This window comes from Suncus etruscus, chromosome 4 (genome assembly GCF_024139225.1).
Source record: "Suncus etruscus isolate mSunEtr1 chromosome 4, mSunEtr1.pri.cur, whole genome shotgun sequence".
Classification (NCBI taxonomy): domain Eukaryota; kingdom Metazoa; phylum Chordata; class Mammalia; order Eulipotyphla; family Soricidae; genus Suncus; species Suncus etruscus.
The window spans coordinates 13,257,161-13,401,339 of record NC_064851.1 but is presented as its reverse complement, the minus strand read 5'-3'; the positions used below and the strand labels follow the sequence as shown (position 1 = coordinate 13,401,339).

General features: G+C 42.3%; 1 protein-coding gene across 1 annotated transcript; it reads right to left on the bottom strand.

Annotated features, from left to right (window-relative positions):
- Nucleotides 1–51,784: 51,784 nt before the first annotated feature.
- Nucleotides 51,785–124,142, bottom strand: NTF3 (neurotrophin 3). The gene is made up of 2 exons (XM_049772094.1): nucleotides 124,050–124,142; nucleotides 51,785–52,642 (listed from the first exon to the last, which is right to left on the bottom strand). The coding sequence occupies exons 1-2, from the start codon at nucleotides 124,065–124,067 to the stop codon at nucleotides 51,785–51,787; spliced, it is 876 nt and encodes a 291-aa protein (XP_049628051.1). The 5' UTR covers nucleotides 124,068–124,142.
- Nucleotides 124,143–144,179: the final 20,037 nt, after the last annotated feature.

Sequence of the window (144,179 nt, the reverse complement as noted above, 5' to 3'; positions counted from 1 at the left end):
CTGATTCCTATTACTCTGTACTTAGTGCTCTCCATCTCCCAGCTGCATTCATCCGTTTAAAAACTTTGAACTTCCCAGGCCTATTAAAAACTACCAAGTTACTTATTTACTCCTTTAATGGAAAAAAAATGTCCCTACATCTAATATGGATCCCTTGTCCGCTGATGACAACCTACAAAATGTTAAATGGCAAAAAACGATGAGATTGGCTGCTGACCACAAATTGCCTTCCATGTGCAGGAGGAAAGGCCTGTGGGTATTTTGTTCTGCTGAGCCTCACCTCTGTCACTGGTAAAGACGAAGAACTCCAACAGGAGTGGCCAGGGGAGTGATGGATTAACACTGGTAGATTAGAGCAGAGCAAAGTTACAATGAATTACCAACCAATAACCCAGCAGTGCACAAGGGTTTCAGTATTTCAATGATCAGTACGCATGTGCCAATGCATTGTTTAATTTGTAGGGAGAAGACACACCCAAATTATGGTAGAATTACGCTTGCCCTTGTGCTCAGGGGTTGCTCCCAAAGGGGCTCAGGAGTTTCTCCAATACTTTGCCATGGATAAAGCTTGGTTTTTCACATTTGAGTCACACACTTAGATCACTTACTGCCTCTTTAGCTCAAATTGATAATAATATTTTGATGATGTTGTTCCTTGCATGTCTCTTCTGTCCTCTTTGTTCCTAACCATGCTGGCCTCCTTCCTGCTAGGAGCCCAATGTCCCTTCCTGCTCTTCCCCCATCACTATCCCCCACCCACTTTGTAGACAAAGATCACATTTTACCTTTTCCAATTAGTCCACTGGGACCAACCAGATCACCTTGTCTCATCAGCATTATCCCGTATTAATCCAGCTGCTGTCTGATCTTTCTATTTATTAGCTCTTTTTCTTTTCACCTAGAATGTAAATTTGGGAGTGAGAAGGCTTTGTTTTTTTTTCCTCTGATGCAACTAGAGAAGGCTCCTAGAAAGTGTAAAATGACTGAAAAATTGGACACTCATTCAACACAACTAATCATTAGTATCCTGTCCTCTGTCCTCTGAATTAGCTAATGTCCCACATAAGAAAAGACATTTAGCAAACCTGGACTTCCCCAAAGAAGAAATAAAACTGTTTGAAAATGATGGTTATTACTCCATGTGGAGAATCTGTGCATTATGTTGAGAAATCTGGCCTCTGCCTATTTGGCCCTTCCATGGATGCAACTTTTTTTTTTTTTAAGTTCTTGAACTATTGCGTACTTACCATCCTACAAGATGGAGTAACATCACCAATATCATAGGGGAGAGAGTTATGGTAGAGAGTTAGATTTGATTTTCTCTCCCTTCCTTCTTCCATTCCTATATGGTGGTTCTCTGAGTGACAGATGGCTACAAGGTATCACAACTTGGTGTGGGGCATAAATTGGGACAGAGGTGGAAATGGGGCAGAGATTGGTGACACAATTCCCAGCAGGATGGTGCCAGGACCTGCTGAGTTGGGGAGCACAGAGCAAGCCCATCTGTGCCACCAGGCCTTCTGTGATGCTCTGGGAGAAGTGACAGCACTAACCCAGATCATACATATTCAAAGCCCAGTCTGGTTGCTTGGCACCGTGGGCCACCCCAACAAAGCAGGTAACAGCTTGCATCCTTGACTCAAACCTTGGGGTGCTGAGTCGGCTGGACCAAAAATGGTGCAGTACTTGGAGAACGTGCTACTTCTTTCTCAATGAATGAAGGTGAATTGTTTTGAAGTGAGGGGTTCTTGCTCAAGGGTTTAAGCTTCCCAAATACATTTGGGTTATTTTGGTTTTGTTTGTTTATTTTGTTTCGGGGCTGGCTCTGCACTCAGTATTCACTACTGACTGGGACTCAGAGGACAACATGGGGGTACCAGGATTAAACCTGGGTTGGCTGCATCCAAGGCAAGCACTCTACCCACTGTCCTAATGCTTCAGTCCCTCAAATATATTTGGATAGAATTTATTCAAGAACTTGGATGGGGGAAAAAATCCATTTTATTTTATTAATCCCTAACCGGAGTGAAACAAATCTGCTTATTTAAGTCTCAGGAACAAATCACACTATTATTCATGGTACTTGTCCACATAGAATTCCCAGAGAGTTTTGGATCGCATTGTAGTTGTTGATGATTTCACAAAACATGTGTATATTTTTCCCAATGTAATAATCCAGTGTTTAGACTTGCTGTAGTATTTTGCTATTTAAAGCATACCAAAGACATGCTTATCACAATTTGTCATCACATTTTAATAATGATTCAGGATTATTGGCTTCATTTGTAATCTTATGTATTTCATGATAGTCTAACTTCAAAGTGCTATTTCTGGAACTAGATTCATAGTAGTAGGTAGAGTGCTTGCTTTGCACAAGGCTGACTCAGGTTTTATTTTTTGGCATCCCATATGAATTAGAAGCTCCCCTAGGAATGATTATCTCTTATTTTGGTTTTGTGGTATTCAGGAGTTACTCCTGGCTCAGTGCTCAAGCATTATTCCTGGCAGTGCTCAGGAACCATATGGATGTCAGGGATTAAATACTGGTCAGCCATGTGCCAAGTAAATAGCCTATGGACAATATTATTGTTCTCACTCTTATCCACGGCTAGAAGTGATTTTGGAGTGCAGAGTCAGGAGCAAGACCTGAGCATTTCTGGGTATGGCAAAACAAAACAAAGCTATAAACAAATAGCAACAACAAAACATTTTTCTGATGGCCAAATATATAATATAGAGAGATTAAGGTGTATGCCTTGCATGTAGCTGACCTGTTTCGATCCAGGGCTCCACAGGATCACCGGAGCATCACCAATTGCAGCCATGGATCCTCCCCCATGTACAACCAGGGTTTATATTAGTAATAATGACATTGCAGAGACCCCTGAGTAGTACCATGCTCTTGGGCCCTCAATAAAACTGCCAGACCCATTAGCCAAGGGATCCAACAAATAAACAAACAAACAAACATTCTGAAGTGGGAATGAACCTTGACAGATTCTCTGATCTATGTTCTAATCTCTTCTTTAAATCCATACAGGAAAAAAAGGTGCTTGCCATTATGTATTGTGTGTGTATGTGTGTGTGTGTGTGCGCGCACATGTGCTTACCATATAAGTACTTTAGTCTGTGTTTTTTAGCCAGTGGTAAACCCTCCAAGTAATCTTAGAACTCTGCTCCTATATTTCTGCTACAAAATCAGGAGTCAGCAGCTAATCTTAGAAATCCCAAAGAAGATACCAGAGAAATACTTTGTACTGAAAAGTAACTTTCCCCAATCTTATAAATGTGTGCTTATGACTCTATAGACAGTTCCATAGTTTTCTGCTATTTTTTTATTTTTATTATTATTATTTTTGGGTTTGGGGCCACATCTGGTGACACTCAAGGGTTACTCCTGGCTGTGCACTCAGAAATTGCTCATGGTTCAGGGGACCATAAGGGATGCTGGGAATCAAACCCAGGTCCTGTCCTGGGTCAGCGCTCCTCCTCCTCCTCCCTCCTCCTCCTCTTCTTCTCTTCTTCCTTTCTTTGTTTCATTTGTTTCTTTGTTTCTTTGTTTTTCTTTCTTTTCTCTTTGTTTCTATTTTCTTTTTTCTTTCTTTGTTTCTTTCTTTCTACTTCTCCTCCTCCTTCTTCTTCCTTTCTTCTTCTTTCTTCTTTCCTCTTTCTTTCTTCCTTTCTTCTTCTTTCTTCTTTCCTCTTTCTTTCTTCCTTCCTTCCTTCCTTCCTTCCTTTCTTTCTTTCTTTCTTTCTTTCTTTCTTTCTTTCTTTCTTTCTTTCTTTCTTTCTTTCTTTCTTTCTTTCTTTCTTTCTTTCTTTCTTTCTTTCTTTCTTTCTTTCTTTCTTTCTTTCTTTCTTTCTTTCTTTCTTTCTCTCTCTCTCTCTCTCTCTCTCTCTCTTTCTTTCTTTCTTTCTTTCTTTCTTTCCTTCCTTTCTTTCTTTCTTTCTTTCTTTCTTTCTTTTCTTTCTTTCTTTCTTTCTTTCTTTCCTTTCTTTCTTTCTTTCTTTCTTTCTTTCTTCTTTCTTTCTTTATTGCTTTCTTGCTTTCTTTATTTCTTTCTTCTTTCTTTCTTTCTTTCTTTCTTTCTTTCTTTCTTTCTTTCTGCCTTCCTTCCTGCCTGCCTGCCTGCCTGCCTGCCTGCCTTCCTTCCTTCCTTCCTTCCTTCCTTCCTTCCTTCCTTCCTTCCTTCCTTCCTTCCTTCCTTCCTTCCTTCCTTCCTTCCTTCCTTCCTTCCTTCCGTCCTTCCTTCCGTCCTTCTCTTCTACTTCTCCTCCTTCTTTTTAATTTCAGAAACATTACTTAGATATGTAAGAGCTTGTACTCTCCACTGAAGATTAGTGAGTTACCAGATCCCCATAGAAAGACCATACAGTTTCAGAAGAGTTCAGGACCACTCTCCTCTTGTCATTTTCTCATCGTCTTCATCTACATTGATGAAACTCTTCAGCCTAAAACCATCTAAGATGCCATCTTTGCAGTTTCTTTTACTAAGATAGATTTTGTCACTGGAGATAAAAAAAAAGGTAAATAGAAAAATAGGGCTGCACAGAGATTATAGGGGTTAAGGTGCATACTTTGCAACACTATGATTCCAGTTCAAATCCCCATATCACATGTGGTCACCTCAGTACCACCAAGTGTCATTACTATTTACGGAGCCAGAAAGATCCCCTGACCACTACTGTGTGTGATTCAACTCTCTACTCACAGAGAAAGAAAAAAAATAAAAAATAAAAAGAAAGAAGAAACAAAGAAAGAGAAAGAAAGAAAGAAAAGGGGAAAGAAACAACTAAAGAAAGGAAGGGAGGGAAGGCGAGGGAGGGAGGAAGGAAAGAAGGAGGGGAGGAAGAAAGGAAGGAAGGAAGGAAGGAAGGAAGGAAGGAAGGAAGGGAGAGAGGGAGGGAGGGAGGGAGGAAGAGAGAAGGGAGGGAAAAAAAGAAGGTAGTGCAATGTTCAAAACTAATTAATTTGAAATTCGAAGGCAAGAAATATTTTTTACCCTGACTTGGTTGAGTGACCTGAATCAAAGATATGTAACAAGCAAATATAAATACTATCTTTGTCCTGAGAAAATAATGGTCTGTGACTAATGAATAAGATGTTCCATGCTCAGGGTTAAAGGCCTAAGAAAAAACAAAACAATTATTAAAGAGCAGCCTAAAAAAAGACTTATTATCAATCACCTGTTTTGTCAAAATCTCATTAAACTGTCAAGTCCAAAGAATATATTGACAAACTAATAGATAAATAAGCTTCCCCTAGGCTTTGATGGTAGTAATAACTATGCAGCAACCCAATATTTAAGAGATTTGTTTCTGCCCCATGTTGTATGTCCCAAGGATCAGAAGGATGCTAAAGATACAGCCCTGTTTGGGGGCTGTGTTTTTGAGCGATAGTATAGCAGATTAAGGTACTTGGCCTGGGTTCCATTCCCAACCATACAATATGTCCCTAAACACTGCCAAGAGTTATTCCTGAGTATTGCCACTCCCTCTCCTGAGTTCTTTGAGAAGATGGTTTAAAGGACAAGAACTGTTCAGAAAATCGAAGAGTCATGCACCATGGCTTGAGATTACTGAACTACCATTTGTCCATTTTTATGAAAGATCATGGAATGTTGTTTTAAATATAAAATATACTGTCTAATGTCCATGTATTTGGTGAGGCCTCCCTGGGCATGGCACCTGTAGCCCCTTCAGCGAACAGGTCTGAAGATTGCAGGATAATGGCAGAGAGATTAATTCGCATGGGGTCAGTTAAAGTTTCATTGGAGTTGGCTAGCTTTATTTCATGACCTTTTTTCTGCCATGTGCCTGTCTGCTCCACTTTCTTTTCCCAGCAGCTTTTTTAAAAAAATAATTTTTGTGTGGCCAAAGTGAATTACAAATATTTCACAGTAATATTCAAGGTTCATAGTGACAATAAATCAAGGGCATTCCCACCACCAGTGATGTCCTCCCTCCACCCCTGTTCCCAGTATGCATCCCATATCTTCCTCCTTTACCCCTCAGAATAGTAGTGTAACTGGTCCCCACTCGTAGAGCTTTGCTGTGGATTAGGTATAGATTCTGTTGCCTTTGACTTTGGGTTTGATATTCAGGTCTGATCATGTTTTATTTCCACTAAATGTTCATGTGGGTGTCTGGACCTTGGTACCAGTCATCCCCCCACCTCAGTTAATGAGGCTGGACAAGATGATTCAATCAATGTGCTTCTGTTGGAGATATAGAAAAAGGAATTGGAAAAGAAGAAGGAAAGAAAGAAACAAAAAAACTAGGAAGGGTCCTTCTAGGTGTTGTAGATATCAATTTAGGAGTGGGAAGGAAAAAAGAGAAAAAACGGTAACAAGACCAAAAAAAAAATAACCAACAAAAACAACAAAGCAATAACAAAAAATATAAAAACACAAACAAATAAACAAAACAAACAAACAAACAAACAAAAACCCAAAGCTGGCAACTACAAAAAAGACCAAAAAAAAAAGGCCCAACCAGCAACTACATAATCCTTACCACCAAGCAACACCTTTTATTCTTTATTTTTATTTTTATTTTTTTGGTTTTTGGGTCACACCCAGCAGCGCTCAGGGGTTACTCCTGGCTCTAAGCTCAGAAATCACCTGTGGCAGGCATGGGGGACCATTATGGGATACCGGAATTCAAACCACCATCCCTTCTGCATGAAAGGCAAATGCCCTACCTCAATGCTGTCTCTCTGGCCCCATTCTTTATGCAAAACAAGAAGACCCCCTCCCAGGTGTGGGTGGGTCTGACCATCCAGGTGAGATTAACATAGGGCATTGGGAGAAGGTTCCTTACAATAGATGATGAGCAGGAGACCATGGATGGAGGAAGAATAGGAAGACAGGAGAGTTGACATGGAGCCTTGAAGTTAAAGTCTGACTGCTGGCTTCCAGGAACATGGTTAAAACTCCATTTTAGAAATGGGTCTGTTTCTCTGGTACACCACCTTAATCTGCGACTACTTCCTCTACTCTCTAGCTGGGAAAAAGAAAAAGACAACAAAGACTCCTTCAACTAATTTAAATATTAGCATCATCAGATATAGAATACAAAATAAATGCCTGCTGTGATGAAAGAAATAAAATCAAAGCCAGTAAAAATTAGTAAGAAACAAAAATAACCCAAGAAATAAATCAAATCTGAAATTGAATCAAATGGAACTTCCAGAGACATTTTAAATAAAACTCAGGGAATGTCTTAAACAGCTGTACAGTTAACTAATGACTCAGTAAAAATTGACAACATAGTTTTCCAAAAACTAAAACAGAGAGATGTATTAAATGCAAACATTTTCTGTATGTCCAAAGAAACAAGGGCTAAAATGAAAAGGCACACTCCTGATTGGGAGAAAATATTGGAATACAATGTCTGATAAAGGATTAACATCTGAGTTATGCAAAGAATTCTCCAAGATCAATGTCAGTAAATCCAATAACCACATTTTAAAATGGGGGAAAGGAAAGACCCCCTCAGAAGATAGATGATGACTAGTTTGTATACAAAAAGTGTTTATTGTCATTTATTAGAAGAGCATCTAAATTTCCTAACAGTGATATATCACATCGCATCAATGTAAATGGCACATCGTAGAAAGAACAGAACAACTTGTGCTGGTGGGGATTCTTGAAAAATGAATTCTCATGTACTGTTGGTGGAAATGTTGCCTAATTCAACACTTATGGAAACATTATGCCAATTCCTCCAAAAATTTAAGACTACAGCTAACTAGGCTCTCTCTGCTTTGTATCTATATGAAAGCACAAAAATGTTTGTTACTAGTGCTTGTTCCACCATGATGTAGATAGAGGTAAAATATCTGTGACTATCTAAACCACTAGCTGTAGCACTAAAGTAAATAGCAGACCAAAAGAACAGCAATTACATTTTAAAATGTAACATTCAAGGAGTAAGGTTTGGGGTGCATGAGAGGAAATCTGGGGTAAGTGGTGAAGTAATGGGATTTATGGGGTGAGGGGACTGGATGTAGGAACACTGAATGGTTGAAAATCTGTAATATGAAACTATGTCAATCACAGTCTAAGTCGGGGGTCCTGAAACTACAGGTCGTGGGCCACATGTGGCCCTCAGAGGACATCTATTCAACCTGCCGAGTATTTTTTGCCACCACTGCCTGTCCTGCTTAGGAGCAGACTAGTCCAAGGCCAATGGTGAGCATGTGTGGAAAGTGTGCCTCACTCTCTGAACCCCCCTCTCCTTCTCTCTGTCTCTCTACTCTTACTCTCTGTCTCTGGTAGGGGTCCTCCAACTATGGCCTGTGGGCCACTATTGGTCATAGTTGTTTGTTAGTTTTTTTCCAAACTACAGCTGGGCTCTCCAATGGTCTGAGGGACAGTTAACTGGCCTCTGTTTAAAAAGTTTGAGGACATCTGCAAGTAAAAGGGGGAGATAAAAACAAAATCCAGGGAGAAACACTAATGATGGGGGGTTAATATTCTTCTTAAGTTAAATAGTGGTCTCAAACCTCATACAAAATAGGAAGAACTTTCTCAAAGAAGAAATACAGATGGCCAAAAGGCACATGAAAAAATGCTCCACATCACTAATCATTAGGGAGATGCAAATTAAAACAACATCTACACTCCAGAGACTGGTACACAAAGAACAGGAACAATAAGTGCTGGAGAGGATCTAGGGAGAAAGGAATTCTCATTCACTGCTGGAGAAAATGCCATCTAGTCCAGCTTTTGTGAAAAACAATACAGAGATTCCTCAGAAAACTTAAAATTGAGTTCCCATATGATCCAGTTATACCACTTTTAGTGGCATACACTAAAACATACTACAAAAATGACATCTGCATGCCTATGTTCATTGTAACTATTTACAATAGCCAGAATCTGGAAACAACCCAGATGCCCAACAACAGATGAGTGCCTAAATAACCTATGGTGTATTTACAAAATGGAATACTATGGAGCTGTTAGAAAAAAATCAAGTCATTAAATTTTCCTATATATAAATGGACATGGAAACTATTATGCTGAGTAAAATGAGTTAGAGGAAGAGAGATAGATACTCATCTGTGGGATTTAAGAAAAATAAAATATAGTATGGTAATATTACTGATAAACAAGAGAGATAAGGTTTGAAAGGACCAGCCCATGATATAAAGCTTATCACAAAGATCGGTGAGCACAGTTAGAGAAATAACTACAACAACAACTATCATGTCAATGGTAGTGAGTGATAAAAATAGAATGCCTATCTTGAAGACAGGCAGAGGATTGGGGAGGAGAAAGAGGGGGTATTGGTAGTAAAAAGGTTGCACTGATGAAGGGGGTGTACTTTTTTTATGACTGAAACCCAACTACAAACATGTCTGTAATTATGGTGCCTAAATAAACATATTAATAAAAATTAATTTTAAAATAGTTAAAATAGATACATATTTAGAAAGATCAAATCCAAATGGAAAAAATTCAAGTTCATTCCAAAATTTGGTAAATTTTATCACATTTTTCCCATCACAATTTGACTAAGCAAGGGAAGGGGAAGATATATATATATATATATATATATATATATATATATATATATATATTATATATCCATTACTTCTGCTCCTCAGGCTAAACACAAAGGCTGGAAATTTCAAAATACCTGTTTTGTTCTTGTGACAAACCACCATCTATCTGTTTCTCATGCATGCAAAGAACTAAACTTAAGTATATCATAACAGACTTGTTTTGAGATCTTTAGTACTCACACATGCAGAGAGAAACCCAAAATTGTATCTAACTCCATCCATGATGCAGTAATGTGCAACAGGAATGCACATTTTGTAAAGACAAAAGTCACTCTGACACACTTAACACACTTTATTTATTTTTTAAGAAGTACATGCACGACTGTGAAAAATTGTGAGCGCTGCCTGTGTGGTGTCTATCTCCTGGCCTGTCGCGTGAAACTCTTGGGAGTGGGCCGAAAAGAGGCTCCAGAAGAGCACTTTGCTCCACTTCACTACATGGCAGTGCACTTTTTCTAAGGAAAGAACACCATTGCAACAAGAAGAAAAAATTACACTAAGAAACTGTGCTGAATCACTGAAGTCCAGCATTTCTCTCCGGACTGTCTTCTCTGCTGTGTGCTCAGGCCTAAGATTTGATCCTGTGAGAGGCTTCATCCAACGGAGAACTACCCTCCCTGGAGGCGAGTCGACCCATCCAGAAAGGGCGGAGCCAGAGGATGTGAGGCTGAGTACATCATTCAGCCAATGAATACCACCACAACATGTAGAAAAAACCCACAATACAAGTGTGACAATGGGGAAACAACGCAGGCCAGCATCAGACATAGAGAATGAAGATGACAATTCTGAGGACCAGATAATGACCAACCAACTAATCAACCTCTCAGATAAGGACTTCAGACAAGCAATATGGAAGATGCTCAACAAACTCAAAAAAAAAAAAACATGGATCGAGTTGAACAGAACACTAACAAGAACCAAGAAAAATATGAAGACAGAAATCACAAAACTCCAAACTGAAATAACATGTCAACTAACAGGCCTGAAAAACTCAGTAAACGAATTGAATGTCAAAATGGATAAGCTCTGGGACAGGGTAACAGAAGCTTAGAATAGAAATTGGTGCTGTGGAAGATGAGATAAATAACAATTCCATACAGAGGGAGAGATTGGAAAAAAAAACTTAAAGCAAATGAACAGACAATGGAAAAAATTAGTCAAAGAATGGGAACATATGAAAATAGAAGTCTATGATAAGCTCAACAGAAACAATTTAAGAATCATTGGAGTCCCAGAGACCCAGGAAGAAAATTTTCAGGAAGAATCACAGTCAAAAACATCATTAAAGAGAAACTTCCAGAGCTAAAGAATATATGTGATCAGGGCCCGGGAAGGTGGCGCTAGAGATAAGGTGTCTGCCTTACAAGCGCTAGCCAAGGAACGGACCGCGGTTCGATCCCCCGGCGTCCCCATATGGTCCCCCAAGCCAGGGGCAATTTCTGAGCACATAGCCAGGAGTAACCCTCTGAGCGTCAAACGGGTGTGGCCCAAAAAAAAAAACAAAAACAAAAACAAAAAAAAAAAAAAAAAAAAGAATATATGTGATCAAATCCTGCATGCCCGAAGAGTACCAACCAAAAGAGACCCCAGAAAAAAATACCCCAAGACACATCCTAGTCACAATGATGAATCCCACAGATAGAGATAGAATTCTAAAAACAGCAAGATCAAAAAGGAAAATTACATTCAAGGGAGCGTCCTTGAGATTTACAGCAGACCTGTCACCAGAAACACTCAAGGCCAGAAAGCAGTGGTGGGACATTGTGACAAGACTGAATGAAATGAATGCTTCACCTAGAATACTGTACCCAGCAAAACTCACTTTCCGGTTTGACAGAAGAATACATGGTTTCACAGACAAAAAACAGCTCAGAAACTTTACAGACTCAAAACCAGTCTTAAGAGAAAAACTGAAAGACCTAATTTAAGACAAGACTAACCAAAAGACACACCAAATTTCGATATAAAGATGGCATTAAATCCCAAGACAATTTTTTTCTCTCAACGTCAATGGACTAAATGCACCAGTTAAGAGACACAGATCGATTGGCTAAATGGATCAAAAAACTCAATCCAACCTTCTGCTGCCTACAAGAAACGCACCTGAATAGTCAGAACAAACATAGACTCAAAATAAAAGGCTGGAGAAAAATTATCCAAGCAAACAACACTCATAAAAAAGCTGGAGTGGCCATACTAATATCAGATAATGCAAACTTTATACTCAGGAAGGTTGTAAGGGACAAAGATGGACATTTTATATTAATCAAGGGGTATGTAGAGCAGGAAGAAATAACTCTCATAAACATTTATGCACCAAATGAGGGGCCAGCAAAATATTTAGTACAATTGTTGACAAATCTGAAAAATAATATCAATAACAACACAATAATTGTGGGGGACCTCAACACGGCTTTGTCAACACTGGATAGGTCAACCAGACTGAAACCCAACAAGAATATACTAGACCTGAGGAGAGAAATGGAAGAAAGAGGCCTAGTGCATATATATAGGACACTCCATCCCCAGAAACCTGGATACACATTCTTTTCCAATGTACATGGGGACATTCTCCAGGATAGACTACATGCTGGCACATAAAACATACCTCCATAATATCAAGAGGATAGAAATTTTGCAGACTACCTTCGCTGACCACAAGGCTCTGAAATTATTTGTGAATTCCAAAGGGATACAGAAGAAAAACTTTAACACTTGGAAGTTAAACAGCCTCATACTGAATAACCAGTGGGTCCGAGATGAAATCAAGGAGGAAATCAAAAGGTTCCTGGAAACAAATGACAATAAAGACACAAACTATCAGAACTTATGGGACACAGCAAAAGCAGTACTGAGAGGAAAATTTATAGCTTTGCAAGCACACATCAGGAAGGAAGAAGGAACTTACCTGAGTAGCTTAATGACACAGCTAACAGAACTAGAAAGTGCTCAACAAAAGGACTCAAAAATAGGGAGACAGAAGGAAATAACAAAGCTGAGAGCAGAAATCAATCAGGGGCTAAGCAAAACCATAAACTATGTGCCCTACAAATGTAGTGAAAAAGTGAATGTGTAATTAAGAAAAAAAATATGGCATCATTTTTTCCCTTCATTTAAAGCTTAAATGGTGTTTCATGACATTGGGTCATGAAACAATTAAGCAAGGGGAGTTCTAAAAAAAAAGAATTTTTTAATATCTTTGACACCCTTCCCCGTGTTAGAAATATTTATAAAAGCTCAATTTATAAAAACAGCTAGAACATCAAATGTGTCAAAATGATTTGTAAAGTAAATTTAATTTACAGAAGCAGTAAGAGAAAGTGGCTGGAGAGATTGTAGAAGGGTTAAAATGGATGCCTTACATATAGTCCACCCAATTTGATCCCTAGTATCACATGGTCCTTAGATATAGCTATGTGCCATTGTGGTACATACTGCTATCACAGGACCTGAGAAGCAATGCATCTCTGGGACCAAGCATTGATGCACTTGATTGGCTGAGAATAGCCAGAAAAGCACCACAGATCTCCTGAGTGCCAATTGCTTGCCAAAAATGAAATGAAATAAAATAAAATGATGCTTTTTATGTTTGTTATTCCAAGATATTGAATCACTAGATTATGTGAAAATTCTATTTTTACCTCTTTTGAGAAATTTCCATGTTATTTTCTATTGATTTAACCAGAAGACATTCCCACCAACAGTGATTGAGGTTTCTTTTTTTAACCACAAATACTATATTTATTGCATCACTTAGTACAGTGACAGGATATGGAAATAACCCAAATGTCTAACTAAGCACTTATGAATGAATAAAGTTAGAGTACATATACAGTGGAATCCTATGCAGCCGCAAGAAAAAATAAAGTTGTACGTTTTGCGTAACTGGAAAAAATTGAAGGATATGCTGTCAAGCAAAATAAAAATAAATAAATACCAGATGATCTCATTGATTTGTGGTATATAGAGAAGGCGAACAAGGAAAGAAGCAGTATTAAATGGTGATGAATTCTTTACGATGGGTTATAGGTCTGAGACTACCAGTAAGGGGATTGGGGGACTGGGTGAAGTGGAAGTAACAAAAGACTATGGTAAGGGCTGGAAAACTAGCACAGAGGTAGGGCATTTGCCTTGCATGCAGACCGAACAATTATAGATGGTGGTTCGAAATCGCAGCATTCCATATAGTCCCCCGAGACTGCCAGGAGTGATTTCTTAGTGCAGAGCCAGGAGTAACTCCTGAGTGTTGTTGGGTGTGACCCCCCAAATATATATATATAAAGAGAGATGCAATGGTAGAAGTTTTGGATACTATGGTGGTGGTGAGGTGAGGGAAACTATATATTAATATCATAAAATTAACATCATTTTAACCTATTATAGTCATATTACCCTACCTTTTGTGCATATATGTACATATATTTACATATGCCTTATGCGTGTTTATAAAAGATAAAATGCTAATGGAACAAAAATGTTCCACCAATAATCAGTTTTCTTTGTTTGTGACAGGTCCACTGAATGCTCCTCTGAATGTAATTTTCCTTTTTGGTCTTGCTGCTTTAAGTATTCTATCCCTACCTATTGGATTCATCATTATAAATAGGATGTGTCTTGGGGTGCTTTTCTTTGGATCTCTTCTAGCTGGTACTCTTTGGCCATGCAGAATTTGGTTGTATTCAGTATTTAGCTCTGGGAATTTCTCTGCAATGATGTCCTTGACTATTGATTCTGCCTGGAGATTTTCTTCCTGTCTCTCTGGGACTCCAATGATTCTTATGGTTGTTTCTGTTGAGTTATTGAAGACTTCTATTTTCATCTGTTGGCATTCTTGAGTATTTTTTCCATTTTCTGATCATTTTCTTTAAGACTCTCTTCCAATCTCTTCTGTTGTATGGAGTTGTTACCCATCTCACCTTCCAGCTCACTGCTTCTGTCCTCAGCTGCTGTTACTTTGTTGGACTTTCTACTGAGGTTTTTATTTTCTCTACTGAGTTTTTCAGTTCCGTTATTTTAGTTGGAGTTTTCTGATTTCTATCTTTGTAGTATCTTCAGCTCAATCTATGCTTTCTTGGATTTCTAAGAGGATCCTCCATGTTTCTTCTCTAAACTCCTTATCTGAGAGGCTAACTAAGTGTTTGGTTCTTGTTAGAGCTGCTGTCTTCATTCTCTATGCATGGAGTTGGCCTGCATCGTTTCACCCTTATCTCACTTGTAGTGTGATTTTTTTTCTACGTGTAAGAGTGGAATTCATTGTCTAGAAGATGAGCAAGGCCACAAAGCAAAGAGGAGTAGCCACGCTTCTCTGGCATTACCCTTTGTGGGTGGGGAGAGCCTAACTTGATGGGATTAAGTTTACTGGTGTCTTCCTCTGTAGCCTCAAGCAGGAAATCAGGAAGCCCAATTGTCCTTGTTTGTCTGCTTTATTTATGCCTGTATCCAGTACCATTTATTTATTTTATTTTTTTAAATAATTTTTATTGAGACCAATGTGAAGTACAAGTCTTTCATAGTTATATATAAGGTACATAGTGACAGTGAATTAGGACAATTCCCACCATCAGTGTTGTCCTCCCTCTGCCACTGTTCTCAACATGCATGCCATACCTCTATCCTTAGCTTCCTAGACTGCTAGTGTAACTGGTCCCTATTGTGTATGGTTTGTTGTATTTTGGATCTCTTGATTTTATTGTCGTTGACTTTGAGTTGGGTATTTAGGTCAGATTAATTTTTATTTCCACTTAATGCTCATGAGACAGACTCCAGTATCATTTCATGAAACATCTATCTTATAAATTATTAAGAAAAAAACACCTTTATAAGGATTAAAAATTAAGAGTAAAATTTTAAACAATAAAATAAAATCCAGTAGCAAAGATGTATACAATAAAGACAATACAGTCATCATTAAGACATACCTGAGGACAATAGAATATACAAGAAACTGAGACATAGCTTAATAAACAGTTACATCTACTCTAGCTGTTGGTTTTTAGCATGTCTTTATGAAACTAATCAAACTGACAAAAGAAATGAAATATATGATAATTTGAATTACATAATTACTAAGGCGGAATGAATGCATATGCATTTCACACATAATAAATACAGACCGCATATTCTTTTTAAGAATATGTGGCTGTCCACAAAGTCAATATTATACTTGGGTGACAAAGGAAGACTCGCTGAATTCCAAAGAAACAACATCATACAAACTATGCTTTGACCATAATGCCATAAAATTAGGAATTGATAGCAAAGAGCAGAGTTTTAAAATCCCTTGTGCTTGGAAGTTAAAAAGGCATATCAATGAATAACCCTTTAGTGAAAGAGGAAATTGCAAGGAGAAGTATGAAGTACTTAAAGCTGGACAACATGAAAGCACCATATGGCAAGTTACATGGGACATAAGTAAATCACCTCTTAGAAATTTACACTTTTAAATACATATATCAAAAAGCCAGAAAGAACAAAAACAAATGAGCTAAGCTTTGTGAGTTTTCAATTCACAAAGTTAGCAAAAGAGCAACTGAGCCAATTGAAAAAAACTATGAAGTAATTAAAACATACAGAGCAGATATCAATAAAATGATATCTCCTCCCCACAACTGCAAGAGGAAGATTTAACAAAATTAAAGACTGGTTCTAATATTTCATTTGTGAGATTTAAAGTGTTAAAGAAGGAGGTAAGGTACAAATTAAAAAGTACAAATGAGTAAAATGTTAACTGTAGATAAAACAGATTGTAAAGACAATTAAATAGCTCTCATTTAAATGTTTAGAAAAATACTAGAAAACTAGGTTTAATAAATATATTTCTAAAAATTCAAAGCTAAAATAGGAAAAATGAGAAAAGTTGAATAAATTCATTATTCCTTTACAAATGGAAAGATTAAATGCTCCCCTCAAATTCACACATGTGTCAGCAAAGACCAAGGTCCAAAAGTTTTATAGGAGACTTCTATTTTATATTGTTCTCAAACTATCTATAAATAATCTGTCTTTTGTAAGTTGGTCCAGGAAAAAGACAGAGAAAGCAACAAATGACAATTCAAATAAATTATTTTATATCTTAATATATGTATGCTTACTCAAGCAAAAAATAAGGTAACTGAATCCAACAGTATATTTAAAACACTATATCATGACTAAAATGAATATTTTCAGGAAGTAATAACAATATAAAGTCTTTTAAAGCAGCTCACTAAATTAATAGATTAAAGGTGATAAAATGATACGACTGTCTTGATAGCTGAAGAAAATGCATTAAATAAATCACAACCATTTTTCAGAGTGATAGTAAAAATAGTAACATTTCTTACAAAGCTTGATTAATAATATCTACCAAAATGCACATGGTAAATGTTATTTTCAAGAAACTTTATGCCTTTTTTTTGGTGGGGGATACAAATCATTTCATTGAAACTAAATATAATATATAAGCCTTCCTAGATTGAGGGTCATTCTCCCCCGATATATTCCCACATTCTTTCAAGTACTGAGCTTATGCAATTACGAAAATTTTTAAGAGTAAAAATTCTTTTCAGTAAAATAGTAGCCTAATAGGTAAAAACATATACAAAAGTTGAAATTTATTAAAGACACAATAGGAGAAACTCCAAATTGGCCTTTTTAAAAATATTTTTTATTTATTTATTTATTTTAATTATGAGAACAATGGTGCAAAGTAAGAGGACAAGGTAAAGTTACTGTGGAAGGACAATCACCAATAAACAGATTTCTCAGAAGAAATCTTGTTGCTGACACCTTAATTTTGAACATACAGTCAAGGAACATTAAGAAGAAATAAAACAGAACCCATGTACAATTACTTTGTCCCTCAAGTCTCCAGATATACATTATAATGTTTCTTAGTGGTACACAAAGCAATTTAAAGCCATAATATTTGTGTAACTTCTTAAACATTGAAGGCATAGAATTTTTTACATTTCCATGCATTTGCATATTAGTCTATGTTTACCTCAAAAATTTAAGTAGTTTTCTTTTCTATTTAAGATTTAGAGTCAAAGGAGCAAAGTAAAAACGGTGTTAGAGTGGCAATTATTGTTTGCATAGGCCCACCAAAATATGGGTGACATGGAAAGGAAAAACCTTGTCATAAATACAAGGAGACCCTACCCCTGAAGTTTCCTGGCATAAGATCAGCTCTAGGTTCCAGCAGAATAGATTGTCTAATTCAAGTCCTTGTCTGTGTGCCAATACAGTTTTATTTTTTGAACAGTCTCTGTTGTTGGCAAAAGATCTTGGAATCTGCATATCCTACATTGAAGTCAGGCTGGTGTCGAGCGTGCTCTAATTTCACCTCACAATTAAAGGGTAATACAGAGAGCCCTGTCCAGTAAGCAGGACATTATTGTTGTTAAGTCTTCTCAGTGTTAAGGGAAATCTCTTTTGAGTAGGTCGATGTCAGAGCAGCGGTAGGGTCTTCCCTGGTAGAGGATTGCTTCCAGGTGATGTTATAGACAATGTTGGATGTTTCGTAGGTGGCTTCCCTAGTTCAGGAGTGAATGGAGAATGCCTATTCTTCTGAGGCCTGCGCCAGGTCATTATGTCAATGTTCAGGGTGTAAAGTCCAATTGCACTACAAGTTTTGTATGTTCCCATCACTATTAGATAAGAACTTATTTGTACGTATAGAATTTCACCATTTTAATGTGCTTATGCAAACAAGGAATAATGCCACGTGGCATTATTGGTACATATAGGGGCTTCAAGAACAAGTCCAACAATCCCCGTGACTTGGTTCATACATAAACGATAAACTGAGGGAATCTTTCAGCAAATTCCTTATTGATCAGTTCACAAAGAGAAGAAAAGATAAAAAGTTAGGGGAAATCGTCACTATATAAGAGAATATTAAGAGATATAGCTGTCAAAAGAAAATAGATATAAAAAATTCAAAGGGCATACTTGTCTGTTTTATGCTTGTGAAATAGTTGGGTGGATGTTAAATCCCGTGCACCACGTTGGTCTGTGATTTTGGATGGTGCAGTACTGAAGTTAAAAAGGGTAAATGTGGGGTAATGATGGTTCGGGGTGAGAGAGTTGAAGAATAAAAATGAGTTTTGTAGAGGTGTTATAAAGAGCAGAATAAAAAATGGACATTCTGCATACATAAAAACATATCTTAAGGATATGGAGTACTATTAATATATATTGTGCGCGCCCGGCCCACACGGTTTGGAACATGTAGACAGGTATTGAAATTACCAGTGACTGCCTGAGTACAGCCAAGCAACTATCAGCCACCCCCCAGTTAAGCTCCTCCAAGCATAAAAAAAGGCCTTTAGCACAACGGAGGTCTGCCGAAACCCATGCTGGCAGAGACTCCCGGCTCCCAGGAAGGAAGGAGATCCTTCCCGGGAGCCAGAAGGCCGGAAGTTCAAAGCCCGCACCCTAAGTCTCCCTCTGGAGCCGGCGTGGGAGTGGGGAAAGCCTAGGGTACCCCATAAGCTCCTCCAAGGAACTCACCTTGCTGGCTTTCTGGAGGAAAGAGGTAGAGAGGTGCTGGGGTGCCCCAAGTCCCGCACCCCCACCCTAGGCCAGGTTAAAAAGGCCTTTGGCACAAAGGAGGTCTGAAATTGGCCTTTTTTCACACTTAAGTGCTAACTTCAACAGGGCAGGGCCAGGACAGAATGCTGCCTAGATGTAAAAGGTTTAACTTGTAAAAGGTTGAACTCTCTTGTTCTTGATCATGGCTTTCTAATGATTTCTCTACTTGGATCATTCTACCATCTTCCCTTGGTACTGTTTTGTCTTTCCCCTCTTTTTATTTATGTTATTAATTTTCCTGGCCTAATTGTATTAATCAATATGTTCAGTACTATGATAGAGTAGTGGTTATGACAAGCCCCAGCTGAAAAAAAAATTGCCACCTTGTTTCCTCCTGTGTTAACAGAGGTGGCATTTTTTTTCAGCTGGGGCTTGTCATAACCACTACTCTACCATAGTACTGAACATATCTGTCCCTAGCTCTGGATGGAATGGACAGTTTGCTGCCTAAAAGAGTATTAGATATTGTTGTGAAAGACTTTTTCTTGTACCCATGGCTTTTCTTGAACCTACCCCAATTGCAACTTGTTGCTTTCCCAACCCCCATCCATGTGAGAATACATAGGAGCAGATCATAAGGGATGTGGTTTTCTGTTCCCATAGAGCACTGCCCCAGTCCATCTACTTTAACTCTTCTTGTATCAGGTCTTCTCCATACCTACATCCTATCCCACTGGTAGGATATGCTTTGTCACTCTATGATTAGGGAGAGCACCATAGGGTTGATGCCATTAATTCTGGGAGCCCATCACACCTTCCACTACAGTATCATCTTTCCTTCACCATCATTCAAGGTAAAATTCTAGAATGTTTTGGGTAAGGACAAAAAGGAAAAGAGTATTAAAGGGATATTTTGAAGGGGATGGAGAGATAGTACAGTGGATTAATGTATTTGCCTTGCATGGGGATGACCTGAATTTCATTTCTGACACCATATATAGTCCACAGAGACCACCAGGATTGATATCTAAGTACAAAGTCAGGACTACGCCTGGAGTATCTCTGATATGACTCTCATATTAACAGCAATAACAGTAAAGGAATACTTAAGATGTGAATGTTTGTAGTCTAAACTAGTCCATGATTATATTGGGCAAAGTTTGATTTCTACAGAGAAATGATTTTTTAAAAATTAAGGTTGGAGAAGTAGCACAGTGGGTAGGGCTCTTGCCTAGCATACAACCAGCTTGGCTTCTATCTCCAGCATCCTATAAAGTCCCTTGAGCCTGCCAGGAGTAAGCTCTGAGTACCAGCAGGCATACCACCCACAAAAAACTTTTTATTTGTTCAAGCAGAGGCAAAACTAAGGGTGATGCTGTGGCTCTTCATAAATGAAGGTGCTGTGTTCTAGGTGGTGGAGGCCAAATATCTGCAATCAGCCAGAAATGCCCACTAAAACAAACATCTCTCTGCCTCCCCCATCATAGCTAAAAGCAATACTATAGATTTCTTGGTCATGGACAATCAGCTGGATCTTCACATGACCTGCCACAAGATTCACTCATTCCAACACCTGTACCCAGATGGTACAAGTTGTATCCAACTTTTATCTTCTAGGTTCCTAGAAGATGTTTCTACCTCATTCTAGTCAAAAGATGCTGAGGAGGGTTCTTTTTTTTTTTAAACATAAACTAAGTTCTTATTATTGTTTAGAAGAAATTCCAGCCTGATCTCTGTTTCACCTACCCTCCATACTCGCAGATAATTTCCAGTAGTTGCCAGCAGGTCTGGGTAGACTTCTTAAGTGTCAGGGATTCACATGAGTTTTGTTGTGAGGTATGGATGGTGTTTCAGCAAATAAACTTTTCATCTAAAACAAGCTGAACCTTGTTGCACTCCTCAATGCTGGAATGGATATAGTGGTTCTAGATGTCCAAGGTCTTGCAGGGAACAACAGTTAAACACTGGGCCTGTGTTAACAGTGGGCCATTGCTTGGATCCCTCATTCATCTCTGCCACATCTGCACTCTAGGGGATGACCATAAGTCCTCTAATCTGGAACATGCAGCAAATACCCCTTACCCCTTGAGGGCCCCATCCTGGCCTACACCACTTAAGGAGAGATCAACAACACACAGTGGACATCTACTCAGCCTGATTTGATCTGAGTTGGATATGATACAACTGCAGGGAGGTACTCTGAGTGTAGTACTGGTGGTGCAGTTTCATGGAGCAGGGATTTATGTGTTGTCTGCCCTTGCCACCTCCAACCCAAGTAAGAAGAAACATATTTCTGGTGGCCAATATGTCTCTCATTGCTCTGTATCTACTGTCACCAGAAGCTGCTCTAGGGATTCAACCTTTACTAGTGTTATATAGGTTGTATGTCAAATCAAGACTTAGAGGGGCAGCTCCTTGGACTAAACATAAGCTCACACCCTCACTGCTTGACATTCTGGAGCCCATTCAAGGATTCTGGGCAGGGGGATGTCCCCAAGCTCCTCAACAACAAACAGCTCCCACTCCCAGACAGTTCTGCTCATAGAACCCTCTAGAAATTTAAAGCTTCTTCTACAGACTTTATCACTGTCTATGCTCAGTTCCTCTCCCCACAGTCTCCATCTGCAACATGGATTCAAGTTTCCAGAGCTACAAGGTGACCTGGAGTCACCTCAGCTACTCCTCAGTTTCCCAATGGCCTTATTTTTCTCTTACCTTGATTTTTAAAAACTACTGAACCATCAGCAATGATCTGGTCTTTGTTTGATTGCTGGATTATAGACTTGAAATCTACCCTTATCCACCAACATGCCCCACAAGAGAGAGGTTAAGACACAGAAATCTCTGTGAAGGTCTGGCTGAGAGCCCCCCTTATTCACTTAATAGCATTGGGGATTCACCATCACTGGTTCCAATCCAACATGGGTCGTTCTCTCTGTCATCCCACACACCATTCTTGCCTCAACCTGATGAACCTCCTTCCTGGCTCTGCCAGGTATGTTCTCCACATCTCAAGTCATGCCAACCAGTAACAGCATGATTACTCTTTTCCAGCCCCCACCAGCCCAGGTGCATCCCCCCTTAATTGCGATAGAATCCCACATAGGTCTGTAATCTAAGTCATCTCACATGAGATGAGAAGGGATACACCTTTGATGATCTTGCTGGGCTCCTGATTCTTTGCCTCTTTCAGATCCTTCCAAGAAACATACCAGGTCTGTTAAAAAAAAAAAGAAAGAAGTTGATCTGGACACTGTCCCCAGTGCCCCAGGACCTCACCAATATCATCTGGGTTATGGAAGGCTCAGAAGAGATCAATGAGCATCCTTCCCACACAGACTCTGTCCAAGGGCATAAATCATGGATTTGCTTCTGTCCAATCTGACTCTTCTTGGCATCTGATTGAGTCCTTGGCAAAGATATAGGTTGGGCAGTCAGGTATGAAAGGTGAGGAGCAATGTTAACCTTGACACTACTGGGTCTAAGTCATGAATGAGTATGTAGAAGAATTTTGCCAGGAGAATAAGAAGGTTGAGTTGGAAGTAAAGTAAGTGTGCTAAAAGGTCAAACTGACTCAGCAGAGGCCTGCAGAGGGAGAGACTTGATTAGCATAGTCTTGGGGAGTCTTTTATGGTGTGTCTCTGGCTTGTTTAGATGGGAAGTTTCTGCTTTCTATAGATTAATTCATTCTGGCAGGCAGGTAAGCAGTAGACATGGAGCCAATTCTAGGAAGGGAGTGAGTTGGATATAATATGTTCTGAGTCAATCATAAGATGGTAAGAAAAATAGATATAAAATAATTTGAGCCTAGCCTTGAAAGAGCATGTCTGGGCCAATTCTAGGAACTATAGAGCAGAATGGAGCTACACTGAGGCTTTTAGGGTCTACTGGGCATGTTTCATGATGTGAGTAGGGACATTAGCTGGGACAGTCTCAATGTGTTAGGCATTTTTGAAAGAAGAATTAAATGAGGCAGCTTTTGTAGGGGGCTTATGCTAGACCACATCAAGAAAGACTCAAGATCAAATACCAGCTCTGTCTTCCAGGAGTTTTGACCTCTTTAAGTCAGGATTTCCTCTCCTGTGAAATGAGGATCAGAGAGTTTAGTGTATTATATAGGGTATAGTGTAAGAACGGCCAAAGGTAGGCTCTGATCAATGTGATTCCTTTTCCTCCAGGTGCTCCCTTGCTTAGTCCTATAGCCTAATACACAATCTGGATATCCTAAGCTGGACCCTAACATCCTGTTCTGTCCCCAAGCTGGCCATGGCCTGTATTCAGTTCCTCTCTGCCCTCATGGAGTAGTCCCCAAATCTGCATTTGTATTATAGATTAAAGCTGCAAATAACCTTGCGTCAGGACCTCTTTACCCTCCCGATGACTCTCTTCTTTCATCCTGATTTTCAGAAATTTTTGTCATCCTATCAGCAATGATCTGACCTTTGATTGCTCTCTTGAGTGTAGACGTGATTTATTTTCACCTTCAATTTGTCACTTTGTCTACTTCCTGTTGGGACCTCTTTCCAGACTTAGTTCTTACCATCTTGACTTGAGGGTCAGCCACTTCTCCTAATATAAAAACAGTACCCATAGGGATTTTTGCGTGTGGACATACAGACCTGGATCCTGGGAAGATTCTGAAACAAAGGACAAGTATGTTTTAATATCACATCTCGTTTAGGTCATTGAAGTGTTAAGATTTTTTTCAAGTCAGATGAGAAATGATGGCAAGTGAAACATGACCCTTTAAGGTGATAGTGACAAAGCCCAACCAGGACCCATGTCACAGACTGGCTGCAAATATGTAGCTCTCTATCCCTACCACTTCAGTCCTTATTCTACCTTGGCACCAGAGATATCTCACTCTCCTTGTCCTATGAAATTCTGCTCCAAATCTAACACATCAAGAGTTTTTTTGCATGAAATAAAGGGGTGCCTGGACTGAGTGGTAGTTTCCTCAACCCATCTAAACTTATAGTTCTTAATTGGAGAATTTTTTAAAAATTAAAACAACATGAGATACAGAATTAAAAAAGGAAGCTGTTGAAAACCGAGTCATACAATGCTCCAAAACCTGTTTCTTCACCATCGTTCATTTTCTGCCACCATTTTCCTCAGTTACCCTCCATCCCTCTGCACCCTTCTCTAGCTGGTCTCTTGGGCAGAAATTGTTTTTCTCAAATTTGAAAGCTTTTTGAGGCTGCTCATCAAAAACACCATGAGTGCTTCTAAAAAGTTTATATTCCAGGTTTTACTGCAAAAGCAGCCCATTTAGCATCATCAGGCAGAAAATGCAGATCATATATATTTTTTTGAGCTCCAGCTTCAACATGGTTTGACATGGTTGGAGCCTATTTTGATTTAAAGTTTTTTTGTTTTTGTTTTTTTGTTTTGGTTTTTGGGCCACACCTGGCAGTGCTCACAGCTTACTCCTGGCTGTCTGCTCAGAAATAGCTCCTGGCAGGCACGGGGGGACCATATGGGACACCGGGATTTGAACCAACCACCTTTGGTCCTGGATCGGCTGCTTGCAAGACAAACACCACTGTGCTATCTCTCCAAGCCTTGATTTAAAGTTTTAATATTTTGTTCACCATGGATTCTCTTCTCATTAATTAAAATTAATTTAAATAGTTTTGATTGATTTAATATATTTTGGAGGCATGATCAGGGACTACTCCTGGCTTGCTCTGTGCTCTGGAATCACTCCTGACAGAGCCTGGGGAGCCATCTGGGGTGCTGGGGATTGAAACCAGGTCAGACATGTGCAAGGCAGACACCCTATTTATTCTATTATAACTCCAGCCTCTAATCCTCAGATATTTGACTTCCCTCAAATTTTGTTTTTGAGTTCTAGCTCTTTCTGGGATTCTGGGTCTTCCTGGCTCCCCAAAATGCAATAATATAAATATGTCTTTTATAGACTTCTCAGGTGATCAATTTGACTGCACATCTACACCCTGATAATGTCTTTTTTTTTTTTTTGATTTTTGGGTCACACCTGGCAGTGCGCAGGGGTTACTCCTGGCTCCATGCTCAGAAATCGCTCCTGGCAGACTCAGGGGACCATATAGGATGCCGGGATTTGAACCACTGTCCTTCAGCATGCAAGGCAATTGCACTACCTCCATGCTATCTCTCGATGCCCCTGATAAAGTCTTAATGTTAGCAGAAGGTCAAGAAAATTGATGTTCAAGGACATGATGTTCTCTGAGATCAAACCCATTTTTTTTCTGACATCAACTTCATGTCTGCTTCTCTGTGCTATGTGGCCTCTCTTCAGAGATCAAAATGTGCAAAACAGCGAGAGGAAACTGAGGGAAGGGGGAAGCCTAACAGGATCCCAGTACTTTCTCCTGCTGACCATAAGTACCAATGCCTACCAGGACAGAGTTGCTCTGGTCTAAATCTCCTATAAGCTCAAGAGTATCAGGGCTCACTTTCCCTGGGGACTCCCTAGGCCAGGGGTCCTCAAACTTTTTAAACAGGGGGCCAGTTCACTGTCCCTCAGACCATTGGAGGGTCTGACTATAGTAAAAACAAAACTTATAAACGAATTCTTATGTACACTGCATATATCTTAATTTGCAATGAAGAAACAAAACAGATACAAATACAATATGTGGCCCACAGGCCATAGTTTGAGGACCACTGCGAGGCCATGGGTATGCAGGCAGGCTGCAGATGAAGCTGCTATGATGGATGGTTATTTTTTAATTCCCACTTACCCTTTAGTTGAATATAACCCAAGCAGCTGTCAGCTTCAAGGACTTGGGTGTCTACACCTCAGCCTGTGCCAACTGTGGAGTGATGACATGAAGCACACACAGACAACTATTTATTTGCACTTGACCAGAAGGCTTTAGAGAGTGTACCTTTAGAAATTAAAGTCTGGGGGTCAGAGATATAGCATGGAGGTAGGGCCTTTGCCTTGCATGCAGAAGGATGGTGGTCCAAATCCCGGCATACTATATGGTCCCCCGAGCCTGCCGGGAGCTATTTCTGAGCGTAGAGCCAGGAGTAATCCCTGAACACTGCTAGGTGTAACCCAAAAAACCAAAAAAAAAAAAAAAAAAAAAAAAAAGAATCTAAAGCCTGGTGGTGCTCTGAGCCTTTAGATCTCCTTGTGTACAGCACCTACTCTTACAAGGAGCAAGTTCTAGGTTAGAACAGATGAACAGACCAGAGCAGAAACCAGGGATTAGAGGGCAGATTAATCATTTCTGAGACAAATTTGTGAACATGAAGTGCAAGCCTCATAAATGAGGCATAGATCCTGACCACCGTTCTTGGACAGAATTTTCCTCTGCAAGGGAACCATTTGTCAAGACAGCAAAATAGGGGTTGACTTAACTTTCCCAGGCCTGAGTTTCCTCATTAGTAAAATGGAATTAATTTTGGGAATAATTTCTTTGTAGGTTGGAAGGAGAGCTTGCATGATGTGAAGAAGGGAAAACATATTTTAATTTAGTAACTTAATTGTGTTTTGGGGACACATTCAACTGTGTTCAGGGCTTATTCCTAGCTCTACACTCAGAATGTTTGACAGGAACTATTTTTGGGACTGAGGATTGAATTAGATTAGCTGCATGCAAGGCAATTGCCTTGCCCACTGTACTATCATTCCAGTCCCAATTTATTTATTTGCTTATTGTTTATTTATTTGGCACTTGGGGTCCTACTTGACTGTGTTCAAGGTTTATTTGTAGCTCTGTGCTCAGGGGCAGCTTTTTTTAAATATCTTTATTTAAAAACATTGATTACAAATACGATTGAAGTTGGGTTTTAGTCATGTAAAGAATACTCCCCTTCACCAGTGCAATATTCCCATCACTAATGTCCCAAATCTAGGGGCAACTCTTGGTGGTGTATGAGAGACCATATCTGGGGCTGCGAATCAACTACATGCAAGGCAAACACCTTACTAGCTGTTCCATCTACTCCCCAATACCTTTAAAAAGCAGAGAAACAAGGGGATTTAAGTCACGTTACTGAATTTACAGATTCATACTTGAGTTGTTCTAGACAAGGACACCTGGTCACAGTATGATATTTGCACAAAGCATAATATGTAGAAATATTAGGAGAGTTGCTGTGATACCCAGCCATTTACTCCGCACATGCTTACAAAGAGTCCAAAGGGGCCAGTAATGTTTAAAGAACTCAGTAGACATGGTCACACCAAGACCACATCTTATTCACCAAGTGTAAAGGGTCTTCTGCTCTGAGGAGGCTGAGGTGGAGCAACAAGTAGGTGGAACCACAAAGACATTATAAGTGCATGCAGGAAATCATGAGCAGGATAAAGAGATTAAAAGGGAAGGAAGTTGTGGAGGAGGTTCAGGTTAGTGTCATGGTGATTATTTTAGCTCTTATCTCTTGGGTAGAGCTTGTCTATTGTGTAGAATATTATTTATATTATAGGGCAGGAGCAGGTCTGGAGCAGACTTGTCACAGGTAGAAAGAACAGTAAGCACAAAGACCCATAGGGAAGCAAATTTTGGCAAAGTTACATTGAAGCAATAGCTCTCGAGTAACCAGAGTAGCTGGAGATTGAAGTGGAGTAGGGATCAGTCAGGTCTAGGTTCAAAGAGATTCTAATAAAAAGGTTGGATTTTCTTGCAAGTGTAATTAGTGATGCTATTGGAAAATTTGAAATGCTGAGCATGATCTGACTCCTGTTTAAACAGCTTCCTTCTAGCTAAATATATATATATATATACTATATATATATATATATATATATATATATATATATATATATATAAACATTTGTGAGTAAGAAGATGTATTGGAAGATTTCTGCAAACATCCAAATGATAGGCATGGATGATTAGCACAAAGGTGGTCAGTGGGGAGAGGGTTCCTGATTGTGAGAATCATTTGGGTTTTGCATTAAGCCTATGAAGATTCAGATTTAGTCTTTTAAAAAATGAATAGATTTTGGGCCCGGAGAGATAGCACAGCGGCGTTAGCCTTGCTAGCAGCCAATACAGGACCAAAGGTGGTTGGTTCGAATCCCGGTTGTCCATATGGTCCCCCGTGCCTGCCAGGAGCTATTCCTGAGGCAGACCAGCCAGGTGTAACCCCTGACGCACCGCCGGGTGTGACCCAAAAAAAACCAAAAAAAAAAAAATGAATAGATTTTTATATGTCCCATAGAAATAGTTTATTTTTTCATTGCTGGCCTCTAATTTTGTCCTGAATGATTATGAACACAAAGGAATTCTTCTGAGAAAGAAATGAGTTTGGGAGCTTATGTGATAGGGCAATGGGTAGGGTAAGTTGTCTTGAACATGGCAACAGCCCCGGGTTCAATTCTTGGCATGCCATATGGTTCCCTGAACATCAATTCTTGGCAAGACCATATGGCTCTTCTGGAGCATCACCAGGAGTGATTCCTGAGTGCAGTTCAGGAGTTACCTCTGGGGCACCTTACTGGGGTGTGGGAAATTAAACTCACAAACAAACAAAACAAAACAAACAGAAAAGAATTAAGTTTTAGGGAAAGAACCCAACAATCAGTATTTGTAGTATTTGTTTTGGGATATGAATTGTCTTTGCAAAGAAAATAGATTTAAGTAAACTTTGATGGGCATAAGCCTTATAAGGAATCAAAAATATTCACACTGATCTTTCTAGTTGTTGAACAATTCATTAATCTGCTTTATCGTCAGAATTTTAGTAGAGATAAGCAAAATCTGTACCTCAACCTAGCATGTGCTCAATAGTTTCTACAACTTTGCAATCATGAGTTTGAAAAACCTCCTTAAGGTTTTCAGAGCTTCCTTGTTAATCTTGTCAAGTCTATTCAAGTGCCCTACCTGCATTAGATTACTAAAATATTCATTGACAAGGTTGGGGGGTGGGTGGGTGGAGGAATTCCTTACATAAGCAAACAAGGTCAGTCTTCAGTGAAAGGTGTGAATGTCTTTTCCTGCTTCTTCTTCCCTATTTCAGTGACCCATTGGGCCTTACCTGGAGAACCAGGACTAGACATGTAACTCTCTCCAGGGGCCCTATTCTTAACATAAAGGTGATCAATCTTGCCACTGAGATGGAGGTAAGCAGTAGACGTGTCTAAATTGGTGTAATTTTGCAGGACGAATTCTCCAGACCATCATTTCAAAAGCAGCCCAAATAGCTGATATCTTATGCCACTCAGTTTTTTTTTACGTCCCTAAAAAAAAAGAAATAATATCCAATAGGCAGTTATCCATCTGCTTTAAGACAGAGGATTACATTTGCAGAAAGGAAGCTGTATTATTAAGAAGTAGATTAAGGACTGGAGAAATACAAGATTTAAAGTGGTTTTCTTATATGTTGCCCAATGCTGGTTCAATCTCTGTTAGGATATATGGTCTCCAAGATTACCAAGAGTGAACCATAGGACAGGGAGAGGTATAGTCACTGAGCACCACTGGACATGGCCCTAAAGCCAAAAAAACAACAAAAAAAAAAACAACAAAAAAAGAAGATTAGGCAGTTTGTAGAAAAAATAGCAGAATACATGCGCACTGCTTGTGAAATCAGGAAGGACTGGGGTGTCATGGGGGTGGGAACACCCAGGTGTATCACCAATCAGTTGTTGCTATGTAACAAATGACCCTAAATTGTTTTTATTGTTCTCAGCCCATAAATCAGCTCTACATTTCTGCTGATATAAGCCAGACTGGCTGATCTTGTTGGGATGGGTTCTTATGGGTATTGGATGGACTTATTCATATGCGTGGTGCTGAGTTGTCTATGGGCTCTTCTAAGAAAGGGCACAGCTGAACTGCTGGCATGGTCCCTTATTTTTCAACAGATTAGCCTAGGACAGTGGTGGACAACCTTTTTTTTTCAACTGAGCCAAATCTCGCCAAAACCACGATTGAAATTTATTTTGAGAGTCACACAGGGTGTGCACTGACAGAGGCTAGCGGAGTCCTGACTCCTGGAGCAGCTGCCCAGCACACAAAAGAGCTGCATTAAAAAGTGTAAAGAGCCACAAGTGGCTCTCACGAGCAGTGGCATGCTGACCACTGGCCTAGGACAACAGTGCCAGGGATGTGACTTAAGTTGTAGAAATTGAATGAGGAGAAGGAGGAAAAAACAGAAGGAGGAGGAGTAAATAGAAAGGTGAAGGAGAAGAGGGAAAAAGGCGGATATAAGGAAGAAGGAAAGAGGAAGAAGGAGGAAGAAGAGGAAGTCATATAGTGACATAGGGACAGGAGAGAAATAGACAGGATGAGCTTAGAAGAAAGAGAATGGGCTCAGAGGTGGATCCAGAATATACACTCTACACCTCAAGATATACACAATAAGATAATTGTCGCAAATTTCTCCTCCCCAAATTACAAACCTCCCAAAAAGAGGAGGAGAAGTAGATTGTGCACAATCTCTTGAATCTTGTGTTCCTGCTTGGCTCTAAAGCAAAACCAACTGAAATTTAAAGAGCGGGGACCTAGATTCCATTTCCTGATGAGAGGAATGTAAAAAACTCATATTGTCAAGAACTTCAAAGTAGGGTGGTGGGTGCCGAACTGGGGCGACCTATTTCCCTCAAGCTTTTCATTTTTAAAAAAAAATATTAATAATTTTTATTCTTGACCAAAGTGGATTACAAATCATTCACAGTAGTATTTCAGGTACATAGTGACTATTTTTGCAGGAAACAACTCTGCTTCTCTTCTCTAGATAGAGTTCTCATGTTGCAACAGGCACATAGAAGGATAGGCAGACTCAGGAGATAGCAAAGAGAGAAACTTCTGGACCTCAGGAAGAAGCCTTCTCCATCCTGTAATGTTCCAGAGTGGGTGGTGAACTTTTCCCTGTCTGTGGATGGTAGTCTACAGTGCGAACACCAAAAGCTCACAAGAAGTCAAAGCCAGAGAAGTGAAGTGAAGTGAATTGATCAAGATACACAGCTACCTGTTGGCTGTAGGAGAATCTAGTGATAATTTAAAAGGTTACACAGGTTTTTCTTTTGATTATTTTTTTATGGTTTTTGGGCCACACCTCGGTGGTGCTCAGGGTTACTTCATGGCTGTTCTGCCTCAGAAATAGCTCCTGGCAGGCACGGGGGGACATATGGGACACCGGGGATTTGAACCAACCACCTTTGGTACCTGGATCAGCTGTGATTTTAAACCTCAATAATTGACCACTCTTTCATGAAGTTGCAGGAGAGCATGATATAAATGAGAAGGGATTTTTCAGAACTGGAAAGCATAGGGGTGAGATCTACACCTAAGAATAAAGATGGAGTTTTAGACGTTAGACCCCTTTCCCATCTCAATGTCTCCAGGTTGCCTATAATATAATATAATCTGATCTCAAGAAACATGCTTGGGGCTGGTGATGTGGCGCTAGAGGTAAGGTGTCTGCCTTGCAAGCACTAGCCAAGGATAGGACCGCGGTTACGATCCCCCTGCGTCCCCATATGGTCCCCCCAGGCCAGGGGCAATTTATGAGCTCTTAGCCAGGTGTAACCCCTGATGCATCAAAACGGGTGTGGCCAAAAAAAAAAAAAGAAAAAAGAAAAGAAAGAAAACATGCCTTATGAAAAAATAAATACCAGAAGGAAACAAAAGGCAAATTTTTTCTATTTCAATTTAGGTCCCTTCCCTTAAACAACTCCTGTTCACTGTAATATTGTCTCTTCATCAAAAAAAGGGTGGGGGGCACAGGACAGGGCTATACCAGTATTCATTTCCTCAGCATAATGAGACCATACTTATTGCATATATGCTATATGCTAGAAAATTCTTAGCACTACATGGGTGGCAAAAGCAAGAGCTTTCGGTCTCAGCTCTGAGACAATTTTCTACTTGTGAAAGGAAATGCTCAACCCTTAACTGAGAAAAAGGAGGAGATAGCCAGAGGATGGAAGTAGACCCTGACAACACTGCTCTAGGTTGTCAGAGAATGCTTTTTTGGGGGAGGAGGCCTTTAAGGGGGGGATATCTTTAAAAAAAAAATAAAGAAGAAAATCAAGTGGAAATCCAGAGGGGATGTAGAACTTTCCCAGCACCTATTCATTTGAGCGAATCCAAGAGGTAAGGTTTCCGTCCTGCAGTCTGACCTGCTACCTCCAACATGGAACAGGTTCTTTCTCCAATGAACTATTTCTTTTTAAGTCGTCCCCTCCTTCTCTTTGAGCATGGCTGTCAGAACTGGCTCAGAACCCACTTGGCACTTATAACGGAGGCATATAAAAACACCTTGGGTCCTGGTGATTTGTGATGAACATTTGTGGAGCCAGCGCCCTGGGGTTTGGGGCAAGAAGGAGTTGAGCCCTGGAACCGCGTCCAATTTCCCCCCAAAGCCTCAGAGAACAAGATCCTCAGCGACTCACCAACCCGGCCCTCTCCCCCACTTTCCTGCACCATCTGCTGCTTGAAATTCTCTGGTAGAACAGCTGTGGCCTGGGCTCAGTTTTCAATGAAACAATAAAATTCTCCTGCGTGCCCCTAAAAGGATGGCATTTATGGCTGGGGTGGGCCGATTTCCCTACACACGAAACCCCCTCCCCGATTCCCAGGCTCACCCAACCCAGGACACACCACAGCCTGTTGGGGAAAGCACTGGGAACTCCTAATTTTAGGATCTTCTAGGATGAGTTGCACATTGGTGGAAGGAAAAAGGACATCCATGGGTACCCACCAAAGGACTCGCGCAAGAAAGAATGCAATATCCATAGATCATCCTCTCAGGCCACCCTCCCAAGCACTGCAGCTTCTCCTAGAACCCCAGTGCCTTTGCCCCATAACACTAGGTTGCTTTGAGGAGACAATCTCTTCACTGGCTTTGAGACAGGAAAATCCCTCACTGGCTCAGAGCAGAAAGGGGATGAGGGGTGTGACCAATTTCTGTCAACAACTCCAACCCCTGCCTCTGCCTCAGGCTTATCCATATTTCCCTTCATCTTGGCATGCACCTTTGGACGTTATGCACCCAAAAAACCTTCCCAAAACCAGACTGTTATTTTCAAGCTAAGAGGCCAACAGGGAACATCTCCCTCATGGGAACACTTCATACCAACCATCACCATAATTTGGTCTCCAACAAGGTGTAGGGTGGGAACTGGGGGGATTCATCTTATTTTATTTACATTTATTTTTCCTGCTTTATAAAAAACAAAGACTTAGACAATAGAAGTACAGATCAGAGATCTCCTCCATGACTAGACACTGAATTTATCTGATGGACTATGTTTCTACAGATATCCATATTGCTCCTCTGCTCTATCCTAAGTGCTCATTCTGTGGGTGTGTACCTCTTTATTGAGTCACCTCCTGGCCGTATCATTGCTCAGAGCTCAGCATTATAAGAAGATCTAGTGTTGACTTGCATTCATTGTATTCTAAAAACCCATCTGAATTCTGGGACTTTTTAATTTTGTTCTGCCTTTCCTTTCTGCCCCCACCCACCTTCTTGCACAGGAAGTACTCACCACCAGCCTTGCTTATACTACTTGTGCTCCTAATGTTGACCTATGAGCTCCTCAGAAGTTGTGTTCCAGAGAATGGTCTCTAGATGAATGGCAGAGCATTTGCCTGGCATGTGTGAGAATCCTACTTTTATCTCAGACACAGAAAAAGCAAAGAAATGTAACACAATAAAAATCAGATGTAACTTAAATCCCTAAAATGGTACCTGGCACCTAGGATCCCATTTTGATATTTGAAATATTGGTATTTCCTTAGTATTGACACATTTATAATTGTAAAGAAAATAAATTAGCAAGTATGTTTAAAATCTGGATAGTCTAGGGCTGGAGCGATAAGACAGCAGTAGGGCATTTGCCTTGTATGCAGCTGATTCAGGATGGATGGTGGTTCAAATCCAGGCATCACATATGGTGGGTGCCCCATGCCTGCCAGGAGCTGGGTGCCTCTGGGTGTGACCCCAAAACAAAACAAAAAAGCTAAAAAATAAAGTAAAATCTGGGTAGTCTAGTGTTAAAATGTGCAAAAAATGATAAGGGTATAATTTCAACTTTGCGTTTCCTTTTAGATCTATGAAAAACTATATCTCTCGGCCACTATGTTATGTAAACTATGAATATAAGTTTAGATATTGGATTTGAGTGCACAATTTCAGAAATGCATGATTCATGATAATAGGGCACAGGTTTAAACAAGCTGAATCCAGAGTTTGAGCAGATATAAATTACAGGTGCAGTTCAAAGCACAGAAAATACTTTCAGAAAGGTGTTTTGGAAAGTGGAGTGGGACCTACATTTCTCAAGGCTGATGTTGGGCACAGACCTTTGCCAGATACAATGGCCTGGAATCTAAGCCTGTGGCTACCTGGAATACTCATTTTGTGTAGACTTATTGTGTTCTCTGATGCGGGTACAACTGCCATATGGTTTTTAGCAAGGAGCAGCTAAGGCCCTGAGTTTTTCTGGAAAGGAAGCAGGAGACAGGTGCTAGCTGTTTCCCAATCTAACAGAGCAGAGCAGTGCTCACTGATGTCTTGTAAGAAGGGGATGTGACCCTGGGCTCTTAGGTATCTTACATATAAAATGAAAGAACAAGTTAGGGTTGATTTCTTCCAGGGTTGGCTTGTTTCTGGGCTGGAGAAGAGGGAGTTCATTCACATTCCCAACTTCCTCTCTTCATAACCCATACTCATTTCCCTCATTGATTTTATTGATGTGTTTTGTTATATATTACAATATTATTAACTCATGAACGCATAGTTTCAATACCATTCTCACCACCAGAGTGTCCACTCCCTCCACCAATGTCTCTTAATGGTTTCCTTCTTATATCAACAGGTAAGTTTAGTTTTGTATACAAAATTTGTTGCCTTTGGCCATTTGATGCTCCCTTATTAGTTTCTTCCTCTCTTTTCTTCCTCCTTCCCATCCTTCCTTCTTCTCTCTGTTGTTTCCTCTATTTCTCTATCTCCTTTTTCTTTTTTATCTTTTTCCTTCTTCCATCTTCTTCCTTCCTTCCTTCCTTCCTTCCTTCCTTCCTTCCTTCCTTCCTTCCTTCCTTCTTCCTTCCTTCCTTCCTTCCTTCCTTCCTTCCTTCCTTCTTTTCTTCAATCTTTCTTTCTTTCTTTCATTCTCTTTCTTTCTTTCTTATCTTTCTTTATTTATTCTTTTTTCTTTTCTATCTTTCTTTTTTCTTTCCTTCCTTCTCTCTTTCTTTCTTTCTTTCTTTCTTCTTTCTTTCTTTCTTTCTTTCTTTCTTTCTTTCTTTTCTTTCTTTCTTTCTTTTTCTTTCTTTCTTTCTTTCTTTCTTTCTTCTTTTTTCCTTGTATAATCATAATGTTGGATTTTTCACTCAGAAAATTCTTATTTATTTATGTTTAATTTTCAAGTATTTGAGTATTATCCTTATTTATGTTGGTGATTAATTTCCACTTTCAAAGCACCATGGTCTGAGAGGAGAGTTGATATGATTTCTCTTTCTTGATTTTATGGAGGTATGTTTTCCAGTCCAACATGTGGTTTATCTTGGAGAATGTTCCATGAGTACTGAAAAAGAATGTATACTGAACTTTTTGGGAAAGAAGGGTCCCACATATGTCTGTTAGGCCTATCTCCTCTGTTTCTTCCTTCAAGATTAGTGTTTCCTTCTTGAGTTTTGTCCCAACTGATTTATCCAGCAGTGACACAGGAGAGTTACTATTCCTATTCCTACTATTATTATGTTGTCACTGGTATTTATCTACCTTGTTGTCTTTTGGTACTTGAAAATATTTTTACAGTTCATATATCTTTAGAAGTGTGAAATCTTGCTGCCCAGAGAGATAGCACAGTGGTGTTTGCCTTGCAAGCAGCCGATCCAGGACCAAAGGTGGTTGGTTCAAATCCCGGTGTCCCATATGGTCCCCCGTGCCTGCCAGGAGCTATTTCTGAGCAGACAGCCATGAGTAACCCCTGAGCACCGCTGGGTGTGGCCCAAAAACCAAAAAAAAAAAAAAAAGGTGTGAAATCTTGAGGTATTGATACTATGATATTTTTTTTTTTTTTGGTTTTTGGGTCACACCAGCAGCTCAGGGGTTACTCCTGGCTCTATGCTCAGAAATCGCTTCTGGCAGGCTCGGGGGACATATAGGATGCCAGGATTCAAACCACCATCCTTCTGCATGCAAGGCAAACACATGCTATCTCTCCGGCACAATACTATGATTCTTAAAAAAATGACCAACCCTTATAATCTTTTTGAACTTTTTAAGTCTTTCTTTTCTTTTTTTCTTTTTTTAAAATTTTTTATTTTTAATTATGAGAATAAAGATGCAAAGAAAGAGGACAAGGTAAAGTTACAGTGGAAGGATAATCACCCGTAAATAGAATTCTCAGAAGAAGTCCCCTTGCTGATATCTTAACTTTGAACTTTCAGCCAAAGAACATTGAGATAACTAAAACAGAACCCATGTACAATTACTTTGTCCCTCAAGTCCCCAAATTCTAATATATTATAATATTTCTTAGCAGCACACAAAGCAATCTAAAGCCATAAAACTTATGTAACTCCTTAAATATTTAAGGCATAGTATTTTTTTACATTTCCATGCACATGCATATTAGTTTAAGTTAACCTTGAGAGTTTAAAATTTTTTTTAAGGATTAGAGTCAAAAAAGCACAGTAAAAATGGTGTTAGAGTGGCAATTATTGTTTGCATAGGCCCACAAAAATATGAGGGACATGGAAAGGAAAAACCTTGGCTTAAATACAAGGAGACCCTATCCCTGAAGTTTCTTGGCATAAGACCAACTCAAGGCTCCAGGCAAGCTAGTTTGTCCAATCCAAGATATTGTCCGTAGTGCCAACACATTTTTCACACAGTCTCTGTTGTTGGTATCATGTTTCTGTTTTAAATATCCTGGAATCTGTATATCTTATTCTGAAGTCAGGATGTGGAGCATCCTCTACTTTCACCTCATAATTAAAGGGCAATGCAGAGAGCCCTGTTCTATAAGCAGGTCGTCATTGTTGTTAAGTCTTCTCAGTGTTAAGGGAAGTCTCTTTTGAGCAGGTCGATGTCAGAGCAGCGGTAGGGTCTTCCGTGGTAGAGGATTGCTTCCAGGTGATGTTATAGACAAACTTGGATGTTTCGTGGATGGCTTCCCTGGTTCAGGGATGAATGGAGAATGCCCATTCTTCTGAGGCCTGTGCCAAGTCATTATGTCAATGTTCAGGGTGTAAGGTCCCATTGTACTATAAATTTGTGTGTTCCAATCTCTATTAGATAAGATCTTATTTGTATGTATAGTATTTTCCCATTTCAATGTGCCTATGCAAACAAGGAACAATGCTACATGGCATTATTGGCGCATATGGAGCCATAAGAACAAGTCCAACAATCCTTGTGACATGGTTTAATCATAAGCATTAAATTAAGGGACTCTTTCACCAAAATTCCTTATTGAACAGCTCACAAAGAGAAGAAAAGAAAAAAAGTGTTTAGAATCGTCCCTGTATAAGAGAATATTTAGTAAGACTTATAGCTGTCAGAAAAAATAAAACACATAAAATATTCAAAAGACATAAGTGTCCATTTTAAGTCTTTTGAAATAGTTGGGGGTTGTTAGATCCAATGCACGGCTTTGGTCTGTGATTAGGATTGTGCAGTACTGAAGTTAAAAAGAGTAATGTGGGGGCCGGGCGGTGGCGCTAAAGGTAAGGTGCGCCTGCCTTGCCTGCGCTAGCCTTGGACGGACCGCGGTTCGATCCCCCGGTGTCCCATATGGTCCCCCAAGCCAGGAGCAACTTCTGAGCGCATAGCCAGGAGTAACCCCTGAGCATTACCGGGTGTGGCCCAAAAACCAAAAAAAAAAAAAAAAAAAAGAGTAAAGAGTAATGTGGGTTACTGATAGTTGGGGGGTGAGAGAGTTAAGGAGTAAACAATGAGATTTGAAGGGTGTGCGAAAGGGCAGAATACAAAATGAACATTCTGCACACACAAAACAAATTTTAAGGATAGAGAATACTCTTAATATATACTATGTGCACTGGGGCGCAAGGCCCCGAGCGGTTTAGAACATGTAGACTGTTAAGAAATTGCCAGTGACAACTTTAGTGCAACCCAGCAAATCTCAGAACACCCCAAGATAAGACCCACCTTGTCTGGCCGCCTGGCCTGGTACCCAGGGAAGGCCTGGAGGCTGGGGGCAGAGAGGGGATGGCTGAGGGCCTATCAAGGCCCCCAGCGCACCCAAGTTAGGGAGAAGACCTTTGGCATGGGGTCTCCCCAAACCCCATACCGGCTAGAGCTAGCCTCCAGATCAAGAAAAGTAAGTCTTTATTTTCTGATAAAAGTATAACCACCAGGCTTTTAAGGGCCTCATTTTCCTGTAAGATTGTTTTCCAACAATCTTTAAGTCAAAACCCTTACCCTTAACCACCATGAAAGTCACCAAAGTTATAGCCAGCTGCGGCCAAGGAGGACTCATCCCTTTCACACATCTTTAATAACTCTTACCCAGAAGTAATGTAGATATTCTACAAAATGAATATTACAGAACAAATCCTTGACATCTGTACTGCTGATGGGGCTGGAAAGGTCATACAGTGGCCTTGCATGCAATTGACCTGGGTTTGATCTCTGGCATCCATATGGCCCCCAAAACCCACCAAGAGTAATTCCTGAGTTTAGAGCCAGGAGTAAGGCTGGAGCACCACAGGGTATTGCTCAAAAACAAAAACAAAACAAAAGACTGCACTGCTGAAAAAAACCTGAAAACCTTATACCCCAAACCAGAGCAAATCTCATTTGGGCAGACCAGATGACTCAAGAAGATAAGGTCCTTGAAACCACTTCTTTTGAGGGTTAGAAGATTGTTTCAATTTTCTCTACACACAAACATGGAACAAGGGATAATTTCATTTTAATCTTATAGAAACTTGCAGCAGCCTGAAACTCTGGGCAGAAGAACATACTGTTAGGGGAACAGGAAGTGGATAGGACAGACTGAGGAATGAGTAAATTCAGGTCATGTGTGTCTTTGACCAAGATTAGTAGACCAAAAGGTAAATGAAGCTTAGAACAATTCATAAAAAAGAATTTATGATAGTAAGAATTTATTTCCAAAAGACATATTGGATAGATTCTTGGGGCTGTTAATTCTTGAGGTTCTTTAAGTTCAATTTTTAAAAAAGATTTAATTGTACCATAAAGATAATACACTAACTATGGTCTTGCTCTGCAGGCAGTTCACTCACATTTCATTCTCTGCATCCCATATGGTCCCCTTAGCATAGCCAGGAATAATTTCTGAGTGCAGAGCCAGGAATAACCACTGAGCACCACCAGTCATGCTCTTCTATCCCCAAAAGAATGAATTTTATGTTCACATTGGAAACATTTTTTACTGACTGCTCTCATTGACAGACATAGCTTAATGGCACCAAGGGATATTAACTGTAGATAGGCTAATGAGTGTTGGCAACTCAAAGAGCACTTAATATTATTCATAGCACAGGAAAAATGGGGGCAAGGGATATACTGATATTTTAAATCTGATGTATGAGAGAATCTTAAAAAGTTTTTTTGGTAACACATTTGAAAACATACAGATCAGTTAAATGGATCAATAAACTAATATAAACTTTTCTGAAATACCAGTGTTTAAAAATCAACATTTGACCAAGAATAGTGCAAAGAAGCAAAAAAAAACCTTTCTATTCTCTTTACAGAAAGGGAATTTATGAAATTATTGACTAATATAAGTAATGTGCAGATAAGATAGATGGAAAATAATGAAGAAAGAGAGTGGTATGCCAGGCAGTGAATGGAACTGTCAGCATTAATTATTGTTTTATATTTTCTGATTTTTCTCCATGGTCAGCTTTTAACATTTCTACGTTGTCATAATTTATTCCCCTCTTTTTTAGATTAAAAAATGGGGTTTTTAAAGTGAAAATCATGACTTGTTTGCTTATTTAGTTACAGTAAATAAAATATAAGACATTTAGCATGAGTACATTTTTAAAATTATGGACTATCCTATATTTAGTTACTGAACCTTGAAAGTATTGATATTTTATGATTTTATATAAATATTTCTAAGACAGATTACACAATCTCAAGAGGGGGAGATACAGGTGACACGTGTGACACTCAAAACATATATTTAAAGTTATCTTGTTTGTAATTTATGTCAGTAACATCAGGTTGGCCAGGGGCAGTGAGAAGCCTGCATTCTTACTGCCTCCAACTTTATTCTGCATTTCTGATCATTGCAGCTATCCTTTCCCAAGGTACAAAGAATAGTTCACTATGCCAGCCTGGAGGAGGGCTGTGGGCACTGGGGTTGGAATGGACTGCAAGACTTTCTATGAGGAGGCTGACTTATGGTTGCCAGTCATACTGACCTGGGTCAGAAGAAAGCATGGCAGAAGAGGGAGAGGAAACCAAGTGGCAATGTGATCACCCCTGGACTGAGACCAAGGATTGACGCGCTCGTGTCCATCTTTGATATGTCTATCACAGAACAGAGGTGACTCTCCCACTAACATGGAGGATCAGAGGGATGTATGAGACCCAAGTGTTATGTAGGTACTGGTATGTTCAATCCCATTCACCTTTGCCAAACCTGGTCAGGACATCCTTTCTTTTATTTTGTTTTGAAACCTACTGATCACACTAGAATCCAGCTACCTGTTCTTCTCTCTCCAGAAGATGTGCTGTGATATGATCCCCCAAGTGGTGAAGCTAGTATGAAGGGAGAGGATTCTGAATATCCAGGATTCATCCGAGTTTTTTTTTTTTTTTTTTTGGTTTGTTTGTTCTGGGGCTACAACCAACAATACTCAGAAGTTACCCCTGGCTTTATACTCAAGAATTACTTCAAGCAGTGGTTGGGGGACCATATGGAATGGTGGGTTATGGAACCTAGATTGGTTGTGTACAAGGCAAGTGTCCTATACACTTTACTATCTCTCTAACCCCATGATCTGAAGTCTTGCAGCAGATCAGTGTTCCCATCTATAGATTTATATTTTAGGGCTACAACTAATAGTTCTCAGAGATGACTTCTGGATTTGTGCTTAAAAATCACTCCTGATGATGTTCAGAGGACCCTATGTGGTGGCAGTGATTAATCCCAGATTGGCTATGTCCTAGATAGGTGCCTTGACCATTGTACTAGCTCTTAGCCCAGCCATTTTACTAGTTCTCAGCCCAACATCTGTGTAGCTCATGATGGGCATACAAGGCTATTTTTTGGTCTATTCTGCATCTCTTCTATCACTTGACCTTCTGATGAAGCCAATGACAAGAACAGAAGGGCAACTAGTTTATGTAATCTTGACCTGACATTAACACTGAGAGGCATGCCTGGAATGGTGATGCCTGATCACAGCAGCAGGGAAGGCAGTTATATTAAGGAAAGCTTTAGCCAACAAGAATAATCTATGTCCCTGGAAGTCTGGAAATGTTTGCAAGTACTTAAAAAATATCCAGATTTGGTCTAGACTTAAATATTAGAAGCCCTGAAAGAAATGACTTGGGCTACAGCATGCAAGACTTGAACAAGAAAAAGACATACTCTAGAAGCGAGACTGGCCATGAACAAGGTGATGGGTTTGACTGTGGTGGGGCCAGTTGGCCACCTGGATTTCCTCACCTAGGAAGCTAGTGATGCTGAGAGCTTCCTAGATGCCAAGTTTGGTGCCAAGCATCATATCTCTGCTTTCCACTATTTGGTGACTGTGAGATAGGATTATGGCTTATTTGGAGAGGAGACAGTATACAGCATTAAACAATGATTGCTCTCTTTTTATAAAGATTTCTGTTCTTTATTCTCTTTTTTTCTCTTCTATGGAAATTTCGTATTCATTACACTTGAAGAAGGTCCAGTACAGTCTAGTAGGAACCTGCATCAGGCTGTTTGGCTATAGCCATTGCATTGTCCACCATCCCCCCACTTTCTTTATACTGTTTATAGTCAGTATATCACCCTTTATCCTCACTCCAGCCTATAAGAAACTAGAGAATTAGTGAAATCCAGGAACCCATCCTGGGTCACTTGAACGTGTCTGGCAGGATTGAAGTTCAAGCCCCTGTGTTTTGGACTTGGGTTACCATACCACAACCAAAAAACAGGCAGCACTTCTAGAGCAGTATCTACCAAAGTGGGTGATATTGTCTGGCCCAACCACCCCACTATGAAACAATCCAGGAAGGCAGCAGTAGTCTCGAATGCAATCAGGGGTGATTTTGGTTTGTTTGCTTCAAGAAGATCGATTTCTAAGGAGAAGGCTGGGGGTGGTGGTAGTGCTGAGTGATTTTGATTTTTGGAAAGGGGACAGTAAAACCAGATTAGTTTGGGACTCTCTGCAAGTGTGGTGGGTGTGAAGGGAACAGATGGAAGATTACATGTGTAACACTTGGCTTTCTGCTTGGCCTGCTTTAGACATCTAAACCCCTCATGTCACCACCAACTCCTCTGCTTTGATCAGGAAGGTGCCTGTGTAAGTGGTGTGGAGACAGGGAGGGTATTTAGACTAAAAAAAAAATCTGGTTTTCATTTCAGCTTTTTCTCACCTAACTGACTGCATGACTTTGGCTGAGTTGCTGTCTACCAATTTTCAGAGATTGGATAAAATGGTTCTAACAGTTTGTCTGGAGCATCTCAGGGATTGCCCCCTGATCTATCTATCATTCTGCCACACATTCTTCCAGCTAGATGGACTCAGTTCTCAGGATCCTTTGCAATTAAACTAAGACAGGTTTTGAACTGCTCAATTCCCAGAAAGAAAAACTGAGGGTTGTATTGTACAGTTAGCTCAGAGAGTCCCATAAGATGTGGTTGTGATGAATCCCGCCCCCCCCCAAATTTTTTTCTTGAAGCATACCAGAGCCAGAAACCAGCTTTGGGTTGGAAAAATCTCCTCTACCTTTGCAAGGTGAATTGACAGCAGAAGTACAGGGATCCAGAGAAACATTTGGGCCTCTGTGTGAGCTCCATCCACTCCAGGCCACTCAGCCTATATAGAGGATATAAGGGGAGGCCTTCCCTGGCAACAGAGTGAAGCTTCTCTGCAACCTGGCAACAAGGTGGAGTTTTTCTGGAATGAAGCAGGTATGAAAGAGCCCATAGTCTCTTTGAGGAAGGGAAAAACCCAGGTCACTCTACTGGGGAGAAACACAAATATATCATGCTTTCCTCAAGGAGTATTTGAGGTTTCTGATCAGAAGCTACATGCAAAACTAAGGAATGAGGAGACGCTGGAAGGGAACCTTTTTGCTTTTTATTGTCAAAGCTTAGCTTTTGCTATTTGGATGAAGATTGCCTGCACAAATTAGGACCATCCATTGCACAGAGCAAATCAAAATGTGTTTGACTCTTCAGGCAGACTGTCAGTTCAGGTCTTGAATTTCCTAGCAGCCAGCATTTTAATCATGAAAATAAGCAATGTATAATCCTCCAGTCACCTTCACCTTGCCTCCAACTGTCCCCAGCTCATTCTCTATCCTTTTACTGTTTTATAATTCTTCCTAACATTTACTCATTAACTGTGATTAATTTATGCTCATTTTTTTTTTGCTTTAGTGAGGTGGGTAGTTTGAGGTCACATTTAATCAAACGAGCATCTGCCATGCAAATGCCTTAATTACTGTACTATCATTCTGGCCCTATGCACATATTCTCTAAATTTTAAATCTTTCTCCTTGTCACATCTACTGGGTGGGAGAAAGTTCCATTAGGGCTTTAGGGTCTGTGCCTCGGAGGCCATTTGTTATTGTACTAAAGGGTCTGAGCCTCGGAGGCCATTTGTTATTGTACTAAAGGGGAGAGTAGGTCTAGATCCAGAGGAATTCTCTAGAATAGTTGGTTTATATATATATATAATATATATATAAATGATATATTGCTTAAATGGAAGAATAGTGTTGTTCATATAAGAAATATCAGAAGCCTAAACTCACCCTGGTTCATAATCTTGAGCACTTTGTTGCCTTTGACTTGCACTGGTGAAGGGAGGGTATGTTCTTTTTTGTAATTAAACTCAACTATAAACATGTTTGTAATCATGGTGCTTAAATAAAGATATTAAAAAAGAAGAAAGAAAGGTGTTACTTTCCATCTGAGTTCTCATCCCACACTTCCTGATGGAGTAGAATGACATGAGTCTCAAGTCTGGACTGAAAAGAACATCATGGTTATTGTTGAGCTTTTTGTCTCTATGACATAATCTCTTATTTCATCCCAAATATCTAACTCATGAAAGAGCAATAAGAACCTTGCACAGTGGTTCCATTCTCCCTGAGGCTGGTCTACTACCTCTTCAGATGGCAAGTCCCAAATGATTAAGGGAAGTCATTCATTCAGTTGTACAAGTGTTGATTCATGATCTACTGGCAGTTGAGGGCCCAGCCTTTAGCATATGGTTCTGATTAAAAGCAGCATGGTAACTACCTATATAGACTATTGACAAATGAGATGGCATATCAAATGAGTAATTAGACAAATAACCATACAGCTATAATTTCACTTGTGGTCTCTGACATGAAATATAATGCTGACTGCTTTGCAAGTATAAAATGGTGGGGAAGGTGTCAAGAAATATTGCCCCCAAGGAAGAGGAATTCACACATGAAGCGCAGATCTGAGATCTGAGCCAGACAAAGGGTGCTAGGACAAGCAAGGAGAATAGTTTTCATGGCTGGTCATGAAACATTCAAGGAAACATGCAAACAACTGACAAAGATCTTAGCCCAGAAAACCAAACCACAATCTGTCCCTTTTTTGATCAGAATCTTTAGTTTTCTGCTTCACAGAATCGGAATTGTTTTCTTTCAATGTATGTCAAGGGACCAGAAAGAGGCCAGAAAGGATAGAGGTTAAGGGGGTTGTTTCACATTTGGCAGATTCTAGTTCTTTTCCCAGCACAACATATAGTGGCCCAAGCATTGTCAAGGGTCACTCCTGAGCATGTAACCAGGAATAATTTCTGTATCACAGGGTGTGGCCCAGTCCTCTTTCGTTCCCACCCAAATAAATAAAATATAAATGAAATGTCTTTGATCTTCATACTAACCATAGAGTACACCTCTCTGGATGATTTTGGTCTAAAGACAGAAATTTCCTGAACCTCAGTTTTTTCCTCCTCCTCAGTCATCATCAAGCACTTTTCTAGCATACAGAAAGTGGATGAGCAGACTAAGGACGCCTGCTGGAGTCCCTTTAGACAATTCTGTATCCTGATTGGCTGATGAGCACCAAATCCTTTTTGGCTTCCCTTGAGCTTTGACTAGATCTACATATTGTGGAAAAGCTTTTCAAGGCTGGACTATTTCCAGCAATGAAAAGATATGGTTTTTTACAATTACTATTTTACAGCATATCTACTTATATATATGGGGGCCTCAAACACACTATTAATTTGTGTCTTTCCACCCACTCATCTTACCATCTTCTTCTTTTTTGATTTAGACTTATTAGGTCCTGAAGATGTCATGGAAAGCTTCTCCAGTGCCTTCCTCCCTTGCCATCCAATTGGTTACCATGTATAATGGATGGCATCTCAAAAGAGCTCTTCTAATTCCATATCTTCTTCCTACTTTCATATCATTCTTATTTTAGATCCTTTCTATGTTACCCAATGCTACTCTTTTAGCAGTTAATTCATTGAACAGACACCAGTTTACCCACCAGTTTTACTGCCAGCAAAATAATCTTTGTTAAAATATATAGTTGGGAGAAATTTAATCTTGATGGCTCCTCATTGTTTAATAATCCAGTACTCTTCAACTGTGCAGCAGGATCTTTTGGGAATTTATTAGACCTCATGAGCTAATACCTTAGTGATGGGGTCCAGCAACGTTTTAATGTCCTCTCTGGTTGATCCTGATACTAAAATTGGAGTGGGGCTCCAAAGTAATCAAATTTAAATTTCAAGATGACTTCACACAAGTGGCCTTGAATTATTTGGACTTAACCTCTTTTTCCAGATCCTTAATACCATAAAAGTTTTATTCCACCAACCCTTTCACATTTTTCTACCTATGCCAGAGCTGCTTTACCATTCTGTGCTTAGATATCTGGTCTTCTATCTGGAATACTCTTCCTATACCTCATCCACCCTCCAGCTTGTCAAACTCCTATTCACTGTTAATAACTAAATCAGAGGAAGTCAACCCTGATGACTGTTCCGAGATACATGTAGTTTGGTCATGGGCTGGGTTTCTACAGCCCTCTTGTTGACTTTCTAGTTATTGTCATTTCATCTGTTTATTTTACTTCAATATTAAGAAATTTGTATCCAGTAAGTAGAACTTTTAAAATAAAGCAAGTTCCTTGTGAAGAGGTACTACTAGAGAAAATGTGAAAAATTATCAAGACTACTCTGATTTATGCCATCTGATCCCAGTCTTGCTACTATTACTTTTTCTTCAGAAATGATGCCTTCTCTCATGCTGAGAGAAGTTGAGCAGGGTACTGACATTTGGAAGATTTCCAACATATTTTAAAGCTATAAAAGGAATAAAAATAATTTTGTGTTTGATGAGGGAGGATAAAAAGTACTGACGACATTTTAGAAAAGTTTTGAAATTTCTATTTCCCATCTCTTTGCAGATGTCCCAACATGTAATTACAGCAGTGTTGATTTTGGAAACCTAACTTGCCTCAGGAATAGTGATAGTTAAATAGTTAGCAGGGAGAAGGAAGTAAGAGACCCAATTTTTTTCCCCAGCCTACTGAAATCCCACATATCTTTCCTAGTTGGGAACCCCTACTGTACTGGCCCTTTCATTCTTCCTGCTCCTTCATTTTATTGTCACTCCATGATCAGGATCCTCTGAAGCACACTGCACCTTCTCTGTGACTTTCTAATTCATGCCTGTGGAAGAGCACATGCTTCAAAACCAAAGGATTTTTAGGAATACTCAGAGTACATTCCTTACTCATTCTCAACGATCTTCAGTAAGTGACTTAACATTTTCTAATCAGTGTCTTCAACTGGAAAAATAGTTGCAACTGGGTGGCTATGGTGCCTCTCATGGATAAAACATTGAGAAAATGAGTCATTATAATTATTATTATTAATTTCTTAGCCTCACTTTATTTTTCACTCTCTGACCATAGCATCAGCTTTCCACACTTCCTACTGAATTAGAGAGTTCATCGCTCCAACACCTTCCCTTTCTGCTGATGGAGTTTGTCTGGCCCCTTTTCTGTCTGTAAATCGTCAACCCTGAGAAGCCTGTTTTCTGGTTCTAAGAATGTTCATTTCCCATATGCTTTCCAGCTGGCTACCAGTGAAGGTCTCCTAAAGGTTAAATTCATTTTGTGGAGCATTATTTTTTAAGCATTACCTTTCTTGAAAAAATTTACAATACATCAATGACTGGAATATCAAAGCATATGCACAAAAGCACATGCACACACATGTATGTATGAACACATGCATGTGCCCCCCAACTCCATGCATCTTCGTGTGAAGTGCCTACTCACTTATTAGATTGTGTTTCATCACTTCCCAATAAGCTTAGATTTTCTTGCCAGAGATGTCATTTAAGGGGTGATGTCATTACTGAGTTCTGCAATAATTTAGCTCAGGCAGCTGCAGCAGTGGTATCTATCTTCTTGAAAAGGCCTTTGCGATTTTTGGAACATCTTCTTCTCCACTTTTCCGCTTCTTTCCATGTTGGTCCTCTACCCAGAAACACCCTTACTTTTTATACTCTTCCATACATGATAATAAAAAGCTTTCAGATTTCTTCTGACTCTTCTAAGTGAACCCAGGATTTATAATCAACACACTATAGTTCTGGGGAGCATGCACACCTTTTGAAAAGTTTTCTAGACCACAGTCAATTGAGAAGTTATGGAAAGGGTAGGTCTCTTTGGAGTGGTTACTTTGAGGAAGAGGGTTAAGATGAGGAAGATTCCAATTGAGATAAGCTATATTTAATAACTCTGACTCCTAGGTTTGAAGACTGGAATCCATGTAAAGCCCTTGAGATAAAGTTGATAAAAGTGGAGCCAATCTGGAGTTCAGAGGGACAATTTTAGGCCTGGTATGGCATTGCACACCTTAGAGCTTGACAACTTGGGAATGTACCATCCTAAAGAAGCTGAATAAACAAACTGCAAATATTTCATTCATCAACATATGCTCAAAGTAAATAAAATAAATGCAAGAAATTTCATGGTTTCTGCAAGCTTCGGTGAAGGGTTTCTATTTAAGGAAGTAAAGTGTATACACACACAAGCATCACACAGCATACACACACACATAAACGAGATGAGAAAGGAAGAGTTATAGAGAGGAGGGGGAAAGAGAGGAAGAAAGGGAGAGAAGCCAGGAGAAGAACAGGATAGAGCAGGGATGAGGATGAGAGAAGGGTAACAGAGGAGAAAGAGGGGGGAGAGTGTGTGCAAGAACAGAGATGTCCTATACATTTGCAAGAAGGAAGAACACATACACACACACAACACACACACACACAGTTCAGATAACCATATGGGTTTCTAGCAGTTATGCTTTGAAGGGTTAGAAATATCTTCCTTAGGGAATCAGTAGAGGATTAAAGACCCATCAAAAAGACTGGACCTGGAAGTTGGTGAACAAGACCTGAAGATGAGAAGTGGGCATCTCATTCACAGAGATGATTGATCCACTTTAATTGAGGGCAATCATCCTCTTTGTAGCTTGGAAATTCCATAGCAATTCCAGAATGAGGGCTTCTGCAAATTCTCCTAAAGCTAATTATCAACATATCATTGTCACCATCATCATCGTCCTCTAGGGGCTTTCTCTGTGCCAGGAACTGGGTGATTTAATTAAGTTGCAAGAATTTTGTGAAGGCATGCTCTCCTTTATCAAGGAAATGCTCGGAAAAGTTAAGCAAGTTTCTTAAATTCACACAGCCTTACATACCTTTGAGACTTAAGAGACAGAGAGACATTTTCACCAATGGCCAACAGAGCTTTTCACTGTAGCCTTCATCGAGAGAAAGAGGTCCCTTAAGTCTGGGCACTGCCTTTCCCTGTGGTGAAATTCCTCAAATCCAAGAGTCCCCATTAATATTACAGTATCATTTTATGGTCCTCCAAACTGGGTCAAAACTTTATTTCTCCTACCAGTTCAAGTTTTTGATTCTGTAGCACAACTTTGTTTAAAACTTCAAGAAACTTAGGGATTTTCTAGAGACAAAATAGAGACAAGCCCTTCAAAGCTCTCCTGTTTGAGTTTCTTTTTTCACCAATGTGTGTATTGCATGAAAACAGGCCCCTGTGAAGTTCAGGAAGGCTCTGCCTTGGCCATATCAGCCTAATCTGTTGATTCTTGCCAACACTCAGATACCCTCATAGGATAATAGTTTCTGAAACAGAGCTGGTTTCTCCGTGGTATTCCCCAGCAAGAGAGAGGCAGAGCCTGCAGAATGACTGTAGAACTGGATTTCCTGGTAGGAAATTTACATCTCATGCCAACAATCATGTTTTTTGTTTGTTTGTTTTGGTTTTTGCAGCTACTCTGATCCCAACAGCAGACTTTCTTATTGAGGGCAAGTTGGTAAACTTCTTCCACTCAAGGCTGGGCCTATACCATGACCCTTTTGTTTAGAGACCTTGCCTTCCGAGGACTAGGGTCTTTGTCATCCAAGTTCATCTGCCCCAGTATCCAGACTATCCAAACTGGTTTTCCACCCATTGGAATAGAATATCCAGAAGGAAAACCTAAGGACTATTCAACTGTAGCCAGATGAATAGATAAGGTTGACTCCAGAGAAAACCCCCCATCTCCATTACCCTATCAATAAGTTTACTATGCTCTGGCTAAAGACTCCCAGAAGTAAGACTAACAGAGGTTTTCCGGGGCTGAAGGCATTGCTTTACATTTCTTTAGGCCTTGATGTTGATTGTGAGATGCAAGTCTGCCTTGCATAAGGAGACAAGGGGAACAGGGAGAAAGGTCACAGACTTGTCTTTCACAGAGGAATTTGTCTTCACTTTTTACCTGCCTTGGTGACTATGGGCCAAAAATGCTAAGAGCTACCCAGAGGAATGTGACATTGAATGGTGTGTAGGTTGTTTGTTTTGCAAAGTGCTCAGCATGGAGTGGGCTCTGGGTCAGATAGTCATTCTCTGTCTTCTCATCACTATCTAGGGATGTTCTGAACCAAGTAGCTGCACATTACATCACACTGGGTTACATTCATTTTAACTTTTCACTGCCTTTTGCTGAGCTTGTTTCCAGGGGTTCATGCCTTGTATGCCGCTTGCTTCAGGCAGAAAACATATAGGCCATGAAAGTAGGTTAAGTTCAGGAAGGTAAGGCAAGTTTAGGAAGGTCCAGAATAGGGTTTGGGGGCACAAGAGCATATCTAAAGTGGGAGAACAGGTGCCTTGTGCTTCCAACCAGAATGGCAATGTCAGTTCCTAAGCTCTACCCCCACAATAATGAACTGCTTCCCAATGGGTAATGGAAATCAATAACCCACCACGGGGTAGCCTTTGCATGTCCTTTAGACCTGTTTCAGCAAGGAAAATGTGTGAAGGAAGGGGTCTGGTAGATTTTCCTACATCTGAGCCTTCCTCCATCTCAAAGTCAGATCCAACCAGTTACCAGGGAGGAAGGTGAGGAAGGGTGGAGATAGAAACCTCATTCCTAAATGACTTATCCTATGCCAGAAATAGCACAGGGTACATTTGGTTGAGATCCCCAAGAGATCAGGGTTAGTTAAGCAAGCCCACCTGACTTTCTGACCCTCAAAAACCTGCACAGTCAGAGAACCCAACAAACCTCAGTCCAAATCTCCCAGCAGGGATTTGAAATCTGAACCCAGACTGGAATCCAAAGTGTGACCACTTTAATTTCTCAGGCAACCCTTAGCCCTGTTGGGGGACCACCCAGTGGGGGGGAAGGAGATATGCTCCAAGAGATTCTCTATGGGTAAATTTCTTTCCCCAACTGAATTATTACCATTCACTTCAGTTTGCTTCAGGGTGACCATACAATAATTCTGTTGCACACAGTTCTAAAGATTTCCTAAGGTCTAAAAAGATGAAAACCATTAAAAAAAGACCCAAACAAAAACCAAAGCCAAAACAAAAATAAAACTCTCCAACCCACAGAGATAATGCAAGCCTTCAACCACTCCAACCAATCCTCCAAATCAACAAATATAGTGAAAAGAAATTTCCAACAGTCAAATTGCCAGGTTTGTTGTTATTGTTCCAGGACCAAGGGTAACATAGGAGCAAATCATAATTCTAATCAGCACAAGAGGCAGTAGAAATGGGAACAAGTTCTTGACAGTGAACTTGCCGGTCTGTGTGCAGCTCAGAGCTGCCTAGTGCCTGGGGTCAAGGAAGGTGAACATAGTTCTTTTAATGAATGAATCAAACATGGGGTAAACCAGCATTGAGAGCATCACTGTGTCTATTCACAACTCTGACATCGTCTGACTTTAACAAGTTTACTACAAATGCAAGTCAGGGCCTTGACAATACTGAAATGCAAAACAACAACAACAACAACAACAAAAACCACTGGTGTACACAGAGTTTTACAGTCCATTTAACAGATGGCAGAGGCCTGAGGGGAGGCAAGCACACGGATTTTATTGAGAAAACAAAACAAAAAAAAAAAGCTTATATACTGTGGGGTTGCTGAAGTTTAATAAATAAAGGTCAACTTATAATATATAAAAAACAATATAAACATTTATATGCTACATGCATATCATATAATTTAAAGTAATAATTTATATACGGGGGGAAGAGAGGCCGGATCATGTTCTCCCAATTTTGCGTGACAAGGCACACACACAGGACGTGTCTATCCGTATCCATCGCCAGCCCACGAGTTTGTTGTTCTCCGATGTCAGTGCTCGCACATATGTCTGCGAAGTCTTGCACTGTGAGTTCCAGTGTTTGTCGTCGATGCCCCGGCAGCCGTTTTTCACAGGCCTGGCCTCTTTACATCGCGTCTCATAAAAGTATTGTTTAACCGGGGAGTTGCCTGTTTTGATCTCCCCCAGCACCGTGACCTGGTGTCCCCGAATGTCAATGGCCGATGACTTGTCTGTCACCCAGAGGCTCTCGCTGTCACACACAGAGTACTCCCCTCGATGGCTCTTGTGCTCAGCATAGCGCTTCCTCCGTGATGATGAAGACGAAGATGAAGACGACGAGGATGATGACGACGACGATGATGACGTCCTGTTGGCCCCTGCGGGATTGCCCACATAATCCTCCATGAGGTACAGGGGAGGGGGCTCCAGTGGCGTGCTGTCACTCAGCAGCACTCTCGGGGAGTTGTAGCGTCTCTGTTGCCGCAGCAACTCAGTATCCATGGCAATCATGGGCTGGAACTCGGACTTGGAGGGCTCACCCTGCTCTGTCTCCCTTGGCCTCCTTGCCGGGGCTTCAGCCTTGGCTAGGGGGCTCTGGTAGCTTTCCTGCACACCCACCATCTGCTTGGAGAGCTTGTTTTTCAAGATATCGGCCTGGATCAGCTTGATGATGAGGGAGTTGAGTGAGTCTTCGGGCAGACTCCTTGGATCCATGTTGTTACCTTGGATGCCCCGGAGATAAGCGAGGAATATCACATAAAACAAGATGGACATCACCTTGTTCACCTGTAAGAGCTGAAAAGGAAGCACAGGTGTGAGTGGGGATGGCAGAGGCAATTGAGTCCATGTCCTTTGAGAGGACTGACTGCCTGATGTTGGGGGTCCCTATGACAGAAGAGAGGGGGATCTACAGCGGGGATTACTATTCTATTATCTTTATAGAAATAGTTGAATCTCTATAGCAGTAACTCCATCTTTTTTCCCATGAGGGGCCCTAATGATATTTCCAGTCATGGGCTTCTTTTCACCCCTTGGAATACAGTGGGTATCCACAGAAAGTCTCTGACCCCAATTGAGAACTGTTGCTGTAACTGTGGTCCATTTGGCTATGCTGGGTGGAAGGCACTCTGTGCTGAGGATCAAACTCAGAACTTCACATATATTCTACCATACAAACACATTCATACTTTAAAATAGAGCAAACATTATTAGAAACAACTGACAGAATGGAATTATAAGATATCTAATCCGCCCCACAGAACTGACTGTTAATATATGCCTGCCATCTACAGCTCTTCTTGGTTAGGTCCTGTCACGTCTTTCAAAGTTCCCCGAGCCTAAGAAGACCACAACCTGTGGCCCTTGACCAAGCTCTTAAGATTTGGAACATGTCTACTGACTTCCTTTCATTTACAGGATTATCTCAAAAATACAGTCCTCCTGCCCCACTGCCCACCTCTCTCCACCCCCACCTCCATTGCAGAATCTAGAGTGTCTCAAAGGGTGTGGGTCACCAAACAGGGCCCTTCTCTGATCAGCCACCTCTGGGGAGTTGGTCTCCTACCTTCGTCAATGTGCCTGTGAGGCCCACTCTGAAAGAGAGCTTGAGTTTAAGGTGCTTGGCCAAGCTCCCCAATGGACATGTCCACGAGGCCCCCAGAGACTCTCTTCTCAAGATGGCAGCCCTGCCAACCATGGCCTGCAGCAGAAGGAGTGGTGGCTACCAGCTCAAAGGAATGGGCCAGCCTGGTCCTTAAGCAGCAAGAATGCTTGTAGAATAATTTCTCTCTCTTAGGTTTCCATTACAAAAGGGCTCTCTCAGGGGTTCTATTTCTAATTCAGTTATCTCGTGGTTTCAATGGCATTTTAACTCATCAACGCTCTTGTTCTGTTGCCATAGGAGAGCCTCAACATGGAGTTTCAGTTGAGTCCTTGAGGAATTAGAAGGCTGATCTCGAGACACCTGCATAGAGAGTCTCTCACTCAAGTGGAGCCCATATTTTCCGAAGGCGGGTCCTCTCTATCGTCTCCAGCTGGGGAGGGGTGATAGAGGGGGTGGTGGAAGGGTAATCCCCACTGCTCGCTGGGGCTGATGCAGCTTGCCCTATGGTATCTGTACTGTAATTACCTTTGCTGCTGCCTCTTGGGTCCCTCAGGGGTATATTGCTTCCTCTTTAAAGCTCTGTCGAAGCATGGAAAATAAAAGCCCTTCCCTTGGTTCACCTTCGATATTTTCAGAAAGACTTCACTGACTCCAGGGAGAAATGTAGACGGGAAATAAACAAAGGTAAGAGAAGAAATAGAAGAGCAGGCAAGCTTATGAAGTGCCTGTGTCTAAGCCTGCTCATGCCAACACATTTCCAGCTCCCAGCATTGCTGCCTTTCAAGTCCTGTTCTCTTGTACCTCCACAACCTCTTCTCCCAATATAGGCAATATTAATGGTTTTTTGCTTCAAACTTTTTTTGTTCTGGTAAGGGGACCCCACATTTCTCCTATGTCAGACACTTTAAGGTCAGAGCCAAGAAAGGGGTTGCTAATTTCAGTGCTCACCTGACGGGTTGTCCTAGAATCCTATTACCCTAGGAAAAAGATTCCATAGGAAAGTTATCTCCTTCCCACCCTACACTCACTGACATTTCCTTTTGTCTTGCAAGTACAATAAAATGCAACTTCATTTCATTTCATGAGATGAAATAAAAATGACACATTATGTTTATGCACAGTGGCAGCTATAATCCCAATCCACCTCAGACCCCATCCCCAAGAGAAAAAGAGAATGCAGTGGCAACAATAACCGACTATCTATCAAATCATTTTTGTTGTTTTGGGGCCACACCTCATGGGTTACTGTTGGCTCTACACTCAGGGACCATTCATGAGAGTTCTTGGGGGTCATATGGGATGCCAGGAATTGGATCTGGGTTGGTTGCATGCAAAGCAAAAATCCTATTCACTGTACCATCACTCCAACCCCCCAAATCAGTTTTAAATTTGCATTCCCAACATATCCCGCCATAATCAGGTTGTATAAGTATATACAAGAGACTTAGAGCCAAAGTTAGTTCAATGGGTAAGGTGCTTGCTTGCATGCAGCTGGCCTGGGTTTGATCTCCAGTCACTCCTGAGTCCTGCCAGGAGTTACTTCCTGAGCACAGAGTCCTGAGCACTGCTGGATGTGGTCCCCAAACAAAAACATATGAGAGTGGTTCACCAGAAAAGAGATTAAGTGTGGCTAGTTGGGGCAGAATCTACTAGAGTCATTTCAGGGGTTATGTTGACAGGTTGAGAAGTGCTTAATGGATTGATGATGCCAATAAAGCATCTTGTGGCTTAAATATTAAACCAAGGTGTGTGAGAAATGAAAGTATATTTAATCCAATGGTGAAAACCCTAAAGTACCTTGAAGATGCAGAGGCTGAAAAGAGGGCTATTGATATCTGACCCTGCCTGGTTCATTCTATCCCCAAACACAAATACTCTTAGAGACAGTTGCATGACGATGAGCTGTGTAATGCCTTTACCATGTACCATTCCAGTACTTCCTGAACCAATCTGCTGAAGTGGTGCCCATTCTTTATTGCTTGGTTCCAAACCTGCCTTTTCTAGGACTCTCCCCAATAGTAGTATTGGCCACCTTCTCTGCAACCCTTGCAGTGCAATTCACTTCTCATGGCATGGCCAAATTTCCTTGAGAGACTCTTTTCCAAGGCCCAGCCCCTCTCCTTTTGGTTGGTGATTTTGTGAATATGCCTCCCAGAAAATACAAAGTGAAGGTCTAGGCCAGAGTCAGGAGGACTATAAATATGTCTGAAAGCAGAACTAGAAACTCAATTGAATCGTAGAGCAATTGAGCAAGGACTCAGCAGCAAGAGTAGACTAGAAATAGTATTCTGATGAAGTCAATATGTTCTATTGTCCTATCAGCTTCCTTTACTAAATATAATCTTCCAAGATAAAATGCCTAAGGATTCTGGGAGGGCAACCGCAGAGCATTAAATCCTCAGAAGGGATCCACTTCTGAGTACAGGAGCCTATGGACACACTAGTAACAAGCCCACCAAGCCTGTCCTGGGCTCCAGATGCTGAGCTACGCTCGTGTTGGTGAAATGGAAGGTCCAAGTAGAAATCCATTTGTGGTCATATGGGTAGGACAGAGGATAGGAGGAGTTTGTGTTCAGAGCAGTGGGGAGCTATGAATTCATCTACCATCTGACAGGAGCAAAGGATGGTGTGGGGCAGTAGGGGTGATCAGGATCATCAGTGAGGGGTTGATTCAACCCTGATTTTGCCAAGAATTTCTGGAATGTTATGGATATAATATTGGTGTTAGCGATATATGTTTTTCATGTGCTAGGACTCCAGTTCAATTCCTAGCACTGCATAATCCTCCAAACATTGCCTGAACACTGCTTGAGGTAGACCTTGTGTTCCTGGCACAACTGGGTTCAAGCAATACTACATTTCCTGTCCCTCATATTGAACTGGCTGGCTCACTAGGGCTGAATTTAGTAGGCTGAATATATCAGAAATGACTCTGATGGACCCTAAGCATATTTTGGAGACCATGAAGATTATTTAGCTTATTACTTTTGGCAAATCCTGGATCTACCTGTTTTGTGTATTGAGCCCCTTAGAGGAGTGGAAAGTGTCAACTGTTGTCAGGTTGTTGTTTCTAGGTGATTTGCAAAGCTGCATGAAAAACATAGCACTTCTGTTATGAATCTCTCTTGGATAATGTGCTTCTCAGCCTTTTTAACCAAGGACCTGTCCTAGACAACAGAATGTTCAAAGTAGAGAGCACCTCCTGATAAACTCTGCATTCCTGTGAGGAGGGGAACTGAGACCTAGAGAGAAGCTCAAGTAAGTTGTTGCAAGGTGAGGGAAGATGAGGGATATGCTGCAGTTTGGTAGGGGGGGGGAGAGAGAGAGAGAGAAGAGAGGGAGAGAGAGAGAGAGAGAGAGAAGAGTGAGACGGAGAGGAGAGAGAGAGAGAGGAAGAGACTTGGCTTGTGTGTTCAGCCCATGAGAGCAGTGAAGCTCGTGTTGGACACAGGGGTCATGTAACGGCTGAATAGTGGGACTTACCTGGATGTTCTAAGCTCTATTCTGGGCCTCATAGTGATAACTGGAAATGCTACTTGAACATGGACTTGAACTGTGACTGTACAGGTTGCTGTAAGCTAGCCCTCAATGCACACATTCAAAGCATCAAAGGGACTGAGATACCCTAGAGGGGAGGATTGAAAAAGGAATGTTCTGGCTTCTCTTAGGTTGGGCACATTAGTGAACTCATCACTGGGGGGGAAACTTTTGTGCCTTTTGCCTGCTAATCCATGATTCCCCACTCTTTGCCAACAAATTAATCTGCTGAGGTATAGTGCTGGACTGCCTGCCACTTTTTATCCATTTTTTTAAACCTATACCTGCTAGATGCCTAGCACAGGACTGGGGACCCTGATATTGATGGAACAGAAGCACCCGATTTCATCAATCCCTCCCTGAAATGCTCTTCAGGGCCTGAGATCTAGTCTGGGACTTCTGCCAAGGCTGGTTGGAAGCCAATCAACTCTGCCTTCTTTTCCCAAAGAAAATACAGGCCTGGCTCTGAGAGTTGACCCTGTCCCCAGGGTCGTCTTGGCTCTAATTGGGAAAAAGACCTGTTAAAGTACCTTCGTAAAAGCCCCTTCCGACACTCTCCCCAGTGCCCATTCCGGCGTGCTTCAAGTTTTCCAAGAATCTGACCAACTTGCATTTGCTCTTTTCCTCACTTAGAAATGCTGTTCCCACATATGGTGTTATTCTCAGTCCCTGGAGCAAACATTCCTACAAGGTTTCACCATCCCTCAAAATACTCAAAAGAGAGCATTTGGGGGGGGAAGGCCTCTTTGGCTTCATGTACAAATCGACAGAGATCACTTGGGTATACAAACAGCAGTTGAAATAATGGACAAGGACGCAAGGTGAGGGTGACGGAGTCACATTTCATGCTACCCCCGTCCTGCAAGAGAGGAGCTGAGTCTTGCCCACAGTTGCTGGTTCTCAGGCACAACCCCTCTCAGTACCCCAACCTTTACTCCAGCTTCTATTCGACGATCCGGCTTGGTGGCACATGCATACAGTGAACATATATGTTTACCTTTAGCCTGGGAATCCCCATTAGAGTGGGTATCCTTAAGAAGACATAGTGAACTATTTTTATCTTGCTAACATACTCCAGGAAGGTGAAACAGAAGCACAAGGCAATCTAGGAACTACTGAAACCAGAAGTAGAGCCAGGGTTCACCCAGTCTGACTCAGGATTTCATGCCCTTCTTTAGTTTACTGTGCTTTCAGTGAGTGTGTGTGTGTGTGTGTGTGTGTGTGTGTGTGTGTGTGTGTGTGTGTGTGTGTGTGTGTGTGTGTGCCTGCCTGCTCAAACATTCCAGAGAGTTTATTTCCAGAGGCAGCTCAAGTTCCAGCCTGGAGCCTGCACAGCTGCCCCCAGCAGGCTGAGAGCTGTCCCACGAAACTTCAGCTCTAAGCTGTCTGTAAAGGGGACTTGTGGCCCTGTTGGTTTCTGTTTCTTCCCCCTGTTATTCCTGATGAAAATGTTCTCCATGAAATCAACAAACAATGCAGTGGAGTCCTGTTTTCCCTGGATCTGACACCTGCCAGGGTCAGTCCTGCTGCAGGCCACCTGTTTCTGCAGTGGTTGAGTATGGCAATGGACATAGCACTGACCATGGTCTCTTTAGCTCCAGATTTGATCCTGGTCCTGGTAAACAGGAGTCATGGAGAAGGCAGCCTGGACAAGCATTTCTCATATAAGAGGTGGGACTCCCCTGTGAAAATACCTTTCCATGCACCGAATTCTTTTATTTTAATTTTTGGGACACAGCTGGCAGTGCTCAGGCTCGCTCCAGGATTTGTACTCAGGGATCACACCTGGTAAGGCTTAAGGGACCCTCTGGGGTGCCAGGGATTGAACCTATAATGCAAGTACCCTACCCACTTATTCTGGGGGTGGGGTAGGGGAGAACACCAGGCTCTTAAACTGCAAACTGAAGTTCATGTTCAATACAGCCTCTAGAGATATTCAAGCTCTGACTGGGGTCACTAAGGACACTGTCCAGCTGTGTCCAGAAGGGCCTGGCCCTTCAGAGAATTGCTTTGACAAGGTCTCTGACTAATGTGAAGGACTGCATGAACCATATCCTGCCAGATAACCCCGCTATCTTGGTCAGGGAGAGGCGGCAGAAAACGATAGCCGTGAAAGGAAAATGACCAAAATCAAAAGAATGTGCTAGAAATGTCAGTCTAAGGCCATCTTAAGACACTGGCTACACTCGCTTCCTAGGTTTTAACTGCGGAATGGATTCAAAATGGTTGGGTTGTAAACACAGACTCCTCGTCCCCATGCCATCCTGGCCTTCCTAGAACCTGGAGACATCCAGGGGCACCTCTGCCAGGGGCACCTCTGTTTGGTTCTGATTCATCTCTTAATATTCTGGAAGCAGAGAAAAGTGGCAGTTCAATTAAATGGCACAGATGCCACACCAAAGGGCAGGTGCGACAAACACCAGCGAGGACACACCAATTAGGTGGCTGAGCCTGTTGGGGTTAGCAACTGGAAATAGCATGATCTGATGCAATGAACTCACTGGGGGGGCAAGATGGATACAATCCCTCCCCTGGAGGGAAGACTTGGCCAAGGAGAAAGGTGGAGAGGCTTGACCCTGCTGTAAGGAGTCCATGAGAAATGAGCTCCCAGGAATGGGCCCATTGGGGACTCCACCAACTCTTTGCCCCCTTTCTGAAATGTGCCTCTTTTCCTCTGAGCATAGTCCCTGGAGAGGTGGCCTCTTTTGCCACCTCCATCTAAGAAACACAAGAGAGGTAAGAAATGGATTAAGACCTCCACCCCGAGAATCCACCACTCACATGCATATGGATTGTCCTCTTTCTGTGCTATGTGGGGAGCATTCACATGACACCTTCTGATGCCTCACGGTGTGCACGGACATGGTGTCAAACCAAGACCACCTCCTGCCAAGTTCTTCTTATTTAAATGACTTAACATGGGGTTCTAAAAAAATGAACTGACAATGCCCACACTTGTCACAGGATCAGAATGAGGGCAAGGTCTTCAATCTGGGGGACACACTGGCTGAGTTCTGGAAAGGAGGCACAGGATCAACAGTGAAGGAGTGAGAGAGATAAGAGAGACAGAGGTAGAAACAGAGACAGAGAGGCAGAGAGAGGTGGGGGTTGACTCTCCACCACTGCTTCCAAAAAAGCATTTATGAAATAAGTCAGAAAATGAGAATAGAAACATTAGATGAGCAAAAGCTTTCCAGCTCTGCAGCAAGCAAACTTGATGCCTGGAGATCAGTGCTGGGAGTGTGCTGCACACAGCTGTTGAAAACAGAATTTGCATTGTTCAAAGCCTACCGTCTTTCAGGCCCCAAGGCACTGAGAGTCAGACTGCATGGCACATGTCAAAACAATGTGCACTGGCAGCCTTAGCAGGAAGGTAGCAAAGTCACTCCCTAGGTCCCAGGAACCTTCTGGCTAGGCTCCTCTTTGACAGAGATCTGAAAGGAGCTCAGTATGCTAACACAAGCCGCAGGAAACTCCAATTTCTTTCATCATTTACAGACTCCAAACTCATTTCATGGTCATGTAGTGTGGACAAAGAAAGATCTGCTAAGAACACAGAAGCCAGTTGAGCTCCTGGCCATTAAGGCATTTATCTCTATCAGGAGCTTCTTGTTATTGTTCTGGGCACCAAGACTAATTCACTTCAGAGCATAAGGTTGGATATGCGCCATCGTATACATGTTTGCACATGCACACTCATGACCTGCCCTTCCAGGTAAGGATGAGTTACAATTAGGCTATTTGCAGTGCTGCATCTTTTGAGATAGCTGCTTGGGTCTCATTTCTGTGAGGAGATTAAATCCATTTCCTATTGATTTCCTATGAAATCCACATGCCAGGGCAACTTACTTTGAGTACCCAGAAAATTGGGGTTTCAGTGGATTTTTTTTTAAGTTTATGGTATTATTGTACAAAGAAGCTGGGATGAAACTCTTAAAATGTGTGCATGTGTGTGAATTTTGTGTTTGTTCCTGGTGTATGTATAGTATTTTGGAGGCCATGCATGATAATGCTCAGGGTTTAATCCTCGCTTTATAGCTAAATGGTCACTTCTGGCATGGCTCAGGGGACTTTACTAGGGATTGAACCTGAATTGGCCACATGCAAGATACCTTAAACCTTTGTATCATGTCTTCAGCCTAAGATGGGCCTTTTAAATGCTTAAACAGCAAAGAATGACCCAAGTATGACTTGCTTTAGATTTATGCCCATGTTTGAGCTGGCTCCATGAGTATGCTTTACCTATAAAGTCTTATACATCTACACATTAATGTTCTTACTAGGTAGGATCTAGGCTATAACTGATCTATAATACTTATAAAATAATTATAATCATGATGATGACAATGAGGAGGAAAAGAGGAAGAAGAAAAAGGCATAGATTCCCTTGGAACCTTGAAACATAGGCAAGAATGAGTCTGGAGCTAGAGAGATTTCAGTGGGTTAAGAGGCTTGCCTTGCACTAGGCTGAATCCAGATCAACGCCCAACATCATGTGACCTACAACCCAGACCACTAAGGGTCACTTCAGAGGACAGAGTTAGAAATAGTCCCTGGGTCTTATCTGGAATACCCTAACCCAACACACACACCTCCCCCCCCAACACACATACAAACACACAATTCATACATATGCACAAAATTTAAAAGCTTCATCCCAGCTTCTTGTACAATAATACCATAAACAAAAAATCCACTGCAACCTTATAACCTAAACTATCATTAATCCTAACAATACCCCCAATTTTCTGGATAGTGGAAAAGAATAAGTTTAAAATGGAAGAAGGAATGAACTGTGTTTTCCCTTGAGACATAGAAACTAAAGGGCCAGAACAATACACAAGTACAGAAGCATAAAATGATCCAGTTTCAATCCCTGGTTTCCTATAAGGACTTCCAAGATAGCAAGAAGTAATCCCTAAACACAGAACCATGGATAAACTGAGAACCGCCTCTGTGGCCCAAAAAAGAAAACCAAAGAAATACCAAAGTACAACTATCTTTCATTCTCTAGGTGCCTCATCCTAACACCACAGCTGGCTTGGCAAAGTCTTTCACTCCACATATTCCAAAGCACCAAGATGAGGATGAATCCAGACCAGATTGGTCTACGGGTCTGCCTGCCTCACCAAGCCTTGGCCACAGAATATATGTTTGGATGTCCTTCTCCGGGGAGGGGGGGGGGGCATAAGGTCTATGTCAAATAGAGCTTTTAGCAACTCCTTAGCCCTTCCCTAGACCCTACCATCAACTTCCTCTCCCCAGGTGACGGGATGAACAAATGGACCATCAGTGACTGGTTAGAACCCCTGGCTCAACAAACCTTGGGCCTGGTGTGCCAAGACTCTCTTTTACATTCTACCAGGGCTCACCCAGAAAGCCCTTGGAGCAGGAAACTGAGGTTTGAAGCCATCTAGGTGGTACTTTCCCATGGCCGCTTCTCACTCACTTGGGAAGCCTTGCTGGGAGGTTCCACCAGAGGAAAATTAATCTTCCGCAGGGATAGGAGTATGTAGGAGGCTCTTCATAAACATCGTGATTCCAATCCCAAACAGACCAGATTCTTTCGGGCAGCTGGGCAAGGTGAAACCCAGCCCTGAGCCAGTCCACTAAAAGCAATTTTGGCATCAGCACCCCACCCCACCCCCCTGAAGCCAAAGCTGCCTTTAATCACAGACACGAGTCACCATAATCGCTGCTAATCACCACTCCACTGGACTGAGGCCGCGCCATATGCTTGGGGACTTTGCGGGACACTCTTTGTGGATTATCGCAATGCATCCTCTGCAGATACCCTGATTAGCCCCACTTCTCAGCTGAAGAAACTGAGGCTCAGAGGGATTAAAGCACTTTGTTTGAGATCATAGAACAAGAGAGGCAGTACTCACACAGGAAACCTATGGCTTAGCCTTGGAAGTGACCCCTTCAGTTCATTTCTGAGGGACACATGCCTGCCACCCCTCTGCCTGCTCCCAAGAATGAGGGTATACTTCTCCTGCAGAGTAAAAAGAAGACCCACAGAGGTCTGCAGGTCTCTGGTCCCAATGACAAATCAAACATTATTTTACTTAGCAATGCTTTTACATAAAATGGTGAATTTTATTTGCATTCATTCCATTTTTATTCTACAATGAAAATAATGAAAGATTATTGAATACCAGATATCTATTAAAATGAGTATTGATCATGTCATATATAAAGGGGTCAGCATTCATCTGAAAAGTGCCCTCCACTTTAGAGGGCTGGCATCATGAACACAGGCACAGGGGCTTAGAAGTTATGATTTAAAACTCAAGCATTTATGTTTGTATTGTTATTTAATAAGTCATTATTATCTATTTCATAAGTCGTTCTGAATTCTATTAAGTTTGCATTAGGCAAAAGTAAATTTAAGATATATTACAATATTACATACATTTGTTATTTTTAGTAAAATAACAAGCATTCAATTAGAAACATCACAGATTACTAGACGTCTATTAAATAGTGCTTATTGCAACACATGTAAGTTTTAGTTCTATGCCATTCTTTATATCGATGTAGAGACCAAAATCTTCATCTGGACAGTGTCCAGTTTTTACTTCAGGAGTGTCATCATAGATTGACTTCTTGATTACATTGTCATTTATAAAGTTAGTATGAAATGTGTTCAACTCTTCATATGATTTGAGATCATTAACATTAATTAATAAACATTAACATTATACATGGCTTTGGCCACACTCAGCCATGTTCAGGGATTAACTACTGGCTCTGCATTACTTCTGGTGGTGATTAGGGAAACCATATGGGATGCGGGGGTTCAAATCTAGGTTGGCTGTGTGCAAAGCAAGTGCCCTACCCACTATACTATCTCTTCAGCCCCAATAATCAAACTATTCTTTTTTTTAATTTTAACTTTGGTCTATTATCTGACTGGAGAACATAGGTAGTGCTGGGGATGAACTGGAACTGGTTGCATGGCAGGCACTTTACTCACTGTACAATCAACCTCTTTGGTCCCACATTATACATTTCATTGTGTTTGTATAAAGTTCTTTGTTTGTTTTTTTTTTTTTGTATTATTATCTTATACATACGAATATTGGCAAGATTACATGATTAGGTTATAATGAGGCAAGCCTAGGGGAGGAACGTATCCTCATCTCCATGGTGGACAACACCATCACATGTTTTGGTGCTAAGTGATGAGGTGAATGGCTCATTTTATGAAGGGTATTTTCATTTCCCCAGTTGCCAACCACCTTTTGTCTTTCTAATTTAATGATCATCAAGAAATCTTAGAATGCAGAAGCCTTTGTTTGGTTTAGTAGTGTTCAGAGCTTTTTTTTTTTTTTTTTTAATATGTTTTGCTCTGTTGAAAGAGCCTTATCCATTATATTATCTTTCAGGCACCAAATCAAAGGATTCTTTTGGAAAATATCTGGATTTTCCAAGGAGAGACCCATGTCTGAATCTGATATTTTGAAGCCATCAGATATTTGTGAGTCAGTGAGAAACAGAATAACATACAACCATGGACATATCTCCTGCTCCAGTTCTATGAGTCACCATTTTTCTAGTCTAGAGGCTCTGCTCTAGGATAATCATTTCTCCTCTTGGAGTCTTCATATCCCCACTATTCCTCACAGCAGGATTGCTGGTGTTGGGAATTGAACTTTCTTCACTTTTGTCCCACTCACACAAAGGTTGGTTTCTCCAATCAAATATGTACCATAGTGACAAGCAAGAGGAAGCCCTCCATTTCTCCAAATACCCAGTGGGGGGTAAGGTGGGTATGGGTCTCTCAACCTTCTGCTTAACCATCTTGTGACAGTAATGGAAAGCTGATGGTTCTGGAGCCATTTTTGGCTCACTGGCCCTTTCTAGAATATAATTAAGCTCAAGAATGCTTTCTGCTTCTCTTATTTATTAAGCAAATTAAAAGTAGAGTCATTTCTTTCTTCTCCAGAGACAAAGTTCCACATTACCTGCCTTCTCTTTTTCCCTGTCCATCTATAATCCTGAAGCAAGGTTCTAATCTTCTAGTCTACTAAGATTCTCCTGAAATGGGAGCTTGGAAAGTGAAAGGGACTTGCCTCTAGAAACTATAAATTAGCAGGCATCAGTATTTAAAGCCAGTTCTTTCAGAGCACCAACCCACCAAGCATGTCTTGAACCAACCCAAACAGAATCAACCAAACCAACACAACAGAATCAGCTGTGGCATTGAAGAACATAAAGAGGAGACCCCCCACCCCCAGAGATCAAACTTCACTCTCAGCAGAACTTTTTCAAGGAGGTAGTAGAGTTCGGGTGGATCTAATAACAATTTGAAACAGAGCTAGATCCTGACAGCCTGATCAGTCTGAAAGGCAGGCTTATGGAGGCAGCCTCTTTTTTTCCTCCTTCCTTTTCTAAGAATCTATGTTACATGAACCCAGCCACTGTTGGCATCTGCCATTCTCAGGGCCCCAGACTTTGTGCACACTTCTTTTCTGTCTCTTACACCCATAGCCTGCATCATGTCAACTCCTACTGATGAGTTTTCCCATCTGTGGGTTTTGATGCTTCTACTTGTCCTCCTGTCCAATGCCAACTCAGTTTCTGTTCCGGCAAAGCTGCTCTGCGTTTGGACCACATGCTACTCTGAATCCAGAGACATTAAACCTCCCATGGGGCTATCAGCTCCTTCAGGAGGAAACCCCAAAGTGTAAGCATTCCCAATGAACAATGACACTGGGGAAACTCCCCAGAAGCTTTAGAAAGGAGGTGTCAGGACCACTAACGTGTATTTGGTAGAACAGACAATTTGGTGTGGTGATAGGACTTGATTCAGTTCACTCTCAAAGGGTCTGGATAAAAATAAACTAGAGTGAGAGATGGTGCCGAAGCAGGCAGCTAGTTTGATGCTGGTGCTGCCATCTGTATTAATCAAGCCACATTTGACACAATGGGAGAACTGACCCACACAACTCTGTTGTGTTAAAGAGAGGGAAGCTGGGGTCCTTGGTGGGTGGTACAGTGATTATACGTGTGGCATTGGAATTATGTGCATGAGCAATCATTATTAGCATGATTGTAAATTACAAAATTTCAATCAGTAAGAAACCTTATTGCTAAAAAATAACTAATAAACCACATTCAAGTGTGAGCCTCCAATGGTAGGTGCAGGGATCAATGAGTTAAAAGATGGATGCTGGTACAGGAGTGTAACTTCAGGGGTTAAGGCAATTGCTTTGCATGTGGTTAAACCCAGTTCAATTTCTGGCATCACGCACAGTACTCTTAATACCACTGGGAGATAGGACTAGCTTCATGAGTACTGTCTAGTGTGACCTCAAAACATACCACCCCATTCCTGCACCAAAAAAAAAAAGAAGAAACATGACTGTTGGTTTCTGTCTCTTCTCTCATCTCGAGGTCATATCTGTGTACCTTTCCCTTGCGTATATATGGATATGCGTATGTGTGTGATAACGCATGTGGTTTGTATGTGTGCGTGACTCTTTTGACCCATGTGGCTGAGCAGAAGTTGCCCTGAGTGACTGTCAGGTGTGGTTGATCTAGAGCTGAGTCACCCATGAATCATTTTATAGTCCCAAGGCTATATTTCTGGACACCCTCCAAGACCCTGATCCAGCTCTCTGACCCAACCTTGGCCTAGCAGGCAAAGTAGTTAGCATGGCCCAGATGCTCACACCATCCCTCATCCCTCCACTCCTCTATCACCTGCCAACAGAATCCCCCCCAAGTGATCTTACTAGAGTCATCAAAGGTCCCCCAGCCCTGTTCTCCCCAAAGCCCAGACCCACAAAAGCAAGAAATCAGAAGGTAACTGTGGATCCCACAAAGCCTCAAGGTGGAGTGAGAAGTGGTGGACCAACACAGTGACTACTTAGAGCCGGAAACATTGTCAAGGGTTAGACACGTCCTGTTTCCAGTCAGAAAGGGGCCTCCATTAATTTGCTTAAAGGTTCTGAGGAAGGTTCCAGTGAAGGAGCCAACAGCTCTTAGGAGATTCAGCTGGGGGCTGGTGGTGGTGGAGTGGTGGTGGCGGCGAGTCCTGGTGAGCCTCAGATACCAGAATGTTTGGGGGAACAGGGTCTCCAACAAGAAGCTGGGAGACCAGTGCCTCTACCCTGTGCCTTCAGGTGGGAGAATATGTAAGACAGACAGGCAGGGAGATAAAGGGGTGCAAAGAAGCACAGAAGTGTAGAGAAGCTCTTTTGTAGAAGAGGAGAGACCAGTGAGGAGAGTGGGAGCTAAGCTCCTCCAAAGCCGCACTAGCCCTAGAAAAATCTGCATTTAGGTTTTTGTTGAGTACTAAATCTACCCCTAACATGTACCACTCTATTCCCCTGTATTGGCAGGATCCCAGCACACACATATGGGAGCAGGTGTGCTGAAGACATATAGGACACACATAGGGAACATGAAGCCTGGAAGTTCATATCCTGAAGGAGCTTCTGGTCAGGAAACATGGGCCATAACAGTTATGGTCACAGGTCACTTGTCCATAATCCTAAATCTCACGGTTGAGAGTGCAAAGGGAGGCGTTCAACCAGAACTGGCTATTGGGAAACAGGCAGGCAACATGTGTGTGCTCACGTATGAGTGTGTCTGTTTATGTGTGAAAGTCTGTGTGTGTATTTGTAAGTGTATTTGTGTGTCCCTGTGTGTATGTGTCTATATCCATGTGTGTCTATGTATGTCCATGTATGAATATGCATAGTTATGGGTTCCTGTCTGTCAGTGTGTGGTATCTATGTGTGTGAGTATGTTTCCAGATGTGGTGTGAGTATACATGTATTTGTACATGTGTGACTGTGTGAGTGTAGTTGGGGAATGCCTATGTACCCATATGTACATCTAGGTCACTGTGATGTGTAGCTGTGCATTCCTGTCTTTTGTTTGTTTTCCTTTGTTTTGGGCCATGCTCAATGGACCTCAGGGGTTTCTCCTGAAGTTAGTCCTCGCAGACTTGAAGAACCATATGGAATGCCTAGGATTGAATCTGGATCAGCTGTGTGCTAGGCAAGTGCACTACCCACAGAGCTATACCGCTGGCCCCATGCTCCTGGTTTTTGTGAGTGGTGACTGGGTATCCAAGTGGAGTGAGGGGGGGTATCTGTGTGCATGCTCTATGTGAATATGTATGTGTGTGTATGTGTGCTGCAGTGTGAGAGTATTATATGCATACATACACACGGCTGCTTGGGGATTCTGAAACAGGAGAATTCCCCAGTGGTTTTGAGGGTCAGAGACTGCGGTACTGCTTCTGGCTTTTCTATTGGTCCCTGAACAAGCCTGCTATTTTGTTCCCTCCTAGGAATCACTGAGCTCTCCTAAAAAAATGAAGAAATAAGAATCAGTCACCCCTTTTGTCCATTCACATGCCTGCTTCCCCTTGAACGCTGAGGGGTGTTGGCGGTGGAGATTCCACTTTTACACGCCACCCCTTATATTACTAATGTCCTGTTCTGTGAACCTGGGAACTAGAAGTAGGTACAGCCAGGCTGAGCAGCCTGGGAGATAGCAGGAGAAACTCTGGGTCAAGTTTGCATTTCTCATTATTCCTCCAGCCCTTCTCAAATTCCTTTTGTTTAGAAACCTCCGTGAGTTTCTGAAGGCCTCCCTTCCCCCCATCCCACCCCTGAAAAGCTCAAGGAACTCCCCCAGTCCGTAACCCTTCCCCATAACATTTTCCATATGTCGGTCACTCGGTATGAAATGTCTGCACTCACTTTGCTGGTCACCTTCTCTGCCTCTCCCCCCAACAGCCCACCCAGCACCTCCAGGACCTCCTTTCAAGAAGTCCAGCTTTGCAGCAGGTGGCCACACCCTAGGCTTCCTCTCCCAGATCTCTTCCCCTAGGGGCTTCCCATTCCATCACCTGCCCAGTGACCCCCGTGTGTTTTTGCCTTGCTCTAGCCCACCCCACCACCACCCTCCACCGACAGCTGCAGAGACCCTCCATCGGGTGGGGGCTAATTGAGCCATGCTCCGACTGAGCTTGCCATATAATTTGCTCTGAGCATGCTTCGGCTGCAAAGCAACACAGCATTCTATTGTCTTCCTTCTCCTCCCCAGCCCCATTCCTCCTGTGACTACCCAGGATGGTAAATAAAGGTTGCAGAGACTTTTCCAGCAAAACCCTCAACACTTTTTGTGCTGATTCGAGAACAGAACTGCTGATCCTCCTTTCCTGACCCTGCACCCATGTGTCCCAATCCCTCTGTGATGCATCTTTTTATGATCCAGATTCTTTCTAGAAAAAAAAAAAACCTAGGCTCATGGTGAGATTCCAAAGACAGAGGAAAGTGAATGCCTGCAACGCTGCTAGAAACAATCTGTATTGAGAACTGGATGTCTTCTTTTTTTTTTTTTCTTCCTGCAAAGCATAAGTGAACTCAAAAGCTCTTGTTCGGGCTGAAGCAGTAGCATAGCATGTAGGGAGTTTTTCTTGCACATGGTCGACCCAGGTTCAATTCCCAGCATCATATATGGTCCCCTGAGCCTACCAAGAGTGATTTCTAAGTACAGAGCCAAGAGTAACTCTTGAGTGCTGCTAGGTGTGGCTTCCCCCCAAAAGCCCATTGTTCCCAAGATGCTCTGAAGAGCTAGTAGAGGCCACCTAGAAATAGGCCACCATGAACACAACAAAGGCAGGGAGGACCAGCAAGGTCCTGAGGGTCAGCTATAGGAACTCAACACTCTCCGAAAACAGACGCAAAAGTCAAGATGAGAACTATATCTGGAACATGGCAGAAATATCCATTCTCCCCAAACAGATGATCTAACCACCGAACCCTTACAACAGATGACCTAGCCACCGAACCCTTACATAGGTCACAGATTGCAATTGAAAAATGATACACCACTGTGTCCTGTGTTTTGAAGGAAGATGGGACTAGAAATGGAAGAAAAAAGAAAGGAGAGATAGTACAGGGGGTTAAGGCAAGTGTCAGATGCTGGCTTTATTTATGGTCTTGAATACTATTAAGAATGATCCCTGATTCTAGAGCTAGGAGTAAGCCCTGAGCACCACCAGATGTGCCCCACCACACACACACACACAGACACACACAGACACACAGACACACACAGACACACACACACACACACATACAAGAAAATAAATTCAAGAGAAGATACTGCTGCTTAGAAGTGGAGATTTAGAAATAGAGGACATTAGTGATAATGAGGTCAAGGTTAATATAGTCAGAATCAGCATTTTTCAACCTAGGAATATACTAAAGGGGCACCAGTGAAAATTGCTTACATAGGGGTCACAGCATGAGGTTCAGGGCCCCCACCCAGTGAAGAAGGGGGCCATAAGAAAGAAACAAGATCAGAAGAATCACGATTAGAAAAAATGCTGAGAAAGACTGATTGAGCAGACTTCGAGCCAGAATTTCTGCTTCCAAACCCTAAACATACAGTCTTCCTAACAGACAGTGCTCTCTTATTAAAATCTTAGAGTGAAGCAAACACACACAGATCTCACACAAGGTGACACTTTATTTGTCCATGAACTTCTGGAGAATTTTCCCAATATCAAACACTGATCACATTCTCCTTTAGCTTAGCTATATTCTCCTTAGCTATAATGCAGCAAATTTATATTGGGTCCTTCCCGCTCCTTCTCTGACTGTTAGAGTATCCTGTCCAGGGAAATGTATAGAGCCAACCATTGATTCAACGGCTACACTGACTTTTTTTTTAAGCCTCTTCTCCCCCACCCCCCTTTTCCAAGCTTGGCTCTAAGTTGTCTGAAGATGTATTGTGTTCTGGAGATCAAAGAGTAGGTTAAACAAAACGATGCGTTACAATCTTTCTCAACAATACCTCCATTAAGAAATATATTTGTGGATGGGTTTTTGCAGGATGCAAGGGGCTAATGAGACAAATGAACTATTATAATTGGGGATCTGACTTCAAAAACCCCAATTATGCCTGATGGGCTTGGCATGGCACTCTGCAATTTTGTGCTAATGAATGGATTCATTACAGAGGCTACATGTGAACCCAAGAATGTGCAGGAATGTTTCCTGACATTGTGACCACATATGTAGTTAGCCCGGGGGTGGAGGGTGGATGCTGTTGGGGGGAATCACAAAGATCTGATGAACAGAAGTAGGAAAATGTGAGCAAGTTCATTCTAGACAAGTCACTTCTGGCCAGCAGATAAATTCTTCTGCCACCTGATCAATCTAAAAAGAGTTATTAATTTCAAAGGGATCTATCTATTTTCTGTTTGCTAGAAGAAATGATTGAGTGTTTCTAGGTGCAGAGTCTAAAGGACCAGATGAACGGGAGTTCAAGGAGGAACACACAAGAAAGTTGATTTCATGGTGATATGGATGGCAAGGTAAGCACAGGAAAGTGCAGAGAAATCAAAAAGCTCAATAGAAGTAGCAAGTGGCTGAGTCACAGGGTCCAAGGAAGAGGGCTGCTGCCAACTGTGGTCAAACGGAAGGGTCTGGAAATACATTGGCATCAATTCAGCACATGGAACTTTTGATTCTTGAACATGATACGCCTTAGTTCCCCCTCGGTGATGTTAATAATGCAGTTGGCGAATGCCACAGTAACACAATTTACGAAGCACCAGTTCAGCCAAGAAAAGAAGCCATGACCTCAGTTTGTACCCGACTTAGCCTTCTGCAAAGGTTGAGTGCAAGTCAGACATTTGTGAATTGAATAATATTTTAAAGATGCTAGGACGGTTTACAAAAAAGAAAAAATAATCTTTCTTGTAATTTCCTATGGGAAACAGTACATGCCCTCTCTTAATTAAAAAAACATAATCAAGACTAGTCTGATCAAAAACATCATTTGAACCAGTTTTTTTTTTTTTTTTTAATTTTGGTTCTGTTTTGTTTTGGGGCCGCACCCGGAGGTGGTCAGGAGTTATTCCTGGCTGTCTGCTCAGGAATCACTCCTGGAGGGCACAGTGGACCATATGGGATGCCAGGGATTGAACCTTATTTGTTGTACTATTGCTCTGACTCCTACACGGAACCAGTGGAACTCAAAGCAAAGCACACCTCTAAAGAAAATGTGACTATGCCGTACACACAGGACAAATCCACAAGGGACACACATTTGGAGACTGAAGTCTCCACCAAGACCATAAGACACCTTCATCACTGAGCTCCTCAAGTATCTGGGAGCCCTGTAAAGCACATTATTCCTAAAGGTCTCATCTTCAGGAAGCTAGAAATCTAGAAGAAGAAACACAGGTAGAGGTGGAGTGGGAGGGATTTCCTGGCTGGAAGTTCCCGTATTTCCCTTCCTGTGCCTTCAACATCGAACTCAGTACCCAGATTGGAGGATATCCGAGTACTCCAAGATCTCTGTAAAGTTGGGAATGAATGGGAGGAGAGTAAGAGAAAATCCCTGCCCTTAGTATTTCAGTATTGTCATAGCAGAAATGATAATAGGTGAACTTATAGTGCATTTTTTCTGGGCCAGAAACTGTGCTCAGATTTCAGCCATCCGAATCCAATTGAATGCGGTCATCATCTTGGAGGTAGGTCCTAGAGTGCCATTCCCCAAGCAGTATAGATTACTATACCCCTAGGCTATATGGTTAAACCATGGAGACCACCATTGCATGTGCCGTCCATTATTGACTCAGAATTACTTAAGTGACGCACACATCTAGAATCTTGGCTCTATTATGCAATTTCCTCAATGTGTCTAAGGGCAGCCTTCAGGATAAAACAAGCTGACAATTCTGCTGCAAAGTTATAAATATTTACTTTTGAGGAAAAAAATAAAAGAGCATGGCATTCCGGTCCTATCTTGTAATATAGTGAATATAGGAGATCAGTGAAGGATCTAGAATGACAAAGAGACTTGGGAATGCGAATAAAGAAATCAAGCCCATGAGACAAGGTAGCTTGTCTGAGAATACATCAGGCCACAGGACAGCTAAAAAGCAGCAGTACAGGGAATGAAATCTTTAGCATTTAGTCCTGAAAGACTGGCTGTGAACCAGTCTTTAGGGAGGAGATCTTGCCTTAGGGATGAGGAAAATGATAAAATTTTTTTGCTTGTTTGGTTTTGGGAGACCACGTCTGTCAGTGCTCAGGGCTTACTCGTGGCTCTGCTTGCTGCCAGAATATTTTGAGGAAGTCAAATGGGTTTGTGATAGCATTTACCCTATTTTTTTTCTTTTTCAGTTTAAAGAAAAAAAAAAATCTCAGCTTATGGATGTAGACCAGCAGTAGCGAGAGAATCTTGTATATGGGAAACCCTGGGTATAGTCTCAGATAGGCAGTTAGGCTGGGCACACAAGCGCACGCGCGCGCGCACGTGTACACACACACACACACACACACACACACACACAAATCCATTAAGGACAAAGGTCTTGGAGCCAGAGAAATAGCACAGCAATAGGGTATTTGTCTTGAACACAGCTGATCCAGAATGGATGGTGTTTTTCCCGGCATCCCGTATGGTCCCTCGTGCCTGCCAGGAGTGATTTCTAAATGCATAGCCAGGAGTAACCTCTGACTGTCTCCAGGTATGACACCCCCCCCCCAAATGAACAGAGGAGAACAGAGGTCTTGAGATGAACAAATAGTGCAGTGAGTGAGTAAGGCTCTGATATGTGAGCACAGAGTTAGAAGTAATCCCTAAATAGAGCTGGATGTGGCTCCAAACAACAACAACAACAACAACAACAACAACAAAAATAGGTCTTAGAAGACTTCAACCATCAATCCACAAACTGTTGCATGCCAGCAGGTATAAAAAGGTTGAAAACTGCACCTTGGTTATAATTGCTGGTCCATGAACAGATATACAGGACAGGCACCTGCCTACAGATACAAAAAAATTGAAGCATGCCCTTCTATATGCTTTTCCAGAGATGATTTCTGAAGAACCTTCTCAAAAAATAAGAGAGACACATGGAAAGTTTTGTCATTTCCCATACGTATTGCAATAAAATTTCTGTGCTCTGTATTCTAAAAACAGATGCCAAGTTTGTACACTACAGAGTAAGAATCTACTCACTAATAACTCTGCACCCCCCCCCAAAGTCATGTGAATATATGCAACTCAAGTTACCATACCCTTGACCTTCCCTCCCCAAAAAGCCAAATAGCAGGCTACTGAAAGTTTCAGGAGGTACTGTGAATATTTCAGAGAGATGGTATAGGGATAGGATGTTTGCCTTACATGCAACTGGTGCTGGTTCAATCACTGGCATATATATACAATCCCAAAGCCAAGCCAAGGGCTCTGAGCACAGAGTAGGATAATCCTGAGTACTGTCAGAATTATACCTAGACCTCTTCTTTACTGAAGGAAAAAAAAATTGGTTGGAGTAAAGGCTGGCTGACTGCCCTGCCCTGAGTGAGCAGAAATCAAAGTCACTGAAGTCCAACTACAGTTCCCTTGGAATGTCTGAGGGACCGAACCCCACCAGTCCCCAACTTTGTTACAAAATCTATTATCACCATACTGGGGTCCTCAGGCGTCCTCCCTCTCCAAATTGTTAGCTTCCCTCCATGATCTCCACCAGATCACAAATACTGGCTAGGAAGACACTATCTTCCTAGCCCTACTTCCTTGTATTAAAACTAGACAGGTTAGTTTTGTGGTGCCTCCCTCTTTCACATCTTCTCGTACTTTTCCTCTGTCATTCTCTCATTGTTTTCCTGAATCTATGCTAGCCTCCTCCTCAGTGCCTCTCCCTGGCTATTTCCCTAAATTAGATCTTTCTCTTTAGTCTCACCCTAATCACCTTGCTTAGGGGTTCTCATTTCCCCAAGCTCATTTCCAGCCCTGCCCTCAATCCTGTACTCCAACCCTTAATCCTCAATCCTGTCCCTAGATCTACCCAACTACCTGTCAACTCAATTTAAAGGTTTCAGGAGCATCAGAAGGAAGATGTTAAAAATGAAAGTTTCTGGTTTTCCCTACCCCCACAACCTTCCTCACCTCCAGCAGGAATAATTATCCTCAGGAAAGGGCCTCAGCCTTCAACAGAGAGTACCCCGAGGCCTCTCTCCTCCCACAGCTAATCTAACTTTGCTTCTATTCTATTTTACTGTGTTCACTGACCCCAACTCCTTTTCTCCAATGTCTATACTAGTTCTTTTTTTTTTTGAATTACTTCTGTGGATTAATTTTATTGGGGGAGGATTTATCCAATGCTCAGGGGCTTTGTACTCAGGAGTCACAGCTGGAAATATTTGGGAGATATTGAGGTATTTGTCGGGGATCAAACTGGGTTTGACAGCATACAAGGCAAGCACATTAAGCCCTGTACTTTCTCCATACCCTCTATTCCCCCTTTCTATTTGACTGTTTTATTCCCTCTGATTCCACTTCCTTGCTACCTTCTTTGTTGGAATCCTTGCACTCCTGTTTCTCTCACCTAACTGCAAGTTCTCTTTCTGGGCTCTGTTGCACCCATATTTCCTGGCTTATAACAGGTCCTTAAGAAATATTCCTAGATACAATGACATGATCCAAGGGATGAGCTTTTAAGAGATATGCCCATTGAAGTTTAGGTTCTGGTTTAATCATTATTAATTCAGTCTTTCTCTTGAGAATACCATTTTGTAATCTTTTTGGAGTTTCTTATTCTGGCGTGATTTCTGGCTATACCCAGAAAGCCATTTGCTATTGAATCATGGTTAAGAGCCTATCCTGGCTCTCTTATCCTGAGTGCCCCACTTTGGATGATGAGTTTCAGGCTATCTCTTCTTTGAAGATCCTACTTGCACTCTTTAAAGATAGTTACTCACTGGCATTATTGTAAACCTTAGAATCCCTCCTAAAATTATTTTAAATAAAGGTCTTTAGTCAAGCTCAAAAGCAATAGAGTCAAAGGGTAATTCAGTTGAGGATACTTATTTGAGAATTGGGAGAAGAATTTCAAATGCCCTGTTAGGGGATGCTTGGGTACTGGGGAACTAGGAACTACCTCAGAAGTGTTTATGGACCTCTAGCAATGCATCCAGTGATGTTTAAGATACCTTGTGATTCCTGTGTTTTAACCTCTGCACTCTTTCTAGCCCTGCCCTGGAGGACATTAAGAAATTCTTTAGAACTTGTATCAGATTATTTAAAAATGACAACCATACCCTTAGCTGAACATTATACTTTATTTCAAGTGAGGCTTCCTCCATGGAGATCTCAATAACCACTGTGATCAAAAGAGGATAGCATGAAGCAATGTAAACTGATGAAGACAGACCTGAACTTTAGTCAGGTCCTCAGACTGATGCTCTATCCTGTCCACCAGTCACTCCTCCATCCAGCCTAAGATCATGCAGTGAACTAGGCAGCTGGTGCTCCATTTCCTCTAGTCCTCTCACCACTATGACAGAAAAGCTCCACAAGGCCCCAAAGTCCCTTTGACCTTCTACTGGGAAACAGAGACTTTCCTGCCAAGAGATTTGTGTTAAATTTACAAAGATCCAGAAATCTGGCCCAGTGAACTTTCATGTAGAAATTTTCCCTCACTCCAATGCCTCATCATGTCATCTTCAGATCTTCTCTGCCCTACTCCCTGCCCCTCCTTCCTTGAACCCAAAGTCCACCTCCCAAAAGATACAGCCATGGTAGCTGGTGTCTAGAGCAAACAGTCAATGCTGCTGGCCTTATCTCTATCAGTGCCCACAACCCTGGGCATCATTTTGTCCTGCTGCCTAACCTGACTCTTCTCATTGCCATCTCAGTCTCTTTTTGTCTGGAATGTGTGAGGGCAGAAACCAAATAGCAGCAGGACCATGCTTCTGTTTTCTACTATGTGTTTCGCATTTCAAATAGACATTTCCATTTGAATTTCCTCAAACTAGTTAATGCTGTCATGTGAAAGACAAGGAACCAGTGACTTCCTCTTTGATCAAAGTGATGCATTTATATTACTTTCTAGCTAGGGACACACAAGGGCAAAGATAAATCTAGGTGAGTTGCTATTGCCCAAGACCCTCTGTTCCCCAAGAAGAGTTCATCAAGTAGTTCAGAAAAGCCTGGCTAAGACCTTAAAAAACAGAAAGTCTGGGTTTCCAGAAACAAACTACACTGTAGAAGAACAAACAAAAACAAACATGCCAAATGCAAAGTTGCAAGGTCAAATAAAAGCAGAGAGAAGAGGAGACAGACGGGTGACTGAGGAAATAAATGGATTACAATTCGCATTGCCGAAAGGCAAGGGCAGGAGTTTTAAGCAGGTGCTGACAACATGTCCCGTCTCTGCAAAACCAGCTGCAGAGAGACATTTTGAATTTCAAAATCATAGGCTTTACCTACAGGCTGCACTTTCACCTAAAAATTAGTCAACTATGGCTGAGACGATCAGCAGGGGAAACAGCCCCATGTTGAAGGTCTTACATACCAGACTGAATATTTGATCTTCCTAGGTCCTAGCTTTTTCTTTGGTCCTCCAGCTTTCAGCTGCGTGTCTGCTGATAATGAAGGTTGCATGGTGGATCAGGGTTAAGATAAAGGCATTACAGAAAGACATCTCAGGTCCCCAATCTCTTACCTCTAGGCACCAGGAGGGACCTGGGGAATAAATAGGATGTTGGTTTAAGACCGGGAGTGAAGAGGAGAAAAGAGACCTTCTCCTTTAGTCAAGGGGAAAAGCAGTAGTAAAGGGATTTGCCCTAGGCACAGCATAGAGGACTCAGCTGCACAGGACTCCCAATGGTTTCTTCCTGACCCCCTTGTCCAGGCTGTGAAAGTCAGCAATGAGATGACAAAGCCAGGGGTGATTTCCTACTGGGAAGTCAGGAGGCTCTAGGCCCTCCCTCCAAGATCTGCAGTAGTTAATCTAGTATCCTAATCTCATAGGAGACAAGAGTGAACTCTGGTCTCTGTGAGGAAGAAAGATTGATAACCATCAAAGGTCATGCCTTTTTATACAACGAGTTAAGTTGGGTTCTAGGTTGGCATCCAATTTTGTAGTTAAATAAAGTCCTGTAATTAGACTGAATATTGTAGATGGTCCCTAAAGCCCAGAAGTTTCTTTCACTCACCAACCATGGAGCTGCCTCTCCAGGTTCTGGGGACACCTTTCAACCCCTCTTTGTTCCAGCCATGTGGTCTCTCCAATAATCCTTCTTCCCATTCCTTACTGTCCTGGAAAATGGTTCTGGCTCCTGAAGTTGCCAGTTAATTTTTCAGAAATCACCAAAAAAATCTTTTCTCACTGAAGTGCTCAGGTCTGTCCATGGAAAATCATGTCCGAGTAGGGAAAATCATGTCTGGTTAGAATTGTCTGTTTCAGAATGACAAAATTCCATTCATCAATTCAACTGCTTTGTATATGAGTGTACCAATCCCCACCAATGAGGCCAGGCGATGGGTATTAATGAATCTAAGGTTTGGGGTGTAGAGGAAATTCCTGTGATTAGTATAAGGGTCCTCAATCTATGCTATGAAGCTTACTACAAAGATTGGTAAGTGCAGATAGAGAAATAGCTGCACCAACAACTAGCATGACAATGGTAGTGAGTGAGGGAAATTGAATGTCTGTCTCAAAGACAGGCAGGGGATAGGGGAGGAGGGAGATGAGTAACATTGGTGGTGGTGAAGGGAAGGTTGCACTGCTGAAGGGGGTTGTACTTTTTATGACTGAAACCCAACTACAAACATGTTTGTAGTCATGGTACTTAAATAAAGATATTAATTTAAAAAATAGAGTAAGGATCCTGCTTCCCTGGATCCTGAGGCATCATGGTATTGGCATTATCTGGCTAACAGTTGACATTATTCAGCATGAGGTGGATATACTGAGATTCTTCCATTTCACAGCTATTTCTGAGTTTGAACTTATTCTGTCTTCAGTGGCCTCCATGAATCAGAGCTTCTGCATCTTGAATATTTTTTCCTAGAGAGGAAGGACGCAGATCAGGAATGTTATGGTGCCGAAAACACCATGTGGGCATTGAAGAGAAAGAAACTACCCCCTACCTTTACTACTCCCAAGGTGGCAGAAGAGACTATAACTGGGGACCAACAGCATGTGCCCTCAATTTGTTGGGAATCTGACTTGGAGAGCTGTCCTTCATGTCAAAAGAGCCCCTGGGGTTCTCAAAACAGCCCATCTCCCCATATTTAGATCATCTGCATAGAGATACTGATTTAGGGAAAGATGAAGAAGAATTACAGGCATGATGGAAAATGGATCTCTTTTTCAATAGACAGGCATCACATGTAATATATACACATATCTATGTATTTAAGTATGTGTATATAAGACAGCCCGAGAGGTGGAGGACACAGCGTGAATTACACGAACAAATCAAGGCAGAGTTGATATCACTGAACCGACTGTGATTATGTTGATTGAAACCAGATTTAAAGGACCAGGGGAATTTGTTTGGGAACAGAGAACAGGACCAAAATTTTCCTCAGAGAGGAAATCTCATCAGAGCAAAACCACTGTGGGTGGAGGGGCAGGAGACATGGGGAGTTGGTGGGGGGGTACAAGCAGGCTCAGAGGCCTGAAGGCAGCATTCAGGGAAGGAGAATGTGAAGGAAACTTCTCTCCACTAGGCAGTCTACAGTCAGTTCCATCCAGGAGAAAGATGGTGGAACCAAGGGAAAGATGGGAGGATACTTGGCAGGGAGAGAGAAAAGAATGGGAAAGACAATGGATGAGAGTGGTCTGTTTTTTTTTTTCTTCTTCTCTTTGGTGGTGGTTGGGTCATACCCTGTAGTGCTCAGGGCTTACTTCTGGCTCTGTGCTCAGGGGTCTTGACAGGCAGTGCTCAAGGGATCATATGTGGTAGCAAGGTGGAACCAAGGTCAGCCGGAAGCAAGACAAACATCTTATTTGCTAGACTGTCTTTCTGATCCAGGACTGGCCTGTTTCTCCCTCTGTAACCCAGTACTGGGGAATAAAATTTCTGATTTTGGTAGCTAATTGGTGATACACACCTCCTCTTTGAACTGTTGGAATTCAGGGATGGACGTTCATCAAGCAGATTTGAAAGAAGCAAGATTAATGGACAAGTCTAACCAGGTGCTTTGTAAGAAATCTTTTCAGAGACATCATGTGAGGCTGGGTGGAGGCAGAGGGATGGAAGAATTTGGCATGAGGCCAATCCCTTTGGAAAAGAAAATGGCAAACCCCGAATTCCATTCTCCTAAGAGAGCCCCACCCAGCCCCTTCCAGCTAAACATGACACAGTCTGAACAAATGGCAAAAGGTCTCTGTTCCACACAGGGTCACTCACCTACATGTGAGAATGGACATCCTACCCCAAACACATACTTTGAATGTATAGAGTAGCTTTACAGAAACAGAGATTGCAAAGAAGCAGAATTTTAGGATACACAGAGATGGGAAGATGCTCCATTCAGCCACTGTTATTTCCCAATTAGTGAAATGGAAGCCCAGAGAGTCAAGATAAACCACTAGAGGTCATAGAGCTAGTGAAGGACACTGATGCTATTGGGGTTGGTACCTTCTGCTCAGTATCTGTTTCTGCCTTTTATTTTTTATTTTTTTGGAGGACACAACTGGCAGTGGCCCTCCAGGTTTACTCCTGGCTCTGAGCTCAGAAATCACTCCTGGCTCGGGGGACAATATGGGATGCCAGGGATCAAACTAGCATCCAACCTGGGTCAGTCATGTGCAAGGCAAGTGCCCTCCTGCAGTGCTACCACTCCTGTTTCTGCCTTTTATGTTTTGATGTTATGCTGTTTTGTTGACAACAGTCGACATGGATCACAATTCAGAGAAGATACACAAGGAACTGTGGCTTAAGGACAATCAAGTTGCATAAGGGAGAGAAATTATCCCAAATTAATGACTTTTCCTTCTGAGCACAAGGGCATCTACCTGTAAAAGTCACGGATCCTTACAACTGTTGCTCTCCTCCCTATGTTATAGGAAGGAAACTTATTTCTTTTAGGCCAGGAATTCCTGGACAAATTCTTGCCAAATTCCTGGCAAATGCAGAAATTTGAGAAATCCTCATTTCTCAGTAATATGGGGGGAAACCTTATAAAGGGTAGTGGGGTTCTGCAGCATCCACCCTCCCTCCATCTTTTAGGCTAGAATATCAAGGACAGTGAGTTGGGGCTCTCTAGTTTGTCCCAGGCAGCCCTCTCTAGGAAAATCCCAACAGACTGCATTTCTTGCCTATTTGTTTTGAAGTGGAGGAATTTTCATTTTCAAGTTTGAACAGGAGATCTACCTTGGAGGTGGGGGAGTTATTATTCTTTTTTTTTTTTAAAGGCAAATAACATTTTAGTGTGTTGGCTCTTTGGAAACATTTTTCTCCCACCTTTGAGCAGATCAAAAGTTACTGCTCCCCCTCTGAGTCCCCCTTTCCTGGGACCTTCTCAAGCAGGCATGAGCTCACACACACACACACACACCTCTTGTGGAATGAAGCAAGGCCAAGAAATGTCTAGATCAAAAAGAGAATTTGTCAGAAGAATTATGGGAGAAGAAGAGTTTGTCGTGAAAGACACCCCCAGGAGCTGGCAGTGCATTCTCTTTGCAGGCTTGTCTTAGAATAGTTGTATGCTACTTGTGGTCAAGATAGCACTGAGGCAAAATATACAGAGCTGTCCCCATGCAGATGCTTTCACCATATGCAGTTATAGCTGAATAAACCAGGGCACTACCACCTGCTAAAAGCAACAGTGAGATGAAATAGTTCCCCACAGAGATGTGAAAAGTTCTTGCATTGGCCTGTGCTTTGGAGATAGAATGGAGGCAGTTTTAAGACTGCACAGACCCCATAGAACCCTCCCCACTTCTAGTTATCTATCTTAGCTTTGTTTGCCCCTTTGGAGAAGCCAAGCCTTCTATAGGCAGAAGTATAATTGCCTCTCACAAGTGAGGAGGCCTCAGGAAAACTCTGTCCCTTTTCAGAGCCATGTCCATAAGGACTGAAGAAGGGAAGTTGCTATGGCAAATGTTTACTAAACAGTTGGTCCTGGTGCATATTCACATTAGATATACAGGGACGCTGAAATGAGGTTAATGCCATGCTTTGGTCTGCTACTGGTATGGTTCCTGGGGCAGATGAGTAGGGCCAATTTCCCTAGGTACAAGAAATTAAGTTCCACTTTCTGGTCTGAGTAGGAATTGGCTGGATGCAAGAGGAGACTGGGAAGTCAGAGAGACCCACACTCAAAGGACTGCCCTATTATGTTATTATGTTATGTACTAGCCAATGGCCAACAAATCCCATCACTTCTGCTCTCCTTCATTTTACCAATCAGGAAATGAGAATGAAATCTGAGAAGATAGTATTGGGGGCCAGGAGGGTGAGGTGTGTGTTTTGCATACAATTGGTACCACAAGCACTGCTAGGAATCATTCATTCTGCAGCCCAGAGCCAGGAACAGTTGCACTGAGGGTAGGACTCACACCGAAAAAAAAAAAAATCCAAAGATCAAAATAGAACAAATGAGGCCCTAACTTCTCTGGAAGAGAGGAATACCTGCTGAAATGAGGCATTTTATGATACAGGTGTGGTGTGCATGTTACTTGGCACAGCGAAAGTACTTAACCCATGTTCAGGTTCCCTTCACTTAGGGGAATTGTCCCGTAAAACTCAATTTCTTTCCTTGGCAAGTAGGGAAAGATTTGGGCCTTCTGTTTGCCTCCTTATGTGAATTCAGGGCACATTAAGCAATATAAACACACATCGTCATGGCATTGCTACTTAACCAAACTCATCTTAAAAACCAGTCCTTCTCAGCAGCAGGAGGCATTCCAGATTTGAGCGAGGGCAGCCTCCTTGTTCCTGCGTGAGGTCTCCGCCCCTCTGGAAATTGTTTGCATAAACACAGCCTGCACTGGCCTGTTCCAGTCTCAGAATTCATGATGGGAGAAGAGGTGGAGCATGTCCCTTGCTGCCTGGAGAAGCAGCACTGAATAGAGAGCAGGAGTTCAACTTGGCTGCCTGGTCCTCAAACTTGTTTCTAAACTGTGAATCTGTGAGTCGGAACCAGATATAGTCGTCTCTAGAGCCTCTGTTGCAACAGCTGGAAATATGAGAGTGACATGAAATCTCCATGGTTAAAATGTGAACTGTCCATGAATGTGGAAGAGAATGATGAAGTAGAGAATATAGCAGTTTCCCCTGTAGTGAACTTGGAAGTTATAGGCCGGGTCAGAGGAAGAAGTCTTATCATTTTCTAGCATAATGGTGCCCAAATTTTTACTCTTACAGACCAGCAGCAGCTTGTAGTTAAAATACCTTCTCTATAGTTTAAATTCTTCATATCCATCTTCACCCTTGGAAGGAGATGTTTACATCAAGCACAAGGCAGGAGGGAAGCAAAGAATATTCAATAAACTAAATCAATGCAAGGTAGGTCAAACACAGTCTTGTTGGGTGCTAATAAGCAAGAATCTCTCTGATCTGAGCACCCTACACTTATCCCACCACCAAAACAATTTGGGGCAGATAGTTAATTTTCAGTTCCTGCTATAAGTTCAATGGATTGACATCATTCAGGGCTTGGCTCCAGGAATGAATATTGGAAACAAATTCTCCTCAATAATCTTCATCAGGTTTGGGGAACTACTGTTCCTTTTGTGTCTACCTGCCTGCCACAGGAAAGGTAGAGATATTTGCTATTCACTATACCAGTGTACTGTCTGCCACAGGAATTGGTCCAGAAAAAATGTGCTGACTTAACCTGAAACTCCCAATTGGGGCTTCCTGTAATTTAGAACCTAAAGGGATCTTCCAGATGGACAGGAACAGTCCTACAGTTCAACTGTGGCAGAGATCTGACAGCTTAGGCCGGGTCCAAATGACCCCTGAACTTTCACTTTAATGGAAATTAGGAAATAGGAGCTGCTCCACTCTCAAAAAGGCTTTATTGATTAAAATAAAAAGTCAATAAAAGGTATTGCCATCCTTTTTTAAATAGGCACACAATAGCCATTGAATCTAGACACAGCTCATTCAAATACTTTCTGACTTTACAGAGATAGAAATGGAAGGTCAGGGGCCGGAGTGGTGGCACAGGCGGTAGGGTGTTTGCTTTGGAAGTCTTAACCTAGGATGGACCAAGGTTAGATCCCCACCCCTTCAAGTCAGGGGTGATTTCTGAGGGCATAAGCCAGGAGTAACCCCTGAGTGTCATCCGGTGTGGCCCAAAACAAACAAACAAACAAACAAAAATAAATGGAGGTTCAGAGCAGCAAGTCCTTCCACTCAGAAAACATCTTAGCAATGTGATACCAAAAGACTAAGCCAGCTGGTCAATATTTGAATATCCACAGACGGTGACCCCTGTGACTTACAGTCCCTGTATAAACTAGTTTTCTACTCTAAAATGGAATCACAGCCAAAGACAGATCTGTCTTGAACAGTGCCCCTTATTTAAATACTCTTAACAATGGACACCCCTTGATGGTATTTTATCTCTATGTCTCACTCTGATAACTCCTCTGTTCATCTGCTGCAGCCCCATTATCCCTTTCTTCCATCTAGGTCCTCACTCAAGATGACCCGTAAAGGCTAAAATCCCTACCTCTTCCAGGAAGCCTTTATAGATCTAGTTCCATACCCTCAGGTACTCTGATAATATCTTTTCGGGGAATTGGGATAGAATACTTATGAACTATTCCTAAATCTTTGCTGAGGGGTCATTCATAGCAATGTTCAGGGGTCCATATGTAGTTCTGAGGATTGAAACAGGGTGGACTGAGTATGAGTAAGCGCCTAAATGCCAGTACAGTTTCTGTGGCTCAGTGATGATCCCTTTGGTACTTGTGCTAGCTTGACTTATCTCTTGTCTATTTCTTTTTTGTTTGTTTGTTTTTGGGTCACACCCAGCAACGTTCAGGGGTTACGCCTGGCTCTATGCTCAGAAAGCTCTCCTGGCAGGTTCGAGGGGACCATATGGGATGCCGGGATTCGAACCACCATCCTTCTGCATGCAAGGCAAACAGCTTACTTCCATGCTATCTCTCAGGCCCCTTTTGTCTGTTTCTTTACCTCTCAAAATAGGTTTAAGGAAAATTCAGGAACTATGTCTTATACCTTTCAGTATTCTTAGAATATCTTGATTTACACTCCCGTGACCAACGAATGAGATTGATTAAACTGACTGGCACCATTTTTTGCTTCTTAACCTTTCTGTTGCATAAGGAGAAAATTGTCTTGACTAACTTTAGGGGATAAAAGGTCCACATCTGAATGAAAGAAGATACAAGGCAAAGAACAAGAAGAATCTGTCATATGAATGAGATCTATGCAGTTTTCCCTTCTCAGGATAGATGAGTAAGTCAAGAAATTAAGTGAAATTCACCAGTCATTTTATAAATAAGCAAAAAACAATTCTCTCAAGAAAAGCATTTTTAAGTCATTAGAGAGTTCTTTCTGTTCACTTGAGACAGACATCTATCTGTTCCCTTGAGAGACATTTGGAAGTCACTGATATCTTGGGATGTGTGAATACATGATATGAGGATTCTAAATTTGCTTTAAAAAAGGAAAACATCAGGGCTAGACTGATAGTAAGACAAGAAAGGTACTTACCTTGCATATGGCTGACACCAGTTTCTGACATTTCATATGGTCCCTCAAGCCACATCAGGAGTAATTCTTAAGTACAGAGCCAGGAATAACCCCCTGAACATTGCAGAGTATGGTCCAAAAATAAAATTAAAAATAAAAAAAGAAAGGGAAAAAAATGGAATCAAAGAGATCATATAGTGCACAGAGCATTTGCCTTGCATGTGCATTTGGGGTTCAATCCCCAGCATCCCATATGGCCCCTCAAGCCCTGCTAAGAGTGATCGCTGAGCACAGAGCCAGAAATAACTTCTGAGTACCACCAGGCATATCCCCACCCTAAATAAAGGTAAAGGACTATTTAACTAAACACCTTCCCCACTCCCACTCCTTAGGCTTCCTCCTAAGCAGTGTTCAGTTGCTTCATTGGTAATTCTTGACTATGTTTAATGTAAGGTATGGAAGATGTGTTATTGCTCAACTTGCATTGCCAAAGACACCCAAGACACCCTGTGGTGCTGGGGATTTCCTGGGCAGCACTGAACCATGCTCTGGGGACCATATGATGTTGGAATGGAACATGGGCAAGGCTCATGCTAATTATGCACCCTAATTACAATTCTCTCTCCTGCACCTTCCTTCCTCAGAACATCTTGATTTGGGAATGTGGATGGTCTGAAAATAATTCAGTGTGGAGATAGGTCCAAAGCTAGGCTGACACCATATTGAAGGAAGTTACCCTAAGGTGGCCTTCCACAGCCTCTCCCTGCTTTTGTTTTTGGAATGAGATGAACTCATTCATGTCTATTCTGTCTCCTTCAGGGACTCTAGTTCTACCATCACACTAAAGATCACTGCAAGACTTTCTAAAAGAATCACCCCCAGGGTTGATGCTCTGGAGAGCCAGGAGGGTCAACAGGCTCAGGAGGTCATGCAACTTCATATGTAGCAGGTCAGTCCCTGATATGTAGGTACCAAGTCTGCCCAATCAGGTCAACCACAGAGCTTGTGAAAGAGTGATTGAATGAGTCTTAAGAGAGGGAAGCTGAATTGAAGTGGATTGAAAAGATCCAGATGCAGTCCAGCTGTCTCCAGGAGGACATTAAAAGCAGCAGCAGGGGGTGAGGAAGTGGTATCTGTTACTATACACATGGTGGCAAGGGGGTGGAAGGCAATGTCTTGGTGCCACTTCAAATTCACAACTCCCTATCATTTGTGAACTGCTGACAATGTGCCAGGCACATGCATGGCAGAGTCATATCTTTTTTTTTTTTTTCTGAAGGGAGAGTGGGTAGGGTTGGCCAAAACAGCAGTACTCAGAGGTCTTTTCTGGCTCTGCATTTAGGGTCACTCCTGGTACTGTTTGGGGGCCATTTGGTGCCAGGAATTGAATGAAGCAGGACACATGCAAGTCATGCAAGTGTCTTAACCCCAGAGCCATATGTATCTTGTATATTATCTTAGACCTCTGTGGGTGAGGATTATTTGCTTATTATGGGACATAGGAAACAGAGCTTAAATGATTGCTATGCTCAATTAATGATTCTTAAGTAGTAGGTCATTGGCTAAATTCAAGTATTCAGACTCTAAACTACTATTCTTTCCATTGAACTCTAGGTGGCAAATGGTTTTCAATTTAAGTTCCGAATCTAATTCATTTTATATAGCTAACTGGATATCTGTGTGCAGGACTCAGAGATCCTCATGAAACTTAGTGGGAATGAATTGCAATTAGTGATTATGTCTGCTAAGAGAAAAGAAGTGACTGGAAAAGAACAACTGTGTTTGGCTAGTGGTGTCTGCTACAGGAAAAAGGATGAGGAAAAGGAAAAATACCGTGACTGTGATGTCTGTCATAAGCAAAAGTTCAGAATAGTACCACCAAGTATATTAAACTTATTTGTCATTCCCCTGCTAAAGCATTTAAGTAAAAGGGCAGACTATCCAGTTACAAAGTTTTATAACAAATCTTACTCTTTACCATGACATTTAAAATTTTTCTCATATCTCTACCAGAGATGCCTCATTCCTTTCTTTACTTTAGAGTCCCCTTATGCTTTCCTCTCTGGGATGCCTGCATTTTCTCCTGAACACAAAAATATAAAGTATCTTACTTTAAAATTAATAAATATAATTTCCAACAAGGTAATTTTTTCAATGTCCACTTGACTTTCTTTTCCCAAATTCTCCACATTTCTCTTCAAGTAGTTAGCCCAAGAAATAAATCTTGGATCAGCATGTCTTACGAACACAGACTTCCCCTCTGAAGGTATTTTTCCTGTTAGCCCTCCCAATTTGACCTTCCTCATTATCCAGAACAGTCCTCTGGGGATGAAAAACTTTGTCAAAACACAGAGGGGCATGTTGCATTTGACCTTTGACGACTCTTCCTGGAATGGCCATTAGAGAGGTAAGCTTGCTGCAGATGGCCCATAGGAATGCAGTTTGGGACAGTGGGATGTTATGAGGACACAGAAGGAAAACAGAGAGAGCACTAAGTTTGGGAGTTCACAAACCACTCTCAGAAATTAGGCAAAACAGTCCTGTTGATTTTAAGCAGGGAATCTAGAAGAGCCAAGGGCACTTGTGATCACTCAAATAGCCAACAGGTGGTTTATGACCTCATGCAGTCAACCATTTAGAAAATAAATTAAAAAGCGATCAAGAGACCATCTCTTCTTCATTTTAACTCCATTGTCTTCATCAACAGTGTTATCTGGACAGCATGCTGCAGGCAGGGCTGACCACAGCTGAGAAACTGAAGAAACCCGATCCTACCCTGAGCCCCCTTTAAAGCGATTAAACTCCTATCAGACTAGGCTAGACTCCCTAAGAGCAAAGACGTCATGCTTGGAGCAGTAACCCTGGGAAAAGCTCATTGGGCAAATCAAGACCTTAAAAAATAATTACAGTTCACACATCCTGAAGCAATAAGGACTTCAAAACTCCCTTCACGCGTGATTTATATAGAAACATATTTCCCCCTTGAACCTTTTCCCTTGTTCTTATTCTGCTCACTCCACCCAAATCCAAGTGGTTAGAAAGTCAATATTCTTAGGTCCCACTAAATGTCCAGATGGAAAAACCCTGGACTGTGTCAGGCGAGAGAGAACTGCTAACACCACCTGCCATTAAAATTCTTGCACACCCAATTGTGTATGAATGTGCGTATGTATGTATGTACTGCCAGCGGTTCAAAGGAAAAAGAGAAAAATTAATTAAACTTACAGCCCTCTGCCAAGGAATCAAATGCTCTCAGGGGCCTGATTCTGAGGCAAAGAAATATACTCCTACAGGGTTGCTGGTTCTGATCCAGTTCCTTGTAGAAAGAAAGGAAAATGATGTTAAATCTGGGAAAAGGGCTCTGGCTTTGACCCTCATCTCCTTTGCTGTCTCTAGGGAGATATCCCAGTGCATGGGATGAAGAGATCACTAAATGGACCTCTGTTGTACATCCAACCTGGGTAAAGAGATAGAGAGGAATATAGAAGATGGAGAAATACTCTGGATGTTCATCTTTGTGGTGATAAAAGGACAAAAGGGTAGCAAAGGGTCCTAAGACAGGTGTTGACAGGTGAGATCTGGAAAGGGGGAAATGGAGGATAAAAAGCTGACTGGTTGGGACAATTTGCAAATTGGAATCAGTGTTTGGAATGGCTAAGTAAATTCTTTCCCCCCCCACCAACATTGGCAGTCTTAGTTGAATCAAGTGCTTGGACTGAGCTCGTAGGCCTGAAGAAGAAAGACTTATGAGGCCAGAGGCTCCAAAGACAGGGCAGCTGAAGAAATGCCCCTCCTCCGTAAAGGCCTACTCCAAGGTAAAAATCTGCTCTGTGACCAAAATCCCTCCTGGAAAGATTCCAGTCAGACCACTTGATCAACAAGGTCTGAGATGACAGCGAGAGATGATCTGTCCTTGTTCATATTATTGTAACTGCAGGTATCAAGAAATTTAAATGCAATTTCACAGTGAGGCACAAATCCAATATGGCTATTTCTCCTTGAAGATAATTAGAACACAACACAACACAACACACACACACACAATCCCAGACCAAAGAGTGTGAAATCACTAATAAATTCTCCAGGAAATAACATCTTGCAGGGATGCAAGGGCAAGAGCAAGAGCTGGGTGTCATTCTAGCTGGAGAATATCAGGGACATTTTTGAGAATCAAGGCAGGCATATCCTTCACTGAGGGGTCTGTGGGCAGATGTGAGGAATAAGTCCCCAAGGGCACTTTTATAGAACTGGCTGCTTCGGAGTAACTTAGAGGCAATAACATGGGGATAAAGGCAGAAGTAAGTGGGTCAGTCTTCCTCTGAATTCATCATTCTATTTGAGAATTCAAGAAGGGAGAAGAGGCAGGAGGAATAATACAGAGGAAAGGCCCTTGTCTTGCACATAGCCATCCCATCTTTGACTTCTGCAATGCATATGGTATTCCAAGTACTAGCCAGAGTAGCCCCTGAGCACAAACTCAGGTGTAAGCCCTAAAGACTGGCAGATGTGGCCCAAGTGCCACCTCCCACAGAATGAAGAGAGAGAAGACAAACTATGCACACCAAAGGGGAATGCCAATTTGGGAGAGAGCCAATTTGGAGAGGAAGGAGAGCACAGCAAGATGTTCCCAAGAGAGATGAAAAGGAATCTGGGGCAATCAGTGGAGATGGAGTTACCAACTTTACTCTGAGGTCAGACCCTGTGCATCACATGGGAGGTGAATGAGATTTCCCATGGCATACCAAGAGTCTGAGGGAAACTGAGAGCTAGTTTAGCTGGTAAGTGGAGCAGGAATTTGGGCAAATTCATAATGAGCCAAAGAGCTAAGATGTGCACATATGGGTGAGTATATGTATGAACTTGTCCACTTTCCCCATCTACCATGCTGGCCACAGGAAGGGCCAATTTAGCAACTGCCAGGCTCTTTTCAGAGCTCATCTTAAGAGACCATCCAAAAGGAATCAGCTCCCGCAGGAAGGGATTAAACCTCCTCAATTTCCACCTGGGCTAGGAGGCAGGGAGTCAATGTTTGCCAAAACAAGTGAGGGTTAGTCACCTATTCTGGGAATTCTTAATGCCACCCTGAGGAAGTTTTTGCCTTAATCCCAGCCAGGCTCTTTGATCCAACTCCAAGGCTCTCCTAGACCAACACCCTTAGTTCACATCTTCATTTATCCAGCAATACTTTCCTGACTTCCCCTTAGAAATCCAGCAACTGGCTTTCTACTTGGGTGGGTGGCAACAATGTGAAGATGAAGCAGGAGTTCCTGACCTTGAGAGGTTGACTGTCTGGTAAGGAAGGTGTTGAAGAAGGAGATAAATGAGGAACTGACTGTCATGGAAAATGCACAGAATTCTGAAAGCTGTTAACTACAGCCCATGCAATGAGATAGTGGATAAGGGACAATTTTCCAAAGCATATCATGCAAAGATGACCTAAAGGGTCATAAGAGTCAGGAAAGAAGGGGACAGAGAGGTAGTTCTGGACAGTAGAGGCAAACATCTCAGAAGCTAAGGCAAGAAAGAGGATGTGTTGTAAGATCTGTTGAATATTAACAAAATGTAGCTGAAGAAGATATGAGGTAGACTGGGAGGGTAGAGGGAGAATAAAGAGAAGGACCATACCCAGTCTAGGGAATCCTGGCATAGACCCAGAAGCATCAAAACAGATGGAGGAAGCTATTCTAAGAGCTCATCTAGGTAGACAAAGTTCAGGGAGGAGAAGGTAGTTTTGATCAGGGTTGAAGAGGCCTGTCTGAATAAACTCAAGAGATGTTTTAGGGGTGAACTTATGAGGCCCTAGAGTTTGTCATTCAATTAGGCATAAGGAAGGGGCATTTGAGGACACATCAGGTTTTTGGCTTTGAACAACAAAGTGCAAATGCTCCCCTTGTGTCCTAAGGTAGGACTCAGTAGAGAATAAATCCTGAAGTAAGTGAAGGTTTGAGGCCCAGATTCCATCTTAAGGGAATTCTGAGACTTTCTAGCTAAGTATCTAAACCAATGTTTTTCAACCACTGTACCTTGGCACACTAGTGTGCCATGAGATATTGTCTGGTGTGCCATGGGAAAAAATACAATTTCATCCATAACATGATGAGCTTCGGCTCACAAATAGACCAATCATTAGATTATTTCATAATAAAGTAATTACAAAGTAATTTCTTTGTGTTTATTTGATTCCTATTCAAGAGAGTTACTTTATATATAGTCAATATGGCAGAGAGTTAAATTTAACATTTTCTAATGGTGATGTGCCTCATGACTGTTGCAAGTCAGCCCCTGAAGAGTTGACTGATGGACGGATGGAGGATGAGGTCTTTCCCCTCCAGCTCGGAGCACGCGTCCGCCACCCTGTCTAGCCAACGATTCTGAGGTGAAGTGGCAGGTAAACAGCGCGCAGACAGTCAGGCTTGTGGAAATATTAGCTTTATTCAGTGGACAAGACTGAAGTCCGAAGCCTCAGCATCCGTTCCAGCCAAAGCCCCTCGCCTTCCACAGACCTTTGTTTTTATCCCCCAGAATCAGGTACCACCCAGTGGTGGGCTCAGATACCACCCAATGGTGGAAGCAGAATCAGGTACCACTCTAGGGTGGGGGCAGAATGCCAGGTCACACCCTAGTGTAGGGCACAATCACTGATCAGGGTAGGGTCAGTAACATAATAATCCCATAAAATGTTTACATACACAACAATGATTTTCTTTCATGAAAAAAGTGTGCCTTTGCACAAAAAGGTTGAAAAACACTGAAGAAATTGCTAAGTGAACATTCTAGAATGTTTACGAACCAAACACTCAATCAAGAGATAGAACAGTGGGTAGGTTACTTATTGTCTTTTTTTAATTAATATCTTTAATTTAAACACCGTGATCACAAATATGATTGTAGTTGGGTTTTAGTCATGTAAAGAATGCCCCCCTCCACCAGTGCAACATTCCCATCACCAATGTCCCAAATTTCCCTCCTCCCACCTCACCCCCACTTGTACTCTAGACAGGCTTTGTACTTCCCTCATTCATTCACATTGTTAGGATAGTTCTCAATATAATTATTTCTCTAACAGCACTCATCACTCTTTGTGGTGAGCTTCATGCTGTGATCTGAACCTTCCAGCCCTCCTCTCTTTTGTCTCTGAGAATTATTGCAAAATTATTGTAAAAAATGTCTGCAGGTGTCCAACCCAGGTTCAATCCCCGGCATCCCTTATGATTCTACAAGCATTACCAGGAGTAATTCCTGGGTGCAGATTCCAGAATAACCCCTGAGAATCTTCAGGTGTGACCTAAAGACTAATAAAAAATACAATAGGTTAAATAGATTATTAGATTGGAGCGATAGTACAGTGGGTAAGGCACATTTTTTTTTATAGACTCAGGTTTGATCCCTGACATCTCATATGAGCCTTTGAGTACCACCTGAAGTAATTCTTTTTTTTTTTTTTTTTTTTGGGCCACACCCGGTAACGCTCAGGGGTTACTCCTGGCTATGTGCTCAGAAGTTGCTCCTGGCTTGGAGGACCATATGGGAAACCGGGGGATCGAACCGCGGTCCGTCCAAGGCTAGTGCAGGCAAGGCAGGCACCTTACCTTTAGCGCCACCGCCCGGCCCCTGAAGTAATTCTTAAGAGAGGAGCAAGAATTTACCCTGGAACACCACCAAGTATGGCCCTAAAAGCAAAATAAATAAAAATTGGAATGTTTGGAAATCAGCTGCACCCAGATAGAAGAAAAGCAGGAATGCTTGGAACTGTTCATAGAGAGAAGGGATTCCAGAGTAGATGCAGTGAAAGAGGGGAAAACAGAAACTAAGGAGCAAGGGAAGAGTAAATTTGATGAAATAACACAGCATAGTTGATTGAGAACGTGGGTCCTCCAAGTTCTCTTGAGGTGAAGCTAGTTCTCATTGTTAAATTCAATGACATGGCAGTCATGGAACTCTGGGGCACATTGGCATTGGAGTTAAACAGCATGGGGCTTGCATACTGAGCAATGGTAGACTGGGGTCTTTATTACAGAAGCCTGTTGGTGAAGGAAAGGATCATAGTCAGAAATGAAATGCAGGCACCCCCAGACTGGAAGGCAGTATGCCAGGCACCGCTGGCTCCCAGATCCCTCCTGCACTTGTTGGCAATGGCACTGAAGACTTGGTTGGAGGAAACTTTATCTTCTGACTATGCCCACTTTAGATTCTAACACAACCTGGAGGTACACAGTTCCCACTCTCTGGCATTCAAATAACTTCCTAAACATTTCCTCTGTGTTCCCAATCCCACATCTGGCAAAACAATGTTCCCCATTCTGCAGGTGAGCGAAACAAGGGTGGGTGGGGCTACTTGTAACCTGAAGATGTGGTGGATGGCAGGTTGGAAGATGGTTGAGCCACTTTCATTCTACCTCCCCAGGACTGGCAACCCTTGCATCACTCACAGAAACATCATTCAACACTATAGTGGGGAGAGGCAGTGAGCTTTGTTTCCTTGTCTCTTCCAGGAAGCCTAGTAAAAGTCCTGGCAAATATCATTGCTTAAAAGTGGAATCTGGTCCTCATCTCATCTATGCTGAGTTGCTGAGATGAAACTGGACCCAGCTGTCCCCTTCAGCAGTCAGGCACTTCGCTGACTGATGCCAGAACTCCAAACAACCACTGCCAGGAGAGGTGTAAATGATTGTGGGCTCCCAAAGGATACAACCAGGACAGAAACCAAATCTAGACCACCTGGTCCCTCCTCCCCACCCCTGCCTTCAATGCTTTCTGTGGGAGGTGGTTCTGTGCAGCTGGCCCCAGGAGCAAGGGACTGGATGACAAACCTTGGTGAAGTCCCACATTGGGCTGAAGGGGTCAAGGTAAGCAGAGTTTGGTCCATTTCAAGAATGGGGAAAGATGCTGAAGTCTACTGCTAAGTCCCAGATGTAGGCTTTTCACTCATCCAGTCCATGTGGGTCTCTCAAAAGGATGCTAATGTGCATTTGGAAATGGAGGTATTCCTGGTTGTAACTTGACATATGCCAAGTACAGCCGCACACCTCCCACTTACATTGCCCCTGGCATCCTCAGAGTTACCCATGAACACTACCACCATGCCCTGGAGACCTACAGAACAGCTTCTGACAGTGATTTTTAGGAGTATGAAAAGAAGGTGTCATTGATGGGCAAATGGCCCTGTAGTTGAAATACCTACTTCTTTCCTCACTCGCCCCTCACAACATTGCCAGTTAACAGTTTGGGCTGGATCTGTATTCACCTCAGCCTGCTTTCCTGCTTTCCAAGAATACTAATGTCTATTAATGTCTTCTTCATTTCTGCCTCTTCTCCCGGCCTCTCCTCCAGCTCTGTGTCAATCATAAGGAGATGTTAAGAAGAGATAGTAAGCATCTGTTTTCTTCCAACTCTGAGTCTTAAGGCTAGCAGCTTGTTCCTGCTTTCCTGCTGGAAGGATTAATATGGCTGATTTTCTGAGGCTCATCTCTTTTCTCTTGATTATCACCCATATAAAAACAGGACATGCCTGGGTCTCACATTGCCCAGGGAACAGATAGACTAAAGGGGTTAATGATGTCACAAGCAGGGCACCTTTAAATATAGGTGGGCTTTGAGTGTGTGTCTGATGCAGGGATGAAGTACATGCAAGATGAAAGAGGGGATCACAGGCAAAAGGTTTATTTTGCCAATGTGGGTGCACTACTTTTTGAAGTCAAGGCTACAGAGTCCACCCCCACCTCCCAATCGTACACATCTGGGCTAGCTCAAGGAGCTCAACCCAGGATCTTGGCTCTAGACGCCTAGCCTCACTTCCCATGGCTGAGACTGATTTGAAGATATATACATTCCAGGGGTCTCAAAATCAATTTACCTGTGGGCCGCAGGAGGCAAAGTCAGGGTGATCCTTCAGTAGTAAGCCTTGAACATTGGGGAGTGTGACCCAAACAACTAAAACAAAACAAAACAAAAAAAGATTCCTCTAGGGCAGGGCCACAAAATGTTGTATGGAGGGCCATTTGCGGCCCGAGGGCCAAGAGTTTGAGATCCCATATAAGTTATGCTGTTCAAAAAGTAACGAGATGCATAAAAAAGAGTAGAGAATTTATATTTGGCCAGAGATGGAAGTCAGGGTGGAGGCACCTGGCCTGAGAGCAGATGGGGCACCAGATGCCAGCGAGGTGAGCTGTAGGCAGGACTGTCCTGCTGGGAAGATAGTTCCATGGGATAAAGGGGACTATCTGCATTCAGGGCAGGAACTAAGTGCTCCCATTTGTCCCACAAATTAAATACTAAGGGAGAATTCTGTTCTGGCCAGAAGGGACCCAAAGGAACTCTCTCAGCTTCTCAGACTCACGTTTAGTGAAACAAGTCTGCTGAATGTAAGGACCATCACTTGCAGAGCTGGGATAAGAATACCACAGATCCTGTGGTCTATTCACCAACCCCAAATACATTTCTTGGCTTCCCTGTCTACTCCTTCATCCTCCATTCATGTCTATCTATTTACCACCAGCTGACCCTGGTACTTTCTCTACTCAACTCTCAGAAATTTTGTTGGAAAGCAAGATCAGGACATTCTCTTTGGTCAGCCTTGGTCATTCCTGTCTGACAGACAGACATGTCCCTCAAAGGTTTATCCCTCTGGTTGGAGCTCTCAAAAGTTTTAGATGCTCCCTGATGTGACTTCCTGCATAGCATTTACTGAATTTCAGTGAGATTACTGAATCAGTGCCTTTCCTTACTGCTGTGGGTTGATTTGTGTCTCTTCCTTCTGTGTCACCTCAAGAAAAGGCAACTAACTCCCTATTTTCTCAAAAGGTGACCTTATTTGGAAAGAACTTTTTAATAGGACAGAGATCACTTAGTTAAAAATGAGGTCCTTGGGATGGCGCTAATCCCTAAGAGTAAAGAAAGGGAACTCTGGGCACAGATGAATATATAGAACGAAGATGTAGAGGGAAGATGATGTAGAAGAAGGATGCAGGGGTCCTCAGTAAGCCAAAGCATACCCAAAGCTAAAGAAAGCTAGGAGAAAAGTCCTAAGTACTCTTTCAAATAAAGAATGGGTACCATCTTGATACCCATTTGTTTATTTGTTTTGGGGTAATGTGCACAAGACTTACTCCTAGCTCTGCACTCATAGATCATTTGTTGTGAGCTTTGGGAGCCAAACAGAGTGAGGGGGATAGAATCCAAGTTGGCTGCTCACAAAGTAAGTACTATATTTGCTTTAACCTGAGTAGGCGCCATCTTAACTTCCATTCTCTAGTTCCTAAAAGGCAAAATGTAGGTCACAGTTTTATTTTAAGGCATTAAGGTTATGGGACTTGGTTGTGGGGATCCTAGAGAATGCTTTACCCAATCTCAGGGTCTTATCTGGCTGCCTATATTGCCCAGGGCCTCATTTTAACTGTCCACATTAAAAGGCTTTTTGTTGACATGGCCCACAAGGACAAGCTGCATCACGTACATAGTGGATCAAAAGAGCTCTGGAATGCACAAAAGAATCTTAGGCTGCTTTATACAATAGCTTAGTCTCTTGTCCTAGGTGGAAACTTCAGAGGCTCATGGTTGCCAGCTTGATTTTTGGAGCCACTGGGCAGAGGACTTAGCTGGGGAAAGGAGTCATTCAAATGACACTGAGGAAGAGCATGAGGCTAGGCAAACAGGAGGAGGAAATTCTCCCAGGACTTGACACATCTGCTAGGAGGCCAAATCCAGCTCAATGGATCAAAGAGATTTCTAAGGACCAGAGAAAACAGTTTTATGGTGAAGCCCACAGTTAGAGCTGCTGGGGAAAGCTGTCGACCAGGCTGAGTTCTTCTGGAATGGAATAAATTGATAAGGCGGGAGAGAGTGTCCCAGAGGAAGAGAAAGAGATGCACGTACTTGTGGACAGATGAGGAAGCCAGAGAGAAGCCTAGAGGAAGAAAGGAAAAGGCTGAATAGAGGAGGGAGGCTGGCCTGGAGGGGGGGGGGGAGCTGGGGAAAAGGGCCTGTGGCTGATCTGGCCACAGACTAGGGAAGTCAAAACATGGAAATTGACACGATCATCATCTGGTATCCATTGAGCCTTTCTAACATGTTGCTCAGAGGCGGCTGCCACTTATTAAATGCTTCCTGCATGCCCTGTGCTCTTTCCAGCATTGACATGTCATTCCTTATTCCATCCTCACGCAATTGTATGAGGTAGTTAGATGAAGATTCTCACTGTACAGAAGAGGGCGCTGAGGAAGACAGACATGGGTCCACTGCACAAGGAAGGAATGGAGCCAGCTTAATAGCTAAACCCCAATGCTTGTCAATGAAGTCATGGGAGAAGAGCATTAGCTGATGGAGAGATAAGGGGTTAAGAAGAGGGTGACCTGAAAATCATGAAATGCTTATGGTTGGAAGACCAAGCTTATGGGCAACATGACAATCTTTGTGATCATCCATCTGGCTGATTTCTGGTGGCCATTGAATTCTTTCTGCTGTCAGAAATTGCTTTTCTTGGACACGCTAAAGTCTTTAAACCCAGAGAGGTAACTGCTATAGATACAGGCTAGAAACGGGGGATTTAGGAGGGTTTGCAAAAAGGAAGGTCAACTTCAGGCTAAAAGAGGCAGAAAAAAAGGAAGAGGTGTCAAAGCATGAAACAGCCCAAGAGGCAGGTGACACATCCCATGTACATCAAGTACTGAACTATGAAGAATTCATGAAGACCTTTATTAAAAATTGCTTCTAGAGCAGGATTGAGCCCTGATTTAAACCAGGCTTTTTCTTCAAGCTTGTGTTGTCCCTTGAGCATGTATCTCGCTTGCTTGTCTTTATGTTTCTTTGTTTGCTTATTTCTGCTCTGGAGATGCCTGTGTTCCCTCTGGAACACATACTTCTAAATACATGTTAATAAAAAACTAACTGGCTTCACCATTTTGCCTCCTCCTAAAAACGAAAATTAATTAAGTTTTAAAGAAAAAGAAACAAGTCTCAGGAGCATTGAGTGGAAATAAAAATGGTCAGACCTAAATACCCAAACCAAAGTCAACGACAATAGAATCAAGAGACCCAAACTTTAACAAGCTATACACAAAATGAACCTGTTATACTAGCAGTCCAGGGGACTAAGGGTGAAGGTATGGGATGCATGCTGGGAACTATGGTGGAGGGAGGTCATCACTGGTGGTGGGAATGACCCTAACTCACTGTCACTATGTATTTGATATACAACTGGGAAAGACTTATAATTCACATCAGTTTCAATAAAATATGTCTTTTTAAAAAAGAATGAAAAAGAAAAAGAAAAGAAAACATTTACACACAAAGAACAAAATTTCAAGGGAGTTACCAGAAGTTCTCCATTACTTTCATGTTTTCACTCTCAGCCTTTTCTGGGATCATCTGTAGTCTGCAAATAGCACTTGTAATAAGTTATTATGAAAGGCCAGAGAGATAGTTCAAAAGGGTTGGGCACATTTGCAAGTAGGAGGCCCCAATACACCTGGCTTCAATCCCTGGCAGTCCATGCTCCTCTGAGCACAGACCAGGAGGAGCTCCTAAACACCAGTATGACCCAAAATCAAAAGAAAAAAATAGAATATTTCTATATGACAATCCACATAATATTTTTTACAGTATATTTGCTATGATTGTTCAATTTCAGCAGCTATTGTTGTCAATCTCCTTTTGTTTCATAGCTTACTGAAATTATAAGCAAACCTGTCTGTAAGTATATACAGATAGGAAATATTATGGTATATAATACAGTCATCTGCTGGGGTTGTCAGATTTTACCCCTTTCCATCCTCTCCACAGACTTGCATTATTCTATAGTAAAGAGTTGATGAGATTTGTGAACATTTTTTCTCGCTATTCTTTCCAACTTGGTTTCATAGTTAAAAAACAATGTTAAGGGCCCGAGAGATAGCACAGCGGCGTTTGCCTTGCAAGCAGCCGATCCAGGACCAAAGGTGGTTGGTTCGAATCCCGGTGTCCCATATGGTCCCCTGTGCCTGCCAGGAGCTATTTCTGAGCAGACAGCCAGGAGTAACTACTGAGCAACACCGGGTGTGGCCCCAAAAACAAAAAACAAAACAAAACAAAACAAACAAAACCCCCCCCACAAAAACAAAAACAATGTTAAATATTAGGACAACTTCTGGAAGAACTCCTGAAGCTTTAAAACTTTAAAAATGCTTTGAAAATGTAAACTCTTGAATTAAGATGACAGGTTTTGGGTTTCTATTTAGATAAAGAACAATAAATATGCCTTTTTCAAAGAGAATCAGTACAGAACTATGAGACCCAGTGGGGCAAGGAGAGCTATTAGATGGAAGGTCACTGGTGCTGGCTTTAGCTAGTCAGTATCAAGTAATTTAGTTCTATGATAAGTAAGACATGAAAGATAGGAACAAAAATTGAAGCACTGATCAATAAACAACATGAGGATTAGGAATCAGAAAAGAACAATTCCAAGTTTGGGGTCCCCACTTTGCAACCATTTAATTATGGACACATTAGATATCACTCCACATAGAATTCCTCAGGTCTTACAATCAATCATATATCACTTAGCAATAAAGATTAAGTTCTCAAATATCAGTACTGAGGAATATTCACCATGTGACAAGCCACAGAGTCCACTACACTGACCTGGATGAACCGATGCGACAGATTATATATTTGTGTCCTAGGATATATTCATTGATGTAGCACTGAACACAGCTTTAGTAGGAATAACCGACTGGAATATTCCAGAGATAGAGCAGTGAAGTCAAGAGGTAAAAAGTCTTGTCCCTTCTGAAGGATAGTTAGAATAGTAAGAATCAGATTAGTATACTAGAAATATATGGTGCTTTTATAGGGAGACAGAGAAACATTCATTCATTTCTCAGTTGCCTTGTCTACAAAATGAAGTGGTAATCTAGAATTTGTAATAATTTATGAGATCACATACAAATCACTGAATTTCAGGGCAATAAATACTCATCATAGAATTATTTTGAGCTTACAAAAGGCACCTCTACTCTTCCTGTCAGAGTGATGGGACACAAAGCAATTCGAATAAATAAGCCCAGGAGATAGTATGGGAATTAGGCCCTTCTTTGCATATAATAAACCCCAGTTCAATCTCCCCCAGTACTGAGTATGATCTCCTGAGCCTTGTCAGGAGTGATCTCTGAACACATAGAAAGGACAAGCCCTAAGCATTCTTGGGTGTGTTCCCAATATCTTCCCTTCACCCTATAATTATTCAGAAGTGGCTTTGGCAAAGGGGGATTCAACGAGAAGTGAGGAGGAAAAATGATAGAACCAACAACATGAACAAGCCACTGCATTTCCTGAGCATAGAAACAAAGGGTAAAGCTGTCTTCCTTGAGGTTTAACACTCTTATAAAAAGTCAGGAGTCCCTAATAAAATACCATTACTGTTCAACAAAAGTGACTTCTGCCTTCTGGTCTGCTCAGTTTGGGATAGCATTTAACCAATGACATGTGACCCTGTTTATCCCACATTGCTCTGTTCTCCAACCCTCTAGTGGTCTCCTGAAAGTCACTAAGAGCAAACTATTCTCATGAGGACCTAGAAAAGTCAGTCAGTCTGCTGCTCCATTAAGTTCTTGGAAATCAGAAAATTGGTGTTCTCCCAAAGCATTGTGGAGCCAGCATACAGACTTTGACCCAGACTTCCACCTGGTAGGAGGAATCTGCTCACCTGACCCATGCCTTCATCCAAAGAAGAAGGAAAGAAAAGACTTTCCTGTTGGGCAGAAGAGAGACCTTTCTAGAATCATATCTTAGATTCCAGCCACCTAGAGAGCTGAGATACCATCAGAGGCCACAATGGGCAATATACATGAAGAGATGTGTGTTTGCTTCCAAATAGTTAAGCCAGCTAACATGAAGTGCAAGAATGTTTTAAGTAACTAAAGGCTGGGCTGAAATCAGATGAATTATCCTGGGGTTTCACAAACTAGTAGTTTGTTTTTGGTGGACCTCAGAGGGGCTAAATGGTTTGTTTGTACTTGATACCTGAGAGTTCTTAGTGCTGCTTTTCCTTTTCCCTGTGAAACCACACTTGGCAGAGGGCTGTAAAAGTCTGGCATTGGGAGGACTGAGCTTTGAGCTTTTCTTCATTCTGCCTGGGTCTGGACTTATTGCACTGAGTTAGTTATAAAACTGGAACTAAGGCTAGAGGGGCCGGTGAGGTGGTGCTAGAAGTGAGGTGTCTGCCTTGCAAGCGCTAGCCAAGGAAGGACCATGGTTCGATTCCCCGGCATCCCATATGGTCCCCCTATGCCAGGGGCAATTTCTGAGCGCTTAGCCAGGAATAACCCCTGAGCATCAAATGGGTGTGCCCCCCCCAAAAAAAAGGAACTAGGGCTGGAGAGATAGCATAGTGATAGGACACAGCCTTGGACACAGCCGAACCAGGATGGATAGTGGTTGCAATTCCAGCGTCCCATGTAGTCCTCCATGCCTGCCAGGAGCAATTTCTGAGTGCAAAGAAATAACCCATGAGCACCTCTGGGTATAACGCAAAAAACAAAACCAAATAAAAAAAAAAACACCAAAAACTGGAACTACAGTGAAGAGAGAGAGAGAGAGACAGAAACAGAGACAGTGAGACAGAGAGACACAGAGAGACAGACAAAGAGAGAGATGCTGCAAGAAGGCTCAGTCTTACACACTACAAACTACAAAGAAAAATCTCATAAGATGGGGACAGACTGTTCGACAAACACCAGATGAAAGGACTCCAAGGGGAGTTCCAGAAAGTTCAAAGAACACTCTTAAAGAAAAATAAGGTAAACCAAAACAGAAAGGGGGAAGAAAAGACCTAAGAGGCATCCACAGGTCCTTTTTCTCAAACCATAATGTTCCAGGAGCACAGGGGTGATTCAGAGCTGCAGTTTCTCTTACTGGCATGCAGAGATGCTCCCTGACTCTAGATACGTTGCTCTGATATAGCTCCCCCTCGCTTTCCCCTACCTCTGTGCCTTTCTCTTGACCCACCTCCTAAAATTCTCTGCAATTTCAGCCTTCCCTGGGGAACATTCCTACAGTCCTAATTATTGGTAGCTCAAGTTTTATTTAGCAGGGGAAGTCAGATTTCCTTAGATGGACTATACGGTCCAGGAGGTAAGGAACTGTGCATTTTTGTCCCCCCCCACCCCCAGTACAGAACCTAAGATCTTACCATATCAGGCATTGGTAGCTAGTTGCTAAAGGAGCAACTTTTGTGTGCATGAACTAGAATTTATACCCATTAGATCACTGAGCAGAATTCAGGGTACAGATAAGATAAATGAAGCATACTGAACATTTTCTCTCTTTCCCCCTCTGTGCTCTTGGTAATGGCACGCACAACACTCAGACATGGAAAGCAAACTCTTTAAGTGTGACTTGGAGACTCATGGAAAAAAAAGGGGGGGTGGTTCCTCCAGCAATGTCGCTGGATACATCTTTCATTGCAGGCTGATTTCTCTCTCATTTCCACTAGCAGCTTCCTTCCAGCCTTTCTTCCAAAACAGGTCCCCTCTGTTATGGCTTGGACCTCATTACCAGCCCACCCAGAAGACTCCATTCACTGTTTTTCACTCTCTGAGCAGCCAGTCTGTTTGGAGACCTCCACGACTTGTCCCCCCAAACTCTGGCTTAGTAACTTTCTACAAAGACTAAGCAGTGGCACTAACCCTTGCCTCAACCTCTTCATTATTTTTCCATCCCATCTGGGGGACTCCCAAAATATTCAAAATTAGGAAGCACAAAGATGTTCTGGCTTTCCATCTCACGCTTCAACTCAACAAAACTCAGTGCACACACATGGGGTTGGAGTGATAGCACAGTGGGCAGAGCATTTGCCCTGCATGGGGACAGCCTGGGTTCGATCTCTGGCATCTTACATGGTCCCCAAGCCTGCCAGGAGTAATTTCTGAGAGCAGAGTCAGGAATAACTCCTGAGTGCTGCTAGGCATGGCCCAAAAATCAACCAACCAACCAACCAACCAACCAAACAAACAAACAATAAAAATTCATCACACACAGAAACTCCTATGTAGGGTCTCTGAGCCACCCCTTTAGCCTTTGTCATGTCACTTTATTTTTCACCGTATTATGGATCCTAGAGGAAAACTGTATCTATTTATATACTGCTTGGTTTCTCTGTTGAGGGACTGTCACCACTGGAATGTAAGCTCCATGAGTGGAGGGAATTAAGTTTTCACTGTGATACTTAGAGCCTCTAAAACAGTGCCTAGCTATAGTAGGCACTCCTTAGATATTTCTAGAAAGAAGACTCTTTCTGGGTTATGGTCTAAGAATGACCTGATAAGCAAAGCTCTCCTTAATGTCAACATTAACATTAACAAAGGAAATTCTTAGAGATCAGAAACCAAAAGCCAAGATTTTATGGCCCTGGTCAGCAATCAATCAATTTGCTTTATTAGCTTATCTAGGTAAAATTTCCCACGGGGGTGAAAGACTTTTAAAAATAACCACAAACCTTCCCTCAAAGATACATTGAATACAGATGCATCTGAATAGAGTTTTGTTGAATTCTGGGGTTTCTTGTGTGGTGGGAGGTTTGCCTGGGATTCAGTTGAGTATAACTAACAGGACCCATGCTAAGAACTCTTGTTCTTTGGTGCAGACCAAGATCAATTAGAATGGAGCACTCTTCCACAAAAATGTACAGAATTCACAAGCCTAGACAATGGAGCACATGAAAAGCCAGAGATCGATTTGGAGTTTCTGAAAGAGCCTACATTTTGGAGATTACTTAAACAAAAAATGGAGCTGCAAGAAAGCTCACGGAGTCAGAAACTCAGGATTAAAATGAGGAGAGTGTAGACCAGCAGAGGGAGGCAGGAGCCAGGTCGGAGGGAACTGGATGGGAGAGTTTCCAAACTCACCTGATTTAGTCAAACAGGTGAACAGGGTGGGATCTGGTTTCCATGTTCTGTTCCAAGCAACAGAACTGCTGACTGTCTGCCCAAAAGGCAGATATTCTAGGAAAACAAGAGAGGAGAGAAAAGAAAGATAGGAACTTGAGGTCTGTGAACTTCAGAAAAGTAGACAGTCTACAGAAAGACAACGGAGACCAGAGACCGGAAGTAAAGTGGTCAGGTAGACCTAGATGTATCCAACTCAGGTTTGCTTCCTTGAACCACATGGTCCCCGACCTCACCCCTTGCTCAATCACTACTGGGTTCAGACCTGCGGGCTCCTGAGCACTGCATGGTATAGCTCTGGAGCCACCAGGATGGCCCAGGAAATCACTCCTAGGACTGAGCAACACTGTATTCTTGTATCCATGAACCATGGTGAGGATCCTGGGCTTCCTGATCTTTGCTTGGAAGACTCAAAAATAAAGAAAGACAATGAAACTTGGACTGATGGTGAGCTGTGGATTCAGAGATCTGCTGAGGACTAAGACTCTGCCAGACTAATGAGTCTCAATGCCCTCATCTGTGAAATGGGGATTTAGGTTTGTCTGGTCCATTTTCCTTGGGAACTATAGTTGTACTTTGAAAAGTACCTGGCACAGTGAACTATCAGACTTGGCTCACAACCTCTATTTGAATAAAGAAGGCCACAAAGTCTGGGCAAATTTTTGAACACCATTCCATTAAGAAGCCTCCCACTGGCTCAGAAAAGGGTTTTCTCATTGCCTAGGTAGGATTCAGGAATCTGAGTCTTTGCCATGTGAAGACTTCCCTGTTTAATCTTGGGGTTGGCAGGAAAAGTACAGGGAATTAGAAGAAGAAAAAGCTCATGTAAATTGGAAACATCGTGTAGATGAAGATCTGCATCCTGGAGTTGAGGCGGGTTTCTATTGGGAACTTATATGAGTATTTGGGGGTAAGACCTTGCTACTCTCTCACTTGGAAGACCAGCTTGGAATCCCAGTGCAATCACAGCAGGTTTGAGGGAGGAGAGAAGATGTGCCAACCAAATCCAACCAAGACCTTTTTAACAAGAGCTGATTTCACTTCCCAGAGCACCTACGTAATAAAAGCCCTGCTTGAATTATTACATAATGATAAAGTACAGGGAAGTCTAGTCCAAACGTTGGAACTCCATCAGAACCACTGAGTTAGGCTGGTGAGATAGTACAGGGAAAGGCATGTGACCAACCCCAATCCCATTTCTGGCACTGCATATGGTCTCCTGAACAGGAATAATCCCTGAGCACAGGGGCAGGAGTAACCCAGAATATGACCTCAAACAAACAAACAGACAAAACAAAGGCTTGCAGGAACATGCATATTTATTTCCTAAGTGGAGTGTCTCCATCTGGTTCTGATCTGCATTGGGTTGACTCCTAACCTGTCCCTTATATAACTCATCACAGGAACCATGCAACTGCCAGAAAAGCCCAGCTCTTCCACCACCCAGTCTGAGAATATCTGAGAATCCTTACAAGCCATCACTGTTCTCAGTTCTGAAGAGATCTATTGGGGATTTAATGGATACTTCAGGGGGTTAATGTTTGGTCCGCAGGCCTGGACTCTGACAACAGCTGTGCTTCTGCTGAAAGACTTGGCCACTATAGTTATTTGTGCTGTATGGCCTGACCCTGCTCCTTGGATCATAGCTAATGAAATAGTAGGGACTTCAAGTTGGGCCAAGTTGGGACCTGATTCTTGTCAATAAAAGCAGGGGTCTGAAGAAGGCAGAGGCTCCTTTTTTGGTCTTCTTCCACTGAGCTGCACTCCATCCTAGGAGCAGAAAGCTTGGGTGGTTTGAATTCCTTGCTTGAGCACTGGATTTCCTGAACCCATTCTTATACCTCTTCACTGTATGAATTATTTCCTGTGGATCTCTAAAACTGGAACTGTTCCCCCTGTCCTAATTGGACAAGGGAATGGAAACTGCCTTTCCTGTCTGGGAGCTCAGTGGGAATCAAACCTTAACCAATCTCCTAGAGAATGTGACTCTTCAATACAGCTAACAAACACTGTGGTTTATCTACAACAGTCCCCCCTAAGGAGCATGCCCCTGCTCTCTGAGTGATCTGGGCTTTGATCACTAATAAGTCCATGTGACTGTCTCCAGAAAGTTTTCACTTGACTGAGATAGCTTAATAATTTTGAAGGGATTCATTCCTGCTTTAAGACAGTAGACTGAGTACTCTGCATTTTCTCTTCCTCCTGTATCCAGTCCAGAAGTATAAAACAAAACTCATTTAAAATAAATATGTATACTACCTAGGCCTGAAAACAAGACAGAAGACTTCTATGGTTCAAAAACCTGAAGAAATTGCTCTTTTGCCAAAGGGACCCATTTTAGGAAGCCTTTTCTTCTAAAAAAAAAAAGTCAATATTAAATGCAGAAGGAACATGTAAACTTTGAAGAATTGGTCACCAAAGTCACTGTCAATAGAGTAACCAATCACTGATCTGAGCATCCGAACCAGTTCTATGAAACTCTACTACTAGAAAAATTTAAACTCAAGGAAGCAGTTAAACATACTATCAGAATAAGATTTTGGATGTAGAACCATCTTGAAGACAAAAGGTGCTATGGTCACAAAACAAGAGTAGGAAAGTTTCAGATTTTCATGCTGAAAATAAACCAAAGAGGTGGGGGTGTTTCTCTATCAGGGCTGTCTTCTATGAATCAAACCCACTACGGTACTGGAAAGAAATAACAGATATACCTCAGTGTAAATTTAGCAAGAGCTGTTGGAGACATAATCAGTGAATGATCTCACAGAAGAGTTGAACAACCCATGCTGAAAAGAGCATTTTCCTGGCCCAGATTCTTTTTATTCCATACACATCTACTCTGGACTTTCTACTCATGTTCTTCAAAAATGACCGTACCCTAAGCTTGTATCCCAGCTGACATTATCATGAAAAGGTGAAGTAATTTATCTATAGTGCCTCTTGACCCCTTAACCAAGTAGATGCCCGGTATCAAGTAAACATATGATTCTGGGGTTGAACCAGAAGTCTCTATATGCCAGGCATGTGTTCCAACCCTTTGATTCATCTCCCTTCTACATTCAGGGTCCCCTTTGAGAAATGTTTTCTCTGTCAAACTTAAAGAACTACTTCCAAACACAACAATATGCTACTGTTTCAACCATCACAGGTTTTTTGAACCTAATGAGCAGTTTGAAAAATACTGATCAGGAACATACTAGTATATTAAGTAAGCAGGGTTTACCCTCCCACTTTACAGAAGAGTAAAGAAAAACTCAATGAAAAGCTCTATGAGTTTGCAACTATTAGTGGCCAACAGAGTGGAAATAGACCATAGGTCCTCTTGCATGAATATTATGTCACAAGAGCTCTCTGTAATGAGTGTTATTTGGGGAGTACCATTTTTGTTTAGGGGCCACAGTTGGCAATGCTCAGAGTTTATTTCTGACTCTTTATTCAGGAATCACTCCTGATGGTGTTTGGGAGACTATCTTGGGGTCCAGGATCAAACCTGGGTCTGCTGTATGCAATGCCTAATGTCTTACCATCTTTTTACAATCTCTCCAGCCCCATGTAGTGAGATTTTTCTTTCTCCCTGCCCAAGAGTCATTTTCTCTTTTATCTTGTGTACCATTGTACCAGAAAATTACTGCAGTCCACTCTCCACTTCTCTAACAGTCAGACTATTTAATGTTCTCAACTTTCTATTCTCTGATGCTCCAGACTCCACTTTGGAAAACAAAATGTCACCTCACATCCAGAAATCAATGCTCAGCTCTCTCTTCCCGAAACATTATTGTTCCTTGACTGAAAAACAAAAACAGAAACAGAAAACATTGCTGAAATGGATGATTGTGTGAGTTGGGGTGTGAGTGGTAGGAAAATAGTTACTCATGCCCCAGAGTGGACTTCATCTCCTTTGGTCACAGAGGCAAGCTTAATGGTTTTGCTTCCTCTATTATTTGCATAAATTGTCTTTATAGCATAGTCCGCTATGCTGAACCAGGTCTGACCCCACCTTACTGCACACTCAATAGTCACATGACTATACCCATCCTTTTATGTGTTCAGCAGTGACTCATTCCACTACCTTTGAGTTCCTACACTACACTTAGGCCACTCAGTGACCCAGAGTCCCTAATTCCAAATGCACATGAGGTGCACACAGAACCATAGGTGCTACACTTCCAGCTCCCACATACTGGCAGTGTGATGCACAGGAGTAGGATCTTTTTGTAGAGAGAAACCCTGGTTCTGTAATGATGCCGTACAGTCTGCTTTATAACTCAGACATCTACAAATGGAGATGCGACTCTTTCAGACCTCAGTCCTTTTTTTCAGACCTGGATTTTTAGCTTCTTTCTCTGGCCCTCCCTAATGTCAGCCTTTCTGCAAACCTATGAGTTCCTAAAAGGAAAATGGTGAACACCGCACACCCCTTCCACCATATGAAGGCCATGAAAACACAACTCAGGCATGTCCCAAGACTCAGAGTAGCATGGATTCCACAGAATCCAGAAAGAAGAGAGAGCCATTCTCTGATCAGTGACAGATATCAGCAACCCCGAGCCAGTTCCACACCAAAAGGAGAGTTGTTGAGTGATGTAAATTCCCAGGGGACATCAGTGTAGGAAATTGGATCATTTAGAGACTGCATACCAGTTACTTTCTGAAAATCTTCTGAAAACTATAACCCAACCTGATGTATTATTATCTGCCTCTGAAGATTGCTGGAGGAAGAAATGGAGGGCATGTATAAAAGTATGTGCAGGCTGAGCTAATATCTCCTAAACACTGGTCGATGTTCCTTGCTCTACCCTATTGTCCCAAATCCTCTGCAACTTCCCATCCATTTGATGGTTCAATTCAGAATCTGCCTAGCATCTGCAATATGCTATTCCTAGTTTCTAGCATTCAGTCAGGACAAATGTGGGGTGGAGAAGAAGTAAGAGCTCTAAGTTCAAACTAACTGAATGTCCTTGTATAAGAGGATTCTTCAAACACAATTAAGAGGGAAGATTGGGCAAATGGTGCACTTTGAAGTGCCAGAGAAGGGGGCAAATAAGTTAATTCTGCTAACTAGAAGTTCTCAGCTTTGGCTGAGCATTAGAATCACCTGATGAGTCTTAAAAATTAAAAATACCAGGGCCAGGGTGATAGTACAGTGGATAGGGCATTTGCCCTGCACACTGGTTCGATCTCCAGCATCTCATATGTTCTACCAAGCACGGTCAGGAGTAATTCTTGAGCATAGAACCAGAATAAATCCTGAGCACTGTTGTATGTGGCCCCCCAAAATATCAAACCAAAAAAAATTACAGATGCTTCTGCCCAGTCCTAAGATGTGCAACTGGAATTGGTCCAAAGGAAAAGATCTCAAAGAGCAAGTTGAGATCAAAACACTGAGAACATGGAAGATTTAACTAAGCAGATCTGAAGATGATGCCAAAGCTTCTCTTTAATATCCCTGGCTATCCTTGGGTTCATAAACCCCATATGGCAGGATTATATATCAAGGTCATCTCAGACACTATCACACATGTCCCCCTTCTCTCTGTTAAATAATGTAGCCTACATATAATTTTCCTGATCTAGTAGGAGGCAAAAAATGTTCTGGGGAATTCTTGGGAGATTCTGAAACACACACACACACACACACACACACACACACACACACACACACATCATCTGATGGAGTTATGTTCAGAAATCTAGCACTTGACAGAATCTTCAGAAAACAGCCTGGTGCGCAATGCATGCATCTGCTTCAGGAGTAAGTCACTGTCATGGTTCCAGAATTTCTGGGGGGCAAATCTAGAACCTCCCTTCTTTTCTTAATACTAACTGAAATAAAATATTAATGGAAGTAAGTAATAATGTAAGTACTGAGAGGAAACAAGAGAATAAGAGTGAGTTATGAAAGCTTCTCTTCCCCCACTTTTATCCATCATGCAACAAATCTCAAACACTACAAAACCAAACGAAAAAGTGTTCATAAGAGCAACGTCAGAAGGAATCTAACCTGAAAAACTCTTAGATTTGAACTATGCTAGTATAAGGATATAAGGAAGCTTCAGAGTATGAGGTCCCTTGATTCAAATCCTCTACCTGTAGATTTCTGGAAGGACTATGCTCCAGGGCAATGATATGTGAGTTCACTATCTCATTTCTGGGCAGCATTAGAGATGGTGTTCCTTGGGACTGGGGAGGTGTGAGTGGGGTAACATCAGATCTATACCTTGAGGTGACTCATCACACACATAGGACTCAAGTGGGTTGGTTTTCCTATTTCAATTTGGGATGCAATGCTTCTTGTGCTAAAACTCCTCATCTGCTTTGGGGAAGGGTCAGGTATAGGAGGATCTTTGGGCTACAATTTGGGTCCTAGGGTGGGAGTTGATGGGGCCCTTCTAGATCTTGGCTTCCCATTCATAGCTTGTTCCTCAACATTACTTAGCACTCCTGAGAGATTCCCACCAAACCCTCAGTGGCTGGAAGAAGCCTGGGGGGCCTCACTGCCCAAAACTAATGTTTCTGAATCAGTTCAGCCTCTGAGGACTCCTCCAGCCTCCCAACTTTCAAAGCCATTGGGGTTCCAACCTTTCGTCTGCCACTTCCTGAATTGATATTCCCCCTTCCTGTGCCTAATCTTTCTGCAACTTTAAACCACACCAACTACATTGTAATGGTCTACAAGGTAGGGGTTCCCACATGACCTGGCTAAGGGGTTGGCTAAGAAGAAACCCGAAAGGGTCAGGTTGTCTTAAATAATACTTGTGTTAAGCAGCTAAGAAAAACATCTCACAGATGTGCTGTGTTTTTTAAAAAAACCCCTTCTAAATTCCAAAGAAATGATTAAATAAGGACCTGATGTTCTTCTTCTCTTTCTTCTGGTATCTGGATCAATTAAAAGCGGATGTGGGCGGCAGGGAAAACCCCCATTAAAACACTCACTCTGTGCAAAAGGGACTCAGAGGACACAAGTGGACAGTAGATGGCAGTCTGTCCCTGTGTCAGAAATGGCAATAGGACAATCCTTGGTGCAGGGTCTAGCAGCTTGAATGGTTGAAGCTCCTCTCCTTGTCTTTCTTGAATATGCTGCCAGGAGCAGGGAGACATCTGGAAAGAACAGCCTGAGAATATAGGCTTCCATCTCCATGCTCTGACATTTGCACAGCGTTGCTCTGGTGTTTCCCCTGAAAAACTAAGGGCATCCATCACAGGGGGCATGGGCAACTACATGTCTGGTTTTGGGAGCTCTGAGACCAGAAGATAACTTTTCTACAGAAACTATGATGATTCATGGACTTTTTTTTTATCTGCTCTTAATACAGAGATTGGGCCATCACTGTTCACACCACACACAAGCACTTTCAAAAATAAACATACTTGTACTCAATGGTCCATGCTCCCCAGGCACTGAAACACAATGATATCACCCATTGGTCTCCTTTTCTGTGTCCTTAAATTATTCAGATTAGTTCTATGGCATCATCTCTGTATGTATCAAGTACAAGGCTTGATAGATGGAAGTCACCCACAGGTACTCCAAGTGAATAATCTTTAAATATGAGCTTCTCAAGTTTCTAGAGTTGCATGGCTGTCAATCATGGGCAATATCATCAATTCCTGAGACTAAAAGAGTCTAAGATTTGTAGAAGAACAAGGCAGATGATGACACAGAAGAGACAGATATCTACAGATTCTAAACATCAAGACATCCCATCCCCAGTGAGTAATCTTGGAGCATCATGACTGCCACGTCTTGGAATGAGTCAATAGAAGAAACTCTTGGACCATTGGTGAGACCCAACACCTTTCTGATGCCAGTCTGAAAGTTGGAAAATTGGTTTTCATGGATGCCTCATCCTGCATCTTTCACCCAACACAATTGTGTAGCAGATGCTGTCCAAGATGTCAGATATGAAGATGAAATGACCAGAGCCTTTCTTTCTTCTCAAGCTTCCTAGTTTACTAAGAATGCAAAGAAAATTCAGGATAGATGGTATCACCCAGAAAAACTATGAGGGAGTTCCAGACTTTTGGGGTTCAGTGGGGTGAGGGAAATTTGCAGTTTTTCAGAAAAGGTTAAGGAAAGAGCTGAAGGGCCATTTTGGTATCTACAGTGAAGATGGAATAGAGACTCTCCTAAACCCTATATATTCACAGAATATATTCTTCTAGGCCAACTCAAGCTCAAGAACAGATGTATATTTTGGTCATTCATATTGTCCTTACAATCAGAAGATGTTTCCCTACATATTTAATGCTTATTGATGGATTCATCCCAACTTTATAATAAGCTATGATGAGCAAAAGTACCCTAGTCCAAGTCCATAACCCATAAGTCACATAAAATATAAGAACATTGATACCTGCTATAATTTGACTATTCCCCAAAATTACACAGGTAGTTTCTTGTCAAGTTAGAGGTGTCACCTGATCTCTCAGATCATAGGGTTTTCCTTTGTTCACTGACTGAATTCAGCTATTCCCTGACCATTTTATCCCACATAAACTTCCCCTCTTTGCTTCCATTTCTAATCTATACTCTGCCATAAACTTGTAAGCTCATTTCTTCAGCACTTTAGAAGCATGTACTTGCCTGTATGTCACATACTTTGTTGGACATCACCCTACTACTTGCATCCTCCACTCACTACATATTTTTATTTATTATTTATTTATTTATTATACTTATTTATTATTTATTATAAATATTATTTATTTTATTTATGGAAGTCCTGATCAATAAAAGGGACACCTGGAAATCCCAGGCAGTATCCAAAGCCCACAGATAGACTTAGGAGCCACAGAATCATAGAAGAATATAGGAACTGTCCCAATTAACTGACAGGGTTCTGTTAAGGTGAGTCCAAAGTGCTGTAGAAGACAAAACAGGGAGGGAAAATGATTTGTCCAAAGTCACACAATTAGTTCAGGGATTAAAATCAAAACTGGGGTTCACTCCTAGGGATAAACCCTAGGAACACAAAAATACAATTCAAAAAACCCACACCAATACTCATTGCAGCACTATTTATAGTCGCCGGGCTTTGGAAACAACCAAGATGCCCTTCAACAGATGAATGGCTAAAGAAACTGTGGTATATATACACAATGGAATATTATGCAGTCGTAAGGAGAGATGAAGTCATGCCATTTTTCTATACATGGAATTTATTATGCTGAGTGAAATAAGTCAGAGGGAGAGAGATAAACACTGAATAGTGTAACTCATCTATGGGTTTTAAGAAAAATAAAAGACATTTTGTAATAATTCTTAGAGACAATTGAAATGAGGGCTGGTGTTGCAAATCAGCCCCTGATGAGGTTGACTGATGGAGGGATGGAGGATGAGGCCTTTCTCCTCCAGCTCGGACCAGGCATCTGTTATCCTGTTCAGCTGGTGGTTCTGAGGTGAATGCGGTGGGAAGAAAGCCAACAGGCAGTCAGGCTTCCGAAGAAAACAGCTCTTTGTTCCGTGAAGAGGCCGAAGCCAAAAGGCCTAAGAATAGGCCCCAGGAAAAAAGCCCCTCACCTTCCACAGACCCTTGCTTTTATGCCCCAGAATCAGGTACCACCCAATGGTGGGATCAGATACAATGGTGGGAGCAGAATCAGGTACTAACCTAGGGTGAGAGCAGAGGGTAGGGCACAATCACCGATCAGGATAGGGTCAGTAATATAATAATCCCATAAAAATGTTTACCATATTTTCTGGAGTATAAGTCGACTTTTGAAACAAACAAAAAAAAATCAACCGAAAATCGGGGGTCGTCTTATACGCCAAGTATATCCTGAAAAATGTTTCAATATGCCGCTAAATGAAACAAGAAAAAAAATCAGGCTGCAGAGTTTCCAAATCTCTTTCTTGGGGGCTCCCAAGCAGTACTCAGGAGATCTGGGGGCCACTTCTGACAAAACCCAGTTACTGTGTTGGTGGTTCAGTGCTAGGGTCCGAGGTTGGGGTGTTGTTTGTTTCATGTAGTAGGGGAGATTAACTGACGCCACCAGGGAATTGCCAGAAAAGGTGCCTATGATAAGGGACCAATCACTGCAAGGTTGCTCAGACTGCCTCTCTAACTCAGCCAATCCAAGCAGGCTTTTGATGTATGCAAATTAGACAATGTTTTGGACCCGAATCTACACTGTCAAAAGCCTGCTCAGATTGGCCAGAGTCAGAGAGGAAGTCTATTCCAGTAGAACCTTTGAACCTTTGCTTATTGTGATTGGCTCACTGTGGTACATACAGTTGCAGCACAGGAACGTTCTGTCTGATACAGCGACTATAGGCCTAAACCTATGTTTTAACTGCAAAATTAGTGGGTCGTCTTATACACCCAGTTGTTTTATACGCAGGAAAGTACGGTACATACACAACAGGCTGGAAGATCCAGTTCAGACATATAAAGTTCACCACAAAGAGTAGTAGTGAGTGCAGTTAGAGAAATAACTACATTGACAACTAACATAACAATGTGAATGAATGAAGGAAGTAGAAAGCCTGTCTCAAATACAGGCAAGGGGGTGGGTAGGGAGGTGGGAGATTTGGGGCATTGATGATGGGAATGTTACACTGGTAAAGGGTGGGGTTCTTTAATGACTGAAACCCAACTACAATCATGTTTGTAATCAAATTGTATAAATAAAGATATTAAATTAAAAAACCTGAGGTTAAGAGAGATGGCTCCTTCTCACTAATGGAATGTACTTGTTGACAACCTGGTGCCTTCCAGATCTAAAGCTCCTCTGGAATTTTATGGAACCAGGAGCCATGCCCTATGACCCGTCCAGGGTAGGTCATCGAGATGCAGGATGAAAATAATCCCAGACTGAGAACATGAAACATATTCCCTCAGGGATAATTTGAAGCTAAGGAGGATATTTTTAAAATGCAGGGGGTTTAGACTTAGAGACAGAAGGAACAAGGCTGTCAACGGCAAGGAATGAGCTATCAGTTAAAAAAAAAAAAAGAAAAGAAAAAGCACCATCACTCTTTCAAAGAAAATCCTCCTATATATGAGAAATTGTTCCAAACAAAGCCAACATTTATTCTAAAAGCTCAGAGTGCTATTTAGTGTTCTGCATTTGTGGGTCACATTTCACAACCTTTTTGAGTTAGAAAGCAAAACTATTTCATTAACAGTCTCAGAGATATGTATATGGCATTGAGGGGTGGGAAGAGATATGTGCAAGGAAAAATAAAAACAAAAGCCTCCTTTTGCTTAAGTCGTATGCTTAAGAATCCCTCTGGCTTTCCTACATTTTTTGTTTGCTTTTGCAACAGCCAGGAGTGCTCAGGAGCTTTTTCTGGCTTTGTGCATAGGAATGATGCCTGGTAATGCTCAGGGGGGATATGTGATGCCAGTGACCCAAACCATGGTAATGACCAACACAGTTACATGCAAGGCTGTCACCTAACCTATTTGATTTCTCTGGTCCTAGATTTCCTACTTCTGATACTGACCCAGGGATAACATGCAGCAGAGAAGGACTACAGGACTTTACAAACCACTCTTCCTTGATCAAACAGAGCCTAAGGAATCAGTCCTTAGCAGAAATCCCTGCCTCCAATCTTTCATCAAGAAAACCACCTTCACTTTAGCCCCTATCTAGAGCGAAAGAATCCCCTGGTCTATCAAGTAGAGTCATGATCTACATTTGTGTTCACCCTTCAGATTCTCTTTCACTTTGATTCTATGGAATCCTTATGGCAGTACTCAAGAATGTGGGGACCTACCAGCTCTTGTGGGTGTGTGGATCAAAACCAGATGTCCAGCTCCAATCCTATAGAGTTTACAAGGAGGCAATTGTGGCTTAAATCAATACCCCCATTCTGGAAGGGCCGATTTCCCTTGTCAACAGAATGGGAAGTTAAGGGGGAGGGTTGGCCTATGGGAGCTAAGACAGATCTGACACATGCTTGCCAGCAGGTGGCTAGAAAGCTTCAACATTTGTCTTGCACATGAAAAGGAACTTTCCAGCAGAGCAGGGAGCAGGCTACCCAGTGGGGTGGCAGGCTTCGTACAGGGCTGTCCAATGATTTCTCAACTGGATGACATCACAGAATGCAAAAGAAAGAATCTGACTGGCAGCTGGAGATCTGAGAATGGCCACCGGCCTCAAAATGGAAAGCCAAGTGCATGAACATTCAGTAGGGTGGCTGTGAATACAGCCCTTAACCTCAAGTAACCCCACTCTCCCCATCTGCAAATGAGATTGTTTGGGGCATCGAGATAATGCCATGTGGTATTCGTAATAAGGCCTGACACCCAGCAAGTACTCAAATATTAACTATCATCATCATCATCCATCATCTTAAAGACGGGTACTTATCTTAATCAGAAACACTGACACTGAAAGGATTCACGTGGAAGCTGTATGAGTAGCACCGGGCCGACCAGAAAGTCAAATCCAACTCTTTTCAGGTCTGTACACACCCGTGCAAGATAAGCCAACTACTGGAAGCATTCATGGCCAAAACAAAACACTATGGCGAATTCTTTGCATGCCTTTCTGAGTTTGACTCAGACATTCCCCAAAGATAAAAATGGGAGCTCATGTAGGGTGTGCCAAGATGCACTTCAAGTGAGGCATAATAGCACTGATTGAGAAAAAGGATAGGACTAATGTAAAGCCTAGCATGGTCAGTGGAAATGAGATTTGAAGAGCTTCTAATTTAAATCCTTCATTTACAGATGAATAAATCAAGGTCTAGAGAGAATACCAAGGGTTATACAACAATAGTGACAGAGCTCAGTTTCAAACTTGGTACACCCCCTCCGAGGGGGTGCTGCTTGAGGTAAACTTGGCTTGAGATCTGCAGGTATCAAAAAGATTGGTTATTCTCACATCTCGGGCCTTAAAGAAGCAAGAGCCTTTCCAAAAAGTTCCTCACTGAACAAAAAATTGGAAAACAAAAATACTGGAAGCTCCACAAGGAATATTTTCTGGAGAAACTGCTGAGAAGTGAGCAACTACAACAGACTAAACCAAATTTCCCTTTGGATAAAACATAGTTAATAATGCTCGAAAGTTTGTTCTGTGAGGCTACCCAGAGCCACAGTCAGCCTGTGGTGGTTCCCAATTAATAATATAGAGAAGGGCCATAACACAGATGAGAGTATTAAGTGGCAATATATTCAGACCACGTTGCATGGTGCATGTACAATAAGTCTACTGGACTTTGCAAGTAGAATGATGGATTATGGCAAATGACCGAGAACAAAATATGTATTGTTAAAGATACTTGAGACATCTGTAGAGCTATTAACAGGTTCTAAAATAAGTTCTCTGAAAGATTCTTTGTCTAGTCTTGAGTTAATAGAAACCTATCCAGGAAAGAATGAGGTGCCATTGCATTAGCCTCCCTCTTCCTTAAAGTTCAGACATCCTCCATAGACAAATGACCCGAAAGAAGTTCACTCTGCAGCTGGCCCTCCAGCAAGAAACAAGACCATGACAGTTTTGAAGCCAAAGCAAGTGACCTGCCATCCATCATCTGAGCAGGATGAACAGCTCTTTCCACACAGGGTCACTCCTGAACCCACATTCCCTCCCTCATTAAGCACATTTGCACATGCGCAGATACATACACCTTCCTGTTCCTGCATAGAACTGTCCATGTATTATGTGCATATGCAGATTTGATCAGCAACAACATGGGGTGGGGGCTCACATTGGAAGGTGGGGAGGAGGTGAGACTTCAGCCCTTCTCCAAGAGAAGAGCTGGTACTTCTCCAACACACTCTACTTAAAAGAAAAAAAAAAGAAAGAAAGAAACCTCACTCTAATACCCTAGCAACGGTCATTAGTTCAGCATCCCCAGAAATTGCCTGCTTCGTTACAGAGTAAAACAGCAGCTGGTGAGGACCTGCAATGGGATGGTGGGCTTTAAAGACCTTCTATATAAGCCTGACTCTCCTCTGACTTCGGCCAACAAGTGGATTTAGGCTCCTCTCCAGTAGGGTGGGAGTGTTGGAAAGGCTCCGGGAAGGGTCTGGGGGAAGCCTGCAGCAGAAGCTGCCTGCTCAAGTAAGCATCCTGAATGGAGGGGAAGAGGCGAGGGTTGAGCATCCGATCCATCTGGGAGAGAAATTGCAGAGATGGGAAATGTTATGTAATTAAACTCTGCCGGCCTGTCCCGTCTGGGGAATGTGAGACCCATCAGCAGTGACCTCTTCCAATCAACTTAATTGGCCCAATCTCGCCAAGAAAAGCAAGAGAATTGGTTTAGTGCCTCATGGAAATAGCTTAGCTCCTGACTATTTATGGCCTGGCCACTGAACTCAAGGATGGGAGTCTGACTGTGAGCCAGCAGTTGTCAGCATGTGCTGGCTTCTGGAAGGACTCGGAGGCCTCTGTGGGTTTCCAAGTCCCTCTCTGTCTCCATTTGGGTCTCAGGAGAAGGGGAAAAAGCAACCTGCTGCACTGGATACATAGCATTTCACAAGCCCTAAACCCAGGCCTTCCTTCTTCTTTACCAGTCATAGGGACTGGATCTTAAGAGTAACAGCCCAGCATGGCTTGACTCTGTTCCTCTTTGTTATAGATGGTGGTGATCTCAAGGAAAAGAGAGCTTTTTCTCTGTCAGTTGGGTCTGCACAGCTAATGTTAGAAAATAAGAAAATATCTGTCTCTGATCATGAATAATATGGATGTTTGGGACTTCCATTATTCCAAATAGCTCACATACTTTCTGTGAATACAGATTTCCTTCAACTATAACACACATTTGGCCACTCCATTAAAAAATATAAGTAAACCAACACCATGACAGAAAGTCCTACTTGACCAGTGGGAGAGAAGTAAACAAGCTATGAGTATCAAGATATTTTTAATCAACTTGCTGCTGTTTAGAAGTGACACAAGTCTCACTATTTTTTTGAAGAGCTTGGTGTTTGGGTCACATATAAGGAGGCTAAGGGACTACTCCCAGCTCTGTGCTCCAGGAATCATTAAAGTGCCAGGGATTGAACCTGAGTTAGCCATGTCCAAAACAAGTGACATAACCCTTATACCATTTTTTAGCACCCATCTTCACAAAGATTTGCATGCCTGAACGCCATGTGGTTGCACTAAGTTTCATATCCCTAAACACATTGATTGTTGGGGAAAAACAGTGTACCTTTCCCTCTTACTGACTACTTACACTCGCAGGGGTCTCAAACTCGCAGCCTGCAGGCCATTTGCAGCCCTCTGTACAACATTTTGTGGCCCTGCCCTAGAGGAATCTTTTTCTGTTTTGTTTTGTTTTAGTTGTTTGGGTCACACCCCCCCCCAATGTTCAAGGCTTACTACTGACTTTGCACTCAAGGATCACCCCGACTTTGCCTCCTGTGGCCCCCAGGTAAATTGAGTTTGAGACCCCTGACTTGCAGGCACTGCCATTTCAAAGGAAAAGATTCAGAAGATCAGTGAGATGAGCGAACTTTCCCAAGTCATGCAGCATCAAAGTGGCAAATAGAATCAAGATATTTCTGGCAAGATCAACTTTTCCACTCCACTTCACTATACACAGAAATACAGACAAACCCCTCAAAATTAAGAGGAACCTCAAGCTAGCATAATTCTAACTTCTTAAATTCAAAAATGCTTCCAGTTTAAAAATCTCCTAAAACATGTGCTCTACCCCAATTCTAATTTAATTAATGCACCCCACCACCAACATGGCTATGCCCTTCCAGAAGCACCCAACTTCCTACTGGGTCAGGTCACCTCATAGACCCTCAATAATATTAGCACACTGGATAACATCTCTTACCTTCACCCTATCTCTTTTTTTTTTTTTTTTTGGTTTTTCGGGCCACACCTATTTGATGCTCAGGGGTTACTCCTGGCTAAGTGCTCAGAAATCTCCCCTGGCTTGAGGGGACCATATGGGACACCAGAGGATTGAACCGTGGTCCTTTTTTGGCTAGCACTTGCAAGGCAGACACCTTACCTCTAGCGCCACCTCACCGGTCCCACCCTATATCTTTTTTATTTAAGATGCACATTTGAGCACCAAAACAAAGTTCCTGAAAAAATAAAGTTACCTACAAGAGCCAATAAACACTCACCTGCCCACCTTTCCTGTTCACTTTCTTCAGCACATGGTGTGTGTAGAAAGGGGGGGGTAACATGGATATGCTTGAAAGCACACATGCACACATACTAAGCATGTTTTACACTCAGAGCTCAGAAAATATTATTAATTATTAATAAAGGCTTCCAACCAGCATCTTCCCTGGCTATTCTCTGCCCTGCTCCACATATCCACTAGTAAAACAACTAGTAAAATGTTCAGAAGCTCAGTCCTCAAAAGGACCTGAGGTTGAATATAGATCACTCACACACACACACACACACACACACACACACACACACACACACACACACACACACACACAGAGTTCAGCCTCCCTCTATGATCACCTTCCAGCTCTTCCCCCAACACAAAACTTTTTACATCATTTTGTATTTTATGTCCCTCTTTACAAAACCACAGATATATCTCAAGTCAGTTTCCCTCCGGCACCCAAGTGCCATAACCATCGCTAGAAACTGAATTATAATTCTTGAAGAAACCTCAACTAGCATCAAGAGCTCCTGACAAAATCCATAGCTGTCAGCTGAGTCCTGGAAGGAATTTTTTCCAGGGCATTGTGCCACAATAATCCCGTCCAGGGCAATGGCTGACCCTCTAGTTGGCATGGAGGACATCTTAACTGATGATCAATATTAATTGTGACAGTGAATAAGTCTTCCTTTAAATAAAAAACACTTTATAGGATATAACACAAGATGTATCTCTGCCAGGAAGCATTGAACCTCTATTCTTTCATCAATCCAACCTATGCTCCCTGATCTCCACCCACTGCCAACACCCAAGGACTTTTCCCCTTAAATGTACATCCCTCATTTGAAAGCTTCTTCAATTCCCTCCTCTCTGGGGAGGTAGGAAGGAGGAGCCAAACATCTTTTTCTGCAAATGCCCAAGATTCCCTTCTCCAATCCCTGCAGACCCCAATACCACCCCAGCCATATTTCCCAGCTCACATACTGAAAAAATTCACACTCTGCTCAGTACAGATAACATCCCCCCTATATCCCTCCACAATACCCAAACCCCATTGATAATCCAAAGGCTTCAACCATCCCCACACTATATCTTTCACTCCTCCTTTTACTCCCCCCCCCATGCTGCCTTACCATGCCCCACCCCCTCCTGTGTCTGTGCAGGCATGCGGGAGACATCTGTCTGGAACACACAGACCTTCTCTTCCTGCCTCTTTTCCAAAGACACCCTTGTAGGGCAAGCCATCTAGTCTCCCATCCCCTGCGTGGCACACATAGGCAGAAACACACCTCTTCATCAGAACATTCTGAGAACTCCATGCACATTTGGGGGTGCACACACTCACATGGGGGCATATCCCCCGTGCTTCCCTGGCCAAAAGGAATCGAATAGGGTCAGGATGTCGTTTCACAGGGAAGCAAATCATCTACATTCAGCTGCCATACTGTCCTCCACACATCACCTCCCACTCTCTTCCTCCTGCAATCCCTAAGGAGTTTCTGCTTTCCTCTCACCCTGTCCTCTGAGCTGGCTTTCTCCATCTTTTTTTTTTTTTTTTTTTTGCTCAGGGTTGAGCCCTCAAGGCAGCTTCAGAACGGGGGAATTTTATCCTCAGAGTTCTACCTCTCAATTTTCTTTGTACAACATGTCAAAAAGGAATTGGGGGCTGGAGGTGGAAGGTGGGGGTTGAGTCTGATGGAGAATTGCTGTGTGTGAGGAAAAGAGAAGAAAGCGCAAAGTTCTCAGTTCCCTCCTCCCAGGCTGACATTTTGGGTGGGGGCATTGACATGTTTTTCATTTTTGCTCTTTTTTTTTTTTTTTTTTTGCTGGGTAGGAGAGGGCTAGCCTTCTATTTAAAAAGCCGGTTCCCAACCTTCATCAGCCCATTCTGCCATTAGCTAAGCCACAAACACGAGATTCCAATTCCAGGGGAGCACTCCCCCCTTCCGCCTTCATGGCTGTCGCCCCCCCCCCCTCTTTGCACACACCTCAACAAGTCGGCCAGGGAGGCGCGGAATCTCTGAGCTCTTCGCTCAAGAGACTCCAGCGCTCTGGGCTCTGTTGGTCCTGAAAGCTGCTTTCAGACTTTGAACCTACAACAGGCAGCCCCAGGACGTCCAGATGTGGGGTTCTAGTTCCAGGGCTCCTCCACCTGGAGCCCGGAGCCCCTCCCACAGCCCCAGATCCCGAGAAGAGCGAGATTATTCATAATCAGCCGGCAGCCCTCACCCCCTTTTGGAGCAGGGAACTCTTGTTCCGTGCATCTGAAGCGCAGATGAGGCATGCAGCCTCAACTCCCCAAAGCTGCTGCAGCGCCTCCCGGCCCAGGGAACCCGAAAAACAGCTAGCAGAGTCCCCTCCCCCTCTAGGGCCCCGCGAATCTCTTAACTTTCCAGCGCCCCAAATTGCATTTGAAGTTTTTGAGTGCAGTTCTGGGTACAATGGATGGGGGGAGTTTGGTCCTTCGTGGACCTTTTTTTTTGCTCAGGCTCAAGTCCTCGGGTGTCCCCGCCTTCCCACACCTCCGCCTCAAATTCCTAGAGCTGGCTCCAAAGAACCCTGGAGGAATTCCCTGGGGGTGTCGCCCGCCTGCTCCCTCGTGGGGCTCCAGATGCGCGGGGCTCCCACATCTGCAAAGAGGTCCCGACTGGATCTGCCAACCAGGGGTGGTGGGCGCTGGCCCGAAGGAGCCAGATTCGGTTCAGGATGGTTTGCGGGGGTGGGTGTGGGTTAAAAAAATTGCAGAGCAGGTACGCAGGCTGCTCGGGACCTGGACTCTTACTGGCCTCCACATTGGGAAATGACCGTCCAGGTCTTGCGCCCCAAATCCCCTTCCCCCCAGCAGCCCGAGTGTGCAAGGCAAGGACCCGAGGGAGTGGAGAAGAGAGAGAGAGGAGAAACTAGGGGAGACCTCGGTGGCTTGGGGAGCCGGGAACAGGGCTCAGGGCAGCTTTGCCTGGAAGCTTTGGCGCACCCTTGGCCACTCCACTGCCCCGGGATGTGTGGTGTCCGCCACCCCGCTTTTGTTACAGGATGCGCGGGGAGCTTTCAAGCCCAGCCGCAGACGGGGTGTGCAGAAGAGGGGTGTGCAGAGGAGATGGCGGGGAGGGGGAGGGTGTCGGTTCTGCAGAATCCCTTTTCCTGCCCCCTTCTGTCGTCCCCATTTCCCTTCGCCTCCGTTCCCCCCTGTACACCCCACTTCCAATCCAGGTTCTCTTAAAAAACCTGATCACTTTCCCAGATATCAAGAGGCTTTCTCGGGCAGTCGGGGGGACCAGAGCGGGAGAATAAAAATGCACACACCGTGTGTGCGCGCATGTGTGTGTTTGTGCATGTTAGTGCGTGCAAATGTGTGTGTGTGTGTGTGTGTGTGTGTGTGCGTGTGCGCGCGCGCGAGCTTGGAGTGTTATGGTCGTGGCCCGGCCTGGGCAGACAGACAGAGCCCAGTGCAAACTTCGGGGAAAGTGAGTTAAGGAGGGTGGGGGGAGTAGGGTGTGGAGTTTGGAGAGGAGGAAGGGGGTCTCCGGATGCTAATTCATTGCAAAGTCCCCCTACCACCACCACCACCATCCCTCCCCAGGAGTGGTCCCCTTTGGCCCCCCACCTGAACCTGCCCACCCAACGCGCCCTAGCCTCCCCTTACCGTGGCAGAAGTAACCATGGCATCCGTGTGACCGATTCCAGGGACGTCGACATGAAGAGAAAGGTGGACTTGAGCGTGGTCATTCAAAGTGGACCCCCCCCTCCACCCCACCTCGCTTTTGCCAACACCACCACCACCACGCCCCAGCTGGGGGTGGGGGGCAATGGAGAAGAAGGAGAAGAAGAAGAAGAAGAAGAAAGCAATGGGCACGCACAAAATAGTTGCGCCCACCGGGCTCAGTCTCGGGGCCTTGCGGGGTGCGGAGCAGCTCGGCGGGGAGAGGAGCCTTCGACTCTGAGTCCCGCGAACATAATCTGCGCGGTTATAACCAGCCAACCCGGCCAGATGGCTCCGAGCTCAGCGCCTTAACCCCTTGCGCGCCGCAAGAGCCGCCCCCGCGCAGGGCCCGCCAGGCTCCAGCAGGCCCGCGCCCCCGCACCCCCACGCGCCTCTGTCTTTTGAGTCTGGGGGGAAACCTTGGAGGGGACTGGGTTATTTCCCCTAGCCTAATTTTTTTAATAAAAAAAAAATCCAGATCACTAGTATACTGTCTTCAGCCTCCCCGCTCTTAGGTTTCCTTTCTAGAGGGAACCAGGAGGGAGGGGGAAAAATATAACAACAACGAAATAATGCGCTTTTTACTACATTTTTCTAGGTTAATGTCTTTCGCCTGTCTGCTTTGGTCTTTTGCTTGAGAAAGTTTTTCAGAGAAAAGACTATTGATGATGTATGCTTTTCTTTTTCTTTAGGATGTTTCTTTCCAGGCTCCAAGATCTTTCTTTGCCCCCCTTTCCTCTCTCTCTCTCTCTCTCTCTCTCTCTCTCTCTCTCTCTCTCTCTCTCTCTCTCTCTCTCTCTCTCTCTCTCTCTCTCTCTCTCTCTCTCTCTCTCTCTCTCTCTCTCTCTCGGGTTGGGTCGAACGTGTCAACTCCTCCTCCTCTAAATTGTAAACCCTTCCAGCTCCAGATATTTCTTTCCCCACCCCCTACCGAGCCCACCCGTCACTCCTGCCCCCCCCTTTCATCCCCCTGCCCCTTTCTGAACCAGCCTGAAGATGAGCATTCCCCAGTGAGCTAGCGGCTTCCCTCTGGGAGGCCAGAACCCTGGGTACACAGAGCAAGGAATGCAGAGGTGCAAAGTGGAGGGTAAGGAGACCATGGGAGGGGCGACCGTGTGTGTGTGTGTGTGTGTGTGTGTGTGTGTGTGTGTGTGTGTGTGTGTGTGTGTGTGTGTGTGTGTGTGTGTGTGTGTGTGTTGAGCCAGCAGGCATGTGGCGGGGAGAGAGGGGGGTGGTGGCCCCGAGTCTCCCATTTCACCCAGCCTCCAACTTCTCAAGCTCCTTCCTTCTAAAGTAGGACTCAAGCTATCCCTCCGAGCAAGCGCCCGACTCAGAACCGCCTTCTGCACAGGGGACAAGAGCGGGAAAGCCAGACCAGACCCGCAGCAAACCAACCTCTCTTTCTACAAGCCTGGAAGAGGTGTAGAAAACAGGATTGGGGATTGGGGCAAGGGGTGACGGATAAGCTCACTTCTCAATCTAATAGATTATTGGAGCCCAAGGGGGAGAAGAAAAGCTTGGGGGTGCTGAGGGCCAAATCCTCTTTCTTAATCTAGCCATCATTTTAGCTGCCCTTTCAAGCTCACTGGTTCCCAATTCCTTCTCCAAATTGAACGCGTTCAGTTATCTACTTTTCGTCCACTTGGCAAGGAAAGGATTGAGGGGTGCGGCGCTCGCGAGGTGGAGCTGGGTGGGATGACACTGAGGGGTTCCCAGCGCAATAAATCCCAAACCCCTAAAAGCCTAAGATTTTGCGCTCCCGTCCCCAGGCTTACCCCACCCCAGGGAGAAGTGGAGGTGATGGAGTGGTGGACCCAAACCTCCCAGCCACCTTCTTTGCTTTTCCAGCCACTTTGCACCCCAGAGCTTGCTGGAGCCTTTGAACTCCTGCAGCAGCACGAGAGGTGAGGAGTCCAGCTAGCATCTCCTCCCCGTCTCCCTGCCTTTCCAGGTTGCAAAAGGAGAGCCCCCACTCACCCCCAGGTCGGTTGCAACCAGGGCCCCTGGGCTGCACCGACGCCAACAACTTGGCATGGTGCATCTGCCCAGACACCGCGCTCCCACCGGCTCCGGACAGAATGAAATTGCGGGGTGCTGGAGAGAGGATGGAGGGAAGCGGGTAGGCATGGGGGGATCCGGGAGCTGCGTACCAGATAGATTGTACCTGCCTCATCATTATCCTGGCTGTAGGCTGCCACATCGAATAAAACGCTCCCACCGAGGAGGCCCAGGCGCCACACCTCCAGGAGTCCCCCGGGGAGATGGGGGTGATGCTCCTTCTAGTGCTTCCCCTTGCGCCCCAAAGTCGAGGTCTTGCTCTGGCCCTGAACAGGCTGCCGAGTCGTACCCTCCACCAAACCACCGGGACACCCACCGTGAAGGTTTGGTGTGGGCGTGCTCGGTACCGGGAGCTCAGTTTTTCTCTCTCTAGACGGGCCCGCCTCCTCACCCTCCCCTTCTTCCCACCACTCGCCTCCCTCCCTGTCAAAGGAGGGGTCTGGCCCCCCTCTTTCAGACTCCACCGGCCCCAGTCTGGGGGCTCCAGTAACCCTCCAGGGTCCTCTTGGGAACCGAAGAAGGGTCGGGAAAGACACGGTTTGACTCCTCTGTAGCAGGGAAGAGGTTAAAAATGTGTCAAGACCACCGGCCTGCCGCAGCGACTTGGTTACAGGCGATCTGGAGGGAGGAGAAAAGGAAGGGGGCGAACTTAAATGTGAAAAATCAGAAAAACAATAAAAGAAGAAGAAAGGGGTTTTGCTGGGGTTGGGGTTGATGGTGACAAGAGCAAGTGGGTGATGACTCTGAACATGCCCCAGGACTCTTTCTTCACTGGACCTGGGTGAAAAAAAAAATTTTTTTTTTTTTGCAGGGTTTCTCAATTCCAGGGGGGTTTTGTCCTGAGCTGGTAAGTTTGTCTTGTCGTGCTATCAACAAGTCTTGTAATTTGAGCGGTAGCACCTTAATCTTGCCAAATATGTGTGATGCCTTTGGGAGGGAAGGAAAAGAGGGAGGGGCTGAGGCAAAGCTCAGGGAAGAAAGAGTGAGGTGGCCTGGAGCAAAAGGTGAAGTTTGCCTTCTTTTCCCTTTTTTTTTCCCCCAAGTAGAAAGCCACTGGCCCTTTTCTTTATGGAAGAAGTTCTTCGTGTAACCTGCACCTTCCTTTAGCTTTGTCCTGCAGTTTTAAGAGCTCAAGAGGTCCTGTCTTCTAAATCTCTCTCTCTCTCTCTCTCTCTCTCTCTCTCTCTCTCTCTCTCTCTCTCTCTCTCTCTCTCTCTCCTCCTTTTCCTTTTTTTTCTGAGAGCTTTAAGGCAAATAGAAAAGAAGGTGGCCAGGAAAACAAACTTAGCCCATCACCAACAGTAGAAAGGTCTATTTTCATCTTCTAGAATAAAGGAAATTCTTACAAAAGATTAACCCAATCACTCGGGGACAGTGGAACTTGAACTTATTTTTCCTTCCTCCACTTCCTTCAGGAGGGACACATCTGAGTGGGGTGCTGGCAGAAACAGAGCTGAATTGAGAAGTCTGCTCAGAAATGATGCCCCAGACAGTGCTGGCGATGGAAGCCCTTCCCCAGTGAGGTCTGTTTTGATTAGCAGAATGATCTCACCTCTCTGTCGATTTGGTGGTCTCAGCCTGGCGGTCCATCTGTTGATTGTATTTTTAGGCTACTGAACTTTTCTTTCCTCTCTTTTTTTTTGTCTTCTCCCCGCTGCTTCTGTGTCAAGCCCTGACTCCTAAAAGTGGTGTGGGAGAACAGGAACCCCCTACTCCCGTGTGAATGGCTTCTGCAGCTCTCTCTCCCTGAAAAGTCATTTCTACAGCTTGCCTTCTGCCCACCTTATCTTTTGCAATAGCACCACTCTGTGGCTGAAATACCGAACAGGAAAGAAAGTGAATGTTGGAAGGAAAACAGTTATGAAAAACAAGGCAGGTTTCACTGTCTGGGGGGCTGCGAAGGGGGGCTTGGGAAGGGATTTCTGCCATAATTGTAGGTGATGGTGAAGAATGACCCAGGAAATGAGCCCCTTGGGCCCCCAAACTTTCTCTGCTCTGTGACTGCAGGTGGCAAAGACAAGTTGGTTTCTTACCCTCACCACCATATCCTGGTTAGTCTGGAATGTTAGTTAGTATTCTGCCATTTGTTTTCTTTTTCACCCCAGGGCTTGGAGGTCTTGCCATTGGACTCTTCACTTTACCTGGTGCTAAAACTAGTTGCAAGCTGCATCTTCTGCTGCAGTCCAAGCTGGACAAACTTGGCCTAATGACTGCCCCTCTTTGCTTTTGTCTCACCCCACACACACACACACCTGCTACCTCCACACCTCACCCATCCAGCTGTCTGGGTTTCTGGAAGCAGAAAGTCTTGTGGGTTTTTGTTTTTGTTTTGTTTTGTTTTGGAAACAGAGTAAAGGTTAATGTGTTTGCACAGGAACTGGGAATCTATGGTCCTGGGAGCTGTGTGTTCCCTGAACTTGAATGATTCCAGGCTGCCCTCTCATGACTGAACACAGGCCCACTAGAGCAGTGTTAGCCAAGAGTCATAGAAGGGATCATGCCAATTAGCAGCTCTTCTCCCATCCCCTGGAGGACTCTACTGTGAAGCTTATCTTATTTTTCTCCAAAGTGGGTGCAGTTGTCCCCAGAAACTGTTTGATGTGTCTACTAATTCAGCAAACCCAGGTCTAACATCTCTCATTTTGAGAAAGCACAGCTTGGCTGTGAGCAGCAGTGATCCCTTTGCAAACTGGGATACACTGGATCCAATTCTTTCTGCCTCTGAGTGGCCATCTTGAATTTCACAATGGAGGTGATGAGGCCTTTCCATAAACCCCTTCTACCTTCTGCCCCCAGGAAAAGAAAACCAAAACAAAACAAGGCAAACCCTCCACAAATTTCTTAGATAAGGATCTGAGACTTAAGGGGGAGGAAAAATGGATCTGGAAATCTCTAAAAATTGTGGGTTCCAATCTGTCTTCTTTCTTTAACAACTCTATGACTTGGAACAGGTTTTGTGACTCTTCAGAATCCCTCAGCAAAACCATTGGCTTTGGAGTACAGAAGCAATCTCATAGAAGCTGATGGTAATGATAGAGCAATGGGAGTGGGGTGGGATGGGGGGGAGGGTAAAAAAAAACAGAAGAAAGAGGTTGGCTCCAAAGGAAAATTCCTGAGAATAGGCCCAAGACTTGCAAACCAGGATGTGCTGAAGACAATCCCTTGAAACACCTAGCTCTTCCCCAGCCTCTTTATCTTGTCATCTTGCATGTCTGAAACTCTGTGCAGAATGCTTACCCATCCTTCTAGTAAATACTATATAAAAAAGAGATTTTCCACCTTTCTTGGGCTTCCTATATAAGATTCACAATGTTCCAGCCTTGCTACCCTTCCTTTTCTCCAAATTTCTACAGAATTTCGTCATTTTTTTTCTTTAGACCTTCACTTTCACTTTTGATTGTCTGAGGACTAGAACTTGAGATGACTCTAACAGTAGGATGAGGACCACCCCACCAAAAGATCTCATTGATTTAAAATACTTTGTCAATACCCGAAACAAGCACCAATATTCAATCTGCTGATTCTTCCATTGAAAACACTGCCGCCTGCCCCCCCCCCTTCACTGGTGGGGGACCTTCTTTAGAAAGAAGCTTGACTCTGGAACGTCCTGTTTGTTACTTGGAAGCTGTCTTTAAACATTTCTCTAATGTGACTTCATGAGTATATATTTTCCCCTTTGGAAGGCAGAAAGAAATTAGCAGAATGGAATAGTAGACATCTTTAGAATTTATACAGCTTCCTAATGTAGACCTTAAAGAGCATGAAAGACAGAGTTGAAGGATTTCAAAATCTCATCTTACTCCTTTGCCTCTTAGGTGGAGAGTCACCTCATCATTTAAAAGGAAATTCCACCATATCCTTCAACTCTTAACAGAATGCGTGATGTATTATTGGTTTGTTGTTATTGCTAATTATGTTCTAGGGCTTACATTGAACAATATAGCATATTACCGTGAATAACAATGAATCAACTCATTTTGTGAAATAGCATACATATTCTTAATTATGTTTCAAGAAATTACCCATAATGATAGAGAGAAGGTATGCGTGCCTACCACACAGGTGGATATAGAAATCATAATAAAGTCTCCTATTTCACCAGTCATGACATGAATTCCTAACCACCCTATAAATTAACTTTATGCTGCACCAAACTCCACTCATAAAAAATATGACATTAAGGTTTCCTAGGTAACTAATGCATTTCTAAAGGGACTAGGCCTCTGGAGACAAAGGGCAGTGAAGAAGGTGGGGGTGGGGAAGTGAAAAAGAAAAAAAAATTAGGCTCAAGTGACATAGACGAAATATCTCTTAGGAAAGAACATATAATGTTGTGTTATTTGGATTTGCCAAAGATGTAGTGGTGCCATTAGTGTCATTTTCAGACACACACACACATATACACACACACACTCACACACACACACACACAATTTTGGACTTAAGGCACTTTTCCTCAGCATGTGCACCAGCCTTTCAGATGTTTGATTCAGCTTTCTGTTTTGGAATCAGTCCTTTTTACTTGTGGTTGGCATGAAGATGGGGGGATTCCTAGTAATGTATATTGGGGGAAAAACGTGTGAAGCCTGGACATAAGTCATGAAAACCTTTGACACCAAAGACCCATCCAGAAAATAATTGAGATGCAGCAGTCCAGCCTAAGCAAGGATGAATCCCTGAGAAGAGATGTAATTGGCACCCCTGGGAAAAGAGGCTCCAAGCCAGAACAAAGGCCATACAAAGAATCTCAAAAAAAAAAAAAACAAAAAAAACATCAACAGCCCCAAGCTTTTCCCCCTTGGCTACCACCTTAGCAAAAACTTGGTGGGAGAGAGTTTGGGAAAAGAAGAATTTGGGTAGAGAAGAGCACATATGTGTTACCCTGTCCCAGGCTGTCCAGGTGCATGTTTGCCACATCTCCCCTCTTGAGATGTGTGCTTTGCCTTCTCTCTGCTCTGGTTCTCTCTTGATCACTTATTTTAACCTAACTCTCTCCTTAACTCTCTCCTACTTTCCTAATAGCTTGTACTTCACTTTTTTTCTCCTTTGCTGTGAGGGAAAGACTTGGAACCTAAAAGGCCTGAGCAAAATTGACTTTATTGCAAAAAACAATTCTCCCCCAGCCTGAGTCCACAACTTCCTGAAAAACCGGATAGCAGAGAACATTTTCCACACTGCAGAACAAATGGGCTTTCAGGTCCAGCTTGATGGATGCTTCCTGGGACTTGCAGGACTATGCAGGGATTCAACACAGACTTTCATGGGTCCTAAACTACTCAGGCACTTCCCTGAGTTTCGGAGGTAGACAAAAAGTGATAGACTTCTTTTTGGAGGTCACCACCTCTCTCCTTCCCTACTTCACATAAGCCACCTGGAGAATCACCACCAGCAACACAATCATCAGCTGAGCCCTGGCCACTCACCTTCCAGCTGTTACTCAAGGACTCCCTAGCGGAATTTAGCCAGAACCAAATGTTGAGATAAAAGTGAAAGACAGAGTCACTGTAGATGTTTTGAAATATGCAGATGCCTTTGGTTTTATAAACTCCAAGAAGCTCTGAGCAGGTCTATTCATCTGGTACCAGTCCAGATCCCATTGTCAAATCCCTAGCTCAGCTGTGGTTTCCTTGATCTGAGGAAGGGTTTGGATGCTCAGGAACCCTTGAAGACCCAGAGGGAAAATGAAGGTTGAAGGGGACACTTAGGTTTCCATTTCTGCTGGAGGAATATTGGCTTAACGGGAAGAACTGTGCTTGCAAGTGTGGAGGGGGGCTAGTGGGGGGGGACCATTCCTAAGCTTTTCCTTTTCTTGGTTATAGCGTGTATAATAGGATTTCATCTTATTTTCTTGTTTCACTGACTGCCAGCTAATAGGAAAATCTGCAAACTTGAATTGAGTTGGAAATTGTGTTTTTATCTGCCCTCCTCACTCTTCAGTTGCCACACAGCCCTCTTTATTTCCCTTCCCACTCCTGACCTCTGTGAGTGAAAACTCCAACTAGTCACAAGGCAGAGTGATTTCTGTGCGGAGAATAGTGAGTTTCCATGGCTGAAGTAGGGGACCTATTACTACTGGGACAATTGATTTTCATGTAAAACAAATCTGCATTTTGCAATTTCTCTGGCACCCTGGGCAAAACAAAAAGCACAACTAGAAAGCCTAGTGAAGGGCGATAACAACATTTTATTAGGTAGGGCACTTGTCTTGCATGTAGTCAACCTGGGTTCAGTCCTTATCCCATAGTGTCCCCCAAGCCAGTCAGGATCTCTGAGGGCAGGGTCAGGTATAATTCCTGGGCTCTGCTGAGTGTGACCACAAAACAAAAAGATACTAAACCTAGTAGAAATTTAGTACTATTAACATAGCCTAGTTTCTGACTGTGAATAATTGAGTCCTTTCAGAACTGATCTCTAGTTAAATAAAGACTTGGGATCAGGGCTTTGAAAAGTCTTCTGACCACACCCACCCTCCACTTAACAGCCCTTCCTGAGTGGTTAGCAGTGAGAGAAGATTCTGGGAAGCAATTGCCTAACAACACAAAGGTTTCCCAAGGTTTTAAGGTTCACAGAGCAGAAACCCAGGGTCCCAACTCTTAATGAGCAGCAAGCATATGACAACAATCTATGATCAGATGCCCTTTGTCTTCGCAACTTCTTATATTGCTCCTCAGAATTCCAGGCCCTGGCAAAGACAATAGTAGCCATTTATTCTACTCTCTTGTCCCCTAATCTTCCCTTTCTACTGATAGGACAGATGGAGAGTGAATGGACTGGTGGGTTCGGGTGAAAGCATGTTCTATTATCCATGTCTCCTTGGAAAGATTCTATCTCTACTACCATAATCTACAACTAAGAAATAGTCCTTGAGTCTTTACTTTACAAATCTTATGGCCAATTCTCAGAGAGCACTAAAGAGATAATTCTTGGGACGTGTCCAAAAAAGGCTGGACTCATGTTAAAATAAATTTATATAGGGGGCCAGAGAGATAGCACAGCGGTAGTGCATTTGCCTTGTACATGGCCAACCCAGGCCGAACACTATATTGAATCCCGGCATCCCATATGGTCCCTTGGACCTGCCAGGGGCAATTTCTGAGCACAGAGCCAGGAGTGACCCCTCAGCTCTGCCAGGTGTGACCCAAAAACAAACAAACAAAAAGTAAGTTTATTTATCACTACCACTCGCACCATTTTCAGTCAAACACATTTATGCAACTAACCTGCTGATAATTTGTTCTGTCAACAGTCAATGCACTCACAGTCCTGTCTGCCCCTGCTCCCAGCTTATTGTAGTGGACAGTCTTTAGGGCCCTGTTCAGAATGCAAATAATGCTCCAGGAACAGAGAGCACTGACACTGGGTTCCACTAATATTACAAGTGCCCAGCATAGGGAGGAGTGTCTGCAAATAAAATGTCTTTGCACGAGCAGTGTTGTCAGCACCATCATCAAAATAAGTAATATTCAATAAACACTAAGTACTAAGTCATGTTAATATTGATGAGCCAGGCCAGATACTATCAAAAGCATTGTGTATATGTAAAATAACTATAGGTGTATATGTGTACACAGATATTCAAGTGTATGTTTATGCACATGCATATTCTGTAGGGTTTTTATAAAAACTAAGTGGTATATGTATAGGTACTGCTATGAGTATTGTTTGTAACTATTACAGGAACGGTGTTTGGGGACATGGGACTATTCCTATAAAAGTTCAGCTGAAGCTAGTTTGTGATGGGCAGTGGGAGGACAAAGGTGGGATGTCCAGAACTGATACTTGGGGATCAGCTGGTGCTGGAGATGAAACTCAGGGCTTGCATATGCTAAGCATTTGCTTTATTCCTTGAGCTATGTCCCTGGTCCAGGAAGGTATTATTATGGCTAGTGAGAAATAGTAAGAGAAGGGGCCGGAGCTATAGCATAGCAGTAGGGCGTTTGCCTTGTACACGGCTGATCCAGGATGGACCTGAGTTCTGTCCCTGGCATCCTATATGGTACCCCAAACCAGGAACAATTTCTGAACGCATAGCCAGGAGTAACTCCTAAGCATCACTGGGTGTGTCGCCCCTCCAAAAAGAATAGTAAGAAGAAACAGGAAAGGAAGGGCTTCTTGCCTGAGAGCTCCCAGAGGACCTCAGACATGAAGCAGATCTCTTGTCTGTAGTCCAACAAAGCAAAGGTACAAATGCTCAGAGTCGACTTCCAGGTTTTCAGAGGTCAGTGAGAGAAGGAAGGGAATGGGGTCAGGAACATGAGTGGAGTAGGAACAGATCTAGCTGTGTGCCCTTTGGATGTCTTTCTTGTGAGAGGGAGGTAAATGTTTGAGAACTTTGCATTGGTCCATGGAAGATGGGCTGGTTTTAACACCCACCCAACTCCTTAACTACTGTTTCTGTCAGAAGATAGCCTGTGTGAGAGCCTAGGGGAGGAAATGCCACAAGTAGGCAGTAAAGAAACACCTAGTGTCAGACCTTTGAGAAATACTTTTAAGGGGGCTGGGCATAGGGTTTTGCTTCAACAATTAAAAGGTCTCCAAGTAAAACTGCTGGAATTTTGTAGCACCAAAATATACAGGGGGGAATACAAGAGTCAGGTGGTATAGCAGAGGCCTAACATGGGCAAGACCCTGTTTTAATCTCTGGCATCACATAGACCCCTGGGCACTGCTAGATATAGCCCTGATAGGCTATATCTGAACATTCCTGCAATTTGGGGAGTGGCCTTGGTGGTGACAGGCCCTAGCACCACCTGCCCCAAGCACTGAAACTTCAGACTGCAGTACCCTGCATTCTGCTGAGGGTGACCCTTACTAAAAAAGAAGTTGTTGAATTCCTTTTGGCTTTTGGGCCACCTGAGTGTGCCCAGGGGTGAGGAGTTACTCTTAGATTTGTGCTGGCAAGGTTTGAACCCTGGTATCACATATGGTTCCTTGAGCCAGGAGTGATTTCTGAGCTTTAGTGCAGAGCCGGAAGTAATCCCTGAGCACTGCCAGATGTGGCCCAAACAAAACAACAACAACAACAACAACAACAATAATAATAATAAGAAGAAGAAACTTGTTATTCCAATCTCCCAATCTCTCCTCCAAAATCTCCCTCCTCCTCTGAGGCAAACCTTTATGTTACTTACCAAAGACCCCTCCCAGAAATGGGCAGGTCTTACTAGCAGGTAAGGTTACAAAGGACAAATGGGGGACAGGGATAACATCTGTCCCTTTCTTAAAACAAATAAAAGCAAAAGAGCTTAGGTTATCCTTTGCCCTTAGCCAAAGGCGGGAACTTTAATATTCCCATAGCAACAAAGTTTAAAATGAAAATGAACATATCAGCCTTTTCCATAAACATAACTTTTCTGCAAAATATACCTGTAACAAATTTTTCTTAATGCTTATTTACCAAGCACTATCCTGGAACTTCCTTGTTCCTATTTTTTTTTATTTAAACAACTTTATTATATACATGATTGTGTTTGGGTTTCAGTCATGTAAAGAACACCACCCATCACCAGTGCAACATTCTCATCTTGTTTCTATTCTTAATGGTATTTTACCAAGCATTTTTTTCCTGGAACTTTGTTCCTATTAACTTTTCCCTAAACACAAATATTGGTGTGATATAAAAATGGGGTATAAAAATTTTAAAAAAGCTGAGATAACAGTGAAGCCCAACTGAAAAATTTTGATTTAGAATCACCTGCATCTATTTCAGGTGTATCTCTTTATTTTTTATTCTATTTTTTTTTATTTATTTGGTTTTTGGGTCACACCCGGCAGCGCTCAGGGGTTACTTCTGGCTCTATGCTCAGAAATCGCTCCTGGCAGGCTCAGGGGGCTAGATGGGATGCCGGGATTAGAACCATCGACCTTCTGCATGCAAGGCAAACACCTTACCTCCATGCTATCTCTCCAGCCCCTGAGGTGTATCTCTTGATCTAAGTCATTTTCTTGCTGATTTAATGTGCTTTATAGTTTTCCATAATGAATGTTCTCAATTGCACAATGTTCTACTGTGTATTTTAATGTAGTAGCCTGTTTTCAAAATGTTTGTTCTGTATAAATGTTCTTATACTTGTGATAGGGAAAGGTTAATAGGAACAAAGTTTCAGGAAAAAAATGCTTGGTTAAATAGCATTAAGAATAAGAACAAACGGGGCCGGAGAGACAGAATGGAGGTAAGGTAAGACATTTGCCTTTCATTCAGAAGGTCATTGGTTAGAATCCCGGCATCCCATATGGTCCCCTGAGCCTGCCAGGGGCGATTTCAGAGCGTAGAGCCAGGATTGACCCCTGAGCACTGCCGTTGTGACCCAAACCAAATAAATAAATAAATAAATAAATAAATAAATAAATAAATAAGAAGTTCCAGGATAGTGCTTGGTAAATAAGCATTAAGAAAAATTTAAGTTACAGGTATATTTAGCAGAAAAATTCTATTTATGGAAAAGGCTGATATGTTAATTTTCTTTTTTTTGGGGGGGGGGGGGAGTCACACCCAGCAGCGCTCAGGGATTACTCCTGGCTCTCTGCTCAGAAATCACCCCTGGCACGGGGAACCGTATGGGATGCCAGGATTCAAATACTGTCCTTCTGAATAAAAGACAAACACCTTACCTCCATGCTATCTCTCCGGGCCCAATTTTCACTTTAAACTTTGTTGCGAAACAAACACAAGATTTGGAGGAGAGATTGATTGGGAGAAATGGAGCCAGGAGAATCAGCAGGATGTCTTTCAGGATGGCTGAAAGACAAGGTTTAATACAGGGCTGAATAAGAATCCAGCGTAAAAATTTATGATAGGCCACACATATTGGCTAGGCGCAGTGATGGCTAACCTTTTTGAGCCCGAGTGCCCAAAGTGCCACACAATGCCAGGTCTTCCCAATGGAGTTCGGCCCTGTTGCCAAGTGAGTTGCGAAGCAGACATAGGCACACTCGCCTCCCATTGAGCCACATATCTTAATTGCAGACCCCCTCTCGTGTGCTAGCTGCAAGGCCTTCGGGTGCCACCGCTGTCACGCATGCCATAGGTTTGCCATAGAGACCGGGCCTTGAATAAAGCTGATGTCTCCAGAAACCTGTCTATCGATCATTTCCTTGCTGCTATCCTGAACCCTGAGACCTGCCGGCTGGAGAGGGTTGCAGACACATGGTCTGAGCTGGAGGAGAAAGACCTCACCCTCCATCTCCATCCCATCACAATGCAGCCCCATCCAGGGCTGTTATTCAACAAAACTCACTTCTTTTCTTTTTTCTTTTTATTCTTTTTTTTTTTTTTTTTTGGGTTTTTGGGTCACACCTGGCAGTGCTCAGGGGTTACTCCTGCTCTACACTCAGGAATCGCTCCTGGCAGACTCAGGGGACCATATGGGATGCTGGGATTCCAACCACTGTTCTTCTGCATGTAAGGCAAGCGCCCTACCTCCATGCTATCTGTCCAGTCCCAGAAAACTCACTTCTATAGAAAAATTCTAAACGTCTGTTATTGTTGAATATTGTTTATTCCATCACTATGTTTCTTTATAGCCCACATAGGAGTAATAATTTCATATTTATTTTTCTCTCTTGGACTTATTTTGCTCAGCATGATATTCTGCAGTTCTATTCAGGTAGCAGTGAATTGTAGATTTCCTAAGTCCTATTTTATTTTCTTTTGTTTGGGGGGCATGCTCAGTGGTACTCAGGGTTAATCTTGGCTCTTCACTGAGGAACTACACCTCACAGGATACAGGAGTCATATGAAATGCTGAGGATCAAACCCAGGTCATACGTGTGCAAGGCAAACATCCTACCCACTGTACCATTCATCAGTGTAGCTTCAGTTTTCATATTTACATATAGCAGAGTAGGATATCATTGTGCATATAGATTCTAGTTTTCACTCATCTGACGTGGGGCAAGTAGATTGTTTCTTTGCTACTACACATAGAGCTACAATAAATATAAAGTGCAAATATCTTTTTAAATTATTGTTCTTGATTTGAGGGTAGTTGCTTAGAAGATCTCTGGGTCACATGGAAGCTCCATTCTTAGTTTTTAAATAGCCTTCAGATCCTTTTTCATAGGAACCACATCTACCAATAGTGGATGAAAGTTCCTTTCTCACTATCTATATATATTTTAGCAAGTGCCTTATCCTCTGTACTATCATCTCCTTCACTCCACTCCTAATAAAAAATAATTTATTCACCAAAGCAGAAGCCTCATACCCCAATCCCAAGGAATTGATGAGAATAGTTCTGGAACCAAATACCAACACAGGAAATAATCCACACAGATTGAAGGGAAATAAAAAGTTCCATAGACCAGCTTTGGAAACAAAACCTAAAGCAGTTTCTCAATACTGCCTGACATCCATACCAGTTCTGATTGTTTCTAGCCTATTGTTGTTGTTGTTGTTGTTGTTGTTCTGTTTTGTTTTGTTTTGGGGGCCATGGTTGGTGGTGCTTAGAGCTTACTCTTGTTCTTCACTCAAGGATCACTTTTGGAGGTGCTCAGGAGACCATATGGGATATTGGGGATGAAGCCCAGGGTCTACAAAGTGCAAAGCAAACACCTCCATACTGTCATTCTGGTCCCATGTCCCCATGATTCCAGTCTTTTTGATATGATACCTCACTGGTGTGAGGTGATCTATTATTGTTGTTTTGATTTTTCATTTCCCTGACGATAAGAGAGGAAGAGTAGGGGCCAGAGCAGTGGCACAGTGGTAGGGCGCTTGCCTTGCAAGCAGCTGACTTAGGACAAACCTTGGTTCGATCACCTGGTGTCTCTTATGGTCCCATGAGCCAGGAGTAATTTCTGAGCACATAGCCAGTAGTAACCCCTGAGCATCACCGGTTGTGCCCTAAAGCAAAACAAAACAATACAAAACAAAATATATAAAAGGAGAGAGGAAGAGAAAAACCAAAGCAAAACAAAACAAAAAGAAATGTCAATTCTTGACTCTCAAATCAGTAGTAAGATTTTAACTACCCACTTGAAAAGCTGTAGGATGCTTTGCTCAAGTGCCACATCCTTGCAAACGATCCTTTCTAAAGGTCACTAGCAGTGCTGATTCAGCAGGCAAAGCCGTGTACAAAACCTGTCTATGAATGAGCTTTAAAGTTTGGAGCTGCTGCCAAGACCTTCATCACGAGACATCAGACTTGTATTCTACCATTCCAACAGGCCTAACCTCTCTGCCTCCAGACTGGGAGAAGAGAATTCCATGAGTCTTTTTCTTTCTTATTGTCTTCAACAATGAGTGCAAAAGTTAGAAATCAGTTCTTTCAGAGCAAATAGAAAGAACAAATTTGCAAATCTTGACATTGATTATCTTTCCATCTGTATTATCTTCCCCCAATTGACTGCACGGAACAACTTAAATATAAAATAAAGGCACCAGAGCATTACTATAGCAGATAGGCTACTTGCATTGCATGTAGACAACCTAGGCATCCCATAGGGTCCCTGTACCGTCACCAGAAATAATTCCTGAGTGCAGAGCCTATAGTAACCCCTGAGATCACTAGGTGAGACCCCAAAACCAAAATAAGAAAACAAGTAATAATTAAAATTAAAGACATATGCCCCTAAATCGATAAAACTTGACCTTCAGTATATGAAAAATGAATAAAGCAAAACTTTATTTTTCCAGAGTTATCAAGGAGTTAAAATGAGAATGGATTCATTATGGACAGAAAGCTCTCAGTATGAATTACCTACTAGTCTATCTTCCTTATCTCTTATTCTCTGGATAAGAGAAAGTGGTTACATTAAAAATCAATGAATGAATGACTTATTTTCTTTCTGACTTGAAAGTTGCCTAGAGATTCTTTTAGTCCAATTACTGTTTGCTTGTTTTCTTTTTTTTTTTTACAGGAAAAACTATTAAGGTCCAGAATAATGTAGGGACTCACCAGAGATCATATAGATAACAAGAATTATCAGTGAGAACATGGGACCCAATCTCCTAATTTCCAGGTTGTCTTTCTTTTTTTAATTAATTTTCTTTATTTTAGACACTATGTTTTACAAAATTGTTCATAGTACAGTTATATCTGGCATTCGATATTCCAACACCAATCATAGCATCAGTGTAATATTCCCTTCACATTGGTCATCAGTTTCCCAACCTCCCTGAAGCCTGCCCCTTAGCAAGTTTGAATAATTTACTTAATTTACTTGGTACAAGGAAATGATAATGGGATTATAGAAAATAAAAAGATTGCATTTAAATAAAAGGTGTGAAAATTGTTATTTCTTGAAATGTCATTGTCTGAAGTTCTGCTAAGCTGTATATTACCAGTTGAAAGTTCTGTTGTTTGTTTTGTTTGTTGGGATTCTGTGGCTTCTGTGATAATTTCACATGTTATCTGGTGTTTCCTATTGGAAAATTAGGATTAAAATTTTGAAGATGGCTACTTACGAAGCTGCAGGGTCCATGAATTTGAGGATCTATGGAATTGAGCTGATGAGTTTATATAGTGAGAGCAGTGGCTTGTAGGAGCCCTTGGAAGGGTCCTAATACGATCATCTATGAAGTCAGTATGTCCACAAGTTTTTCCTGCCAATTGGGCATCTCTTTGGAGAGTTTAATGAGTCTAAAGCATTGTCTGCTTGTGTAGACAAGGTAGAAGGCTCTTGGTTGTGGTTGTGGCTTCCAGGGATTTCTGAAACTACTGAGGATCTTTCTCGACTCTGTCTATACTACACCCCAGACATTCAAGTTTGTCTTCTGGAAAAGTTGCTCTATTTCTCTATACTTTCTTCTCTACCCCTTCTCCTTATCCTATTTTGTTATTAGTTAAACTTATTTTTAATATTTCATTTCCTTTATTCTGTTTCCATTGTGAACTACTGGCAGAACAAGGGCAAATTAACTTAACATGCAGAAGACATGATTTTAGTGGGGACTGGAAAAGAGTTTTAAAAGAGAGTAAAAGATAGCTTTAAAAATTAAGTAGATGCATTCTTATGTTCGATGACAGGTTTTTTTTTTTATTTTCAGAGTAAGGAGGATTAATTAACTGAACTCTAATTTTCAGTGATAAATTCCCACCCAAAATTTATCTTTTACCCTCCTATTCTTATTTCTTAAAATCTTTCTTTGTATTCAAGATGACAAAAGGAAAATCTTTGCTAAGAGAGTTTTTCTTTGGTAAAATTCACTTTTTTTTTCTTGCAATACAGTAACAATAAAATCAAAGATAAAATTCTTTGCTCTTGGGGCAGAAAGAGAGTTCAGCAGGTAGGATGCTTGACCTTCATACGAGGTATCCAGATTTGATACTGGGCAACAATATGATCTGTTGAGTCTATCAGAAGTCAACAAAGAGCTAGAAGTCTGCCCTGAACATAGTCAGGGATAACCCTCCAAATTACCAACATTCTTTGCTCTCTTATTCACCACCAATTTCCTTCCTTGCAAAATAACTGACATCCATATTTATATTTAGCATTATAAATTTTAGGAGACTAGGAATATTCTATAAATATCACTTGAAAGGAGAAAGATTGATGAGTGAACTTCACAAGGGTAAGAATTGCAAATCAAGAGTGATATTTCTAATATCAATTGTTTTTATAGAAAGTAAGTTGTTTTCTATCGTCAGGTAATGATAAGACCATACTAAAACAATGTTTTGAAGAGATTTCAGATTTGGAGGCATGGTTGGACAGTGAATACTTCTTTGAAACTTGAATTATTACATATAAGTTATCATGTTAGCAACTATGAACTTTCCCAAGGCATAATGTTTTTTAACACTGATGGATTAAGATTATTTTGTGTGGTATGTGGATAAACATTTTAAACTACTAGTTGCATTGAATTTTTTTTGACTCATGGCTTCTATTTTTGGTGACATAGAACTTCTTTTAAAAATACTGGATACTGTAATGTCTGGCTTCAATTTTTCTACCAAAAATACCTAGAAATTTGGGAAAAACAGTTTTTTGCAAACTATCTGAATGTTTCACATGTGATATAATGGAATAAGTATTTCTAGATTAATTCTCCTACAGAACACAACTATAAAAATGACTGGAGAGTAAAGAAAGTGGGGAGGAGTATTAACTCTAAAGTGGAGCTCATATTCTGAGGGGAGTTAAGATGAAATAATTTATAAAAAAAGATTAAATAATTTAAGAGCATTTATAGTTAGTATCATGAGTGAGTAAAAATACAGAGTTATTAAGGGAAATAAAGGCAATTTACAGCCTTGAGATCTCAATTCACCTCACTAAGCAAATAGTAAGAAAAATAACCCCAATAAGAGAAAAGCCAAGAATGAGAATATGGGTTCCAGAGGTTGTGGCTCAAAATGAAAGTCTTAGCACCCTGACTTGGATCTGGATGCCCCACTGAATACCTTTGTGTATGGTTCCTATGAATTAAATAGTATAAAACACTTCACGTAATTACTATTTATTTAACCTGCTAAATGCAGACCATGCTTATTTGAGGTACCTTGGTATGTCTATCAAGATAGACTATATCATAGGTCATAAAGCAATTTTTAATAATTTTAAATAATAAAATTACAAAGTTAGAGAGAGAGTACAGTAGTTAAGGCACTTGTCTTCATGGTTCAATCATGGTGTTCTAAAGACACAAATGGTTTTCTGAGCCCTACTAGGAGTGATTCCTGAGACTAGAGTCAGGAGTAAACCCTGAACCCTGCCCCCAAAACAAAAACAAAAACACAACATCAACAGAAGTATTGAAATCACAGAGTGTATTCTCTAACTGTAATGGAGGACTACCAGGAATTTATAGCATTCAGAGACCTAACAGCCCCTTAGTAATTAGAAATAAAATAATACTTTAAACCTTTTAATAGAACAAAAACAGTATAAGGAATATCTTCATAAAAATATGAGAATCTGCCCCAGATGTAACTAGAGCAGCGTTTAAAGGGAAAGATATAGCTTCAACTGTATATACTCAAAGAAAATAGATATCAAAAATTATGGCATAATTTCCACCCTTCGAGTTGTAGAAGTGAGCCTACAGAGAGAGTACAAGAGGCAAGGTGATGGCCTTGCATGCATCCACCCCCACTTTGGTCCCTTGCACTACATACGGTCCTCTGAGCACATACAGTATATAACTACCAGGGGTAATTCATGTGTTAAACCTTAGAATAATTCCTGAGCAACTTATGTAAGACCCCAATACCCCACAAAAGTTGAAGAAAGCAAGAAAAGTGAATTGAAAGCAAATGCAAATGAGCAAATATATATATATATATATATATATATATATATATATATATATATATATATATATATATATATTGTTTTTGGACCACCCGGTGATGTTTAGGGCTTACTCCTGGCTATGTGCTCAGAAATCGCCTCTGTCTTAGGGACCATATGGGACGCTGGGAGATTGAACCACTGTCTGTCCTGGATCAGCTGAGTGCAAGGCAAATGCCCTACTGCTGCGCCATCGCTCAGGCCCCATGAAGAAACTTTTTATATTTGTTTACTTGACCATTTTTGGGTCCTATTCGGTTGTGCTTAAGGAATACTCCTGGCTCTGCACTCAGGCATTACTCTTATCAGTGTTCAGGGGACCATATAGCTTGCTGGGAATAGTTGCCTAGGTTGGCTACATGCAAGGCAAGAGCCCTATCTGCTGAACTGCTCTGGTCCCAGAAAAAAACCCAAAATTTGTTCTTTGAAAAGACCAACAAAATTTGTAACCCCATATCAGATTGACATCTGATAATATAAAAATAAAAGTAAAAAAAAAGGAAAAATAAAAGTGAAAAAAATAGCAATATCAAAATGAGAGGGAAATTGTTATTTAGATCATACCAATGTTAAAAGAATAGAGGATATTCACGAAAATTATTTGGAAATTTAAATTAGCATATAAATTACTTGAACTACAAAAAAGTGAACAGACATTTATCTATTATAAATATTAAGTTTGATAATAAAAATGTCCTAAAAACAAATAATGGGAAAAGATTGTTTCATTATTAAATTCTATTAAACATTTAAAAAAGATATAGCAAAATTTTA